Genomic DNA, 144,179 nt, shown 5'->3' on the forward strand with positions numbered 1-144,179 from the left:
TCAAAACTGAATTTCATTGACTTTCTAACGGTGTCAGTCCGTTTGAGTTACAACGGTTGGGTCACATAATCGCATAGTCACATAATAACATGTATTTAGCGATAGCTTTCTGATATTACTAGGTTGCATTACTTTTAACAGTGAAACGATTGACTGTGGGACTTAATTGAATTAACTTTGGATTGTGACCTGATAAAAGTGATAAATGACACAATTGGACCACAAGAAATAACATTCTTCTTAATTTGACGTGATTGCCGGAACTCAGCCATTGCATTGGGCGCTGTGGTAGCGCTTCATTTAAAAATTAAGAAAAGAAAGTCATTTTTTACTGTGGGACCAACCCTAGCCGTTAGCACGCCCTGAAGAAATAGAGACAGTTTTAAATACTACATTTCACTGACTTTCTACCGGTGTCAGTCCGTTTGAGTTACAACGGTTGGGTCACATATTCGTACCAACATGTATTTAGGAATATTTTTCTAATATTACTAGGTTGCATCCCTTATAACAGTGAAACGATTGACTGTGGGACTTAATTGAACTAACTTTTGACTGTGACCTAATAAATGTGATAAATAAAACAATTAAAGTCCAAGAAAAAACATTCTTCTTAATTTGCCATGATTGGCGCAACTCAGCGATTACACTGGGCACTGGGGTAGCACTTCATTTAAAAATTTAGATAAAAAAGTAATTCTTTATTGTGGGACCAGTCCTAGCCGTTATCGCGCGCTGATGAAACAGTGACACGTGTCAAAACTGAATTTCATTGACTTTCTAACGGTGTCAGTCCGTTTGAGTTACAACGGTTGGGTCACATACTCGCACTAACATGTATTTAGCGATAGCTTTCTGATATTACTAGGTTGCATCACTTTTGACAGTGAAACGATTGACTGTGGGACTTAATTGAATTAACTTTGGATTGTGACCTGATAAAAGTGATAAATGACACAATTGGACCACAAGAAATAACATTCTTCTTAATTTGACGTGATTGCCGGAACTCAACCATTGCATTGGGCGCTGTGGTAGCGCTTTATTTAAAAATTAAGAAAAGAAAGTCATTTTTTACTGTGGGACCAACCCTAGCCGTTAGCACGCGCTGAAGAAATAGAGACAGTTTTAAATACTACATTTCACTGACTTTTTATCGGTGTCAGTCCGTTTGAGGTACAACGGTTGGGTCACATATTCGTACCAACATGTATTTAGGAATATTTTTCTAATATTACTAGGTTGCATCCCTTATAACAGTGAAACGATTGACTGTGGGACTTAATTGAACTAACTTTTGACTGTGACCTAATAAATGTGATAAATAAAACAATTAAAGTCCAAGAAAAAACATTCTTCTTAATTTGGCATGATTGGCGCAACTCAGCGATTACACTGGGCACTGGGGTAGCACTTCATTTAAAAATTTAGATAAAAAAGTAATTCTTTATTGTGGGACCAATCCTAGCCGTTATCGCGCGCTGATGAAACAGCGACAGGTGCAAAATATAAATTTCATTGACTTTCTAACGGTGTCAGTCCGTTTGAGTTACAACGGTTGGGTCACATATTCGTATTAACATGTATTTAGCGATACTTTTCTGATTATGCTAGGTTGCATTGCTTTTAACAGTGAAACGATTGACTGTGGGACTTAATTGAACTAACTTTGGACTGTGACCTGATAAATGTGACAAATGACACAATTGGACCTAAAGAAATAACATTCTTCTAAATTTGACATGATTGCCGCAACTCAACGATTACACTGGACACTGTGGGAGCACTTTATTTAAAGATTTAGATAAAAAGTCATTCTTTACTTTGGGACCAATCCTAGCCGTTATCGCGCGCTGATGAAACAGCGACACGTGTCAAAACTGAATTTCATTGACTTTCTAACGGTGTCAGTCCGTTTGAGTTACAACGGTTGGGTCACATAATCGCATAGTCACATAATAACATGTATTTAGCGATAGCTTTCTGATATTACTAGGTTGCATCACTTTTAACAGTGAAACGATTGACTGTGGGACTTAATTGAATTAACTTTGGATTGTGACCTGATAAAAGTGATAAATGACACAATTGGACCACAAGAAATAACATTCTTCTTAATTTGACGTGATTGCCGGAACTCAGCCATTGCATTGGGCGCTGTGGTAGCGCTTCATTTAAAAATTAAGAAAAGAAAGTCATTTTTTACTGTGGGACCAACCCTAGCCGTTAGCACGCCCTGAAGAAATAGAGACAGTTTTAAATACTACATTTCACTGACTTTCTACCGGTGTCAGTCCGTTTGAGTTACAACGGTTGGGTCACATATTCGTACCAACATGTATTTAGGAATATTTTTCTAATATTACTAGGTTGCATCCCTTATAACAGTGAAACGATTGACTGTGGGACTTAATTGAACTAACTTTTGACTGTGACCTAATAAATGTGATAAATAAAACAATTAAAGTCCAAGAAAAAACATTCTTCTTAATTTGCCATGATTGGCGCAACTCAGCGATTACACTGGGCACTGGGGTAGCACTTCATTTAAAAATTTAGATAAAAAAGTAATTCTTTATTGTGGGACCAGTCCTAGCCGTTATCGCGCGCTGATGAAACAGCGACAGGTGCAAAATATAAATTTCATTGAATTTCTAACGGTGTCAGTCCGTTTGAGTTACAACGGTTGGGTCACATAATCGTACTAACATGTATTTAGCGATATTTCTTTGATATTACTAGGTTGCATCGCTTTTAACAGTGAAACAATTGACTGTGGGACTTAATTGAACTAACTTTGGGCTGTGACCTGATAAATGTGATAAATGAGACAATTGGCGTCCAAGAAATAACATTCTTCTAAATTTGACATGATTGCCGCAACTCAACGATTACACTGGACACTGTGGGAGCACTTTATTTAAAGATTTAGATAAAAAGTCATTCTTTACTTTGGGACCAATCCTAGCCGTTATCGCGCGCTGATGAAACAGCGACACGTGTCAAAACTGAATTTCATTGACTTTCTAACGGTGTCAGTCCGTTTGAGTTACAACGGTTGGGTCACATAATCGCATAGTCACATAATAACATGTATTTAGCGATAGCTTTCTGATATTACTAGGTTGCATTACTTTTAACAGTGAAACGATTGACTGTGGGACTTAATTGAATTAACTTTGGATTGTGACCTGATAAAAGTGATAAATGACACAATTGGACCACAAGAAATAACATTCTTCTTAATTTGACGTGATTGCCGGAACTCAGCCATTGCATTGGGCGCTGTGGTAGCGCTTCATTTAAAAATTAAGAAAAGAAAGTCATTTTTTACTGTGGGACCAACCCTAGCCGTTAGCACGCCCTGAAGAAATAGAGACAGTTTTAAATACTACATTTCACTGACTTTCTACCGGTGTCAGTCCGTTTGAGTTACAACGGTTGGGTCACATATTCGTACCAACATGTATTTAGGAATATTTTTCTAATATTACTAGGTTGCATCCCTTATAACAGTGAAACGATTGACTGTGGGACTTAATTGAACTAACTTTTGACTGTGACCTAATAAATGTGATAAATAAAACAATTAAAGTCCAAGAAAAAACATTCTTCTTAATTTGCCATGATTGGCGCAACTCAGCGATTACACTGGGCACTTGGGTAGCACTTCATTTAAAAATTTAGATAAAAAAGTAATTCTTTATTGTGGGACCAGTCCTAGCCGTTATCGCGCGCTGATGAAACAGCGACAGGTGCAAAATATAAATTTCATTGAATTTCTAACGGTGTCAGTCCGTTTGAGTTACAACGGTTGGGTCACATAATCGTACTAACATGTATTTAGCGATATTTCTTTGATATTACTAGGTTGCATCGCTTTTAACAGTGAAACAATTGACTGTGGGACTTAATTGAACTAACTTTGGGCTGTGACCTGATAAATGTGATAAATGAGACAATTGGCGTCCAAGAAATAACATTCTTCTTAATTTGACATGATTGCCGCAACTCAGCGATTACACTGGGCACTGTGGTAGCACTTCATTTAAAAATTTAGATAAAAAAGTCATTCTTTACTGTGGGACCAATCCTAGCCGTGATCGCGCGCTGATCAAACAGCGACAGGTGCAAAAACTAAATTTCATTGACTTTCTAACGGTGTCAGTCTGTTTGATTTACAACGGTTGGGTCACATATTCGTATTAACATGTATTTAGCGATACTTTTCTGATTATGTTAGGTTGCATTGCTTTTAACAGTGAAACGATTGACTGTGGGACTTAATTGAACTAATTTTGGACTGTGACCTGATAAATTTGACAAATGACACACTTGGACCTAAAGAAATAACATTCTTCTAAATTTGACATGATTGCCGCAACTCAACGATTACACTGGACACTGTGGCAGCACTTCATTTAAAGATTTAGATAAAAAGTCATTCTTTACTTTGGGACCAATCCTAGCCGTTATCGCGCGCTGATGAAACAGCGACACGTGTCAAAACTGAATTTCATTGACTTTCTAACGGTGTCAGTCCGTTTTAGTTACAACGGTTGGGTCACATAATCGCACTAACATGTATTTAGCGATAGCTTTCTGATATTACTAGGTTGCATCACTTTTAACAGTGAAACCATTGACTGTGGGACTTAATTGAATTAACTTTGGATTGTGACCTGATAAAAGTGATAAATGACACAATTGGACCACAAGAAATAACATTCTTCTTAATTTGACGTGATTGCCGGAACTCAGCCATTGCATTGGGCGCTGTGGTAGCGCTTTATTTAAAAATTAAGAAAAGAAAGTCATTTTTTACTGTGCGACCAGCCCTAGGCGTTAGCACGCGCTGAAGAAATAGAGACAGTTTTAAATACTACATTTCACTGACTTTCTACCGGTGTCAGTCAGTTTGAGGTACAACGGTTGGGTCACATATTCGTACCAACATGTATTTAGGAATATTTTTCTAATATTACTAGGTTGCATCCCTTATAACAGTGAAACGATTGACTGTGGGACTTAATTGAACTAACTTTCGAGTGTGACCTAATAAATGTGATAAATAAAACAATTAAAGTCCAAGAAAAAACATTCTTCTTAATTTTCCATGATTGGCGCAACTCAGCGACTACACTGGGCACTGGGGTAGCACTTCATTTAAAAATTTAGATAAAAAAGTAATTTTTTTATTGTGGGACCAATCCTAGCCGTTATCGCGCGCTGATGAAACAGCGACAGGTGCAAAATATAAATTTCATTGACTTTCTAACGGTGTCAGTCCGTTTGAGTTACAACGGTTGGGTCACATAATCGTACTAACATGTATTTAGCGATATTTCTTTGATATTACTAGGTTGCATCCCTTTTAACAGTGACACGATATACTGTGGGACCTAATTGAACTAACTTTGGACTGTGACCTGATAAATGTGATAAATGACACAATTGGACCAGAAGAAATATCATTCTTCTTAATTTGACGAGATTGCCGGAACTCAGCGATTGCACTGGGCGCTGTGGTAGCGCTTCATTTAAAAATTTAGATAAATAAGTCATTCTTTAGTCTGGGACGAATCCTAGACGTAATCGCGCGCTGAAGAAGTAGAGAAAGTTTCAATAACTACATTTTAATGAATCTCTAACGGTATCAGTCCGTTTGAGTTGCAACGGTTGCGTCACATATTCGTCCCCACATCTATTTGGGGATGTTTTTCTGATTTTACTAGGTTGTAACGCTTTCAACAGTGAAACGATTGACTGTGGGACTTAATTGAACTAACTTTTGACTGTGACCTAATAAATGTGATAAATAAAACAATTAAAGTCCAAGAAAAAACATTCTTCTTAATTTGCCATGATTGGCGCAACTCAGCGATTACACTGGGCACTGGGGTAGCACTTCATTTAAAAATTTAGCTAAAAAAGTAATTCTTTATTGTGGGACCAATCCTAGCCGTTATCGCGCGCTGATGAAACAGCGACAGGTGCAAAATATAAATTTCATTGACTTTCTAACGGTGTCAGTCCGTTTGAGTTACAACGGTTGGGTCACACAATCGTACTAACATGTATTTAGCGATATTTCTTTGATATTACTAGGTTGCATCCCTTTTAACAGTGACACGATATACTGTGGGACCTAATTGAACTAACTTTGGACTGTCACCTAATAAATGTGATAAATGAGACAACTGGCGTCCAAGAAATAACATTCTTCTTAATTTGACGTGATTGCCGCAACTCAGCGATTACACTGGACACTGTGGTAGCACTTCATTTAAAAATTTAGATAAAAAAGACATTATTTACTGTGGGACCAATCCTAGCCGTTATCGCGCGCTGATGAAACAGCGACAGGTGCAAAATATAAATTTCATTGACTTTCTAACGGTGTCAGTCCGTTTGAGTTACAACGGTTGGGTCACATAATCGTACTAACATGTATTTAGCGATATTTCTTTGATATTACTAGGTTGCATCCCTTTTAACAGTGACACGATATACTGTGGGACCTAATTGAACTAACTTTGGACTGTGACCTAATAAATGTGACAAATGAGACAATTGGCTTCCAAGAAATAACATTCTTCTTAATTTGACGTGATTGCCGGAACTCAGCGATTGCACTGCGCGCTGTGGTATCGCTTCATTTAAAAATTAAGAAAAGAATGTCATTTTTTACTGTGGGACCAATCCTAGCCGTTAGCGCGCGCTGAAGAGATAGAGACAGTTTCAAATACTACATTTCACTGACTCTCTACTGGTGGCAGTCCGTTTGAGTTACAACGGTTGGGTCACATATTTGTACCAACATGTATTTAGGAATATTTTATCTAATATTACTAGGTTGCATCCCTTTTAACAGTGAAACGATGGACTGTGGGACTTAATTGAAATAACTTTGGACTGTGACCTAATAAATGTGATAAATGAGACAATTGGCGTCCAAGAAATAACATTCTTCTTAATTTGACATGATTGCCGCAACTCAGCGATTACACTGGGCACTGTGGTAGCACTTCATTTAAAAATTTAGATAAAAAAGACATTATTTACTGTGGGACCAATCCTAGCCGTTATCGCGCGCTGATCAAACAGCGACAGGTGCAAAAACAAAATTTCATTGACTTTATAACCGTGTCAGTCCGTTTGAGTTACAACGGTTGGGTCACATAATCGTACTAACATGTATTTAGCGATACTTTTCTGATTATGCTAGGTTGCATCGCTTTTAACAGTGAAACGATTGACTGTGGGACTTAATTGAAATAACTTTGGACTGTGACCTAATAAATGTGATAAATGAGACAATTGGCGTCCAAGAAATAACATTCTTCTTAATTTGACATGATTGCCGCAACTCAGCGATTACACTGGGCGCTGTGGTAACGCTTCATTTAAAAATTTAGATAAATAAGTCATTCTTTACTCTGGGACGAATCCTAGCCGTAATCGCGCGCTGAAGAAGTAGAGAAAGTTTCAAGAACTACATTTCAATGAATTTCTAACGGTATCAGTCCGTTTGAGTTACAACAGTTGGGTCACATATTCGTGCCCACATGTATTTAGCGATATTGTTTTGATATTACTAGGTTGCATCCCTTTTAACAGTGACACGATATACTGTGGGACTTAATTGAGCTAACTTTGGACTGTGACCTGATAAATGTGATAAATGAGACAATTGGACCACAAGAAATATCACTTGTCTTAATTTGACGTGATTGCCGGAACTCAGCGATTGCACTGGGCGCTGTGGTTGCGCTTCATTTAAAAATTTAGATAAATAAGTCATTCTTTATTCTGGGACGAATCCTAGCTGTAATCTCGCGCTGAAGAAGTAGAGAAAGTTTCAAGAACTACATTTCAATGAATTTCTAGCTGTATCAATCCGTTTGAGTTACAACAGTTGCGTCACATATTTGTACCAACATGTATTTAGCAATATTTTTCCGCTATTACTAGGTTGCATTGCTTTTAACAGTGAAACGACTGACTGTGGGACTTAACTAAACTGATTTTGGACTATGACCTTATAAATGTGATAAGTGAGGCAATTGGACTCCAAGAAATAACATTCTTCTTAAATTGACATGGTTGCCGAAACTTAGCGATTACACTGGGCGCTATGGTAGCGCGCTTCATTTAAAAAAGAAGAAAAGAAAGTCATTTTTTACTGTAAGACCAATCCTAGCCGTTAGCGCGCGCTGAAGTAATAGCGACAGTTTCAAAAACTACATTTCATTGACATTCTAACGGTATCAATCCGCTTCAGTTACAACGATTGCGTCACATATTCGTCCCCACATGTATTTGGGGATAACTTTCTGATTTGACTAGGTTGTATCGCTTTCAACAGTGAAATGATTGACTGTGGCACTTAATTGAACTAACTTTGGACTGTGACCTGATAAATGTGATAAATGAGACAATTGGAGTCCAAGAAATAACATTCTTCTTAATTTGACATCATTGCCAGAACTCAGCTATTACACTGGGTACTGTGGTAACGCTTCAATTAAAAATTTAGATAAAAAAGTAATTCTTTATTGTGGGACCAATCCTAGCCGTTATCGCGCGCTGATGAAACAGCGACAGGTGCAAAATATAAATTTCATTGACTTGCTAACGATGTCAGTCCGTTTGAGTTACAACGGTTGGGTCACATAATCGTACTAACATGTATTTAGCGATATTTCTTTGATATTACTAGGTTGCATCCCTTTTAACTGTGACACGATATACTGTGGGACCTAATTGAACTAACTTTGGACTGTGACCTGATAAATGTGACAAATGACACAATTGGACCTCAAGAAATAACATTCTTCTTAATTTGACGTGATTGCCGGAACTCAGCGATTGCACTGGGCGCTGTGGTATCGCTTCATTTAAAAATTAAGAAAAGAATGTCATTTTTTACTGTGGGACCAATCCTAGCCGTTAGCGCGCGCTGAAGAGATAGAGACAGTTTCAAATACTACATTTTACTGACTCTCTACTGGTGGTAGTCCGTTTGAGTTACAACGGTTGGGTCACATATTTGTATCAACATGTATTTAGGAATATTTTATCTAATATTACTAGGTTACATCCCTTTTAACAGTGAAACGATTGACTGTGGGACTTAATTGAACTAAATTTAGACTGTCACCTTATAAATGTGATAAGTGAGCCAACTGGACTCCAAGAAATAACATTCGTCTTATTTTGACATGATTGGCGCAACTCAGCGATTACCATGGGCACTGGGGTAGCACTTCATTTAAAAATTTAGATAAAAAAGTATTTCTTTATTGTGGGACCAATCCTAGCCGTTATCGCGCGCTGATGAAACAGCGACAGGTGCAAAATATAAATTTCATTGACTTTCTAACGGTGTCAGTCCGTTTGAGTTACAACGGTTGGGTCACATAATCGTACTAACATGTATTTAGCGATATTTCTTTGATATTACTAGGTTGCATCCCTTTTAACAGTGACACGATATACTGTGGGACCTAATTGAACTAACTTTGGACTGTGACCTGATAAATGTGATAAATGACACAATTGGACCAGAAGAAATATCATTCTTCTTAATTTGACGAGATTGCCGGAACTCAGCGATTGCACTGGGCGCTGTGGTAGCGCTTCATTTAAAAATTTAGATAAATAAGTCATTCTTTAGTCTGGGACGAATCCTAGACGTAATCGCGCGCTGAAGAAGTAGAGAAAGTTTCAATAACTACATTTTAATGAATCTCTAACGGTATCAGTCCGTTTGAGTTGCAACGGTTGCGTCACATATTCGTCCCCACATCTATTTGGGGATGTTTTTCTGATTTTACTAGGTTGTAACGCTTTCAACAGTGAAACGATTGACTGTGGGACTTAATTGAACTAACTTTTGACTGTGACCTAATAAATGTGATAAATAAAACAATTAAAGTCCAAGAAAAAACATTCTTCTTAATTTGCCATGATTGGCGCAACTCAGCGATTACACTGGGCACTGGGGTAGCACTTCATTTAAAAATTTAGCTAAAAAAGTAATTCTTTATTGTGGGACCAATCCTAGCCGTTATCGCGCGCTGATGAAACAGCGACAGGTGCAAAATATAAATTTCATTGACTTTCTAACGGTGTCAGTCCGTTTGAGTTACAACGGTTGGGTCACACAATCGTACTAACATGTATTTAGCGATATTTCTTTGATATTACTAGGTTGCATCCCTTTTAACAGTGACACGATATACTGTGGGACCTAATTGAACTAACTTTGGACTGTGACCTAATAAATGTGATAAATGAGACAACTGGCGTCCAAGAAATAACATTCTTCTTAATTTGACGTGATTGCCGCAACTCAGCGATTACACTGGACACTGTGGTAGCACTTCATTTAAAAATTTAGATAAAAAAGACATTATTTACTGTGGGACCAATCCTAGCCGTTATCGCGCGCTGATGAAACAGCGACAGGTGCAAAATATAAATTTCATTGACTTTCTAACGGTGTCAGTCCGTTTGAGTTACAACGGTTGGGTCACATAATCGTACTAACATGTATTTAGCGATATTTCTTTGATATTACTAGGTTGCATCCCTTTTAACAGTGACACGATATACTGTAGGACCTAATTGAACTAACTTTGGACTGTGACCTAATAAATGTGACAAATGAGACAATTGGCTTCCAAGAAATAACATTCTTCTTAATTTGACGTGATTGCCGGAACTCAGCGATTGCACTGCGCGCTGTGGTATCGCTTCATTTAAAAATTAAGAAAAGAATGTCATTTTTTACTGTGGGACCAATCCTAGCCGTTAGCGCGCGCTGAAGAGATAGAGACAGTTTCAAATACTACATTTCACTGACTCTCTACTGGTGGCAGTCCGTTTGAGTTACAACGGTTGGGTCACATATTTGTACCAACATGTATTTAGGAATATTTTATCTAATATTACTAGGTTGCATCCCTTTTAACAGTGAAACGATGGACTGTGGGACTTAATTGAAATAACTTTGGACTGTGACCTAATAAATGTGATAAATGAGACAATTGGCGTCCAAGAAATAACATTCTTCTTAATTTGACATGATTGCCGCAACTCAGCGATTACACTGGGCACTGTGGTAGCACTTCATTTAAAAATTTAGATAAAAAAGACATTATTTACTGTGGGACCAATCCTAGCCGTTATCGCGCGCTGATCAAACAGCGACAGGTGCAAAAACAAAATTTCATTGACTTTATAACCGTGTCAGTCCGTTTGAGTTACAACGGTTGGGTCACATAATCGTACTAACATGTATTTAGCGATACTTTTCTGATTATGCTAGGTTGCATCGCTTTTAACAGTGAAACGATTGACTGTGGGACTTAATTGAAATAACTTTGGACTGTGACCTAATAAATGTGATAAATGAGACAATTGGCGTCCAAGAAATAACATTCTTCTTAATTTGACATGATTGCCGCAACTCAGCGATTACACTGGGCGCTGTGGTAACGCTTCATTTAAAAATTTAGATAAATAAGTCATTCTTTACTCTGGGACGAATCCTAGCCGTAATCGCGCGCTGAAGAAGTAGAGAAAGTTTCAAGAACTACATTTCAATGAATTTCTACCGGTATCAGTCCGTTTGAGTTACAACAGTTGGGTCACATATTCGTGCCCACATGTATTTAGCGATATTGTTTTGATATTACTAGGTTGCATCCCTTTTAACAGTGACACGATATACTGTGGGACTTAATTGAACTAACTTTGGACTGTGACCTGATAAATGTGATAAATGAGACAATTGGACCACAAGAAATATCACTTGTCTTAATTTGACGTGATTGCCGGAACTCAGCGATTGCACTGGGCGCTGTGGTTGCGCTTCATTTAAAAATTTAGATAAATAAGTCATTCTTTATTCTGGGACGAATCCTAGCTGTAATCTCGCGCTGAAGAAGTAGAGAAAGTTTCAAGAACTACATTTCAATGAATTTCTAGCTGTATCAATCCGTTTGAGTTACAACAGTTGCGTCACATATTCGTACCAACATGTATTTAGCAATATTTTTCCGCTATTACTAGGTTGCATTGCTTTTAACAGTGAAACGACTGACTGTGGGACTTAACTAAACTGATTTTGGACTATGACCTTATAAATGTGATAAGTGAGGCAATTGGACTCCAAGAAATAACATTCTTCTTAAATTGACATGGTTGCCGAAACTTAGCGATTACACTGGGCGCTATGGTAGCGCGCTTCATTTAAAAAAGAAGAAAAGAAAGTCATTTTTTACTGTAAGACCAATCCTAGCCGTTAGCGCGCGCTGAAGTAATAGCGACAGTTTCAAAAACTACATTTCATTGACATTCTAACGGTATCAATCCGCTTCAGTTACAACGATTGCGTCACATATTCGTCCCCACATGTATTTGGGGATGTCTTTCTGATTTGACTAGGTTGTATCGCTTTCAACAGTAAAATGATTGACTGTGGCACTTAATTGAACTAACTTTGGACTGTGACCTGATAAATGTGATAAATGAGACAATTGGAGTCCAAGAAATAACATTCTTCTTAATTTGACATGATTGCCAGAACTTAGCTATTACACTGGGTACTGTGGTAACGCTTCAATTAAAAATTTAGATAAAAAAGTAATTCTTTATTGTGGGACCAATCCTAGCCGTTATCGCGCGCTGATGAAACAGCGACAGGTGCAAAATATAAATTTCATTGACTTGCTAACGATGTCAGTCCGTTTGAGTTACAACGGTTGGGTCACATAATCGTACTAACATGTATTTAGCGATATTTCTTTGATATTACTAGGTTGCATCCCTTTTAACTGTGACATGATATACTGTGGGACCTAATTGAACTAACTTTGGACTGTGACCTGATAAATGTGACAAATGACACAATTGGACCTCAAGAAATAACATTCTTCTTAATTTGACGTGATTGCCGGAACTCAGCGATTGCACTGGGCGCTGTGGTATCGCTTCATTTAAAAATTAAGAAAAGAATGTCATTTTTTACTGTGGGACCAATCCTAGCCGTTAGCGCGCGCTGAAGAGATAGAGACAGTTTCAAATACTACATTTCACTGACTCTCTACTGGTGGTAGTCCGTTTGAGTTACAACGGTTGGGTCACATATTTGTACCAACATGTATTTAGGAATATTTTATCTAATATTACTAGGTTACATCCCTTTTAACAGTGAAACGATTGACTGTGGGACTTAATTGAACTAAATTTAGACTGTCACCTTATAAATGTGATAAGTGAGCCAACTGGACTCCAAGAAATAACATTCGTCTTATTTTGACATGATTACCGGAACTCAGCGATTAGACTGGTTGCTATGGCAGCGCTTCATTTAAAAATTTAAATAAATAAGTCATTCTTTACTGTGGGACCAATCCTAGACGTTATCGCGCGCTGATGAAACAGCGAAAGTTGCAAAATCTAAATTTCATTGAATTTCTAACGGTGTCAGTCCGTTTGAGTTACAACGGTTGGGTCACATAATCGTACTAACATGTATTTAGCGATTTTTTTTTTATATTACTAGGTTGCATCCCTTTTAACAGTGAAACGATTTACTGTGGGACTTAATTGAACTAAATTTGGACTGTGAACTGATAAATGTGATAAATGACACAATTGGACCACAAAAAATATCATTCCTCTTAATTTGACGTGATTGCCGGGACTCAGCGATTGCACTGGGCGCTGTGGTAGCGCTTCATTTAAAAATTTAGATAAATAAGTCATTCTTTACTCTGGGACGAATCCTAGCCGTAATCGCGCGCTGAAGAAGTAAAGCAAGTTTCAAGAACTACATTTCAATGAATTTCTAACGTTATCAGTCCGTTTGAGTTACAACGGTTGCGTCACATATTCGTCCCCACATGTATTTAGCGATATTTTTTTGATATTACTAGGTTGCATCCCTTTTAACAGTGACACGATATACTGTGGGACTTAATTGAACTAACTTTGGACTGTGACCTGATAAATGTGATAAATGAGACAATTGGACCACAAGAAATATCACTTGTCTTAATTTGACGTGATTGCCGGAACTCAGCGATTGCACTGGGCGCTGTGGTTGCGCTTCATTTAAAAATTTAGATAAATAAGTCATTCTTTATTCTGGGACGAATCCTAGCTGTAATCGCGCGCTGAAGAAGTAGAGAAAGTTTCAAGAACTGCATTTCAATGAATTTCTAGCTGTATCAATCCGTTTGAGTTACAACAGTTGCGTCACATATTCGTACCAACATGTATTTAGCAATATTTTTCCGCTATTACTAGGTTGCATTGCTTTTAACAGTGAAACGACTGACTGTGGGACTTAACTAAACTGATTTTGGACTATGACCTTATAAATGTGATAAGTGAGGCAATTGGACTCCAAGAAATAACATTCTTCTTAAATTGACATGGTTGCCGAAACTCAGCGATTACACTGGGCGCTATGGTAGCGCGCTTCATTTAAAAAAGAAGAAAAGAAAGTCATTTTTTACTGTAGGACCAATCCTAGCCGTTAGCGCGCGCTGAAGTAATAGCGACAGTTTCAAAAACTACATTTCATTGATATTCTAACGGTATCAATCCGCTTCAGTTACAACGATTGCGTCACATATTCGTCCCCACATGTATTTGGGGATGTCTTTCTGATTTGACTAGGTTGTATCGCTTTCAACAGTGAAACGATTGACTGTGGCACTTAATTGAACTAACTTTGGACTGTGACCTGATAAATGTGATAAATGAGACAATTGGAGTCCAAGAAATAACATTCTTCTTAATTTGACATGATTGCCAGAACTCAGCTATTACACTGGGTACTGTGGTAACGCTTCAATTAAAAATTTAGATAAAAAAGTAATTCTCTATTGTGGGACCAATCCTAGCCGTTATCGCGCGCTGATGAAACAGCGACAGGTGCAAAATATAAATTTCATTGACTTTCTAACGATGCCAGTCCGTTTGAGTTACAACGGTTGGGTCACATAATCGTACTAACATGTATTTAGCGATATTTCTTTGATATTACTAGGTTGCATCCCTTTTAACTGTGACACGATATACTGTGGGACCTAATTGAACTAACTTTGGACTGTGACCTGATAAATGTGACAAATGACACAATTGGACCTCAAGAAATAACATTCTTCTTAATTTGACGTGATTGCCGGAACTCAGCGATTGCACTGGGCGCTGTGGTATCGCTTCATTTAAAAATTAAGAAAAGAATGTCCTTTTTTACTGTGGGACGAATCCTAGCCGTTAGCGCGCTGAAGAAGTAGAGAAAGTTTCAAGAACTACATTCCAATGAATTTCTAACGGTATCAGTCCGTTTGAGTTACAACAGTTGGGTCACATATTCGTGCCCACATGTATTTAGCGATATTGTTTTGATATTACTAGGTTGCATCCCTTTTAACAGTGACACGATATACTGTGGGACTTAATTGAACTAACTTTGGACTGTGACCTGATAAATGTGATAAATGAGACAATTGGACCACAAGAAATATCACTTGTCTTAATTTGACGTGATTGCCGGAACTCAGCGATTGCACTGGGCGCTGTGGTTGCGCTTCATTTAAAAATTTAGATAAATAAGTCATTCTTTATTCTGGGACGAATCCTAGCTGTAATCTCGCGCTGAAGAAGTAGAGAAAGTTTCAAGAACTACATTTCAATGAATTTCTAGCTGTATCAATCCGTTTGAGTTACAACAGTTGCGTCACATATTCGTACCAACATGTATTTAGCAATATTTTTCCGCTATTACTAGGTTGCATTGCTTTTAACAGTGAAACGACTGACTGTGGGACTTAACTAAACTGATTTTGGACTATGACCTTATAAATGTGATAAGTGAGGCAATTGGACTCCAAGAAATAACATTCTTCTTAAATTGACATGGTTGCCGAAACTTAGCGATTACACTGGGCGCTATGGTAGCGCGCTTCATTTAAAAAAGAAGAAAAGAAAGTCATTTTTTACTGTAGGACCAATCCTAGCCGTTAGCGCGCGCTGAAGTAATAGCGACAGTTTCAAAAACTACATTTCATTGACATTCTAACGGTATCAATCCGCTTCAGTTACAACGATTGCGTCACATATTCGTCCCCACATGTATTTGGGGATGTCTTTCTGATTTGACTAGGTTGTATCGCTTTCAACAGTGAAATGATTGACTGTGGCACTTAATTGAACTAACTTTGGACTGTGACCTGATAAATGTGATAAATGAGACAATTGGAGTCCAAGAAATAACATTCTTCTTAATTTGACATGATTGCCAGAACTCAGCTATTACACTGGGTACTGTGGTAACGCTTCAATTAAAAATTTAGATAAAAAAGTAATTCTTTATTGTGGGACCAATCCTAGCCGTTATCGCGCGCTGATGAAACAGCGACAGGTGCAAAATATAAATTTCATTGACTTGCTAACGATGTCAGTCCGTTTGAGTTACAACGGTTGGGTCACATAATCGTACTAACATGTATTTAGCGATATTTCTTTGATATACTAGGTTGCATCCCTTTTAACTGTGACACGATATACTGTGGGACCTAATTGAACTAACTTTGGACTGTGACCTGATAAATGTGACAAATGACACAATTGGACCTCAAGAAATAACATTCTTCTTAATTTGACGTGATTGCCGGAACTCAGCGATTGCACTGGGCGCTGTGGTATCGCTTCATTTAAAAATTAAGAAAAGAATGTCATTTTTTACTGTGGGACCAATCCTAGCCGTTAGCGCGCGCTGAAGAGATAGAGACAGTTTCAAATACTACATTTCACTGACTCTCTACTGGTGGCAGTCCGTTTGAGTTACAACGGTTGGGTCACATATTTGTACCAACATGTATTTAGGAATATTTTATCTAATGTTACTAGGTTACATCCCTTTTAACAGTGAAACGATTGACTTTGGGACTTAATTGAACTAAATTTAGACTGTCACCTTATAAATGTGATAAGTGAGCCAACTGGACTCCAAGAAATAACATTCGTCTTATTTTGACATGATTACCGGAACTCAGCGATTAGACTGGTTGCTTTGGCAGCGCTTAATTTAAAAATTTAAATAAATAAGTCATTCTTTACTGTGGGACCAATCCTAGACGTTATCGCGTGCTGATGAAACAGCGAAAGGTGCAAAATCTAAATTTCATTGAATTTCTAACGGTGTCAGTCCGTTTGAGTTACAACGGTTGGGTCACATAATCGTACTAACATGTATTTAGCGATTTTTTTTTTATATTACTAGGTTGCATCCCTTTTAACAGTGAAACGATTTACTGTGGGACTTAATTGAACTAAATTTGGACTGTGAACTGATAAATGTGATAAATGACACAATTGGACCACAAGAAATATCATTCCTCTTAATTTGACGTGATTGCCGGGACTCAGCGATTGCACTGGGCGCTGTGGTAGCGCTTCATTTAAAAATTTAGATAAATAAGTCATTCTTTACTCTGGGACGAATCCTAGCCGTAATCGCGCGCTGAAGAAGTAAAGAAAGTTTCAAGAACTACATTTCAATGAATTTCTAACGTTATCAGTCCGTTTGAGTTACAACGGTTGCGTCACATATTCGTCCCCACATGTATTTGGGGATGTCTTTCTGATTTGACTAGGTTGTATCGCTTTTAACAGTGAAACGATTGACTGTGGGACTTAATTGAAATAACTTTGGACTGTGACCTAATAAATGTGATAAATGAGACAATTGGCGTCCAAGAAATAACATTCTTCTTAATTTGACATGATTGCCGCAACTCAGCGATTATACTGGGCATTGTGGTAGCACTTCATTAAAAAATTTAGATAAAAAAGACATTATTTACTGTGTTACCAATCCCAGCCGTTATCGCGCGCTGATCAAACAGCGACAGGTGCAAAAACTAAATTTCATTGACTTTATAACCGTGTCAGTCCGTTTGAGTTACAACGGTTGGGTCACATAATCGTACTAACATGTATTTAGCGATACTTTTCTGATTATGCTAGGTTGCATCGCTTTTAACAGTGAAACGATTGACTGTGGGACTTAATTGAACTAACTTTAGACTGTGACCTGATAAATGTGACAAATGACACAATTGGACCGCAAGAAATAACATTCTTCTTAATTTGACGTGATTGCCGGAACTCAGCGATTGCACTGGGCGCTGTGGTATCGCTTCATTTAAAAATTAAAAAAGAATGTCATTTTTTACTGTGGGACCAATCCTAGCCGTTAGCGCGCGCTGAAGAGATAGAGACAGTTTCAAATACTACATTTCACTGACTCTCTACTGGTGGCAGTCCGTTTGAGTTACAACGGTTGGGTCACATATTTGTACCAACATGTATTTAGGAATATTTTATCTAATATTACTAGGTTGCATCCCTTTTAACAGTGAAACGATTGACTGTGGGACTTAATTGAAATAACTTTGGACTGTGACCTAATAAATGTGATAAATGAGACAATTGGCGTCCAAGAAATAACATTCTTCTTAATTTGACATGATTGCCGCAACTCAGCGATTACACTGGGCACTGTGGTAGCACTTCATTTAAAAATTTAGATAAAAAAGACATTATTTACTGTGGGACCAATCCTAGTTGTTATCGCGCGCTGATCAAACAGCGACAGGTGCAAAAACTAAATTTCATTGACTTTATAACCGTGTCAGTCCGTTTGAGTTACAACGGTTGGGTCACATAATCGTACTAACATGTATTTAGCGATACTTTTCTGATTATGCTAGGTTGCATCGCTTTTAACAGTGAAACGATTGACTGTGGGACTTAATTGAACTAACTTTAGACTGTGACCTGATAAATGTGACAAATGACACAATTGGACCACAAGAAATATCATTCCTCTTAATTTGACGTGATTGCCCGAACTCGGCGATTGCACTGGGCGCTGTGGTAACGCTTCATTTAAAAATTTAGATAAATAAGTCATTCTTTACTCTGGGACGAATCCTAGCCGTAATCGCGCGCTGAAGAAGTAGAGAAAGTTTCAAGAACTACATTTCAATGAATTTCTAACGGTATCAGTCCGTTTGAGTTACAACAGTTGGGTCACATATTCGTCCCCACATGTATTTAGCGATATTTTTTTGATATTACTAGGTTGCATCCCTTTTAACAGTGACACGATATACTGTATGACTTAATTGAACTAACTTTGGACTGTGACCTGATAAATGTGATAAATGAGACAATTGGACCACAAGAAATATCACTTGTCTTAATTTGACGTGATTGCCGGAACTCAGCGATTGCACTGGGCGCTGTGGTTGCGCTTCATTTAAAAATTTAGATAAATAAGTCATTCTTTATTCTGGGACGAATCCTAGCTGTAATCGCGCGCTGAAGAAGTAGAGAAAGTTTCAAGAACTGCATTTCAATGAATTTCTAGCTGTATCAATCCGTTTGAGTTACAACAGTTGCGTCACATATTCGTACCAACATGTATTTAGCAATATTTTTCCGCTATTACTAGGTTGCATTGCTTTTAACAGTGAAACGACTGACTGTGGGACTTAACTAAACTGATTTTGGACTATGACCTTATAAATGTGATAAGTGAGGCAATTGGACTCCAAGAAATAACATTCTTCTTAAATTGACATGGTTGCCGAAACTCAGCGATTACACTGGGCGCTATGGTAGCGCGCTTCATTTAAAAAAGAAGAAAAGAAAGTCATTTTTTACTGTAGGACCAATCCTAGCCGTTAGCGCGCGCTGAAGTAATAGCGACAGTTTCAAAAACTACATTTCATTGACATTCTAACGGTATCAATCCGCTTCAGTTACAACGATTGCGTCACATATTCGTCCCCACATGTATTTGGGGATGTCTTTCTGATTTGACTAGGTTGTATCGCTTTCAACAGTAAAACGATTGACTGTGGCACTTAATTGAACTAACTTTGGACTGTGACCTGATAAATGTGATAAATGAGACAATTGGAGTCCAAGAAATAACATTCTTCTTAATTTGACATGATTGCCAGAACTCAGCTATTACACTGGGTACTGTGGTAACGCTTCAATTAAAAATTTAGATAAAAAAGTAATTCTTTATTGTGGGACCAATCCTAGCCGTTATCGCGCGCTGATGAAACAGCGACAGGTGCAAAATATAAATTTCATTGACTTTCTAACGATGCCAGTCCGTTTGATTTACAACGGTTGGGTCACATAATCGTACTAACATGTATTTAGCGATATTTCTTTGATATTACTAGGTTGCATCCCTTTTAACTGTGACACGATAGACTGTGGGACCTAATTGAACTAACTTTTGACTGTGACCTGATAAATGTGACAAATGACACAATTGGACCTCAAGAAATAACATTCTTCTTAATTTGACGTGATTGCCGGAACTCAGCGATTGCACTGGGCGCTGTGGTATCGCTTCATTTAAAAATTAAGAAAAGAATGTCATTTTTTACTGTGGGACCAATCCTAGCCGTTAGCGCGCGCTGAAGAGATAGAGACAGTTTCAAATACTACATTTCACTGACTCTCTACTGGTGGCAGTCCGTTTGAGTTACAACGGTTGGGTCACATATTTGTACCAACATGTATTTAGGAATATTTTATCTAATATTACTAGGTTACATCCCTTTTAACAGTGAAACGATTGACTGTGGGACTTAATTGAAATAACTTTGGACTGTGACCTAATAAATGTGATAAATGAGACAATTGGCGTCCAAGAAATAACATTCTTCTTAATTTGACATGATTGCCGCAACTCAGCGATTACACTGGGCACTGTGGTAGCACTTCATTTAAAAATTTAGATAAAAAAGACATTATTTACTGTGGGACCAATCCTAGCCGTTATCGCGCGCTGATCAAACAGCGACAGGTGCAAAATATAAATTTCATTGACTTTCTAACGATGTCAGTCCGTTTGAGTTACAACGGTTGGGTCACATAATCGTACTAACATGTATTTAGCGATACTTTTCTGATTATGCTAGGTTGCATCGCTTTTAACAGTGAAACGATTGACTGTGGGACTTAATTGAACTAACTTTAGACTGTGACCTGATAAATGTGACAAATGACACAATTGGACCGCAAGAAATAACATTCTTCTTAATTTGACGTGATTGCCGGAACTCAGCGATTGCACTGGGCGCTGTGGCATCGCTTCATTTAAAAATTAAGAAAAGAATGTCATTTTTTACTGTGGGACCAATCCTAGCCGTTAGCGCGCGCTGAAGAGATAGAGACAGTTTCAAATACTACATTTCACTGACTCTCTACTGGTGGCAGTCCGTTTGAGTTACAACGGTTGGGTCACATATTTGTACCAACATGTATTTAGGAATATTTTATCTAATATTACTAGGTTACATCCCTTTTAACAGTGAAACGATTGACTGTGGGACTTAATTGAAATAACTTTGGACTGTGACCTAATAAATGTGATAAATGAGACAATTGGCGTCCAAGAAATAACATTCTTCTTAATTTGACATGATTGCCGCAACTCAGCGATTACACTGGGCACTGTGGTAGCACTTCATTTAAAAATTTAGATAAAAAAGACATTATTTACTGTGGGACCAATCCTTTCCGTTATCGCGCGCTGATCAAACAGCGACAGGTGCAAAAACTAAATTTCATTGACTTTATAACCGTGTCAGTCCGTTTGAGTTACAACGGTTGGGTCACATATTTGTACCAACATGTATTTAGGAATATTTTATCTAATATTACTAGGTTGCATCCCTGTTAACAGTGAAACGATTGACTGTGGGTCTTAATTGAAATAACTTTGGACTGTGACCTAATAAATGTGATAAATGAGACAATTGGCGTCCAAGAAATAACATTCTTCTTAATTTGACATGATTGCCGCAACTCAGCGATTACACTGGGCACTGTGGTAGCACTTCATTTAAAAATTTAGATAAAAAAGACATTATTTACTGTGGGACCAATCCTAGCCGTTATCGCGCGCTGATCAAACAGCGACAGGTGCAAAAACTAAATTTCATTGACTTTATAACCGTGTCAGTCCGTTTGAGTTACAACGGTTGGGTCACATAATCGTACTAACATGTATTTAGCGATACTTTTCTGATTATGCTAGGTTGCATCGCTTTTAACAGTGAAACGATTGACTGTGGGACTTAATTGAACTAACTTTAGACTGTGACCTGATAAATGTGACAAATGACACAATTGGACCACAAGAAATATCATTCCTCTTAATTTGACGTGATTGACGGAACTCAGCGATTGCACTGGGCGCTGTGGTAGCGCTTCATTTAAAAATTAAGAAAAGAATGTCATTTTTTACTGTGGGACCAATCCTAGCCGTTAGCGCGCGCTGAAGAGATAGAGACAGTTTCAAATACTACATTTCACTGACTCTCTACTGGTGGCAGTCCGTTTGAGTTACAACAGTTGGGTCACATATTCGTCCCCACATGTATTTAGCGATATTTTTTTGATATTACTAGGTTGCATCCCTTTTAACAGTGACACGATATACTGTGGGACTTAATTGAACTAACTTTGGACTGTGACCTGATAAATGTGATAAATGAGACAATTGGACCACAAGAAATATCATTTGTCTTAATTTGACGTGATTGCCGGAACTCAGCGATTGCACTGGGCGCTGTGGTTGCGCTTCATTTAAAAATTTAGATAAATAAGTCATTCTATATTCTGCGACGAATCCTAGCTGTAATCGCGCGCTGAAGAAGTAGAGAAAGTTTCAAGAACTACATTTCAATGGATTTCTAGCTGTATCAATCCGTTTGAGTTACAACAGTTGCGTCACATATTCGTACCAACATGTATTTAGCAATATTTTTCCGCTATTACTAGGTTGCATTGCTTTTAACAGTGAAACGACTGACTGTGGGACTTAACTAAACTGATTTTGGACTATGACCTTATAAATGTGATAAGTGAGGCAATTGGACTCCAAGAAATAACATTTTTCTTAAATTGACATGGTTGCCGAAACTCAGCGATTACACTGGGCGCTATGGTAGCGCGCTTCATTTAAAAAAGAAGAAAAGAAAGTCATTTTTTACTGTAGGACCAATCCTAGCCGGTAGCGCGCGCTGAAGTAATAGCGACAGTTTCAAAAACTACATTTCATTGACATTCTAACGGTATCAATCCGCTTCAGTTACAACGATTGCGTCACATATTTGTACCAACTTGTATTTAGCCATAGTTTTCTGATGTTACTAGGTTGCATCGCTTTTAACAGTGAAACAATTGACTGTGGGACTTAATTGAACTAAATTTAGACTGTCACCTTATAAATGTGATAAGTGAGCCAACTGGACTCCAAGAAATAACATTCGTCTTAATTTGACATGATTACCGGAACTCAGAGATTAGACTGGTTGCTTTGGCAGCGCTTCACTTAAAAATTTAAATAAATAAGTCATTCTTTACTGTGGGACCAATCCTAGACGTTATCGCGCGCTGATGAAACAGCGAAAGGTGCAACATCTAAATTTCATTGAATTTCTAACGGTGTCAGTCCGTTTGAGTTACAACGGTTGGGTCACATTATCGTACTAACATGTATTTAGCGATTTTTTTTTTATATTACTAGGTTGCATCCCTTTTAACAGTGAAACGATTTACTGTGGGACTTAATTGAACTAAATTTGGACTGTGAACTGATAAATGTGATAAATGACACAATTGGACCACAAGAAATATCATTCCTCTTAATTTGACGTGATTGCCGGGACTCAGCGATTGCACTGGGCGCTGTGGTAGCGCTTCATTTAAAAATTTAGATAAATAAGTCATTCTTTACTCTGGGACGAATCCTAGCCGTAATCGCGCGCTGAAGAAGTAAAGAAAGTTTCAAGAACTACATTTCAATGAATTTCTAACGTTATCAGTTCGTTTGAGTTACAACGGTTGCGTCACATATTCGTCCCCACATGTATTTGGGGATGTCTTTCTGATTTGACTATGTTGTATCGCTTTCAGTAGTGAAACGATTGACTGTGGCACTTAATTGAACTAACTTTGGACTGTGACCTGATAAATGTGATAAATGAGACAATTGGGGTCCAAGAAATAACATTCTTCTTAATTTGACATGAGTGCCACACCTCAAGGATTGCACTTGGCGCTGTGGTAGCGCTTCATTTGAAAATTAAGAAAAGAAAGTCATTTTTTACTGTGGGACCAATCCTAGCTGTTATCGCGCGTTGAAGAAATAGAGACAGTTTCAAAAACTACATTTTATTGACATTCTAACGGTATCAATCCGCTTCAGTTACAACGATTGCGTCACAAATTTGTACCAACTTGTATTTAGCCATAGTTTTCTGATGTTACTAAGTTGTATCGCTTTTAGCAGTGAAACAATTGACTGTGGGACTTAATTGAACTAAATTTAGACTGTCACCTTATAAATGTGATAAGTGAGCCAACTGGACTCCAAGAAATAACATTCGTCTTAATTTGACACGATTACCGGAACTCAGCAATTAGACTGGTTGCTTTGGCAGCGCTTCATTTAAAAATTTAAATAAATAAGTCATTCTTTACTGTGGGACCAATCCTAGAGGTTATCGCGCGCTGATGAAACAGCGAAAGGTGCAAAATCTAAATTTCATTGAATTTCTAACGGTGGCAGTCCGTTTGAGTTACAACAGTTGGGTCACATATTCGTCCCCACATGTATTTAGCGATATTTTTTTGATATTACTAGGTTGCATCCCTTTTAACAGTGACACGATATACTGTGGGACTTAATTGAACTAACTTTGGACTGTGACCTGATAAATGTGATAAATGAGACAATTGGACCACAAGAAATATCATTTGTCTTAATTTGACGTGATTGCCGGAACTCAGCGATTGCACTGGGCGCTGTGGTTGCGCTTCATTTAAAAATTTAGATAAATAAGTCATTTTTTATTCTGGGACGAATCCTAGCTGTAATCGCGCGCTGCAGAAGTAGAGAAAGTTTCAAAAACTACATTTCAATGGATTTTTAGCTGTATCAATCCGTTTGAGTTACAACAGTTGCGTCACATATTCGTACCAACATGTATTTAGCAATATTTTTCCGCTATTACTAGGTTGCATTGCTTTTAACAGTGAAACGACTGACTGTGGGACTTAACTAAACTGATTTTGGACTATGACCTTATAAATGTGATAAGTGAGGCAATTGGACTCCAAGAAATAACATTCTTCTTAAATTGACATGGTTGCCGAAACTCAGCGATTACACTGGGCGCTATGGTAGCGCGCTTCATTTAAAAATTTAGATAAATAAGTCATTCTTTACTCTGGGACGAATCCTAGCCGTAATCGCGCGCTGAAGAAGTAAAGAAAGTTTCAAGAACTACATTTCAATGAATTTCTAACGTTATCAGTTCGTTTGAGTTACAACGGTTGCGTCACATATTCGTCCCCACATGTATTTGGGGATGTCTTTCTGATTTGACTAGGTTGTATCGCTTTCAACAGTGAAACGATTGACTGTGGCACTTAATTGAACTAACTTTGGACTGTGACCTGATAAATGTGATAAATGAGACAATTGGGGTCCAAGAAATAACATTCTTCTTAATTTGACATGAGTGCCGCAACTCAAGGATTGCACTTGGCGCTGTGGTAGCGCTTCATTTGAAAATTAAGAAAAGAAAGTCATTTTTTACTATGGGACCAATCCTAGCTGTTATCGCGCGTTGAAGAAATAGAGACAGTTTCAAAAACTACTTTTTATTGACATTCTAACGGTATCAATCCGCTTCAGTTACAACGATTGCGTCACAAATTTGTACCAACTTGTATTTAGCCATAGTTTTCTGATGTTACTAGGTTGTATCGCTTTTAACAGTGAAACAATTGACTGTGGGACTTAATTGAACTAAATTTAGACTGTCACCTTATAAATGTGATAAGTGAGCCAACTGGACTCCAAGAAATAACCTTCGTCTTAATTTGACATGATTACCGGAACTCAGCAATTAGACTGGTTGCTTTGGCAGCGCTTCATTTAAAAATTTAAATAAATAAGTCATTCTTTACTGTGGGACCAATCCTAGACGTTATCGCGCGCTGATGAAACAGCGAAAGGTGCAAAATCTAAATTTCATTGACTTTATAACCGTGTCAGTCCGTTTGAGTTACAACGGTTGGGTCACATAATCGTACTAACATGTATTTAGCGATACTTTTCTAATTATGCTAGGTTGCATCGCTTTTAACAGTGAAACGAATGACTGTGGGACTTAATTGAACTAACTTTAGACTGTGACCTGATAAATGTGACAAATGACACAATTGGACCACAAGAAATATCATTCCTCTTAATTTGACGTGATTGCCCGAACTCAGCGATTGCACTGGGCGCTGTGGTAACGCATCATTTAAAAATTTAGATAAATAAGTCATTCTTTACTCTGGGACGAATCCTAGCCGTAATCGCGCGCTGAAGAAGTAGAGAAAGTTTCAAGAACTACGTTTCAATGAATTTCTAACGGTATCAGTCCGTTTGAGTTACAACGGTTGGGTCACATATTCGTCCCCACATGTATTTAGCGATATTTTTTTGATATTACTAGGTTGCATCCCTTTTAACAGTGACACGATATACTGTGGGACTTAATTGAACTAACTTTGGACTGTGACCTGATAAATGTGATTAATGAGACAATTGGACCACAAGAAATATCATTTGTCTTAATTTGACGTGATTGCCGGAACTCAGCGATTGCACTGGGCGCTGTGGTTGCGCTTCATTTAAAAATTTAGATAAATAAGTCATTCTTTATTCTGGGACTAATCCTAGCTGTAATCGCGCGCTGAAGAAGCAGAGAAAGTTTCAAGAACTACATTTTAATAAATTTCTAGCTGTATCAATCCGTTTGAGTTACAACAGTTGCGTCACATATTCGTACCAACATGTATTTAGCAATATTTTTCCGCTATTACTAGGTTGCATTGCTTTTAACAGTGAAACGACTGACTGTGGGAGTTAACTAAACTGATTTTTGACTATGACCTTTTAAGTGTGATAAGTGAGGCAATTGGACTCCAAGAAATAACATTCTTCTTAAATTGACATGGTTGCCGAAACTCAGCGATTACACTGGGCGCTATGGTAGCGCGCTTCATTTAAAAAAGAAGAAAAGAAAGTCATTTTTTACTGTAGGACCAATCCTAGCCGGTAGCGCGCGCTGAAGTAATAGCGACAGTTTCAAAAACTACATTTCATTGACATTCTAACGGTATCAATCCGCTTCAGTTACAACGATTGCGTCACATATTTGTACCAACTTGTATTTAGCCATAGTTTTCTGATGTTACTAGGTTGCATCGCTTTGAACAGTGAAACGATTGACTGTGGCACTTAATTGAACGAACTTTGGACTGTGACCTGATAAATGTGATAAATGAGACAATTGGAGTCCAAGAAATAACATTCTTCTTAACTTGACATGAGTGCCGCAACTCAACGATTGCACTTGGCGCTGTGGTAGCGCTTCATTTGAAAATTAAGAAAAGAAAGTCATTTTTACTGTGGGACCAATCCTAGCTGTTATCGCGCGTTGAAGAAATAGAGACAGTTTCAAAAACTACATTTCATTGACTTTCTAGCGGTATCAATCCACTGGAGTTACAACGGTTGGCTCACATAATCGTACCAACATGTATTTAGCGATATTTTTCCGCTATTACTAGGTTGCATCGCTTTTAACAGTGAAACGAATGACTGTGGGACTTGATTGAACTGATTTTGGATTGTGACATTGTAAATGTGATAAATGAGCTAATTGGACAGCCACAAATAACATTCCTCTTAATTTGACATGATTGCTGGAATTCAACGATTGCACTGGGCGCTGTGGTAGCGCTTCATTTAAAAATTTAGATAATTAAGTCATATTTACTGTGGGACCAATCCTGGCCGTTAGCACGCGCTGAATAAAGAGGACCCAGTTTCAAAAACTACATTTCATTGACTTTCTAGCTTGATCAATCTGTTTGAGTTACAACGTTTGCGTCACATATTTGTACCAACTTGTATTTAGCCATAGTCTTCTGATGTTACTAGGTTGCATCGCTTTTAACAGTGAAACAATTGACTGTGGGACTTAATTGAACTAAATTTAGACTGTCACCTTATAAATGTGATAAGTGTGCCAACTGGACTCCAAGAAATAACATTCGTCTTAATTTGACATGATTACCGGAACTCAGCGATTAGACTGGTTGCTTTGGCAGCGCTTCATTTAAAAATTTAAATAAAGAAGTCATTCTTTACTGTGGGACCAATCCTAGACGTTATCGCGCGCTGATGAAACAGCGAAAGGTGCAAAATCTAAATTTCATTGAATTTCTAACGGTGTCAGTCCGTTTGAGTTACAACGGTTGGGTCACATAATCGTCCCCACATGTATTTGGGGATGTCTTTCTGATTTGACTAGGTTGTATCGCTTTCAACAGTGAAACGATTGACTGTGGCACTTAATTGAACTAACTTTGGACTGTGACCTGATAATTGTGATAAATGAGACAATTGGAGTCCAAGAAATAACATTCTTCTTAATTTGACATGAGTGCCGCAACTCAACGATTGCACTTGGCGCTGTGGTAGCGCTTCATTTGAAAATTAAGAAAAGAAAGTCATTTTTTACTGTGGGACCAATCCTAGCTGTTATCGCGCGTTGAAGAAATAGAGACAGTTTTAAAAACTACATTTCATTGACTTTCTAGCGGTATCAATCCACTGGAGTTACAACGGTTGGCTCACATAATCGTACCAACATGTATTTAGCGATATTTTTCCGCTATTACTAGGTTGCATCGCTTTTAACAGTGAAACGAATGACTGTGGGACTTGATTGAACTGATTTTGGATTGTGACCGTATAAATGTGATAAATGAGCTAATTGGACTGCCACAAATAACATTCCTCTTAATTTGACATGATTGCTGGAATTCAACGATTACAATGGGCGCTGTGGTAGCGCTTCATTTAAAAATTTAGATAAATAAGTCATATTTACTGTGGAAGCAACCCTGGCCGTTATCGCGCGCTGAAGAAATAGAGACAGTTTCAACAACTACATTTCAATGAATTTCTAACCCTATCAGTTCGTTTGAGTTCCAACGGTTGCGTCACATATTCGTCTCCACATGTATTTAGGGATATTTTTCTGATATTACTAGGTTGTATCGCTTTTAACAGTGAAACGATAGACTGTGGCACTTAAATGAACTGATTTTGGACTGTGACCTTATAAATGCGATAAATGAGCCAAATGGACTCCCCGAAATAATATTCCTCCTAATTTGAAATGATTGCTGGAATTCAACGATTACAATGGGCGCTGTGGTAGCGCTTCATTTAAAAATTTACATAAATAAGTCATTTTTTACCGTGGGACAAATCCTAGCCGTTATCGCGCGCTGAAGAAATAGAGACAGTTTCAAAAACTACATATCAATAAATTTCTAACAGTATCAGTCCGTTTGAGTTACAACGGTTGGGTCACATATTCATCCCCACATGTATTTAGGGATGTTTTTCTGATATTATTAGCTTGTATCGCCTTTAACAGTGAAACGATTGACTTTGGCACTTAAATGAACTGATTTTGGACTATGACCTTGTAATTGTGACAAAAGAGCAAATTGGACTGCCACAAATAACATTCCTCTTAATTTGACATGATTGCTGGAATTCAACGATTGCACTGGGCGCTGTGGTAGCGCTTCATTTAAAAATTTAGATAATTAAGTCATATTTACTGTGGGACCAATCCTGACCGTTAGCACGCGCTGAATAAAGAGGACCCAGTTTCAAAAACTACATTTCATTGACTTTCTAGCTTGATCAATCTGTTTGAGTTACAACGGTTGCGTCACATATTCGTACCAACATGTATTTAGCCATATTTTTCCGCTATTACTAGGTTGTATCGCTTTCAACAGTGAAACGATTGACTGTGGCACTTAATTGAACTAACTTTGGACTGTGACCTGATAAATGTGACAAATGACACAATTGGACCGCAAGAAATAACATTCTTCTTAATTTGACGTGATTGCCGGAACTCAGCGATTGCACTGGGCGCTGTGGTATCGCTTCATTTAAAAATTAAGAAAAGAATGTCATTTTTTGCTGTGGGACCAATCCTAGCCGTTAGCGCGCGCTAAAGAGATAGAGACAGTTTCAAATACTACATTTCACTGACTCTCTACTGGTGGCAGTCCGTTTGAGTTACAACGGTTGGGTCACATATTTGTACCAACATGTATTTAGGAATATTTTATCTAATATTACTAGGTTGCATCCCTTTTAACAGTGAAACGATTGACTGTGGGACTTAATTGAAATAACTTTGGACTGTGACCTAATAAATGTGATAAATGAGACAATTGGCGTCCAAGAAATAACATTCTTCTTAATTTGACATGATTGCCGCAACTCAGCGATTACACTGGGCACTGTGGTAGCACTTCATTTAAAAATTTAGATAAAAAAGACATTATTTACTGTGGGACCAATCCTAGCCGTTATCGCGCGCTGATCAAACAGCGACAGGTGCAAAAACTAAATTTCATTGACTTTATAACCGTGTCAGTCCGTTTGAGTTACAACGGTTGGGTCACATAATCGTACTAACATGTATTTAGCGATACTTTTCTAATTATGCTAGGTTGCATCGCTTTTAACAGTGAAACGAGTGACTGTGGGACTTAATTGAACTAACTTTAGACTGTGACCTGATAAATGTGACAAATGACACAATTGGACCACAAGAAATATCATTCCTCTTAATTTGACGTGATTGCCCGAACTCAGCGATTGCACTGGGCGCTGTGGTAACGCTTCATTTAAAAATTTAGATAAATAAGTCATTCTTTACTCTGGGACGAATCCTAGCCGTAATCGCGCGCTGAAGAAGTAGAGAAAGTTTCAAGAACTACGTTTCAATGAATTTCTAACGGTATCAGTCCGTTTGAGTTACAACGGTTGGGTCACATATTCGTCCCCACATGTATTTAGCGATATTTTTTTGATATTACTAGGTTGCATCCCTTTTAACAGTGACACGATATACTGTGGGACTTAATTGAACTAACTTTGGACTGTGACCTGATAAATGTGATAAATGAGACAATTGGACCACAAGAAATATCATTTGTCTTAATTTGACGTGATTGCCGGAACTCAGCGATTGCACTGGGTGCTGTGGTTGCGCTTCATTTAAAAATTTAGATAAATAAGTCATTCTTTATTCTGGGACTAATCCTAGCTGTAATCGCGCGCTGAAGAAGTAGAGAAAGTTTCAAGAACTACATTTTAATAAATTTCTAGCTGTATCAATCCGTTTGAGTTACAACAGTTGCGTCACATATTCGTACCAACATGTATTTAGCAATATTTTTCCGCTATTACTAGGTTGCATTGCTTTTAACAGTGAAACGACTGACTGTGGGACTTAACTAAACTGATTTTTGACTATGACCTTTTAAGTGTGATAAGTGAGGCAATTGGACTCCAAGAAATAACATTCTTCTTAAATTGACATGGTTGCCGAAACTCAGCGATTACACTGGGCGCTATGGTAGCGCGCTTCATTTAAAAAAGAAGAAAAGAAAGTCATTTTTTACTGTAGGACCAATCCTAGCCGGTAGCGCGCGCTGAAGTAATAGCGACAGTTTCAAAAACTACATTTCATTGACATTCTAACGGTATCAATCCGCTTCAGTTACAACGATTGCGTCACATATTTGTACCAACTTGTATTTAGCCATAGTTTTCTGATGTTACTAGGTTGCATCGCTTTTAACAGTGAAACGATTGACTGTGGCACTTAATTGAACGAACTTTGGACTGTGACCTGATAAATGTGATAAATGAGACAATTGGAGTCCAAGAAATAACATTCTTCTTAACTTGACATGAGTGCCGCAACTCAACGATTGCACTTGGCGCTGTGGTAGCGCTTCATTTGAAAATTAAGAAAAGAAAGTCATTTTTACTGTGGGACCAATCCTAGCTGTTATCGCGCGTTGAAGAAATAGAGACAGTTTCAAAAACTACATTTCATTGACTTTCTAGCGGTATCAATCCACTGGAGTTACAACGGTTGGCTCACATAATCGTACCAACATGTATTTAGCGATATTTTTCCGCTATTACTAGGTTGCATCGCTTTTAACAGTGAAACGAATGACTGTGGGACTTGATTGAACTGATTTTGGATTGTGACCTTGTAAATGTGATAAATGAGCTAATTGGACAGCCACAAATAACATTCCTCTTAATTTGACATGATTGCTGGAATTCAACGATTGCACTGGGCGCTGTGGTAGCGCTTCATTTAAAAATTTAGATAATTAAGTCATATTTACTGTGGGACCAATCCTGGCCGTTAGCACGCGCTGAATAAAGAGGACCCAGTTTCAAAAACTACATTTCATTGACTTTCTAGCTTGATCAATCTGTTTGAGTTACAACGGTTGCGTCACATATTTGTACCAACTTGTATTTAGCCATAGTCTTCTGATGTTACTAGGTTGCATCGCTTTTAACAGTGAAACAATTGACTGTGGGACTTAATTGAACTAAATTTAGACTGTCACCTTATAAATGTGATAAGTGTGCCAACTGGACTCCAAGAAATAACATTCGTCTTAATTTGACATGATTACCGGAACTCAGCGATTAGACTGGTTGCTTTGGCAGCGCTTCATTTAAAAATTTAAATAAATAAGTCATTCTTTACTGTGGGACCAATCCTAGACGTTATCGCGCGCTGATGAAACAGCGAAAGGTGCAAAATCTAAATTTCATTGAATTTCTAACGGTGTCAGTCCGTTTGAGTTACAACGGTTGGGTCACATAATCGTCCCCACATGTATTTGGGGATGTCTTTCTGATTTGACTAGGTTGTATCGCTTTCAACAGTGAAACGATTGACTGTGGCACTTAATTGAACTAACTTTGGACTGTGACCTGATAATTGTGATTAATGAGACAATTGGAGTCCAAGAAATAACATTCTTCTTAATTTGACATGAGTGCCGCAACTCAACGATTGCACTTGGCGCTGTGGTAGCGCTTCATTTGAAAATTAAGAAAAGAAAGTCATTTTTTACTGTGGGACCAATCCTAGCTGTTATCGCGCGTTGAAGAAATAGAGACAGTTTTAAAAACTACATTTCATTGACTTTCTAGCGGTATCAATCCACTGGAGTTACAACGGTTGGCTCACATAATCGTACCAACATGTATTTAGCGATATTTTTCCGCTATTACTAGGTTGCATCGCTTTTAACAGTGAAACGAATGACTGTGGGACTTGATTGAACTGATTTTGGATTGTGACCGTATAAATGTGATAAATGAGCTAATTGGACTGCCACAAATAACATTCCTCTTAATTTGACATGATTGCTGGAATTCAACGATTACAATGGGCGCTGTGGTAGCGCTTCATTTAAAAATTTAGATAAATAAGTCATATTTACTGTGGAAGCAACCCTGGCCGTTATCGCGCGCTGAAGAAATAGAGACAGTTTCAAAAACTACATTTCAATGAATTTCTAACCCTATCAGTTCGTTTGAGTTCCAACGGTTGCGTCACATATTCGTCTCCACATGTATTTAGGGATATTTTTCTGATATTACTAGGTTGTATCGCTTTTAACAGTGAAACGATAGACTGTGGCACTTAAATGAACTGATTTTGGACTGTGACCTTATAAATGCGATAAATGAGCCAAATGGACTCCCCGAAATAATATTCCTCCTAATTTGAAATGATTGCTGGAATTCAACGATTACAATGGGCGCTGTGGTAGCGCTTCATTTAAAAATTTACATAAATAAGTCATTTTTTACCGTGGGACAAATCCTAGCCGTTATCGCGCGCTGAAGAAATAGAGACAGTTTCAAAAACTACATATCAATAAATTTCTAACAGTATCAGTCCGTTTGAGTTACAACGGTTGGGTCACATATTCATCCCCACATGTATTTAGGGATGTTTTTCTGATATTATTAGCTTGTATCGCCTTTAACAGTGAAACGATTGACTTTGGCACTTAAATGAACTGATTTTGGACTATGACCTTGTAATTGTGACAAAAGAGCAAATTGGACTGCCACAAATAACATTCCTCTTAATTTGACATGATTGCTGGAATTCAACGATTGCACTGGGCGCTGTGGTAGCGCTTCATTTAAAAATTTAGATAATTAAGTCATATTTACTGTGGGACCAATCCTGACCGTTAGCACGCGCTGAATAAAGAGGACCCAGTTTCAAAAACTACATTTCATTGACTTTCTAGCTTGATCAATCTGTTTGAGTTACAACGGTTGCGTCACATATTCGTACCAACATGTATTTAGCCATATTTTTCCGCTATTACTAGGTTGCATCGCTTTTAACAGTGAAACGATTGACTGTGGGACTTAATTTAACTGACTTTGAACTGTGACCTTATAAATGTGATAAGTGAGACAATTGGACTCCAAGAAATAACATTCTTCTTAATTTGACATGATTGCCGAAACTCAGCGATTACACTGGGCGCTGTGGTAGCACGCTTCATTTAAAAAAGAAGAAAAGAAAGTCATTTTTTACTGTAGGACCAATCCTAGCCGTTAGCGCGCGCTGAAGTAATAGCGACAGTTTCAAAAACTACATTTCATTGACATTCTAACGGTATCAATCCGCTTCAGTTACAACGATTGCGTCACATATTTGTACCAACTTGCATTTAGCCATAGTTTTCTGATGTTACTTGGTTGCATCGCTTTTAACAGCGAAACAATTGATTGTGGGACTTAATTGAACTAAATTTGGACTGTCACCTTATGAATGTGATAAGTAAGCCAACTGGACTCCAAGAAATATCATTCCTCTTAATTTGACGTGATTGCCCGAACTCAGCGATTGCACTGGGCGCTGTGGTAACGCTTCATTTAAAAATTTAGATAAATAAGTCATTCTTTACTCTGGGACGAATCCTAGCCGTAATCGCGCGCTGAAGAAGTAGAGAAAGTTTCAAGAACTACATTTCAATGAATTTCTAACGGTATCAGTCCGTTTGAGTTACAACGGTTGGGTCACATATTCGTCCCCACATGTATTTAGCGATATTTTTTCGATATTACTAGGTTGCATCCCTTTTAACAGTGACAAGATATACTGTGGGACTTAATTGAACTAACTTTGGACTGTGACCTGATAAAGGTGATAAATGAGACAATCGGACCACAAGAAATATCATTCGTCTTAATTTGACGTGATTGCCGGAACTCACCGATTGCACTGGGCGCTGTGGTAGCGCTTCATTTAAAAATTTAGATAAATAAGTCATTCTTTACTCTGGGACGAATCCTAGCCGTAATCGCGCGCTGAAGAAGTAGAAAAAGTTTCAAGAACTACATTTCAATGAATTTCTAACGGTATCAGTCCGTTTGAGTTACAACGGTTGCGTCACATATTCGTCTCCACATGTATTTAGGGATATTTTTCTGATATTACTAGGTTGTATCCCTTTTATCAGTGACACGATATACTGTGGGACTTAACTGAACTAACTTTGGACTGTGACCTGATAAATGTAATAAATGAGACAATTGGACCACAAGAAATATCATTCATCCTAATTTGACGTGATTGCCGGAACTCAACGATTACAATGGGAGCTGTGGTAGCTCTTCATTTAAAAATTTACATAAATAAGTCATATTTACTGTGGGACCAATCCTGGCCGTTAGCACGCGCTAAATAAATAGGAACGGCTTATAAGACTACATATCATTGACTTTCTAGCTGTATCAATCCGTTTGAGTTACAACAGTTGCGTCACATATTCGTACCAACATGTATTTAGCGAAATTCTTCCGCTATTACTAGGTTGCATCGCTTTTAACAGTGAAACGAATGACTGTGGGACTTGATTGAACTGATTTTGGATTGTGACCTTATAAATGTGATAAATGAGCTAATTGGACTGCCACTAATAACATTCATCTTAATTTGACATGATTGCTGGAATTCAACGATTGCACTGGGCGCTGTGGTAGCGCTTCATTTAAAAATTTAGATAATTAAGTCATATTTACTGTGGGACCAATCCTGACCGTTAGCACGCGCTGAATAAAGAGGACCCAGTTTCAAAAACTACATTTCATTGACTTTCTAGCTTGATCAATCTGTTTGAGTTACAACGGTTGGGTCACATAATCGTACTAACATGTATTTAGCGATATTTCTTTGATATTACTAGGTTTCATCGCTTTTAACCGTGAAACAATTGACTGTGGGACTTAATTGAACTAAATTTGGACTGTCACCTTATGAATGTGATAAGTAAGCCAACTGGACTCCAAGAAATATCATTCCTCTTAATTTGACGTGATTGCCCGAACTCAGCGATTGCACTGGGCGCTGTGGTAACGCTTCATTTAAAAATTTAGATAAATAAGTCATTCTTTACTCTGGGACGAATCCTAGCCGTAATCGCGCGCTGAAGAAGTAGAGAAAGTTTCAAGAACTACATTTCAATGAATTTCTAACGGTATCAGTCGCTGAATAATAAGGAACAGTTTCAAAAACTACATTTCATTGACTTTCTAACGGTGTCAGTCCGTTTGAGTTACAACGGTTGGTAACATATTCGTACCAGCATGTATTTAGCGATATTTCTCTGAGATTACTATGTTGCATCGCTTTTAACAGTGAAACGATTGACTGTGGGACTTGATTGAACAAAGTTTGGACTGTCACCTTATAAATGTGATAAGTGAGCCAACTGGACACCAAGAAATATCATTCTTCTTAATTTGTAATGATTGCCAGAACTTAGCGATTACACTGGGTACCGTAATAGCGCTTCATCTAAAAATTTAAATAATTAAGTCATTTTTTACCGTGGGAGCAATCCTAGCCGTTATCGCGCGCTGAAGAAATAGAGACAGTTTCAAAAACTACATTTCAATGAATTTCTAACTGTATCAGTCCGTTTGAGTTAAAACGGTTGCGTCACATATTCGTCTCCACATGTATTTAGGGATATTTTTCTGATATTACTAGGTTGCATCGCTTTTAACAGTGAAACGATAGACTGTGGCACTTAAATGAACTGATTTTGGACTGTGACATGATGAATGTGATAAATGACACAATTGAACTCCCACAAAGAACATTCCTCCTAATTTGACATGATTGCTGGAATTCAACGATTACATTGGACTCCAAGAAATAACATTCTTCTTAAATTGACATGGTTGCCGAAACTCAGCGATTACATTGGGCGCTATGGTAGCGCGCTTTATTTAAAAAAGAAGAAAAGAAAGTCATTTTTTACTGTAGGACCAATCCTAGCCGTTAGCGCGCGCTGAAGTAATAGCGACAATTTCAAAAACTACATTTCATTGACATTCTAACGGTATCAATCCGCTTCAGTTACAACGATTGCGTCACATATTTGTACCAACTTGTATTTAGCCATAGTTTTCTGATGTTACTAGGTTGCATCGCTTTTAACAGTGAAACAATTGACTGTGGGACTTAATTGAACTAAATTTAGACTGTCACCTTATAAATGTGATAAGTGAGCCAACTGGACTCCAAGAAATAACATTCGTCTTAATTTGACATGATTACCGGAACTCAGCGATTAGACTGGTTTCTTTGGCAGCGCTTCATTTAAAAATTTAAATAAATAAGTCATTCTTTACTGTTGGACCAATCCTAGACGTTATCGCGCGCTGATGAAACAGCGAAAGGTGCAAAATCTAAATTTCACTGACTCTCTACTGGTGGCAGTCCGTTTGAGTTACAACGGTTGGGTCACATATTTGTACCAACATGTATTTAGGAATATTTTATCTAATATTACTAGGTTGCATCCCTTTTAACAGTGAAACGATTGACTGTGGGTCTTAATTGAAATAACTTTGGACTGTGACCTAATAAATGTGATAAATGAGACAATTGGCGTCCAAGAAATAACATTCTTCTTAATTTGACATGATTGCCGCAACTCAGCGATTACATTGGGCGCTATGGTAGCGCGCTTTATTTAAAAAAGAAGAAAAGAAAGTCATTTTTTACTGTAGGACCAATCCTAGCCGTTAGCGCGCGCTGAAGTAATAGCGACAGTTTCAAAAACTACATTTCAATGACTTTATAACCGTGTCAGTCCGTTTGAGTTACAACGGTTGGGTCACATAATCGTACTAACATGTATTTAGCGATACTTTTCTGATTATGCTAGGTTGCATCGCTTTTAACAGTGAAACGATTGACTGTGGGACTTAATTGAACTAACTTTAGATTGTGACCTGATAAATGTGACAAATGACACAATTGGACCACAAGAAATATCATTCCTCTTAATTTGACGTGATTGCCGGAACTCAGCGATTGCACTGGGCGCTGTGGTAGCGCTTCATTTAAAAATTAAGAAAAGAATGTCATTTTTTACTGTGGGACCAATCCTAGCCGTTAGCGCGCGCTGAAGAGATAGAGACAGTTTCAAATACTACATTTCACTGACTCTCTACTGGTGGCAGTCCGTTTGAGTTACAACAGTTGGGTCACATATTCGTCCCCACATGTATTTAGCGATATTTTTTTGATATTACTAGGTTGCATCCCTTTTAACAGTGACACGATATACTGTGGGACTTAATTGAACTAACTTTGGACTGTGACCTGATAAATGTGATAAATGAGACAATTGGACCACAAGAAATATCATTTGTCTTAATTTGACGTGATTGCCGGAACTCAGCGATTGCACTGGGCGCTGTGGTTGCGCTTCATTTAAAAATTTAGATAAATAAGTCATTCTTTATTCTGGGACGAATCCTAGCTGTAATCGCGCGCTGAAGAAGTAGAGAAAGTTTCAAGAACTACATTTCAATGGATTTCTAGCTGTATCAATCCGTTTGAGTTACAACAGTTGCGTCACATATTCGTACCAACATGTATTTAGCAATATTTTTCCGCTATTACTAGGTTGCATTGCTTTTAACAGTGAAACGACTGACTGTGGGACTTAACTAAACTGATTTTGGACTATGACCTTATAAATGTGATAAGTGAGGCAATTGGACTCCAAGAAATAACATTTTTGTTAAATTGACATGGTTGCCGAAACTCAGCGATTACACTGGGCGCTATGGTAGCGCGCTTCATTTAAAAAAGAAGAAAAGAAAGTCATTTTTTACTGTAGGACCAATCCTAGCCGGTAGCGCGCGCTGAAGTAATAGCGACAGTTTCAAAAACTACATTTCATTGACATTCTAACGGTATCAATCCGCTTCAGTTACAACGATTGCGTCACATATTTGTACCAACTTGTATTTAGCCATAGTTTTCTGATGTTACTAGGTTGCATCGCTTTTAACAGTGAAACAATTGACTGTGGGACTTAATTGAACTAAATTTAGACTGTCACCTTATAAATGTGATAAGTGAGCCAACTGGACTCCAAGAAATAACATTCGTCTTAATTTGACATGATTACCGGAACTCAGAGATTAGACTGGTTGCTTTGGCAGCGCTTCACTTAAAAATTTAAATAAATAAGTCATTCTTTACTGTGGGACCAATCCTAGACGTTATCGCGCGCTGATGAAACAGCGAAAGGTGCAACATCTAAATTTCATTGAATTTCTAACGGTGTCAGTCCGTTTGAGTTACAACGGTTGGGTCACATTATCGTACTAACATGTATTTAGCGATTTTTTTTTTATATTACTAGGTTGCATCCCTTTTAATAGTGAAACGATTTACTGTGGGACTTAATTGAACTAAATTTGGACTGTGAACTGATAAATGTGATAAATGACACAATTGGACCACAAGAAATATCATTTCTCTTAATTTGACGTGATTGCCGGGACTCAGCGATTGCACTGGGCGCTGTGGTAGCGCTTCATTTAAAAATTTAGATAAATAAGTCATTCTTTACTCTGGGACGAATCCTAGCCGTAATCGCGCGCTGAAGAAGTAAAGAAAGTTTCAAGAACTACATTTCAATGAATTTCTAACGTTATCAGTTCGTTTGAGTTACAACGGTTGCGTCACATATTCGTCCCCACATGTATTTGGGGATGTTTTTCTGATTTGACTAGGTTGTATCGCTTTCAGCAGTGAAACGATTGACTGTGGCACTTAATTGAACTAACTTTGGACTGTGACCTGATAAATGTGATAAATGAGACAATTGGGGTCCAAGAAATAACATTCTTCTTAATTTGACATGAGTGCCACAACTCAAGGATTGCACTTGGCGCTGTGGTAGCGCTTCATTTGAAAATTAAGAAAAAAAAGTCATTTTTTACTGTGGGACCAATCCTAGCTGTTATCGCGCGTTGAAGAAATAGAGACAGTTTCAAAAACTACATTTTATTGACATTCTAACGGTATCAATCCGCTTCAGTTACAACGATTGCGTCACAAATTTGTACCAACTTGTATTTAGCCATAGTTTTCTGATGTTACTAGGTTGTATCGCTTTTAGCAGTGAAACAATTGACTGTGGGACTTAATTGAACTAAATTTAGACTGTCACCTTATGAATGTGATAAGTGAGCCAACTGGACTCCAAGAAATAACATTCGTCTTAATTTGACATGATTACCGGAACTCAGCAATTAGACTGGTTGCTTTGGCAGCGCTTCATTTAAAAATTTAAATAAATAAGTCATTCTTTACTGTGGGACCAATCCTAGAGGTTATCGCGCGCTGATGAAACAGCGAAAGGTGCAAAATCTAAATTTCATTGAATTTCTAACGGTGGCAGTCCGTTTGAGTTACAACAGTTGGGTCACATATTCGTCCCCACATGTATTTAGCGATATTTTTTTGATATTACTAGGTTGCATCCCTTTTAACAGTGACACGATATACTGTGGGACTTAATTGAACTAACTTTGGACTGTGACCTGATAAATGTGATAAATGAGACAATTGGACCACAAGAAATATCATTTGTCTTAATTTGACGTGATTGCCGGAACTCAGCGATTGCACTGGGCGCTGTGGTTGCGCTTCATTTAAAAATTTAGATAAATAAGTCATTTTTTATTCTGGGACGAATCCTAGCTGTAATCGCGCGCTGCAGAAGTAGAGAAAGTTTCAAAAACTACATTTCAATGGATTTCTAGCTGTATCAATCCGTTTGAGTTACAACAGTTGCGTCACATATTCGTACCAACATGTATTTAGCAATATTTTTCCGCTATTACTAGGTTGCATTGCTTTTAACAGTGAAACGACTGACTGTGGGACTTAACTAAACTGATTTTGGACTATGACCTTATAATTGTGATAAGTGAGGCAATTGGACTCCAAGAAATAACATTCTTCTTAAATTGACATGGTTGCCGAAACTCAGCGATTACACTGGGCGCTATGGTAGCGCGCTTCATTTAAAAAAGAAGAAAAGAAAGTCATTTTTTACTGTAGGACCAATCCTAGCCGGTAGCGCGCGCTGAAGTAATAGCGACAGTTTCAAAAACTACATTTCATTGACATTCTAACGGTATCAATCCGCTTCAGTTACAACGATTGCGTCACATATTTGTACCAACTTGTATTTAGCCATAGTTTTCTGATGTTACTAGGTTGCATCGCTTTTAACAGTGAAACAATTGACTGTGGGACTTAATTGAACTAAATTTAGACTGTCACCTTATAAATGTGATAAGTGAGCCAACTGGACTCCAAGAAATAACATTCGTCTTAATTTGACATGATTACCGGAACTCAGAGATTAGACTGGTTGCTTTGGCAGCGCTTCACTTAAAAATTTAAATAAATAAGTCATTCTTTACTGTGGGACCAATCCTAGACGTTATCGCGCGCTGATGAAACAGCGAAAGGTGCAAAATCTAAATTTCATTGAATTTCTAACGGTGTCAGTCCGTTTGAGTTACAACGGTTGGGTCACATAATCGTACTAACATGTATTTAGCGATTTTTTTCTGATGTTACTAGGTTGCATCGCTTTTAACAGTGAAACAATTGACTGTGGGACTTAATTGAACTAAATTTAGACTGTCACCTTATAAATGTGATAAGTGAGCCAACTGGACTCCAAGAAATAACATTCGTCTTAATTTGACGTGATTGCCGGAACTCAGCGATTGCACTGGGCGCTGTGGTTGCGCTTCATTTAAAAATTTAGATAAATAAGTCATTCTTTACTCTGGGACGAATCCTAGCCGTAATCGCGCGCTGAAGAAGTAAAGAAAGTTTCAAGAACTACATTTCAATGAATTTCTAACGTTATCAGTTCGTTTGAGTTACAACGGTTGCGTCACATATTCGTCCCCACATGTATTTGGGGATGTCTTTCTGATTTGACTAGGTTGTATCGCTTTCAACAGTGAAACGATTGACTGTGGCACTTAATTGAACTAACTTTGGACTGTGACCTGATAAATGTGATAAATGAGACAATTGGGGTCCAAGAAATAACATTCTTCTTAATTTGACATGAGTGCCGCAACTCAAGGATTGCACTTGGCGCTGTGGTAGCGCTTCATTTAAAAATTAAGAAAAGAAAGTCATTTTTTACTATGGGACCAATCCTAGCTGTTATCGCGCGTTGAAGAAATAGAGACAGTTTCAAAAACTACTTTTTATTGACATTCTAACGGTATCAATCCGCTTCAGTTACAACGATTGCGTCACATATTTGTACCAACTTGTATTTAGCCATAGTTTTCTGATGTTACTAGGTTGCATCGCTTTTAACAGTGAAACAATTGACTGTGGGACTTAATTGAACTAAATTTAGACTGTCACCTTATAAATGTGATAAGTGAGCCAACTGGACTCCAAGAAATAACATCCGTCTTAATTTGACATGATTACCGGAACTCAGAGATTAGACTGGTTGCTTTGGCAGCGCTTCACTTAAAAATTTAAATAAATAAGTCATTCTTTACTGTGGGACCAATCCTAGACGTTATCGCGCGCTGATGAAACAGCGAAAGGTGCAAAATCTAAATTTCATTGAATTTCTAACGGTGTCAGTCCGTTTGAGTTACAACGGTTGGGTCACATAATCGTACTAACATGTATTTAGCGATTTTTTTCTGATGTTACTAGGTTGCATCGCTTTTAACAGTGAAACAATTGACTGTGGGACTTAATTGAACTAAATTTAGACTGTCACCTTATAAATGTGATAATTGAGCCAACTGGACTCCAAGAAATAACATTCGTCTTAATTTGACGTGATTGCCGGAACTCAGCGATTGCACTGGGCGCTGTGGTTGCGCTTCATTTAAAAATTTAGATAAATAAGTCATTCTTTACTCTGGGACGAATCCTAGCCGTAATCGCGCGCTGAAGAAGTAAAGAAAGTTTCAAGAACTACATTTCAATGAATTTCTAACGTTATCAGTTCGTTTGAGTTACAACGGTTGCGTCACATATTCGTCCCCACATGTATTTGGGGATGTCTTTCTGATTTGACTAGGTTGTATCGCTTTCAACAGTGAAAGATTGACTGTGGCACTTAATTGAACTAACTTTGGACTGTGACCTGATAAATGTGATAAATGAGACAATTGGGGTCCAAGAAATAACATTCTTCTTAATTTGACATGAGTGCCGCAACTCAAGGATTGCACTTGGCGCTGTGGTAGCGCTTCATTTGAAAATTAAGAAAAGAAAGTCATTTTTTACTATGGGACCAATCCTAGCTGTTATCGCGCGTTGAAGAAATAGAGACAGTTTCAAAAACTACTTTTTATTGACATTCTAACGGTATCAATCCGCTTCAGTTACAACGATTGCGTCACAAATTTGTACCAACTTGTATTTAGCCATAGTTTTCTGATGTTACTAGGTTGTATCGCTTTTAACAGTGAAACAATTGACTGTGGGACTTAATTGAACTAAATTTAGACTGTCACCTTATAAATGTGATAAGTGAGCCAACTGGACTCCAAGAAATAACATTCGTCTTAATTTGACATGATTACCGGAACTCAGCAATTAGACTGGTTGCTTTGGCAGCGCTTCATTTAAAAATTTAAATAAATAAGTCATTCTTTACTGTGGGACCAATCCTAGACGTTATCGCGCGCTGATGAAACAGCGAAAGGTGCAAAATCTAAATTTCATTGAATTTCTAACGGTGTCAGTCCGTTTGAGTTACAACGGTTGGGTCACATAATCGTACTAACATGTATTTAGCGATTTTTTTTTGATATTACTAGGTTGCATCCCTTTTAACAGTGAAACGATTTACTGTGGGACTTAATTGAACTAAATTTAGACTGTCACCTTATAAATGGGATAAGTGAGCCAACTGGACCACAAGAAATATCATTCCTCTTAATTTGACGTGATTGCCGGAACTCAGCGATTGCACTGGGCGCTGTGGTAGCGCTTCATTTAAAAATTTAGATAAATAAGTCATTCTTTACTCTGGGACGAAACCTAGCCGTAATCGCGCGCTGAAGAAGTAAAGAAAGTTTCAAGAACTACATTTCAATGAATTTCTAACGTTATCAGTCCCTTTGAGTTACAACGGTTGCGTCACATATTCGTCCCCACATGTATTTGGGGATGTCTTTCTGATTTGACTAGGTTGTATCGCTTTCAACAGTGAAACGATTGACTGTGGCACTTAATTGAACTAACTTTGGACTGTGACCTGATAAATGTGACAAATGACACAATTGGACCGCAAGAAATAACATTCTTCTTAATTTGACGTGATTGCCGGAACTCAGCGATTGCACTGGGCGCTGTGGTATCGCTTCATTTAAAAATTAAGAAAAGAATGTCATTTTTTGCTGTGGGACCAATCCTAGCCGTTAGCGCGCGCTAAAGAGATAGAGACAGTTTCAAATACTACATTTCACTGACTCTCTACTGGTGGCAGTCCGTTTGAGTTACAACGGTTGGGTCACATATTTGTACCAACATGTATTTAGGAATATTTTATCTAATATTACTAGGTTGCATCCCTTTTAACAGTGAAACGATTGACTGTGGGACTTAATTGAAATAACTTTGGACTGTGACCTAATAAATGTGATAAATGAGACAATTGGCGTCCAAGAAATAACATTCTTCTTAATTTGACATGATTGCCGCAACTCAGCGATTACACTGGGCACTGTGGTAGCACTTCATTTAAAAATTTAGATAAAAAAGACATTATTTACTGTGGGACCAATCCTAGCCGTTATCGCGCGCTGATCAAACAGCGACAGGTGCAAAAACTAAATTTCATTGACTTTATAACCGTGTCAGTCCGTTTGAGTTACAACGGTTGGGTCACATAATCGTACTAACATGTATTTAGCGATACTTTTCTAATTATGCTAGGTTGCATCGCTTTTAACAGTGAAACGAGTGACTGTGGGACTTAATTGAACTAACTTTAGACTGTGACCTGATAAATGTGACAAATGACACAATTGGACCACAAGAAATATCATTCCTCTTAATTTGACGTGATTGCCCGAACTCAGCGATTGCACTGGGCGCTGTGGTAACGCTTCATTTAAAAATTTAGATAAATAAGTCATTCTTTACTCTGGGACGAATCCTAGCCGTAATCGCGCGCTGAAGAAGTAGAGAAAGTTTCAAGAACTACGTTTCAATGAATTTCTAACGGTATCAGTCCGTTTGAGTTACAACGGTTGGGTCACATATTCGTCCCCACATGTATTTAGCGATATTTTTTTGATATTACTAGGTTGCATCCCTTTTAACAGTGACACGATATACTGTGGGACTTAATTGAACTAACTTTGGACTGTGACCTGATAAATGTGATAAATGAGACAATTGGACCACAAGAAATATCATTTGTCTTAATTTGACGTGATTGCCGGAACTCAGCGATTGCACTGGGCGCTGTGGTTGCGCTTCATTTAAAAATTTAGATAAATAAGTCATTCTTTATTCTGGGACGAATCCTAGCTGTAATCGCGCGCTGAAGAAGTAGAGAAAGTTTCAAGAACTACATTTCAATGGATTTCTAGCTGTATCAATCCGTTTGAGTTACAACAGTTGCGTCACATATTCGTACCAACATGTATTTAGCAATATTTTTCCGCTATTACTAGGTTGCATTGCTTTTAACAGTGAAACGACTGACTGTGGGACTTAACTAAACTGATTTTGGACTATGACCTTATAAATGTGATAAGTGAGGCAATTGGACTCCAAGAAATAACATTTTTGTTAAATTGACATGGTTGCCGAAACTCAGCGATTACACTGGGCGCTATGGTAGCGCGCTTCATTTAAAAAAGAAGAAAAGAAAGTCATTTTTTACTGTAGGACCAATCCTAGCCGGTAGCGCGCGCTGAAGTAATAGCGACAGTTTCAAAAACTACATTTCATTGACATTCTAACGGTATCAATCCGCTTCAGTTACAACGATTGCGTCACATATTTGTACCAACTTGTATTTAGCCATAGTTTTCTGATGTTACTAGGTTGCATCGCTTTTAACAGTGAAACAATTGACTGTGGGACTTAATTGAACTAAATTTAGACTGTCACCTTATAAATGTGATAAGTGAGCCAACTGGACTCCAAGAAATAACATTCGTCTTAATTTGACATGATTACCGGAACTCAGAGATTAGACTGGTTGCTTTGGCAGCGCTTCACTTAAAAATTTAAATAAATAAGTCATTCTTTACTGTGGGACCAATCCTAGACGTTATCGCGCGCTGATGAAACAGCGAAAGGTGCAACATCTAAATTTCATTGAATTTCTAACGGTGTCAGTCCGTTTGAGTTACAACGGTTGGGTCACATTATCGTACTAACATGTATTTAGCGATTTTTTTTTTATATTACTAGGTTGCATCCCTTTTAATAGTGAAACGATTTACTGTGGGACTTAATTGAACTAAATTTGGACTGTGAACTGATAAATGTGATAAATGACACAATTGGACCACAAGAAATATCATTTCTCTTAATTTGACGTGATTGCCGGGACTCAGCGATTGCACTGGGCGCTGTGGTAGCGCTTCATTTAAAAATTTAGATAAATAAGTCATTCTTTACTCTGGGACGAATCCTAGCCGTAATCGCGCGCTGAAGAAGTAAAGAAAGTTTCAAGAACTACATTTCAATGAATTTCTAACGTTATCAGTTCGTTTGAGTTACAACGGTTGCGTCACATATTCGTCCCCACATGTATTTGGGGATGTTTTTCTGATTTGACTAGGTTGTATCGCTTTCAGCAGTGAAACGATTGACTGTGGCACTTAATTGAACTAACTTTGGACTGTGACCTGATAAATGTGATAAATGAGACAATTGGGGTCCAAGAAATAACATTCTTCTTAATTTGACATGAGTGCCACAACTCAAGGATTGCACTTGGCGCTGTGGTAGCGCTTCATTTGAAAATTAAGAAAAAAAAGTCATTTTTTACTGTGGGACCAATCCTAGCTGTTATCGCGCGTTGAAGAAATAGAGACAGTTTCAAAAACTACATTTTATTGACATTCTAACGGTATCAATCCGCTTCAGTTACAACGATTGCGTCACAAATTTGTACCAACTTGTATTTAGCCATAGTTTTCTGATGTTACTAGGTTGTATCGCTTTTAGCAGTGAAACAATTGACTGTGGGACTTAATTGAACTAAATTTAGACTGTCACCTTATGAATGTGATAAGTGAGCCAACTGGACTCCAAGAAATAACATTCGTCTTAATTTGACATGATTACCGGAACTCAGCAATTAGACTGGTTGCTTTGGCAGCGCTTCATTTAAAAATTTAAATAAATAAGTCATTCTTTACTGTGGGACCAATCCTAGAGGTTATCGCGCGCTGATGAAACAGCGAAAGGTGCAAAATCTAAATTTCATTGAATTTCTAACGGTGGCAGTCCGTTTGAGTTACAACAGTTGGGTCACATATTCGTCCCCACATGTATTTAGCGATATTTTTTTGATATTACTAGGTTGCATCCCTTTTAACAGTGACACGATATACTGTGGGACTTAATTGAACTAACTTTGGACTGTGACCTGATAAATGTGATAAATGAGACAATTGGACCACAAGAAATATCATTTGTCTTAATTTGACGTGATTGCCGGAACTCAGCGATTGCACTGGGCGCTGTGGTTGCGCTTCATTTAAAAATTTAGATAAATAAGTCATTTTTTATTCTGGGACGAATCCTAGCTGTAATCGCGCGCTGCAGAAGTAGAGAAAGTTTCAAAAACTACATTTCAATGGATTTCTAGCTGTATCAATCCGTTTGAGTTACAACAGTTGCGTCACATATTCGTACCAACATGTATTTAGCAATATTTTTCCGCTATTACTAGGTTGCATTGCTTTTAACAGTGAAACGACTGACTGTGGGACTTAACTAAACTGATTTTGGACTATGACCTTATAATTGTGATAAGTGAGGCAATTGGACTCCAAGAAATAACATTCTTCTTAAATTGACATGGTTGCCGAAACTCAGCGATTACACTGGGCGCTATGGTAGCGCGCTTCATTTAAAAAAGAAGAAAAGAAAGTCATTTTTTACTGTAGGACCAATCCTAGCCGGTAGCGCGCGCTGAAGTAATAGCGACAGTTTCAAAAACTACATTTCATTGACATTCTAACGGTATCAATCCGCTTCAGTTACAACGATTGCGTCACATATTTGTACCAACTTGTATTTAGCCATAGTTTTCTGATGTTACTAGGTTGCATCGCTTTTAACAGTGAAACAATTGACTGTGGGACTTAATTGAACTAAATTTAGACTGTCACCTTATAAATGTGATAAGTGAGCCAACTGGACTCCAAGAAATAACATTCGTCTTAATTTGACATGATTACCGGAACTCAGAGATTAGACTGGTTGCTTTGGCAGCGCTTCACTTAAAAATTTAAATAAATAAGTCATTCTTTACTGTGGGACCAATCCTAGACGTTATCGCGCGCTGATGAAACAGCGAAAGGTGCAAAATCTAAATTTCATTGAATTTCTAACGGTGTCAGTCCGTTTGAGTTACAACGGTTGGGTCACATAATCGTACTAACATGTATTTAGCGATTTTTTTCTGATGTTACTAGGTTGCATCGCTTTTAACAGTGAAACAATTGACTGTGGGACTTAATTGAACTAAATTTAGACTGTCACCTTATAAATGTGATAAGTGAGCCAACTGGACTCCAAGAAATAACATTCGTCTTAATTTGACGTGATTGCCGGAACTCAGCGATTGCACTGGGCGCTGTGGTTGCGCTTCATTTAAAAATTTAGATAAATAAGTCATTCTTTACTCTGGGACGAATCCTAGCCGTAATCGCGCGCTGAAGAAGTAAAGAAAGTTTCAAGAACTACATTTCAATGAATTTCTAACGTTATCAGTTCGTTTGAGTTACAACGGTTGCGTCACATATTCGTCCCCACATGTATTTGGGGATGTCTTTCTGATTTGACTAGGTTGTATCGCTTTCAACAGTGAAACGATTGACTGTGGCACTTAATTGAACTAACTTTGGACTGTGACCTGATAAATGTGATAAATGAGACAATTGGGGTCCAAGAAATAACATTCTTCTTAATTTGACATGAGTGCCGCAACTCAAGGATTGCACTTGGCGCTGTGGTAGCGCTTCATTTAAAAATTAAGAAAAGAAAGTCATTTTTTACTATGGGACCAATCCTAGCTGTTATCGCGCGTTGAAGAAATAGAGACAGTTTCAAAAACTACTTTTTATTGACATTCTAACGGTATCAATCCGCTTCAGTTACAACGATTGCGTCACATATTTGTACCAACTTGTATTTAGCCATAGTTTTCTGATGTTACTAGGTTGCATCGCTTTTAACAGTGAAACAATTGACTGTGGGACTTAATTGAACTAAATTTAGACTGTCACCTTATAAATGTGATAAGTGAGCCAACTGGACTCCAAGAAATAACATCCGTCTTAATTTGACATGATTACCGGAACTCAGAGATTAGACTGGTTGCTTTGGCAGCGCTTCACTTAAAAATTTAAATAAATAAGTCATTCTTTACTGTGGGACCAATCCTAGACGTTATCGCGCGCTGATGAAACAGCGAAAGGTGCAAAATCTAAATTTCATTGAATTTCTAACGGTGTCAGTCCGTTTGAGTTACAACGGTTGGGTCACATAATCGTACTAACATGTATTTAGCGATTTTTTTCTGATGTTACTAGGTTGCATCGCTTTTAACAGTGAAACAATTGACTGTGGGACTTAATTGAACTAAATTTAGACTGTCACCTTATAAATGTGATAAGTGAGCCAACTGGACTCCAAGAAATAACATTCGTCTTAATTTGACGTGATTGCCGGAACTCAGCGATTGCACTGGGCGCTGTGGTTGCGCTTCATTTAAAAATTTAGATAAATAAGTCATTCTTTACTCTGGGACGAATCCTAGCCGTAATCGCGCGCTGAAGAAGTAAAGAAAGTTTCAAGAACTACATTTCAATGAATTTCTAACGTTATCAGTTCGTTTGAGTTACAACGGTTGCGTCACATATTCGTCCCCACATGTATTTGGGGATGTCTTTCTGATTTGACTAGGTTGTATCGCTTTCAACAGTGAAAGATTGACTGTGGCACTTAATTGAACTAACTTTGGACTGTGACCTGATAAATGTGATAAATGAGACAATTGGGGTCCAAGAAATAACATTCTTCTTAATTTGACATGAGTGCCGCAACTCAAGGATTGCACTTGGCGCTGTGGTAGCGCTTCATTTGAAAATTAAGAAAAGAAAGTCATTTTTTACTATGGGACCAATCCTAGCTGTTATCGCGCGTTGAAGAAATAGAGACAGTTTCAAAAACTACTTTTTATTGACATTCTAACGGTATCAATCCGCTTCAGTTACAACGATTGCGTCACAAATTTGTACCAACTTGTATTTAGCCATAGTTTTCTGATGTTACTAGGTTGTATCGCTTTTAACAGTGAAACAATTGACTGTGGGACTTAATTGAACTAAATTTAGACTGTCACCTTATAAATGTGATAAGTGAGCCAACTGGACTCCAAGAAATAACATTCGTCTTAATTTGACATGATTACCGGAACTCAGCAATTAGACTGGTTGCTTTGGCAGCGCTTCATTTAAAAATTTAAATAAATAAGTCATTCTTTACTGTGGGACCAATCCTAGACGTTATCGCGCGCTGATGAAACAGCGAAAGGTGCAAAATCTAAATTTCATTGAATTTCTAACGGTGTCAGTCCGTTTGAGTTACAACGGTTGGGTCACATAATCGTACTAACATGTATTTAGCGATTTTTTTTTGATATTACTAGGTTGCATCCCTTTTAACAGTGAAACGATTTACTGTGGGACTTAATTGAACTAAATTTAGACTGTCACCTTATAAATGGGATAAGTGAGCCAACTGGACCACAAGAAATATCATTCCTCTTAATTTGACGTGATTGCCGGAACTCAGCGATTGCACTGGGCGCTGTGGTAGCGCTTCATTTAAAAATTTAGATAAATAAGTCATTCTTTACTCTGGGACGAAACCTAGCCGTAATCGCGCGCTGAAGAAGTAAAGAAAGTTTCAAGAACTACATTTCAATGAATTTCTAACGTTATCAGTCCCTTTGAGTTACAACGGTTGCGTCACATATTCGTCCCCACATGTATTTGGGGATGTCTTTCTGATTTGACTAGGTTGTATCGCTTTCAACAGTGAAACGATTGACTGTGGCACTTAATTGAACTAACTTTGGACTGTGACCTGATAAATGTGACAAATGACACAATTGGACCGCAAGAAATAACATTCTTCTTAATTTGACGTGATTGCCGGAACTCAGCGATTGCACTGGGCGCTGTGGTATCGCTTCATTTAAAAATTAAGAAAAGAATGTCATTTTTTGCTGTGGGACCAATCCTAGCCGTTAGCGCGCGCTAAAGAGATAGAGACAGTTTCAAATACTACATTTCACTGACTCTCTACTGGTGGCAGTCCGTTTGAGTTACAACGGTTGGGTCACATATTTGTACCAACATGTATTTAGGAATATTTTATCTAATATTACTAGGTTGCATCCCTTTTAACAGTGAAACGATTGACTGTGGGACTTAATTGAAATAACTTTGGACTGTGACCTAATAAATGTGATAAATGAGACAATTGGCGTCCAAGAAATAACATTCTTCTTAATTTGACATGATTGCCGCAACTCAGCGATTACACTGGGCACTGTGGTAGCACTTCATTTAAAAATTTAGATAAAAAAGACATTATTTACTGTGGGACCAATCCTAGCCGTTATCGCGCGCTGATCAAACAGCGACAGGTGCAAAAACTAAATTTCATTGACTTTATAACCGTGTCAGTCCGTTTGAGTTACAACGGTTGGGTCACATAATCGTACTAACATGTATTTAGCGATACTTTTCTAATTATGCTAGGTTGCATCGCTTTTAACAGTGAAACGAGTGACTGTGGGACTTAATTGAACTAACTTTAGACTGTGACCTGATAAATGTGACAAATGACACAATTGGACCACAAGAAATATCATTCCTCTTAATTTGACGTGATTGCCCGAACTCAGCGATTGCACTGGGCGCTGTGGTAACGCTTCATTTAAAAATTTAGATAAATAAGTCATTCTTTACTCTGGGACGAATCCTAGCCGTAATCGCGCGCTGAAGAAGTAGAGAAAGTTTCAAGAACTACGTTTCAATGAATTTCTAACGGTATCAGTCCGTTTGAGTTACAACGGTTGGGTCACATATTCGTCCCCACATGTATTTAGCGATATTTTTTTGATATTACTAGGTTGCATCCCTTTTAACAGTGACACGATATACTGTGGGACTTAATTGAACTAACTTTGGACTGTGACCTGATAAATGTGATAAATGAGACAATTGGACCACAAGAAATATCATTTGTCTTAATTTGACGTGATTGCCGGAACTCAGCGATTGCACTGGGCGCTGTGGTTGCGCTTCATTTAAAAATTTAGATAAATAAGTCATTCATTATTCTGGGACTAATCCTAGCTGTAATCGCGCGCTGAAGAAGTAGAGAAAGTTTCAAGAACTACATTTTAATAAATTTCTAGCTGTATCAATCCGTTTGAGTTACAACAGTTGCGTCACATATTCGTACCAACATGTATTTAGCAATATTTTTCCGCTATTACTAGGTTGCATTGCTTTTAACAGTGAAACGACTGACTGTGGGACTTAACTAAACTGATTTTTGACTATGACCTTTTAAGTGTGATAAGTGAGGCAATTGGACTCCAAGAAATAACATTCTTCTTAAATTGACATGGTTGCCGAAACTCAGCGATTACACTGGGCGCTATGGTAGCGCGCTTCATTTAAAAAAGAAGAAAAGAAAGTCATTTTTTACTGTAGGACCAATCCTAGCCGGTAGCGCGCGCTGAAGTAATAGCGACAGTTTCAAAAACTACATTTCATTGACATTCTAACGGTATCAATCCGCTTCAGTTACAACGATTGCGTCACATATTTGTACCAACTTGTATTTAGCCATAGTTTTCTGATGTTACTAGGTTGCATCGCTTTTAACAGTGAAACGATTGACTGTGGCACTTAATTGAACGAACTTTGGACTGTGACCTGATAAATGTGATAAATGAGACAATTGGAGTCCAAGAAATAACATTCTTCTTAACTTGACATGAGTGCCGCAACTCAACGATTGCACTTGGCGCTGTGGTAGCGCTTCATTTGAAAATTAAGAAAAGAAAGTCATTTTTACTGTGGGACCAATCCTAGCTGTTATCGCGCGTTGAAGAAATAGAGACAGTTTCAAAAACTACATTTCATTGACTTTCTAGCGGTATCAATCCACTGGAGTTACAACGGTTGGCTCACATAATCGTACCAACATGTATTTAGCGATATTTTTCCGCTATTACTAGGTTGCATCGCTTTTAACAGTGAAACGAATGACTGTGGGACTTGATTGAACTGATTTTGGATTGTGACCTTGTAAATGTGATAAATGAGCTAATTGGACAGCCACAAATAACATTCCTCTTAATTTGACATGATTGCTGGAATTCAACGATTGCACTGGGCGCTGTGGTAGCGCTTCATTTAAAAATTTAGATAATTAAGTCATATTTACTGTGGGACCAATCCTGGCCGTTAGCACGCGCTGAATAAAGAGGACCCAGTTTCAAAAACTACATTTCATTGACTTTCTAGCTTGATCAATCTGTTTGAGTTACAACGGTTGCGTCACATATTTGTACCAACTTGTATTTAGCCATAGTCTTCTGATGTTACTAGGTTGCATCGCTTTTAACAGTGAAACAATTGACTGTGGGACTTAATTGAACTAAATTTAGACTGTCACCTTATAAATGTGATAAGTGTGCCAACTGGACTCCAAGAAATAACATTCGTCTTAATTTGACATGATTACCGGAACTCAGCGATTAGACTGGTTGCTTTGGCAGCGCTTCATTTAAAAATATAAATAAATAAGTCATTCTTTACTGTGGGACCAATCCTAGACGTTATCGCGCGCTGATGAAACAGCGAAAGGTGCAAAATCTAAATTTCATTGAATTTCTAACGGTGTCAGTCCGTTTGAGTTACAACGGTTGGGTCACATAATCGTCCCCACATGTATTTGGGGATGTCTTTCTGATTTGACTAGGTTGTATCGCTTTCAACAGTGAAACGATTGACTGTGGCACTTAATTGAACTAACTTTGGACTGTGACCTGATAATTGTGATAAATGAGACAATTGGAGTCCAAGAAATAACATTCTTCTTAATTTGACATGAGTGCCGCAACTCAACGATTGCACTTGGCGCTGTGGTAGCGCTTCATTTGAAAATTAAGAAAAGAAAGTCATTTTTTACTGTGGGACCAATCCTAGCTGTTATCGCGCGTTGAAGAAATAGAGACAGTTTTAAAAACTACATTTCATTGACTTTCTAGCGGTATCAATCCACTGGAGTTACAACGGTTGGCTCACATAATCGTACCAACATGTATTTAGCGATATTTTTCCGCTATTACTAGGTTGCATCGCTTTTTACAGTGAAACGAATGACTGTGGGACTTGATTGAACTGATTTTGGATTGTGACCGTATAAATGTGATAAATGAGCTAATTGGACTGCCACAAATAACATTCCTCTTAATTTGACATGATTGCTGGAATTCAACGATTACAATGGGCGCTGTGGTAGCGCTTCATTTAAAAATTTAGATAAATAAGTCATATTTACTGTGGAAGCAACCCTGGCCGTTATCGCGCGCTGAAGAAATAGAGACAGTTTCAAAAACTACATTTCAATGAATTTCTAACCCTATCAGTTCGTTTGAGTTACAACGGTTGCGTCACATATTCGTCTCCACATGTATTTAGGGATATTTTTCTGATATTACTAGGTTGCATCGCTTTTAACAGTGAAACGAATGACTGTGGGACTTAACTAAACTGATTTTTGACTATGACCTTTTAAGTGTGATAAGTGAGGCAATTGGACTCCAAGAAATAACATTCTTCTTAAATTGACATGGTTGCCGAAACTCAGCGATTACACTGGGCGCTATGGTAGCGCGCTTCATTTAAAAAAGAAGAAAAGAAAGTCATTTTTTACTGTAGGACCAATCCTAGCCGGTAGCGCGCGCTGAAGTAATAGCGACAGTTTCAAAAACTACATTTCATTGACATTCTAACGGTATCAATCCGCTTCAGTTACAACGATTGCGTCACATATTTGTACCAACTTGTATTTAGCCATAGTTTTCTGATGTTACTAGGTTGCATCGCTTTTAACAGTGAAACGATTGACTGTGGCACTTAATTGAACGAACTTTGGACTGTGACCTGATAAATGTGATAAATGAGACAATTGGAGTCCAAGAAATAACATTCTTCTTAACTTGACATGAGTGCCGCAACTCAACGATTGCACTTGGCGCTGTGGTAGCGCTTCATTTGAAAATTAAGAAAAGAAAGTCATTTTTACTGTGGGACCAATCCTAGCTGTTATCGCGCGTTGAAGAAATAGAGACAGTTTCAAAAACTACATTTCATTGACTTTCTAGCGGTATCAATCCACTGGAGTTACAACGGTTGGCTCACATAATCGTACCAACATGTATTTAGCGATATTTTTCCGCTATTACTAGGTTGCATCGCTTTTAACAGTGAAACGAATGACTGTGGGACTTGATTGAACTGATTTTGGATTGTGACCTTGTAAATGTGATAAATGAGCTAATTGGACAGCCACAAATAACATTCCTCTTAATTTGACATGATTGCTGGAATTCAACGATTGCACTGGGCGCTGTGGTAGCGCTTCATTTAAAAATTTAGATAATTAAGTCATATTTACTGTGGGACCAATCCTGGCCGTTAGCACGCGCTGAATAAAGAGGACCCAGTTTCAAAAACTACATTTCATTGACTTTCTAGCTTGATCAATCTGTTTGAGTTACAACGGTTGCGTCACATATTTGTACCAACTTGTATTTAGCCATAGTCTTCTGATGTTACTAGGTTGCATCGCTTTTAACAGTGAAACAATTGACTGTGGGACTTAATTGAACTAAATTTAGACTGTCACCTTATAAATGTGATAAGTGTGCCAACTGGACTCCAAGAAATAACATTCGTCTTAATTTGACATGATTACCGGAACTCAGCGATTAGACTGGTTGCTTTGGCAGCGCTTCATTTAAAAATATAAATAAATAAGTCATTCTTTACTGTGGGACCAATCCTAGACGTTATCGCGCGCTGATGAAACAGCGAAAGGTGCAAAATCTAAATTTCATTGAATTTCTAACGGTGTCAGTCCGTTTGAGTTACAACGGTTGGGTCACATAATCGTCCCCACATGTATTTGGGGATGTCTTTCTGATTTGACTAGGTTGTATCGCTTTCAACAGTGAAACGATTGACTGTGGCACTTAATTGAACTAACTTTGGACTGTGACCTGATAATTGTGATAAATGAGACAATTGGAGTCCAAGAAATAACATTCTTCTTAATTTGACATGAGTGCCGCAACTCAACGATTGCACTTGGCGCTGTGGTAGCGCTTCATTTGAAAATTAAGAAAAGAAAGTCATTTTTTACTGTGGGACCAATCCTAGCTGTTATCGCGCGTTGAAGAAATAGAGACAGTTTTAAAAACTACATTTCATTGACTTTCTAGCGGTATCAATCCACTGGAGTTACAACGGTTGGCTCACATAATCGTACCAACATGTATTTAGCGATATTTTTCCGCTATTACTAGGTTGCATCGCTTTTTACAGTGAAACGAATGACTGTGGGACTTGATTGAACTGATTTTGGATTGTGACCGTATAAATGTGATAAATGAGCTAATTGGACTGCCACAAATAACATTCCTCTTAATTTGACATGATTGCTGGAATTCAACGATTACAATGGGCGCTGTGGTAGCGCTTCATTTAAAAATTTAGATAAATAAGTCATATTTACTGTGGAAGCAACCCTGGCCGTTATCGCGCGCTGAAGAAATAGAGACAGTTTCAAAAACTACATTTCAATGAATTTCTAACCCTATCAGTTCGTTTGAGTTACAACGGTTGCGTCACATATTCGTCTCCACATGTATTTAGGGATATTTTTCTGATATTACTAGGTTGTATCGCTTTTAACAGTGAAACGATAGACTGTGGCACTTAAATGAACTGATTTTGGACTGTGACCTTATAAATGCGATAAATGAGCCAAATGGACTCCCCGAAATAATATTCCTCCTAATTTGAAATGATTGCTGGAATTCAACGATTACAATGGGCGCTGTGGTAGCGCTTCATTTAAAAATTTACATAAATAAGTCATTTTTTACCGTGGGACAAATCCTAGCCGTTATCGCGCGCTGAAGAAATAGAGACAGTTTCAAAAACTACATATCAATAAATTTCTAACAGTATCAGTCCGTTTGAGTTACAACGGTTGGGTCACATATTCATCCCCACATGTATTTAGGGATGTTTTTCTGATATTATTAGCTTGTATCGCCTTTAACAGTGAAACGATTGACTTTGGCACTTAAATGAACTGATTTTGGACTGTGACCTTGTAATTGTGACAAAAGAGCAAATTGGACTGCCACAAATAACATTCCTCTTAATTTGACATGATTGCTGGAATTCAACGATTGCACTGGGCGCTGTGGTAGCGCTTCATTTAAAAATTTAGATAATTAAGTCATATTTACTGTGGGACCAATCCTGACCGTTAGCACGCGCTGAATAAAGAGGACCCAGTTTCAAAAACTACATTTCATTGACATTCTAACGGTATCAATCCGCTTCAGTTACAACGATTGCGTCACATATTTGTACCAACTTGCATTTAGCCATAGTTTTCTGATGTTACTTGGTTGCATCGCTTTTAACAGCGAAACAATTGATTGTGGGACTTAATTGAACTAAATTTGGACTGTCACCTTATGAATGTGATAAGTAAGCCAACTGGACTCCAAGAAATATCATTCCTCTTAATTTGACGTGATTGCCCGAACTCAGCGATTGCACTGGGCGCTGTGGTAACGCTTCATTTAAAAATTTAGATAAATAAGTCATTCTTTACTCTGGGACGAATCCTAGCCGTAATCGCGCGCTGAAGAAGTAGAGAAAGTTTCAAGAACTACATTTCAATGAATTTCTAACGGTATCAGTCCGTTTGAGTTACAACGGTTGGGTCACATATTCGTCCCCACATGTATTTAGCGATATTTTTTCGATATTACTAGGTTGCATCCCTTTTAACAGTGACAAGATATACTGTGGGACTTAATTGAACTAACTTTGGACTGTGACCTGATAAAGGTGATAAATGAGACAATCGGACCACAAGAAATATCATTCGTCTTAATTTGACGTGATTGCCGGAACTCAGCGATTGCACTGGGCGCTGTGGTAGCGCTTCATTTAAAAATTTAGATAAATAAGTCATTCTTTACTCTGGGACGAATCCTAGCCGTAATCGCGCGCTGAAGAAGTAGAAAAAGTTTCAAGAACTACATTTCAATGAATTTCTAACGGTATCAGTCCGTTTGAGTTACAACGGTTGCGTCACATATTCGTCTCCACATGTATTTAGGGATATTTTTCTGATATTACTAGGTTGTATCCCTTTTATCAGTGACACGATATACTGTGGGACTTAACTGAACTAACTTTGGACTGTGACCTGATAAATGTGATAAATGAGACAATTGGACCACAAGAAATATCATTCATCTTAATTTGACGTGATTGCCGGAACTCAACGATTACAATGGGAGCTGTGGTAGCTCTTCATTTAAAAATTTACATAAATAAGTCATATTTACTGTGGGACCAATCCTGGCCGTTAGCACGCGCTAAATAAATAGGAACGGCTTATAAGACTACATATCATTGACTTTCTAGCTGTATCAATCCGTTTGAGTTACAACAGTTGCGTCACATATTCGTACCAACATGTATTTAGCGAAATTTTTCCGCTATTACTAGGTTGCATCGCTTTTAACAGTGAAACGAATGACTGTGGGACTTGATTGAACTGATTTTGGATTGTGACCTTATAAATGTGATAAATGAGCTAATTGGACTGCCACTAATAACATTCATCTTAATTTGACATGATTGCTGGAATTCAACGATTGCACTGGGCGCTGTGGTAGCGCTTCATTTAAAAATTTAGATAATTAAGTCATATTTACTGTGGGACCAATCCTGACCGTTAGCACGCGCTGAATAAAGAGGACCCAGTTTCAAAAACTACATTTCATTGACTTTCTAGCTTGATCAATCTGTTTGAGTTACAACGGTTGCGTCACATATTCGTACCAACATGTATTTAGCCATATTTTTCCGCTGTTACTAGGTTGCATCGCTTTTAACAGTGAAACGATTGACTGTGGGACTTAATTTAACTGACTTTGAACTGTGACCTTATAAATGTGATAAGTGAGACAATTGGACTCCAAGAAATAACATTCTTCTTAATTTGACATGATTGCCGAAACTCAGCGATTACACTGGGCGCTGTGGTAGCGCGCTTCATTTAAAAAAGAAGAAAAGAAAGTCATTTTTTACTGTAGAACCAATCCTAGCCGTTAGCGCGCGCTGAAGTAATAGCGACAGTTTCAAAAACTACATTTCATTGACATTCTAACGGTATCAATCCGCTTCAGTTACAACGATTGCGTCACATATTTGTACCAACTTGCATTTAGCCATAGTTTTCTGATGTTACTTGGTTGCATCGCTTTTAACAGCGAAACAATTGATTGTGGGACTTAATTGAACTAAATTTGGACTGTCACCTTATGAATGTGATAAGTAAGCCAACTGGACTCCAAGAAATATCATTCCTCTTAATTTGACGTGATTGCCCGAACTCAGCGATTGCACTGGGCGCTGTGGTAACGCTTCATTTAAAAATTTAGATAAATAAGTCATTCTTTACTCTGGGACGAATCCTAGCCGTAATCGCGCGCTGAAGAAGTAGAGAAAGTTTCAAGAACTACATTTCAATGAATTTCTAACGGTATCAGTCCGTTTGAGTTACAACGGTTGGGTCACATATTCGTCCCCACATGTATTTAGCGATATTTTTTCGATATTACTAGGTTGCATCCCTTTTAACAGTGACAAGATATACTGTGGGACTTAATTGAACTAACTTTGGACTGTGACCTGATAAAGGTGATAAATGAGACAATCGGACCACAAGAAATATCATTCGTCTTAATTTGACGTGATTGCCGGAACTCAGCGATTGCACTGGGCGCTGTGGTAGCGCTTCATTTAAAAATTTAGATAAATAAGTCATTCTTTACTCTGGGACGAATCCTAGCCGTAATCGCGCGCTGAAGAAGTAGAAAAAGTTTCAAGAACTACATTTCAATGAATTTCTAACGGTATCAGTCCGTTTGAGTTACAACGGTTGCGTCACATATTCGTCTCCACATGTATTTAGGGATATTTTTCTGATATTACTAGGTTGTATCGCTTTTAACAGTGAAACGATAGACTGTGGCACTTAAATGAAATGATTTTGGACTGTGACCTTATAAATGCGATAAATGAGCTAATTGGACTGCCACAAATAACATTCCTCTTAATTTGACATGATTGCTGAAATTCAACGATTACAATGGGCGCTGTGGTAGCGCTTCATTTAAAAATTTAGATAAATAAGTCATATTTACTGTGGAAGCAATCCTGGCCGTTATCGCGCGCTGAAGAAATAGAGACAGTTTCAAAAACTACATTTCAATGAATTTCTAACCCTATCAGTCCGTTTGAGTTACAACGGTTGCGTCACATATTCGTCTCCACATGTATTTAGGGATATTTTTCTGATATTACTAGGTTGTATCGCTTTTAACAGTGAAACGATAGATTGTGGCACTTAAATGAACTGATTTTGGACTGTGACCTTATAAATGCGATAAGTGAGCCAAATGGACTCCCCGAAATAATATTCCTCCTAATTTGAAATGATTGCTGGAATTCAACGATTACAATGGGCGCTGTGGTAGCGCTTCATTTAAAAATTTACATAAATAAGTCATTTTTTACCGTGGGACAAATCCTAGCCGTTATCGCGCGCTGAAGAAATAGAGACAGTTTCAAAAACTACATATCAATAAATTTCTAACAGTATCAGTCCATTTGAGTTACAACGGTTGGGTCACATATTCATCCCCACATGTATTTAGGGATGTTTTTCTGATATTATTAGCTTGTATCGCCTTTAACAGTTAAACGATTGACTTTGGCACTCAAATGAACTGATTTTGGACTGTGACCTTGTAATTGTGACAAAAGAGCCAATTGGACTGCCACAAATAACATTCCTCTTAATTTGACATGATTGCTGGAATTCAACGATTGCACTGGGCGCTGTGGTAGCGCTTCATTTAAAAATTTAGATAAATAAGTCATATTTACTGTGGAAGCAATCCTGGCCGTTAGCACGCGCTGAATAATAAGGAACAGTTTCAAAAACTACATTTCATTGACTTTCTAACGGTGTCAGTCCGTTTGAGTTACAACGGTTGGTAACATATTCGTACCAGCATGTATTTAGCGATATTTCTCTGAGATTACTATGTTGCATCGCTTTTAACAGTGAAACGATTGACTGTGGGACTTGATTGAACAAAGTTTGGACTGTCACCTTATAAATGTGATAAGTGAGCCAACTGGACACCAAGAAATATCATTCTTCTTAATTTGTAATGATTGCCAGAACTTAGCGATTACACTGGGTACCGTAATAGCGCTTCATCTAAAAATTTAAATAATTAAGTCATTTTTTACCGTGGGAGCAATCCTAGCCGTTATCGCGCGCTGAAGAAATAGAGACAGTTTCAAAAACTACATTTCATTGACTTTCTAGCGGTATCAATCCGCTGGAGTTACAACGGTTGTGTCACATAATTGTCCCCACATGTATTTAGAGATGTTTTTCTGATATTATTAGCTTGTATCGCTTTTAACAGTGAAACGATTTCTTACTGTTGGACCAATCCTCGCCGTTATTGCGCGCTAAAGAATTAGCGACAGGTTCAAAAACTACATTTCATTGACTTTCTAACGGTGTCAGTCCGCTTGAGTTACAACTGTTGGGAACATATTCGTACCAACATGTGTTTAGCGATATTTCTCTGAGATTACTAGGTTGCATCGCTTTTAACAGTGAAACGATTGACTGTGGGACTTGATTGAACAAAATTTGGCCTGTCACCTTATAAATGTGATAAGTGAGCCAACTGGACCCCAAGAAAGAACATTCTTCTTAATTTGACATGATTGCCAGAACTCAGCTATTACACTGGGTACTGTGGTAGCGCTTCAATTACAAATTTAAATAATTAAGTCATTTTTTACCGTGGGACCAATCCTAGCCGTTATCGCGCGCTGAAGATATAGAGACAGTTTCAAAAACTACATTTCAATGAATTTCTAACCCTATCAGTCCGTTTGAGTTACAACGGTTGCGTCACATATTCGTCTCCACATGTATTTAGGGATATTTTTCTGATATTACTAGGTTGTATCGCTTTTAACAGTGAAACGATAGACTGTGGCACTTAAATGAACCGATTTTAGACTGTGACCTTATAAATGCGATAAATGATCCAAATGGACTCCCGGAAATAACATTCCTCTTAATTTGAAATGATTGCTGGAATTCAACGATTACAATGGGCGATGTGGCAGCGCTTTATTTAAAAATTTAAATAAATAAGTCATTTTTTACCGTGGGACAAATCCTAGCCGTTATCCCGCGCTGAAGAAATAGAGACAGTTTCAAAAACTACATATCAATAAATTTCTAACAGTATCAGTCCGTTTGAGTTACAACGGTTGTGTCACATATTCATCCCCACATGTATTTAGGGATGTTTTTCTGATATTATTAGCTTGTATCGCTTTTAACAGTGAAACGATTGACTGTGGCTTTTAAATGAACTGATTTTGGACTGTGACCTTATAAATGTGATAAGTGAGACAATTGGACTCCAAGAAATAACATTCTTCTTATATTTGACATGATTGCCGAAACTCAGCGATTACACTGGGCGCTGTGGTAGCGCGCTTCATTTAAAAAAGAAGAAAAGAAAGTCAATTTTTACTGTAGGACCAATCCTAGCCGTTAGCGCGCGCTGAAGTAATAGCGACAGTTTCCAAAACTACATTTCATTGACATTCTAACGGTATCAATCCGCTTCAGTTACAACGATTGCGTCACATATTTGTACCAACTTGTGTTTAGCCATAGTTTTCTGATGTTACTAGGTTGCATCGCTTTTAAGAGTAAAACAATTGACTGTGGGACTTAATTGAACTAAATTTGGACTGTCACCTTATAAATGTTACAAGTGAGCCAACTGGACTCCAAGAAATAACATTCGTCTTAATTTGACATGATTACCGGAACTCAGCGATTACACTGGTTGCTTTGGCAGCCTTCATTTAAAAATTTAAATAAATAAGTCATTCTTTACTGTGGGACCAATCCTAGACGTTATCGCGCGCTGATGAAACAGCGAAAGGTGCAAAATCTAATTTTCATTGACTTTCCAACGGTGTCAGTCCGTTTGAGTTACAACGGTTGGGTCACATAATCGTACTAACATATATTTAGCCATATTTTTTTGATATTACTAGGTTGCATCCCTTTTAACAGTGAAACGATTTACTGTGGGACTTAATTGAACTAACTTTGGACTGTGAACTGATAAATGTGATAAATGACACAATTGGACCACAAGAAATATCATTCCTCTTAATTTGACGTGATTGCCGGAACTCAGCGATTGCACTGGTCGCTGTGGTAGCGCTTCATTTAAAAATTTAGATAAGTAAGTCATTCTTTACTCTGGGAGGAATCCTAGCCGTAATTGCGCGCTGAAGAAGTAGAGAAAGTTTCAAGAACTACATTTCAATGAATTTCTAACGTTATCAGTCCGTTTGAGTTACAACGGTTGCGTCACATATTCGTACCCACATGTATTTGGGGATGTTTTTCTGATTTGACTAGGTTGTATTGCTTTCAACAGTGAAACGATTGACTGTGGCACTTAATTGAACTAACTTTGGACTGTGACCTGATAAATGTGATAAATGAGACAATTGGAGTCCAAGAAATAACATTCTTCTTAATTTGACATGAGTGCCGCAACGCAACGATTGCACTTGGCGCTGTGATAGCGCTTCATTTAAAAATTAAGAAAAGAAAGTCATTTTTTACTGTGGGACCAATCCTAGCCGTTATTGCGCGTTGAAGAAATAGAGACAGTTTCAAAAACTACATTTCATTGACTTTCTAGCGGTATCAATCCACTGGAGTTACAACGGTTGGGTCACATAATCGTACCAACATGTATTTAGCGATATCTTTCCGCTATTACTAGGTTGCATCGCTTTTAACAGTGAAACGAATGACTGTGGGACTTGATTGAACTGATTTTGGATTGTGACCTTATAAATGTGATAAATGAGCTAATTAGACTGCCACAATTAACATTCCTCTTAATTTGACATGATTGCTGGAATTCAACCATTACAATGGGCGCTGTGGTAGCGCTTCATTTAAAAATTTAGATAAATAAGTCATTTTTTACCGTGGGACAAATCCTAGCCAATAGCACGCGCTGAACAATGAGGAACAGTTTCAAAAACTACATTTCAATGAATTTCTAACGGTATCAGTCCGTTTGAGTTACAACGGTTGCGTCACATATTCGTCTCCACATGTATTTAGGGATATTTTTCTGATATTACTAGGTTGTATCGCTTTTAACAGTAAAACGATAGACTGTGGCACTTAAATAAACTGATTTTGGACTGTGACCTGATAAATGTAATAAATGACACAATTGAACTCCCACAAAGAACATTCCTCCTAATTTGACATGATTGCTGTAATTCCACGATTACAATGGGCGATGCGGTAGCGTTTTATTTGAAAATTAAGAAAAGAAAGTCATTTTTTACTGTAGGACCAATCCTAGCTGTTACCGCGCATTGAAGAAATAGAGACAGTTTCAAAAACTACATTTCATTGACTTTCTAGCGGTATCAATCCGCTGGAGTTACAACGGTTGTGTCACATAATTGTCCCCACATGTATTTAGAGATGTTTTTCTGATATTATTAGCTTGTATCGCTTTTAACAGTGAAACGATTTTTTACTGTGGGACCAATCCTAGCCGTTATTGCGCCCTGAAGAATTAGCGACAGGTTCAAAAACTACATTTCATTGACTTTCTAACGGTGTCAGTCCGCTTGAGTTACAAATGTTGGAAACATATTCGTACCAACATGTACTTAGCGATATTTCTCTGAGATTACTAGGTTGCATCGCTTTTAACACTGAAACGATTGACTGTGGGACTTGATTGAACAAAATTTGGCCTGTCACCTTATAAATGTGATAAGTGAACCAACTGGACCCCAAGAAATAACATTCTTCTTAATTTGACATGATTGCCAGAACTCAGCAATTACACTGGGCACTGTGGTAGCGCTTCAATTTAAAATTTAAATAATTAAGTCATTTTTTACCGTGGGACCAATCCTAGCCGTTATCGCGCGCTGAAGAAATAGAGACAGTTTCAAGAACTACATTTCAATGAATTTCTAACGTTATCAGTCCGTTTGAGTTACAACGGTTGCGTCACATATTCGTCCCCACATGTATTTGGGGATGTTTTTCTGATTTGACTAGGTTGTATTGCTTTCAACAGTGAAACTATTGACTGTGGCACTTAATTGAACTAACTTTGGACTGTGACCTGATAAATGTGATAAATGAGACAATTGGAGTTCAAGAAATAACATTCTTTTTAATTTGACATGAGCGCCGCAACGCAACGATTGCACTTGGCGCTGTGATAGCGCTTCATTTAAAAATTAAGAAAAGAAAGTCATTTTTTACTGTGGGACCAATCCTACCCGTTATTGCGCGTTGAAGAAATAGAGACAGTTTCAAAAACTACATTTCATTGACTTTCTAGCGGTATCAATCCACTGGAGTTACAACGGTTGGGTCACATAATCGTACCAACATGTATTTAGCGATATCTTTCCGCTATTACTAGGTTGCATCGCTTTTAACAGTGAAACAAATGACTGTGGGACTTGATTGAACTGATTTTGGATTGTGACCTTATAAATGTGATAAATGAGCTAATTGGACTGCCACAATTAACATTCCTCTTAATTTGACATGATTGCTGGAATTCAACCATTACAATGGGCGCTGTGGTAGCGCTTCATTTAAAAATTTAGATAAATAAGTCATATTTACTGTGGAACCAATCCTGGCCGATAGCACGCGCTGAACAATGAGGAACAGTTTCAAAAACTACATTTCATTGACTTTCTAACGGTGTCAGTCCGTTTGAGTTACAACGGTTGGTAATATATTCGTACCAGCATGTATTTAGCGATATTTCTCTGAGATTACTAGGTTACATCGCTTTTAACAGTGAAACGATTGACTGTGGGACTTGATTGAACAAAGTTTGGACTGTCACCTTATAAATGTGATAAGTGAGCCAACTGGACCCCAAAAAATAACATTCTTCTTAAATTGAAATGATTGCCAGAACTTAGCGATTACACTGGGTACCGTAATAGCGCTTCATTTAAAAATTTAAATAAATAAGTCATTTTTTACCGTGGGACCAATCCTAGCCGTTATTACGCGCTGAAGAAATAGAGACAGTTTCAAAAACTACATTTCAATGAATTTCTAACGGTATCAGTCCATTTGAGTTACAACGGTTGCGTCACATATTCGTCTCCACATGTATTTAGGGATATTTTTCTGATATTACTAGGTTGTATCGCTTTTAACAGTGAAACGATAGACTGTGGCACTTAAATGAACTGATTTTGGACTGTGACCTGATAAAAGTAATAAATGACACAATTGAACTCCCACAAAGAACATTCCTCCTAATTTGACATGATTGCTGTAATTCCACGATTACAATGGGCGATGCGGTAGCGTTTTATTTGAAAATTAAGAAAAGAAAGTCATTTTTTACTGTAGGACCAATCCTAGCTGTTACCGCGCGTTGAAAAAATAGAGACAGTTTCAAAAACTACATTTCATTGACTTTCTAGCGGTATCAATCCGCTGGAGTTACAACGGTTGTGTCACATAATTGTCCCCACATGTATTTAGAGATGTTTTTCTGATATTATTAGCTTGTATCGCTTTTAACAGTGAAACGATTTTTTACTGTGGGACCAATCCTAGCCGTTATTGCGCCCTGAAGAATTAGCGACAGGTTCAAAAACTACATTTCATTGACTTTCTAACGGTGTCAGTCCGCTTGAGTTACAACTGTTGGAAACATATTCGTACCAACATGTACTTAGCGATATTTCTCTGAGATTACTAGGTTGCATCGCTTTTAACAGTGAAACGATTGACTGTGGGACTTGATTGAACAAAATTTGGCCTGTCACCATATAAATGTGATAAGTGAGCCAACTGGACCCCAAGAAATAACATTCTTCTTAATTTGACATGATTGCCAGAACTCAGCAATTACACTGGGCACTGTGGTAGCGCTTCAATTTAAAATTTAAATAATTAAGTCATTTTTTACCGTGGGACCAATCCTAGCCGTTATCGCGCGCTGAACAAATAGAGACAGTTTCAAAAACTACATTTCAATGAATTTCTAACGCTATCAGTCCGTTTGAGTTACAACGGTTGCGTCACATATTCGTCTCCACATGTTTTTAGGGATATTTTTCTGATATTACTAGGTTGTATAGCTTTTAACAGTGAAACGATAGACTGTGGCACTTGATTGAACAAAATTTGGCCTGTCACCTTATAAATGTGATAAGTGAGTCAACTGGACCCCAAGAAATAACATTCTTCTTAATTTGACATGATTGCCAGAACTCAGCTATTGCACTGGGTACTGTGGTAGCGCTTCAATTTCAAATTTGAATAATTAAGTCATTTTTTACCGTGGGACCAATCCTAGCCGTTATCGCGCGCTAAAGAAATAGAGACAGTTTCAAAAACTACATTTCAATGAATTTCTAACCCTATCAGTCCGTTTGAGTTACAACGGTTGCGTCACATATTCGTCTCCACATGTATTTAGGGATATTTTTCTGATATTACTAGCTTGTATCGCTTTTAACAGTGAAACGATAGATTGTGGCACTTAAATGAACTCACTTTAGACTGTGACCTTGTAATTGTGACAAATGAGCCAATTGGACTGCCAGAAATAACATTCCTCTTAATTTGACATGATTGCTGGAATTCAACGATTGCACTGGGCGCTGTGGTAGCGCTTCATTTAAAAATTTAGATAATTAAGTCATATTTACTGTGGGACCAATCCTGGCCGTTAGCACGCGCTGAATAAAGAGGAACAGTTTCAAAAACTACATTTCATTGACTTTCTAGCTTGATCAATCTGTTTGAGTTACAACGGTTGCGTCACATATTCGTACCAACATGTATTTAGCCATATTTTTCCGCCATTACTAGGTAGCATCGCTTTTAACAGTGAAACGATTGACTGTGGGACTTAATTTAACTGATTTTGAACTGTGACCTTATAAATGTGATATGTGAGACAATTGGACTCCAAGAAATAACATTCTTCTTAATTTGACATGATTGCCAAAACTCAGGGATTACACTGGGCGCTGTGGTAGCGCTTTATTTAAAAATTAAGATAAGAAAGTCATTTTTTACTGTGGGACCAATCCTAGCCGTTAGCGCGCGCCGAAGAAATAGCGACAGTTTCAAAAACTCCATTTCACTGAATTTCTAACGGTGTCAGTCCGTTTGCGTTACAACGGTTGGGAACATATTCGTACCAACAAGTATTTAGCGATACTTCTCTGAGATTACTAGGTTGCATCGCTTTTAACAGTGAAACGATTGACTGTGAGACTTGATTGAACAAAATTTGGCCTGTCACCTTAAAAATGTGATAAGTGAGGCAACTGGACCCCAAGAAATAACATTCTTCTTAATTTGACATGATGCCCAGAACTCAGCGATTACACTGGGTACTGTGGTAGCGCTTCAATTAAAAATTTAAATAATTAGTCATTTTTTAACGTGGGACCAATCCTAGCCGTTATCGCGCGCTGAAGAAATAGAGACAGTGTCAAAAACTATATTTCAATGAATTTCTAACGCTATCAGTCCGTTTGAGTTACAACGGTTGCGTCACATATTCGTCTCCACATGTATTTAGGGATATTTTTCTGATATTACTAGGTTGTATCGCTTTTAACAGTGAAACGATAGACTGTGGCACTTAAATGAACTGATTTTGGACTGTGACCTTATAAATGTGATAAATGAGCCAATTGGACTCCCGGAACTAACATTCCTAATAATTTGAAATGATTGCTGGAATTCAACGATTACAATGGGCGCTGTGGTAGCGCTTCATTTGAAAATATAAATAAATAAGTCATTTTTTTCCGTGGGACAAGTCCTAGCCGTTATCGCGCGCTGAAGAAATAGAGACAGTTTCAAAAATTACATATCAATAAATTTCTAACGGTATCAGTCCGTTTGAGTTACAACGGTTGGGTCACATATTCGTCCCCACATGTATTTAGGGATGTTTTTCTGATATTATTAGCTTGTATCGCTTTTAACAGTGAAACGATTGACTGTGGCACTTAAATGAACTGATTTTGGACTGTGACCTTGTAATTGTGATAAATGAGCCAATTAGACTGCCACAAATAACATTCCTCTTAATTTGACTTGATTGCTGGAATTCAACGATTACAATGGGCGCTGTGGTACCTCTTCATTTGAAACTTTAAATAAATAAGTCATTTTTTACGGTGGGACAAATCCTGGCCGTTATCGCGCGCTGAAGAAATAGAAACAGTTTCAAAAACTATATATCAATAAATTTCTAACAGTATCATTCCGTTTGAGTTACAACGGTTGCGTCACATATTCGTACCAACATGTATTTAGCGATATTTTTCCGATATTACTAGGTTGCATCGCTTTTAACAGTGAAACGATTGACTGTGGGACTTAATTTAACTGATTTTGAACTGTGACCTTATAAATGTTATATGTGAGACAATTGGACTCCAAGAAATAACATTCTTCTTAATTTGACATGATTGCCGAAACTCAGGGATTACACTGGGCGCTGTGGTAGCGCTTTATTTAAAAATTAAGATAAGAAAGTCATTTTATACTGTGGGACCAATCCTAGCCGTTGGCGCGCGCCGAAAAAATAGCGACTGTTTCAAAAACTCCATTTCACTGAATTTCTAACCCTATCAGTCCGTTTGAGTTACAACGGTTGCGTCACATATTCGTCTCCACATGCATTTAGGGATATTTTTCTGATATTACTAGGTTGTATTGCTTTTAACAGTGAAACGATTGACTGTGGCACTTAAATGAACTGATTTTGGACTGTGACCTTGTAATTGTGATAAATGAGCCAATTAGACTGCCACAAATAACATTCCTCTTAATTTGACATGATTGCTGGAATTCAACGATTACAATGGGCGATGTGTTAGCTCTTCATTTGAAATTTTAAATAAATAAGTCATTTTTTACCGTGGGACAAATCCTGGCCGTTATCGCGCGCTGAAGAAATAGAAACAGTTTCAAAAACTACATATCAATAAATTTCTAACGGTATCATTCCGTTTGAGTTACAACGGTTGCGTCACATGTTCGTACCAACATGTATTTAGCGATATTTTTCCGATATTACTAGGCTGCATCGCTTTAAACAGTGAAACGGTTGACTGTGGGACTTAATTTAGCTGATTTTGGACTGTGACCTTATAAATGTGATAAATGAGACAATTGGAGTCCAAGAAATAACATTCTTCTTAATTTGACATGAGTGCCGCAACTCAACGATTGCACTTGGCGCTGTGGTAGCGCTTCATTTGAAAATTAAGAAAAGAAAGTCATTTTTTACTGTGGGACCAATCCTTTTTGAAATGATTGCTGGAATTCAACGATTACAATGGGCGCTGTGGTAGCGCTTCATTTGAAAATATAAATAAATAAGTCATTTTTTTCCGTGGGACAAGTCCTAGCCGTTATCGCGCGCTGAAGAAATAGAGACAGTTTCAAAAATTACATATCAATAAATTTCTAACGGTATCAGTCCGTTTGAGTTACAACGGTTGGGTCACATATTCGTCCCCACATGTATTTAGGGATATTTTTCTGATATTACTAGGTTGCATCGCTTTTAACAGTGAAACGATTGACTGTGGGACTTAATTTAACTGATTTTGAACTGTGACCTTATAAATGTTATATGTGAGACAATTGGACTCCAAGAAATAACATTCTTCTTAATTTGACATGATTGCCGAAACTCAGGGATTACACTGGGCGCTGTGGTAGCGCTTTATTTAAAAATTAAGATAAGAAAGTCATTTTATACTGTGGGACCAATCCTAGCCGTTGGCGCGCGCCGAAAAAATAGCGACTGTTTCAAAAACTCCATTTCACTGAATTTCTAACCCTATCAGTCCGTTTGAGTTACAACGCTTGCGTCACATATTCGTCTCCACATGCATTTAGGGATATTTTTCTGATATTACTAGGTTGTATTGCTTTTAACAGTGAAACGATTGACTGTGGCACTTAAATGAACTGATTTTGGACTGTGACCTTGTAATTGTGATAAATGAGCCAATTAGACTGCCACAAATAACATTCCTCTTAATTTGACATGATTGCTGGAATTCAACGATTACAATGGGCGATGTGTTAGCTCTTCATTTGAAATTTTAAATAAATAAGTCATTTTTTACCGTGGGACAAATCCTGGCCGTTATCGCGCGCTGAAGAAATAGAAACAGTTTCAAAAACTACATATCAATAAATTTCTAACGGTATCATTCCGTTTGAGTTACAACGGTTGCGTCACATGTTCGTACCAACATGTATTTAGCGATATTTTTCCGATATTACTAGGCTGCATCGCTTTAAACAGTGAAACGGTTGACTGTGGGACTTAATTTAGCTGATTTTGGACTGTGACCTTATAAATGTGATAAGTGAGACATTTGGACTCCAAGAAATAACATTCTCCTTAATTTGACATGATTGCCGAAACTCAGGGATTACACTGGGCGCTGTGGTAGCGCTTCATTTAAAAATTTAAATAATTAAGTCATTTTTTACCGTGGGACCAATCCTAGCCGTTATCGCGCGCTGAAGAAATAGAGACAGTGTCAAAAACTATATTTCAATGAATTTCTAACACTATCAGTCCGTTTGAGTTACAACGGTTGCGTCACATATTCGTCTCCACATGTATTTAGGGATATTTTTCTGATATTACTAGGTTGTATCGCTTTTAACAGTGAAACGATAGACTGTGGCACTTAAATGAACTGATTTTGGACTGTGACCTTATAAATGTGATAAATGAGACAATTGGAGTCCAAGAAATAACATTCTTCTTAATTTGACATGAGTGCCGCAACTCAACGATTGCACTTGGCGCTGTGGTAGCGCTTCATTTGAAAATTAAGAAAAGAAAGTCATTTTTTACTGTGGGACCAATCCTAGCTGTTATCGCGCGTTGAAGAAATAGAGACAGTTTTAAAAACTACATTTCATTGACTTTCTAGCGGTATCAATCCACTGGAGTTACAACGGTTGGCTCACATAATCGTACCAACATGTATTTAGCGATATTTTTCCGCTATTACTAGGTTGCATCGCTTTTTACAGTGAAACGAATGACTGTGGGACTTGATTGAACTGATTTTGGATTGTGACCGTATAAATGTGATAAATGAGCTAATTGGACTGCCACAAATAACATTCCTCTTAATTTGACATGATTGCTGGAATTCAACGATTACAATGGGCGCTGTGGTAGCGCTTCATTTAAAAATTTAGATAAATAAGTCATATTTACTGTGGAAGCAACCCTGGCCGTTATCGCGCGCTGAAGAAATAGAGACAGTTTCAAAAACTACATTTCAATGAATTTCTAACCCTATCAGTTCGTTTGAGTTACAACGGTTGCGTCACATATTCGTACCAACATGTATTTAGCCATATTTTTCCGCTGTTACTAGGTTGCATCGCTTTTAACAGTGAAACGATTGACTGTGGGACTTAATTTAACTGACTTTGAACTGTGACCTTATAAATGTGATAAGTGAGACAATTGGACTCCAAGAAATAACATTCTTCTTAATTTGACATGATTGCCGAAACTCAGCGATTACACTGGGCGCTGTGGTAGCGCGCTTCATTTAAAAAAGAAGAAAAGAAAGTCATTTTTTACTGTAGAACCAATCCTAGCCGTTAGCGCGCGCTGAAGTAATAGCGACAGTTTCAAAAACTACATTTCATTGACATTCTAACGGTATCAATCCGCTTCAGTTACAACGATTGCGTCACATATTTGTACCAACTTGCATTTAGCCATAGTTTTCTGATGTTACTTGGTTGCATCGCTTTTAACAGCGAAACAATTGATTGTGGGACTTAATTGAACTAAATTTGGACTGTCACCTTATGAATGTGATAAGTAAGCCAACTGGACTCCAAGAAATATCATTCCTCTTAATTTGACGTGATTGCCCGAACTCAGCGATTGCACTGGGCGCTGTGGTAACGCTTCATTTAAAAATTTAGATAAATAAGTCATTCTTTACTCTGGGACGAATCCTAGCCGTAATCGCGCGCTGAAGAAGTAGAGAAAGTTTCAAGAACTACATTTCAATGAATTTCTAACGGTATCAGTCCGTTTGAGTTACAACGGTTGGGTCACATATTCGTCCCCACATGTATTTAGCGATATTTTTTCGATATTACTAGGTTGCATCCCTTTTAACAGTGACAAGATATACTGTGGGACTTAATTGAACTAACTTTGGACTGTGACCTGATAAAGGTGATAAATGAGACAATCGGACCACAAGAAATATCATTCGTCTTAATTTGACGTGATTGCCGGAACTCAGCGATTGCACTGGGCGCTGTGGTAGCGCTTCATTTAAAAATTTAGATAAATAAGTCATTCTTTACTCTGGGACGAATCCTAGCCGTAATCGCGCGCTGAAGAAGTAGAAAAAGTTTCAAGAACTACATTTCAATGAATTTCTAACGCTATCAGTCCGTTTGAGTTACAACGGTTGCGTCACATATTCGTCTCCACATGTATTTAGGGATATTTTTCTGATATTACTAGGTTGTATCGCTTTTAACAGTGAAACGATAGACTGTGGCACTTAAATGAAATGATTTTGGACTGTGACCTTATAAATGCGATAAATGAGCTAATTGGACTGCCACAAATAACATTCCTCTTAATTTGACATGATTGCTGAAATTCAACGATTACAATGGGCGCTGTGGTAGCGCTTCATTTAAAAATTTAGATAAATAAGTCATATTTACTGTGGAAGCAATCCTGGCCGTTATCGCGCGCTGAAGAAATAGAGACAGTTTCAAAAACTACATTTCAATGAATTTCTAACCCTATCAGTCCGTTTGAGTTACAACGGTTGCGTCACATATTCGTCTCCACATGTATTTAGGGATATTTTTCTGATATTACTAGGTTGTATCGCTTTTAACAGTGAAACGATAGACTGTGGCACTTAAATGAACTGATTTTGGACTGTGACCTTATAAATGCGATAAATGAGCCAAATGGACTCCCCGAAATAATATTCCTCCTAATTTGAAATGATTGCTGGAATTCAACGATTACAATGGGCGCTGTGGTAGCGCTTCATTTAAAAATTTACATAAATAAGTCATTTTTTACCGTGGGACAAATCCTAGCCGTTATCGCGCGCTGAAGAAATAGAGACAGTTTCAAAAACTACATATCAATAAATTTCTAACAGTATCAGTCCATTTGAGTTACAACGGTTGGGTCACATATTCATCCCCACATGTATTTAGGGATGTTTTTCTGATATTATTAGCTTGTATCGCCTTTAACAGTTAAACGATTGACTTTGGCACTCAAATGAACTGATTTTGGACTGTGACCTTGTAATTGTGACAAAAGAGCCAATTGGACTGCCACAAATAACATTCCTCTTAATTTGACATGATTGCTGGAATTCAACGATTGCACTGGGCGCTGTGGTAGCGCTTCATTTAAAAATTTAGATAAATAAGTCATATTTACTGTGGAAGCAATCCTGGCCGTTAGCACGCGCTGAATAATAAGGAACAGTTTCAAAAACTACATTTCATTGACTTTCTAACGGTGTCAGTCCGTTTGAGTTACAACGGTTGGTAACATATTCGTACCAGCATGTATTTAGCGATATTTCTCTGAGATTACTATGTTGCATCGCTTTTAACAGTGAAACGATTGACTGTGGGACTTGATTGAACAAAGTTTGGACTGTCACCTTATAAATGTGATAAGTGAGCCAACTGGACACCAAGAAATATCATTCTTCTTAATTTGTAATGATTGCCAGAACTTAGCGATTACACTGGGTACCGTAATAGCGCTTCATCTAAAAATTTAAATAATTAAGTCATTTTTTACCGTGGGAGCAATCCTAGCCGTTATCGCGCGCTGAAGAAATAGAGACAGTTTCAAAAACTACATTTCATTGACTTTCTAGCGGTATCAATCCGCTGGAGTTACAACGGTTGTGTCACATAATTGTCCCCACATGTATTTAGAGATGTTTTTCTGATATTATTAGCTTGTATCGCTTTTAACAGTGAAACGATTTTTTACTGTGGGACCAATCCTAGCCGTTATTGCGCGCTAAAGAATTAGCGACAGGTTCAAAAACTACATTTCATTGACTTTCTAACGGTGTCAGTCCGCTTGAGTTACAACTGTTGGGAACATATTCGTACCAACATGTGTTTAGCGATATTTCTCTGAGATTACTAGGTTGCATCGCTTTTAACAGTGAAACGATTGACTGTGGGACTTGATTGAACAAAATTTGGCCTGTCACCTTATAAATGTGATAAGTGAGCCAACTGGACCCCAAGAAAGAACATTCTTCTTAATTTGACATGATTGCCAGAACTCAGCTATTACACTGGGTACTGTGGTAGCGCTTCAATTACAAATTTAAATAATTAAGTCATTTTTTACCGTGGGACCAATCCTAGCCGTTATCGCGCGCTGAAGATATAGAGACAGTTTCAAAAACTACATTTCAATGAATTTCTAACCCTATCAGTCCGTTTGAGTTACAACGGTTGCGTCACATATTCGTCTCCACATGTATTTAGGGATATTTTTCTGATATTACTAGGTTGTATCGCTTTTAACAGTGAAACGATAGACTGTGGCACTTAAATGAACCGATTTTAGACTGTGACCTTATAAATGCGATAAATGATCCAAATGGACTCCCGGAAATAACATTCCTCTTAATTTGAAATGATTGCTGGAATTCAACGATTACAATGGGCGATGTGGCAGCGCTTTATTTAAAAATTTAAATAAATAAGTCATTTTTTACCGTGGGACAAATCCTAGCCGTTATCCCGCGCTGAAGAAATAGAGACAGTTTCAAAAACTACATATCAATAAATTTCTAACAGTATCAGTCCGTTTGAGTTACAACGGTTGTGTCACATATTCATCCCCACATGTATTTAGGGATGTTTTTCTGATATTATTAGCTTGTATCGCTTTTAACAGTGAAACGATTGACTGTGGCTTTTAAATGAACTGATTTTGGACTGTGACCTTATAAATGTGATAAGTGAGACAATTGGACTCCAAGAAATAACATTCTTCTTATATTTGACATGATTGCCGAAACTCAGCGATTACACTGGGCGCTGTGGTAGCGCGCTTCATTTAAAAAAGAAGAAAAGAAAGTCATTTTTTACTGTAGGACCAATCCTAGCCGTTAGCGCGCGCTGAAGTAATAGCGACAGTTTCCAAAACTACATTTCATTGACATTCTAACGGTATCAATCCGCTTCAGTTACAACGATTGCGTCACATATTTGTACCAACTTGTGTTTAGCCATAGTTTTCTGATGTTACTAGGTTGCATCGCTTTTAAGAGTAAAACAATTGACTGTGGGACTTAATTGAACTAAATTTGGACTGTCACCTTATAAATGTTACAAGTGAGCCAACTGGACTCCAAGAAATAACATTCGTCTTAATTTGACATGATTACCGGAACTCAGCGATTACACTGGTTGCTTTGGCAGCCTTCATTTAAAAATTTAAATAAATAAGTCATTCTTTACTGTGGGACCAATCCTAGACGTTATCGCGCGCTGATGAAACAGCGAAAGGTGCAAAATCTAATTTTCATTGACTTTCCAACGGTGTCAGTCCGTTTGAGTTACAACGGTTGGGTCACATAATCGTACTAACATATATTTAGCCATATTTTTTTGATATTACTAGGTTGCATCCCTTTTAACAGTGAAACGATTTACTGTGGGACTTAATTGAACTAACTTTGGACTGTGAACTGATAAATGTGATAAATGACACAATTGGACCACAAGAAATATCATTCCTCTTAATTTGACGTGATTGCCGGAACTCAGCGATTGCACTGGTCGCTGTGGTAGCGCTTCATTTAAAAATTTAGATAAGTAAGTCATTCTTTACTCTGGGAGGAATCCTAGCCGTAATTGCGCGCTGAAGAAGTAGAGAAAGTTTCAAGAACTACATTTCAATGAATTTCTAACGTTATCAGTCCGTTTGAGTTACAACGGTTGCGTCACATATTCGTACCCACATGTATTTGGGGATGTTTTTCTGATTTGACTAGGTTGTATTGCTTTCAACAGTGAAACGATTGACTGTGGCACTTAATTGAACTAACTTTGGACTGTGACCTGATAAATGTGATAAATGAGACAATTGGAGTCCAAGAAATAACATTCTTCTTAATTTGACATGAGTGCCGCAACGCAACGATTGCACTTGGCGCTGTGATAGCGCTTCATTTAAAAATTAAGAAAAGAAAGTCATTTTTTACTGTGGGACCAATCCTAGCCGTTATTGCGCGTTGAAGAAATAGAGACAGTTTCAAAAACTACATTTCATTGACTTTCTAGCGGTATCAATCCACTGGAGTTACAACGGTTGGGTCACATAATCGTACCAACATGTATTTAGCGATATCTTTCCGCTATTACTAGGTTGCATCGCTTTTAACAGTGAAACGAATGACTGTGGGACTTGATTGAACTGATTTTGGATTGTGACCTTATAAATGTGATAAATGAGCTAATTAGACTGCCACAATTAACATTCCTCTTAATTTGACATGATTGCTGGAATTCAACCATTACAATGGGCGCTGTGGTAGCGCTTCATTTAAAAATTTAGATAAATAAGTCATTTTTTACCGTGGGACAAATCCTAGCCAATAGCACGCGCTGAACAATGAGGAACAGTTTCAAAAACTACATTTCAATGAATTTCTAACGGTATCAGTCCGTTTGAGTTACAACGGTTGCGTCACATATTCGTCTCCACATGTATTTAGGGATATTTTTCTGATATTACTAGGTTGTATCGCTTTTAACAGTGAAACGATAGACTGTGGCACTTAAATAAACTGATTTTGGACTGTGACCTGATAAATGTAATAAATGACACAATTGAACTCCCACAAAGAACATTCCTCCTAATTTGACATGATTGCTGTAATTCCACGATTACAATGGGCGATGCGGTAGCGTTTTATTTGAAAATTAAGAAAAGAAAGTCATTTTTTACTGTAGGACCAATCCTAGCTGTTACCGCGCGTTGAAGAAATAGAGACAGTTTCAAAAACTACATTTCATTGACTTTCTAGCGGTATCAATCCGCTGGAGTTACAACGGTTGTGTCACATAATTGTCCCCACATGTATTTAGAGATGTTTTTCTGATATTATTAGCTTGTATCGCTTTTAACAGTGAAACGATTTTTTACTGTGGGACCAATCCTAGCCGTTATTGCGCCCTGAAGAATTAGCGACAGGTTCAAAAACTACATTTCATTGACTTTCTAACGGTGTCAGTCCGCTTGAGTTACAAATGTTGGAAACATATTCGTACCAACATGTACTTAGCGATATTTCTCTGAGATTACTAGGTTGCATCGCTTTTAACACTGAAACGATTGACTGTGGGACTTGATTGAACAAAATTTGGCCTGTCACCTTATAAATGTGATAAGTGAACCAACTGGACCCCAAGAAATAACATTCTTCTTAATTTGACATGATTGCCAGAACTCAGCAATTACACTGGGCACTGTGGTAGCGCTTCAATTTAAAATTTAAATAATTAAGTCATTTTTTACCGTGGGACCAATCCTAGCCGTTATCGCGCGCTGAAGAAATAGAGACAGTTTCAAGAACTACATTTCAATGAATTTCTAACGTTATCAGTCCGTTTGAGTTACAACGGTTGCGTCACATATTCGTCCCCACATGTATTTGGGGATGTTTTTCTGATTTGACTAGGTTGTATTGCTTTCAACAGTGAAACTATTGACTGTGGCACTTAATTGAACTAACTTTGGACTGTGACCTGATAAATGTGATAAATGAGACAATTGGAGTTCAAGAAATAACATTCTTTTTAATTTGACATGAGCGCCGCAACGCAACGATTGCACTTGGCGCTGTGATAGCGCTTCATTTAAAAATTAAGAAAAGAAAGTCATTTTTTACTGTGGGACCAATCCTAGCCGTTATTGCGCGTTGAAGAAATAGAGACAGTTTCAAAAACTACATTTCATTGACTTTCTAGCGGTATCAATCCACTGGAGTTACAACGGTTGGGTCACATAATCGTACCAACATGTATTTAGCGATATCTTTCCGCTATTACTAGGTTGCATCGCTTTTAACAGTGAAACAAATGACTGTGGGACTTGATTGAACTGATTTTGGATTGTGACCTTATAAATGTGATAAATGAGCTAATTGGACTGCCACAATTAACATTCCTCTTAATTTGACATGATTGCTGGAATTCAACCATTACAATGGGCGCTGTGGTAGCGCTTCATTTAAAAATTTAGATAAATAAGTCATATTTACTGTGGAACCAATCCTGGCCGATAGCACGCGCTGAACAATGAGGAACAGTTTCAAAAACTACATTTCATTGACTTTCTAACGGTGTCAGTCCGTTTGAGTTACAACGGTTGGTAATATATTCGTACCAGCATGTATTTAGCGATATTTCTCTGAGATTACTAGGTTACATCGCTTTTAACAGTGAAACGATTGACTGTGGGACTTGATTGAACAAAGTTTGGACTGTCACCTTATAAATGTGATAAGTGAGCCAACTGGACCCCAAAAAATAACATTCTTCTTAAATTGAAATGATTGCCAGAACTTAGCGATTACACTGGGTACCGTAATAGCGCTTCATTTAAAAATTTAAATAAATAAGTCATTTTTTACCGTGGGACCAATCCTAGCCGTTATTACGCGCTGAAGAAATAGAGACAGTTTCAAAAACTACATTTCAATGAATTTCTAACGGTATCAGTCCATTTGAGTTACAACGGTTGCGTCACATATTCGTCTCCACATGTATTTAGGGATATTTTTCTGATATTACTAGGTTGTATCGCTTTTAACAGTGAAACGATAGACTGTGGCACTTAAATGAACTGATTTTGGACTGTGACCTGATAAAAGTAATAAATGACACAATTGAACTCCCACAAAGAACATTCCTCCTAATTTGACATGATTGCTGTAATTCCACGATTACAATGGGCGATGCGGTAGCGTTTTATTTGAAAATTAAGAAAAGAAAGTCATTTTTTACTGTAGGACCAATCCTAGCTGTTACCGCGCGTTGAAAAAATAGAGACAGTTTCAAAAACTACATTTCATTGACTTTCTAGCGGTATCAATCCGCTGGAGTTACAACGGTTGTGTCACATAATTGTCCCCACATGTATTTAGAGATGTTTTTCTGATATTATTAGCTTGTATCGCTTTTAACAGTGAAACGATTTTTTACTGTGGGACCAATCCTAGCCGTTATTGCGCCCTGAAGAATTAGCGACAGGTTCAAAAACTACATTTCATTGACTTTCTAACGGTGTCAGTCCGCTTGAGTTACAACTGTTGGAAACATATTCGTACCAACATGTACTTAGCGATATTTCTCTGAGATTACTAGGTTGCATCGCTTTTAACAGTGAAACGATTGACTGTGGGACTTGATTGAACAAAATTTGGCCTGTCACCATATAAATGTGATAAGTGAGCCAACTGGACCCCAAGAAATAACATTCTTCTTAATTTGACATGATTGCCAGAACTCAGCAATTACACTGGGCACTGTGGTAGCGCTTCAATTTAAAATTTAAATAATTAAGTCATTTTTTACCGTGGGACCAATCCTAGCCGTTATCGCGCGCTGAAGAAATAGAGACAGTTTCAAAAACTACATTTCAATGAATTTCTAACGCTATCAGTCCGTTTGAGTTACAACGGTTGCGTCACATATTCGTCTCCACATGTTTTTAGGGATATTTTTCTGATATTACTAGGTTGTATAGCTTTTAACAGTGAAACGATAGACTGTGGCACTTGATTGAACAAAATTTGGCCTGTCACCTTATAAATGTGATAAGTGAGTCAACTGGACCCCAAGAAATAACATTCTTCTTAATTTGACATGATTGCCAGAACTCAGCTATTGCACTGGGTACTGTGGTAGCGCTTCAATTTCAAATTTGAATAATTAAGTCATTTTTTACCGTGGGACCAATCCTAGCCGTTATCGCGCGCTAAAGAAATAGAGACAGTTTCAAAAACTACATTTCAATGAATTTCTAACCCTATCAGTCCGTTTGAGTTACAACGGTTGCGTCACATATTCGTCTCCACATGTATTTAGGGATATTTTTCTGATATTACTAGCTTGTATCGCTTTTAACAGTGAAACGATAGATTGTGGCACTTAAATGAACTCACTTTAGACTGTGACCTTGTAATTGTGACAAATGAGCCAATTGGACTGCCAGAAATAACATTCCTCTTAATTTGACATGATTGCTGGAATTCAACGATTGCACTGGGCGCTGTGGTAGCCCTTCATTTAAAAATTTAGATAATTAAGTCATATTTACTGTGGGACCAATCCTGGCCGTTAGCACGCGCTGAATAAAGAGGAACAGTTTCAAAAACTACATTTCATTGACTTTCTAGCTTGATCAATCTGTTTGAGTTACAACGGTTGCGTCACATATTCGTACCAACATGTATTTAGCCATATTTTTCCGCCATTACTAGGTAGCATCGCTTTTAACAGTGAAACGATTGACTGTGGGACTTAATTTAACTGATTTTGAACTGTGACCTTATAAATGTGATATGTGAGACAATTGGACTCCAAGAAATAACATTCTTCTTAATTTGACATGATTGCCAAAACTCAGGGATTACACTGGGCGCTGTGGTAGCGCTTTATTTAAAAATTAAGATAAGAAAGTCATTTTTTACTGTGGGACCAATCCTAGCCGTTAGCGCGCGCCGAAGAAATAGCGACAGTTTCAAAAACTCCATTTCACTGAATTTCTAACGGTGTCAGTCCGTTTGCGTTACAACGGTTGGGAACATATTCGTACCAACATGTATTTAGCGATACTTCTCTGAGATTACTAGGTTGCATCGCTTTTAACAGTGAAACGATTGACTGTGAGACTTGATTGAACAAAATTTGGCCTGTCACCTTAAAATTGTGATAAGTGAGGCAACTGGACCCCAAGAAATAACATTCTTCTTAATTTGACATGATGCCCAGAACTCAGCGATTACACTGGGTACTGTGGTAGCGCTTCAATTAAAAATTTAAATAATTAGTCATTTTTTAACGTGGGACCAATCCTAGCCGTTATCGCGCGCTGAAGAAATAGAGACAGTGTCAAAAACTATATTTCAATGAATTTCTAACGCTATCAGTCCGTTTGAGTTACAACGGTTGCGTCACATATTCGTCTCCACATGTATTTAGGGATATTTTTCTGATATTACTAGGTTGTATCGCTTTTAACAGTGAAACGATAGACTGTGGCACTTAAATGAACTGATTTTGGACTGTGACCTTATAAATGTGATAAATGAGCCAATTGGACTCCCGGAACTAACATTCCTAATAATTTGAAATGATTGCTGGAATTCAACGATTACAATGGGCGCTGTGGTAGCGCTTCATTTGAAAATATAAATAAATAAGTCATTTTTTTCCGTGGGACAAGTCCTAGCCGTTATCGCGCGCTGAAGAAATAGAGACAGTTTCAAAAATTACATATCAATAAATTTCTAACGGTATCAGTCCGTTTGAGTTACAACGGTTGGGTCACATATTCGTCCCCACATGTATTTAGGGATGTTTTTCTGATATTATTAGCTTGTATCGCTTTTAACAGTGAAACGATTGACTGTGGCACTTAAATGAACTGATTTTGGACTGTGACCTTGTAATTGTGATAAATGAGCCAATTAGACTGCCACAAATAACATTCCTCTTAATTTGACTTGATTGCTGGAATTCAACGATTACAATGGGCGCTGTGGTACCTCTTCATTTGAAACTTTAAATAAATAAGTCATTTTTTACGGTGGGACAAATCCTGGCCGTTATCGCGCGCTGAAGAAATAGAAACAGTTTCAAAAACTATATATCAATAAATTTCTAACAGTATCATTCCGTTTGAGTTACAACGGTTGCGTCACATATTCGTACCAACATGTATTTAGCGATATTTTTCCGATATTACTAGGTTGCATCGCTTTTAACAGTGAAACGATTGACTGTGGGACTTAATTTAACTGATTTTGAACTGTGACCTTATAAATGTTATATGTGAGACAATTGGACTCCAAGAAATAACATTCTTCTTAATTTGACATGATTGCCGAAACTCAGGGATTACACTGGGCGCTGTGGTAGCGCTTTATTTAAAAATTAAGATAAGAAAGTCATTTTATACTGTGGGACCAATCCTAGCCGTTGGCGCGCGCCGAAAAAATAGCGACAGTTTCAAAAACTCCATTTCACTGAATTTCTAACCCTATCAGTCCGTTTGAGTTACAACGGTTGCGTCACATATTCGTCTCCACATGCATTTAGGGATATTTTTCTGATATTACTAGGTTGTATTGCTTTTAACAGTGAAACGATTGACTGTGGCACTTAAATGAACTGATTTTGGACTGTGACCTTGTAATTGTGATAAATGAGCCAATTAGACTGCCACAAATAACATTCCTCTTAATTTGACATGATTGCTGGAATTCAACGATTACAATGGGCGATGTGTTAGCTCTTCATTTGAAATTTTAAATAAATAAGTCATTTTTTACCGTGGGACAAATCCTGGCCGTTATCGCGCGCTGAAGAAATAGAAACAGTTTCAAAAACTACATATCAATAAATTTCTAACGGTATCATTCCGTTTGAGTTACAACGGTTGCGTCACATGTTCGTACCAACATGTATTTAGCGATATTTTTCCGATATTACTAGGCTGCATCGCTTTAAACAGTGAAACGGTTGACTGTGGGACTTAATTTAGCTGATTTTGGACTGTGACCTTATAAATGTGATAAGTGAGACATTTGGACTCCAAGAAATAACATTCTCCTTAATTTGACATGATTGCCGAAACTCAGGGATTACACTGGGCGCTGTGGTAGCGCTTCATTTAAAAATTTAAATAATTAAGTCATTTTTTACCGTGGGACCAATCCTAGCCGTTATCGCGCGCTGAAGAAATAGAGACAGTGTCAAAAACTATATTTCAATGAATTTCTAACACTATCAGTCCGTTTGAGTTACAACGGTTGCGTCACATATTCGTCTCCACATGTATTTAGGGATATTTTTCTGATATTACTAGGTTGTATCGCTTTTAACAGTGAAACGATAGACTGTGGCACTTAAATGAACTGATTTTGGACTGTGACCTTATAAATGTGATAAATGAGACAATTGGAGTCCAAGAAATAACATTCTTCTTAATTTGACATGAGTGCCGCAACTCAACGATTGCACTTGGCGCTGTGGTAGCGCTTCATTTGAAAATTAAGAAAAGAAAGTCATTTTTTACTGTGGGACCAATCCTAGCTGTTATCGCGCGTTGAAGAAATAGAGACAGTTTTAAAAACTACATTTCATTGACTTTCTAGCGGTATCAATCCACTGGAGTTACAACGGTTGGCTCACATAATCGTACCAACATGTATTTAGCGATATTTTTCCGCTATTACTAGGTTGCATCGCTTTTTACAGTGAAACGAATGACTGTGGGACTTGATTGAACTGATTTTGGATTGTGACCGTATAAATGTGATAAATGAGCTAATTGGACTGCCACAAATAACATTCCTCTTAATTTGACATGATTGCTGGAATTCAACGATTACAATGGGCGCTGTGGTAGCGCTTCATTTAAAAATTTAGATAAATAAGTCATATTTACTGTGGAAGCAACCCTGGCCGTTATCGCGCGCTGAAGAAATAGAGACAGTTTCAAAAACTACATTTCAATGAATTTCTAACCCTATCAGTTCGTTTGAGTTACAACGGTTGCGTCACATATTCGTCTCCACATGTATTTAGGGATATTTTTCTGATATTACTAGGTTGTATCGCTTTTAACAGTGAAACGATAGACTGTGGCACTTAAATGAACTGATTTTGGAATGTGACCTTATAAATGCGATAAATGAGCCAAATGGACTCCCCGAAATAATATTCCTCCTAATTTGAAATGATTGCTGGAATTCAACGATTACAATGGGCGCTGTGGTAGCGCTTCATTTAAAAATTTACATAAATAAGTCATTTTTTACCGTGGGACAAATCCTAGCCGTTATCGCGCGCTGAAGAAATAGAGACAGTTTCAAAAACTACATATCAATAAATTTCTAACAGTATCAGTCCGTTTGAGTTACAACGGTTGGGTCACATATTCATCCCCACATGTATTTAGGGATGTTTTTCTGATATTATTAGCTTGTATCGCCTTTAACAGTGAAACGATTGACTTTGGCACTTAAATGAACTGATTTTGGACTGTGACCTTGTAATTGTGACAAAAGAGCAAATTGGACTGCCACAAATAACATTCCTCTTAATTTGACATGATTGCTGGAATTCAACGATTGCACTGGGCGCTGTGGTAGCGCTTCATTTAAAAATTTAGATAATTAAGTCATATTTACTGTGGGACCAATCCTGACCGTTAGCACGCGCTGAATAAAGAGGACCCAGTTTCAAAAACTACATTTCATTGACTTTCTAGCTTGATCAATCTGTTTGAGTTACAACGGTTGCGTCACATATTCGTACCAACATGTATTTAGCCATATTTTTCCGCTATTACTAGGTTGCATCGCTTTTAACAGTGAAACGATTGACTGTGGGACTTAATTTAACTGACTTTGAACTGTGACCTTATAAATGTGATAAGTGAGACAATTGGACTCCAAGAAATAACAATCTTCTTAATTTGACATGATTGCCGAAACTCAGCGATTACACTGGGCGCTGTGGTAGCGCGCTTCATTTAAAAAAGAAGAAAAGAAAGTCATTTTTTACTGTAGGACCAATCCTAGCCGTTAGCGCGCGCTGAAGTAATAGCGACAGTTTCAAAAACTACATTTCATTGACATTCTAACGGTATCAATCCGCTTCAGTTACAACGATTGCGTCACATATTTCTACCAACTTGCATTTAGCCATAGTTTTCTGATGTTACTTGGTTGCATCGCTTTTAACAGCGAAACAATTGATTGTGGGACTTAATTGAACTAACTTTGGACTGTGACCTGATAAAGGTGATAAATGAGACAATCGGACCACAAGAAATATCATTCGTCTTAATTTGACGTGATTGCCGGAACTCAGCGATTGCACTGGGCGCTGTGGTAGCGCTTCATTTAAAAATTTAGATAAATAAGTCATTCTTTACTCTGGGACGAATCCTAGCCGTAATCGCGCGCTGAAGAAGTAGAAAAAGTTTCAAGAACTACATTTCAATGAATTTCTAACGCTATCAGTCCGTTTGAGTTACAACGGTTGCGTCACATATTCGTCTCCACATGTATTTAGGGATATTTTTCTGATATTACTAGGTTGTATCGCTTTTAACAGTGAAACGATAGACTGTGGCACTTAAATGAAATGATTTTGGACTGTGACCTTATAAATGCGATAAATGAGCTAATTGGACTGCCACAAATAACATTCCTCTTAATTTGACATGATTGCTGAAATTCAACGATTACAATGGGCGCTGTGGTAGCGCTTCATTTAAAAATTTAGATAAATAAGTCATATTTACTGTGGAAGCAATCCTGGCCGTTATCGCGCGCTGAAGAAATAGAGACAGTTTCAAAAACTACATTTCAATGAATTTCTAACCCTATCAGTCCGTTTGAGTTACAACGGTTGCGTCACATATTCGTCTCCACATGTATTTAGGGATATTTTTCTGATATTACTAGGTTGTATCGCTTTTAACAGTGAAACGATAGACTGTGGCACTTAAATGAACTGATTTTGGACTGTGACCTTATAAATGCGATAAATGAGCCAAATGGACTCCCCGAAATAATATTCCTCCTAATTTGAAATGATTGCTGGAATTCAACGATTACAATGGGCGCTGTGGTAGCGCTTCATTTAAAAATTTACATAAATAAGTCATTTTTTACCGTGGGACAAATCCTAGCCGTTATCGCGCGCTGAAGAAATAGAGACAGTTTCAAAAACTACATATCAATAAATTTCTAACAGTATCAGTCCATTTGAGTTACAACGGTTGGGTCACATATTCATCCCCACATGTATTTAGGGATGTTTTTCTGATATTATTAGCTTGTATCGCCTTTAACAGTTAAACGATTGACTTTGGCACTCAAATGAACTGATTTTGGACTGTGACCTTGTAATTGTGACAAAAGAGCCAATTGGACTGCCACAAATAACATTCCTCTTAATTTGACATGATTGCTGGAATTCAACGATTGCACTGGGCGCTGTGGTAGCGCTTCATTTAAAAATTTAGATAAATAAGTCATATTTACTGTGGAAGCAATCCTGGCCGTTAGCACGCGCTGAATAATAAGGAACAGTTTCAAAAACTACATTTCATTGACTTTCTAACGGTGTCAGTCCGTTTGAGTTACAACGGTTGGTAACATATTCGTACCAGCATGTATTTAGCGATATTTCTCTGAGATTACTATGTTGCATCGCTTTTAACAGTGAAACGATTGACTGTGGGACTTGATTGAACAAAGTTTGGACTGTCACCTTATAAATGTGATAAGTGAGCCAACTGGACACCAAGAAATATCATTCTTCTTAATTTGTAATGATTGCCAGAACTTAGCGATTACACTGGGTACCGTAATAGCGCTTCATCTAAAAATTTAAATAATTAAGTCATTTTTTACCGTGGGAGCAATCCTAGCCGTTATCGCGCGCTGAAGAAATAGAGACAGTTTCAAAAACTACATTTCATTGACTTTCTAGCGGTATCAATCCGCTGGAGTTACAACGGTTGTGTCACATAATTGTCCCCACATGTATTTAGAGATGTTTTTCTGATATTATTAGCTTGTATCGCTTTTAACAGTGAAACGATTTCTTACTGTTGGACCAATCCTCGCCGTTATTGCGCGCTAAAGAATTAGCGACAGGTTCAAAAACTACATTTCATTGACTTTCTAACGGTGTCAGTCCGCTTGAGTTACAACTGTTGGGAACATATTCGTACCAACATGTGTTTAGCGATATTTCTCTGAGATTACTAGGTTGCATCGCTTTTAACAGTGAAACGATTGACTGTGGGACTTGATTGAACAAAATTTGGCCTGTCACCTTATAAATGTGATAAGTGAGCCAACTGGACCCCAAGAAAGAACATTCTTCTTAATTTGACATGATTGCCAGAACTCAGCTATTACACTGGGTACTGTGGTAGCGCTTCAATTACAAATTTAAATAATTAAGTCATTTTTTACCGTGGGACCAATCCTAGCCGTTATCGCGCGCTGAAGATATAGAGACAGTTTCAAAAACTACATTTCAATGAATTTCTAACCCTATCAGTCCGTTTGAGTTACAACGGTTGCGTCACATATTCGTCTCCACATGTATTTAGGGATATTTTTCTGATATTACTAGGTTGTATCGCTTTTAACAGTGAAACGATAGACTGTGGCACTTAAATGAACCGATTTTAGACTGTGACCTTATAAATGCGATAAATGATCCAAATGGACTCCCGGAAATAACATTCCTCTTAATTTGAAATGATTGCTGGAATTCAACGATTACAATGGGCGATGTGGCAGCGCTTTATTTAAAAATTTAAATAAATAAGTCATTTTTTACCGTGGGACAAATCCTAGCCGTTATCCCGCGCTGAAGAAATAGAGACAGTTTCAAAAACTACATATCAATAAATTTCTAACAGTATCAGTCCGTTTGAGTTACAACGGTTGTGTCACATATTCATCCCCACATGTATTTAGGGATGTTTTTCTGATATTATTAGCTTGTATCGCTTTTAACAGTGAAACGATTGACTGTGGCTTTTAAATGAACTGATTTTGGACTGTGACCTTATAAATGTGATAAGTGAGACAATTGGACTCCAAGAAATAACATTCTTCTTATATTTGACATGATTGCCGAAACTCAGCGATTACACTGGGCGCTGTGGTAGCGCGCTTCATTTAAAAAAGAAGAAAAGAAAGTCATTTTTTACTGTAGGACCAATCCTAGCCGTTAGCGCGCGCTGAAGTAATAGCGACAGTTTCCAAAACTACATTTCATTGACATTCTAACGGTATCAATCCGCTTCAGTTACAACGATTGCGTCACATATTTGTACCAACTTGTGTTTAGCCATAGTTTTCTGATGTTACTAGGTTGCATCGCTTTTAAGAGTAAAACAATTGACTGTGGGACTTAATTGAACTAAATTTGGACTGTCACCTTATAAATGTTACAAGTGAGCCAACTGGACTCCAAGAAATAACATTCGTCTTAATTTGACATGATTACCGGAACTCAGCGATTACACTGGTTGCTTTGGCAGCCTTCATTTAAAAATTTAAATAAATAAGTCATTCTTTACTGTGGGACCAATCCTAGACGTTATCGCGCGCTGATGAAACAGCGAAAGGTGCAAAATCTAATTTTCATTGACTTTCCAACGGTGTCAGTCCGTTTGAGTTACAACGGTTGGGTCACATAATCGTACTAACATATATTTAGCCATATTTTTTTGATATTACTAGGTTGCATCCCTTTTAACAGTGAAACGATTTACTGTGGGACTTAATTGAACTAACTTTGGACTGTGAACTGATAAATGTGATAAATGACACAATTGGACCACAAGAAATATCATTCCTCTTAATTTGACGTGATTGCCGGAACTCAGCGATTGCACTGGTCGCTGTGGTAGCGCTTCATTTAAAAATTTAGATAAGTAAGTCATTCTTTACTCTGGGAGGAATCCTAGCCGTAATTGCGCGCTGAAGAAGTAGAGAAAGTTTCAAGAACTACATTTCAATGAATTTCTAACGTTATCAGTCCGTTTGAGTTACAACGGTTGCGTCACATATTCGTACCCACATGTATTTGGGGATGTTTTTCTGATTTGACTAGGTTGTATTGCTTTCAACAGTGAAACGATTGACTGTGGCACTTAATTGAACTAACTTTGGACTGTGACCTGATAAATGTGATAAATGAGACAATTGGAGTCCAAGAAATAACATTCTTCTTAATTTGACATGAGTGCCGCAACGCAACGATTGCACTTGGCGCTGTGATAGCGCTTCATTTAAAAATTAAGAAAAGAAAGTCATTTTTTACTGTGGGACCAATCCTAGCCGTTATTGCGCGTTGAAGAAATAGAGACAGTTTCAAAAACTACATTTCATTGACTTTCTAGCGGTATCAATCCACTGGAGTTACAACGGTTGGGTCACATAATCGTACCAACATGTATTTAGCGATATCTTTCCGCTATTACTAGGTTGCATCGCTTTTAACAGTGAAACGAATGACTGTGGGACTTGATTGAACTGATTTTGGATTGTGACCTTATAAATGTGATAAATGAGCTAATTAGACTGCCACAATTAACATTCCTCTTAATTTGACATGATTGCTGGAATTCAACCATTACAATGGGCGCTGTGGTAGCGCTTCATTTAAAAATTTAGATAAATAAGTCATTTTTTACCGTGGGACAAATCCTAGCCAATAGCACGCGCTGAACAATGAGGAACAGTTTCAAAAACTACATTTCAATGAATTTCTAACGGTATCAGTCCGTTTGAGTTACAACGGTTGCGTCACATATTCGTCTCCACATGTATTTAGGGATATTTTTCTGATATTACTAGGTTGTATCGCTTTTAACAGTGAAACGATAGACTGTGGCACTTAAATAAACTGATTTTGGACTGTGACCTGATAAATGTAATAAATGACACAATTGAACTCCCACAAAGAACATTCCTCCTAATTTGACATGATTGCTGTAATTCCACGATTACAATGGGCGATGCGGTAGCGTTTTATTTGAAAATTAAGAAAAGAAAGTCATTTTTTACTGTAGGACCAATCCTAGCTGTTACCGCGCGTTGAAGAAATAGAGACAGTTTCAAAAACTACATTTCATTGACTTTCTAGCGGTATCAATCCGCTGGAGTTACAACGGTTGTGTCACATAATTGTCCCCACATGTATTTAGAGATGTTTTTCTGATATTATTAGCTTGTATCGCTTTTAACAGTGAAACGATTTTTTACTGTGGGACCAATCCTAGCCGTTATTGCGCCCTGAAGAATTAGCGACAGGTTCAAAAACTACATTTCATTGACTTTCTAACGGTGTCAGTCCGCTTGAGTTACAAATGTTGGAAACATATTCGTACCAACATGTACTTAGCGATATTTCTCTGAGATTACTAGGTTGCATCGCTTTTAACACTGAAACGATTGACTGTGGGACTTGATTGAACAAAATTTGGCCTGTCACCTTATAAATGTGATAAGTGAACCAACTGGACCCCAAGAAATAACATTCTTCTTAATTTGACATGATTGCCAGAACTCAGCAATTACACTGGGCACTGTGGTAGCGCTTCAATTTAAAATTTAAATAATTAAGTCATTTTTTACCGTGGGACCAATCCTAGCCGTTATCGCGCGCTGAAGAAATAGAGACAGTTTCAAGAACTACATTTCAATGAATTTCTAACGTTATCAGTCCGTTTGAGTTACAACGGTTGCGTCACATATTCGTCCCCACATGTATTTGGGGATGTTTTTCTGATTTGACTAGGTTGTATTGCTTTCAACAGTGAAACTATTGACTGTGGCACTTAATTGAACTAACTTTGGACTGTGACCTGATAAATGTGATAAATGAGACAATTGGAGTTCAAGAAATAACATTCTTTTTAATTTGACATGAGCGCCGCAACGCAACGATTGCACTTGGCGCTGTGATAGCGCTTCATTTAAAAATTAAGAAAAGAAAGTCATTTTTTACTGTGGGACCAATCCTAGCCGTTATTGCGCGTTGAAGAAATAGAGACAGTTTCAAAAACTACATTTCATTGACTTTCTAGCGGTATCAATCCACTGGAGTTACAACGGTTGGGTCACATAATCGTACCAACATGTATTTAGCGATATCTTTCCGCTATTACTAGGTTGCATCGCTTTTAACAGTGAAACAAATGACTGTGGGACTTGATTGAACTGATTTTGGATTGTGACCTTATAAATGTGATAAATGAGCTAATTGGACTGCCACAATTAACATTCCTCTTAATTTGACATGATTGCTGGAATTCAACCATTACAATGGGCGCTGTGGTAGCGCTTCATTTAAAAATTTAGATAAATAAGTCATATTTACTGTGGAACCAATCCTGGCCGATAGCACGCGCTGAACAATGAGGAACAGTTTCAAAAACTACATTTCATTGACTTTCTAACGGTGTCAGTCCGTTTGAGTTACAACGGTTGGTAATATATTCGTACCAGCATGTATTTAGCGATATTTCTCTGAGATTACTAGGTTACATCGCTTTTAACAGTGAAACGATTGACTGTGGGACTTGATTGAACAAAGTTTGGACTGTCACCTTATAAATGTGATAAGTGAGCCAACTGGACCCCAAAAAATAACATTCTTCTTAAATTGAAATGATTGCCAGAACTTAGCGATTACACTGGGTACCGTAATAGCGCTTCATTTAAAAATTTAAATAAATAAGTCATTTTTTACCGTGGGACCAATCCTAGCCGTTATTACGCGCTGAAGAAATAGAGACAGTTTCAAAAACTACATTTCAATGAATTTCTAACGGTATCAGTCCATTTGAGTTACAACGGTTGCGTCACATATTCGTCTCCACATGTATTTAGGGATATTTTTCTGATATTACTAGGTTGTATCGCTTTTAACAGTGAAACGATAGACTGTGGCACTTAAATGAACTGATTTTGGACTGTGACCTGATAAAAGTAATAAATGACACAATTGAACTCCCACAAAGAACATTCCTCCTAATTTGACATGATTGCTGTAATTCCACGATTACAATGGGCGATGCGGTAGCGTTTTATTTGAAAATTAAGAAAAGAAAGTCATTTTTTACTGTAGGACCAATCCTAGCTGTTACCGCGCGTTGAAAAAATAGAGACAGTTTCAAAAACTACATTTCATTGACTTTCTAGCGGTATCAATCCGCTGGAGTTACAACGGTTGTGTCACATAATTGTCCCCACATGTATTTAGAGATGTTTTTCTGATATTATTAGCTTGTATCGCTTTTAACAGTGAAACGATTTTTTACTGTGGGACCAATCCTAGCCGTTATTGCGCCCTGAAGAATTAGCGACAGGTTCAAAAACTACATTTCATTGACTTTCTAACGGTGTCAGTCCGCTTGAGTTACAACTGTTGGAAACATATTCGTACCAACATGTACTTAGCGATATTTCTCTGAGATTACTAGGTTGCATCGCTTTTAACAGTGAAACGATTGACTGTGGGACTTGATTGAACAAAATTTGGCCTGTCACCATATAAATGTGATAAGTGAGCCAACTGGACCCCAAGAAATAACATTCTTCTTAATTTGACATGATTGCCAGAACTCAGCAATTACACTGGGCACTGTGGTAGCGCTTCAATTTAAAATTTAAATAATTAAGTCATTTTTTACCGTGGGACCAATCCTAGCCGTTATCGCGCGCTGAAGAAATAGAGACAGTTTCAAAAACTACATTTCAATGAATTTCTAACGCTATCAGTCCGTTTGAGTTACAACGGTTGCGTCACATATTCGTCTCCACATGTTTTTAGGGATATTTTTCTGATATTACTAGGTTGTATAGCTTTTAACAGTGAAACGATAGACTGTGGCACTTGATTGAACAAAATTTGGCCTGTCACCTTATAAATGTGATAAGTGAGTCAACTGGACCCCAAGAAATAACATTCTTCTTAATTTGACATGATTGCCAGAACTCAGCTATTGCACTGGGTACTGTGGTAGCGCTTCAATTTCAAATTTGAATAATTAAGTCATTTTTTACCGTGGGACCAATCCTAGCCGTTATCGCGCGCTAAAGAAATAGAGACAGTTTCAAAAACTACATTTCAATGAATTTCTAACCCTATCAGTCCGTTTGAGTTACAACGGTTGCGTCACATATTCGTCTCCACATGTATTTAGGGATATTTTTCTGATATTACTAGCTTGTATCGCTTTTAACAGTGAAACGATAGATTGTGGCACTTAAATGAACTCACTTTAGACTGTGACCTTGTAATTGTGACAAATGAGCCAATTGGACTGCCAGAAATAACATTCCTCTTAATTTGACATGATTGCTGGAATTCAACGATTGCACTGGGCGCTGTGGTAGCGCTTCATTTAAAAATTTAGATAATTAAGTCATATTTACTGTGGGACCAATCCTGGCCGTTAGCACGCGCTGAATAAAGAGGAACAGTTTCAAAAACTACATTTCATTGACTTTCTAGCTTGATCAATCTGTTTGAGTTACAACGGTTGCGTCACATACTCGTACCAACATGTATTTAGCCATATTTTTCCGCCATTACTAGGTAGCATCGCTTTTAACAGTGAAACGATTGACTGTGGGACTTAATTTAACTGATTTTGAACTGTGACCTTATAAATGTGATATGTGAGACAATTGGACTCCAAGAAATAACATTCTTCTTAATTTGACATGATTGCCAAAACTCAGGGATTACACTGGGCGCTGTGGTAGCGCTTTATTTAAAAATTAAGATAAGAAAGTCATTTTTTACTGTGGGACCAATCCTAGCCGTTAGCGCGCGCCGAAGAAATAGCGACAGTTTCAAAAACTCCATTTCACTGAATTTCTAACGGTGTCAGTCCGTTTGCGTTACAACGGTTGGGAACATATTCGTACCAACATGTATTTAGCGATACTTCTCTGAGATTACTAGGTTGCATCGCTTTTAACAGTGAAACGATTGACTGTGAGACTTGATTGAACAAAATTTGGCCTGTCACCTTAAAATTGTGATAAGTGAGGCAACTGGACCCCAAGAAATAACATTCTTCTTAATTTGACATGATGCCCAGAACTCAGCGATTACACTGGGTACTGTGGTAGCGCTTCAATTAAAAATTTAAATAATTAGTCATTTTTTAACGTGGGACCAATCCTAGCCGTTATCGCGCGCTGAAGAAATAGAGACAGTGTCAAAAACTATATTTCAATGAATTTCTAACGCTATCAGTCCGTTTGAGTTACAACGGTTGCGTCACATATTCGTCTCCACATGTATTTAGGGATATTTTTCTGATATTACTAGGTTGTATCGCTTTTAACAGTGAAACGATAGACTGTGGCACTTAAATGAACTGATTTTGGACTGTGACCTTATAAATGTGATAAATGAGCCAATTGGACTCCCGGAACTAACATTCCTAATAATTTGAAATGATTGCTGGAATTCAACGATTACAATGGGCGCTGTGGTAGCGCTTCATTTGAAAATATAAATAAATAAGTCATTTTTTTCCGTGGGACAAGTCCTAGCCGTTATCGCGCGCTGAAGAAATAGAGACAGTTTCAAAAATTACATATCAATAAATTTCTAACGGTATCAGTCCGTTTGAGTTACAACGGTTGGGTCACATATTCGTCCCCACATGTATTTAGGGATGTTTTTCTGATATTATTAGCTTGTATCGCTTTTAACAGTGAAACGATTGACTGTGGCACTTAAATGAACTGATTTTGGACTGTGACCTTGTAATTGTGATAAATGAGCCAATTAGACTGCCACAAATAACATTCCTCTTAATTTGACTTGATTGCTGGAATTCAACGATTACAATGGGCGCTGTGGTACCTCTTCATTTGAAACTTTAAATAAATAAGTCATTTTTTACGGTGGGACAAATCCTGGCCGTTATCGCGCGCTGAAGAAATAGAAACAGTTTCAAAAACTATATATCAATAAATTTCTAACAGTATCATTCCGTTTGAGTTACAACGGTTGCGTCACATATTCGTACCAACATGTATTTAGCGATATTTTTCCGATATTACTAGGTTGCATCGCTTTTAACAGTGAAACGATTGACTGTGGGACTTAATTTAACTGATTTTGAACTGTGACCTTATAAATGTTATATGTGAGACAATTGGACTCCAAGAAATAACATTCTTCTTAATTTGACATGATTGCCGAAACTCAGGGATTACACTGGGCGCTGTGGTAGCGCTTTATTTAAAAATTAAGATAAGAAAGTCATTTTATACTGTGGGACCAATCCTAGCCGTTGGCGCGCGCCGAAAAAATAGCGACAGTTTCAAAAACTCCATTTCACTGAATTTCTAACCCTATCAGTCCGTTTGAGTTACAACGGTTGCGTCACATATTCGTCTCCACATGCATTTAGGGATATTTTTCTGATATTACTAGGTTGTATTGCTTTTAACAGTGAAACGATTGACTGTGGCACTTAAATGAACTGATTTTGGACTGTGACCTTGTAATTGTGATAAATGAGCCAATTAGACTGCCACAAATAACATTCCTCTTAATTTGACATGATTGCTGGAATTCAACGATTACAATGGGCGATGTGTTAGCTCTTCATTTGAAATTTTAAATAAATAAGTCATTTTTTACCGTGGGACAAATCCTGGCCGTTATCGCGCGCTGAAGAAATAGAAACAGTTTCAAAAACTACATATCAATAAATTTCTAACGGTATCATTCCGTTTGAGTTACAACGGTTGCGTCACATGTTCGTACCAACATGTATTTAGCGATATTTTTCCGATATTACTAGGCTGCATCGCTTTAAACAGTGAAACGGTTGACTGTGGGACTTAATTTAGCTGATTTTGGACTGTGACCTTATAAATGTGATAAGTGAGACATTTGGACTCCAAGAAATAACATTCTCCTTAATTTGACATGATTGCCGAAACTCAGGGATTACACTGGGCGCTGTGGTAGCGCTTCATTTAAAAATTTAAATAATTAAGTCATTTTTTACCGTGGGACCAATCCTAGCCGTTATCGCGCGCTGAAGAAATAGAGACAGTGTCAAAAACTATATTTCAATGAATTTCTAACACTATCAGTCCGTTTGAGTTACAACGGTTGCGTCACATATTCGTCTCCACATGTATTTAGGGATATTTTTCTGATATTACTAGGTTGTATCGCTTTTAACAGTGAAACGATAGACTGTGGCACTTAAATGAACTGATTTTGGACTGTGACCTTATAAATGTGATAAATGAGACAATTGGAGTCCAAGAAATAACATTCTTCTTAATTTGACATGAGTGCCGCAACTCAACGATTGCACTTGGCGCTGTGGTAGCGCTTCATTTGAAAATTAAGAAAAGAAAGTCATTTTTTACTGTGGGACCAATCCTAGCTGTTATCGCGCGTTGAAGAAATAGAGACAGTTTTAAAAACTACATTTCATTGACTTTCTAGCGGTATCAATCCACTGGAGTTACAACGGTTGGCTCACATAATCGTACCAACATGTATTTAGCGATATTTTTCCGCTATTACTAGGTTGCATCGCTTTTTACAGTGAAACGAATGACTGTGGGACTTGATTGAACTGATTTTGGATTGTGACCGTATAAATGTGATAAATGAGCTAATTGGACTGCCACAAATAACATTCCTCTTAATTTGACATGATTGCTGGAATTCAACGATTACAATGGGCGCTGTGGTAGCGCTTCATTTAAAAATTTAGATAAATAAGTCATATTTACTGTGGAAGCAACCCTGGCCGTTATCGCGCGCTGAAGAAATAGAGACAGTTTCAAAAACTACATTTCAATGAATTTCTAACCCTATCAGTTCGTTTGAGTTACAACGGTTGCGTCACATATTCGTCTCCACATGTATTTAGGGATATTTTTCTGATATTACTAGGTTGTATCGCTTTTAACAGTGAAACGATAGACTGTGGCACTTAAATGAACTGATTTTGGAATGTGACCTTATAAATGCGATAAATGAGCCAAATGGACTCCCCGAAATAATATTCCTCCTAATTTGAAATGATTGCTGGAATTCAACGATTACAATGGGCGCTGTGGTAGCGCTTCATTTAAAAATTTACATAAATAAGTCATTTTTTACCGTGGGACAAATCCTAGCCGTTATCGCGCGCTGAAGAAATAGAGACAGTTTCAAAAACTACATATCAATAAATTTCTAACAGTATCAGTCCGTTTGAGTTACAACGGTTGGGTCACATATTCATCCCCACATGTATTTAGGGATGTTTTTCTGATATTATTAGCTTGTATCGCCTTTAACAGTGAAACGATTGACTTTGGCACTTAAATGAACTGATTTTGGACTGTGACCTTGTAATTGTGACAAAAGAGCAAATTGGACTGCCACAAATAACATTCCTCTTAATTTGACATGATTGCTGGAATTCAACGATTGCACTGGGCGCTGTGGTAGCGCTTCATTTAAAAATTTAGATAATTAAGTCATATTTACTGTGGGACCAATCCTGACCGTTAGCACGCGCTGAATAAAGAGGACCCAGTTTCAAAAACTACATTTCATTGACTTTCTAGCTTGATCAATCTGTTTGAGTTACAACGGTTGCGTCACATATTCGTACCAACATGTATTTAGCCATATTTTTCCGCTATTACTAGGTTGCATCGCTTTTAACAGTGAAACGATTGACTGTGGGACTTAATTTAACTGACTTTGAACTGTGACCTTATAAATGTGATAAGTGAGACAATTGGACTCCAAGAAATAACAATCTTCTTAATTTGACATGATTGCCGAAACTCAGCGATTACACTGGGCGCTGTGGTAGCGCGCTTCATTTAAAAAAGAAGAAAAGAAAGTCATTTTTTACTGTAGGACCAATCCTAGCCGTTAGCGCGCGCTGAAGTAATAGCGACAGTTTCAAAAACTACATTTCATTGACATTCTAACGGTATCAATCCGCTTCAGTTACAACGATTGCGTCACATATTTGTACCAACTTGCATTTAGCCATAGTTTTCTGATGTTACTTGGTTGCATCGCTTTTAACAGCGAAACAATTGATTGTGGGACTTAATTGAACTAAATTTGGACTGTCACCTTATGAATGTGATAAGTAAGCCAACTGGACTCCAAGAAATATCATTCCTCTTAATTTGACGTGATTGCCCGAACTCAGCGATTGCACTGGGCGCTGTGGTAACGCTTCATTTAAAAATTTAGATAAATAAGTCATTCTTTACTCTGGGACGAATCCTAGCCGTAATCGCGCGCTGAAGAAGTAGAGAAAGTTTCAAGAACTACATTTCAATGAATTTCTAACGGTATCAGTCCGTTTGAGTTACAACGGTTGGGTCACATATTCGTCCCCACATGTATTTAGCGATATTTTTTCGATATTACTAGGTTGCATCCCTTTTAACAGTGACAAGATATACTGTGGGACTTAATTGAACTAACTTTGGACTGTGACCTGATAAAGGTGATAAATGAGACAATCGGACCACAAGAAATATCATTCGTCTTAATTTGACGTGATTGCCGGAACTCAGCGATTGCACTGGGCGCTGTGGTAGCGCTTCATTTAAAAATTTAGATAAATAAGTCATTCTTTACTCTGGGACGAATCCTAGCCGTAATCGCGCGCTGAAGAAGTAGAAAAAGTTTCAAGAACTACATTTCAATGAATTTCTAACGGTATCAGTCCGTTTGAGTTACAACGGTTGCGTCACATATTCGTCTCCACATGTATTTAGGGATATTTTTCTGATATTACTAGGTTGTATCCCTTTTATCAGTGACACGATATACTGTGGGACTTAACTGAACTAACTTTGGACTGTGACCTGATAAATGTGATAAATGAGACAATTGGACCACAAGAAATATCATTCATCTTAATTTGACGTGATTGCCGGAACTCAACGATTACAATGGGAGCTGTTGTAGCTCTTCATTTAAAAATTTACATAAATAAGTCATATTTACTGTGGGACCAATCCTGGCCGTTAGCACGCGCTAAATAAATAGGAACGGCTTATAAGACTACATATCATTGACTTTCTAGCTGTATCAATCCGTTTGAGTTACAACAGTTGCGTCACATATTCGTACCAACATGTATTTAGCGAAATTTTTCCGCTGTTACTAGGTTGCATCGCTTTTAACAGTGAAACGAATGACTGTGGGACTTGATTGAACTGATTTTGGATTGTGACCTTATAAATGTGATAAATGAGCTAATTGGACTGCCACTAATAACATTCATCTTAATTTGACATGATTGCTGGAATTCAACGTTTGCACTGGGCGCTGTGGTAGCGCTTCATTTAAAAATTTAGATAATTAAGTCATATTTACTGTGGGACCAATCCTGACCGTTAGCACGCGCTGAATAAAGAGGACCCAGTTTCAAAAACTACATTTCATTGACTTTCTAGCTTGATCAATCTGTTTGAGTTACAACGGTTGCGTAACATATTCGTACCAACATGTATTTAGCCATATTTTTCCGCTGTTACTAGGTTGCATCGCTTTTAACAGTGAAACGATTGACTGTGGGACTTAATTTAACTGACTTTGAACTGTGACCTTATAAATGTGATAAGTGAGACAATTGGACTCCAAGAAATAACATTCTTCTTAATTTGACATGATTGCCGAAACTCAGCGATTACACTGGGCGCTGTGGTAGCGCGCTTCATTTAAAAAAGAAGAAAAGAAAGTCATTTTTTACTGTAGAACCAATCCTAGCCGTTAGCGCGCGCTGAAGTAATAGCGACAGTTTCAAAAACTACATTTCATTGACATTCTAACGGTATCAATCCGCTTCAGTTACAACGATTGCGTCACATATTTGTACCAACTTGCATTTAGCCATAGTTTTCTGATGTTACTTGGTTGCATCGCTTTTAACAGCGAAACAATTGATTGTGGGACTTAATTGAACTAAATTTGGACTGTCACCTTATGAATGTGATAAGTAAGCCAACTGGAATCCAAGAAATATCATTCCTCTTAATTTGACGTGATTGCCCGAACTCAGCGATTGCACTGGGCGCTGTGGTAACGCTTCATTTAAAAATTTAGATAAATAAGTCATTCTTTACTCTGGGACGAATCCTAGCCGTAATCGCGCGCTGAAGAAGTAGAGAAAGTTTCAAGAACTACATTTCAATGAATTTCTAACGGTATCAGTCCGTTTGAGTTACAACGGTTGGGTCACATATTCGTCCCCACATGTATTTAGCGATATTTTTTCGATATTACTAGGTTGCATCCCTTTTAACAGTGACAAGATATACTGTGGGACTTAATTGAACTAACTTTGGACTGTGACCTGATAAAGGTGATAAATGAGACAATCGGACCACAAGAAATATCATTCGTCTTAATTTGACGTGATTGCCGGAACTCAGCGATTGCACTGGGCGCTGTGGTAGCGCTTCATTTAAAAATTTAGATAAATAAGTCATTCTTTACTCTGGGACGAATCCTAGCCGTAATCGCGCGCTGAAGAAGTAGAAAAAGTTTCAAGAACTACATTTCAATGAATTTCTAACGGTATCAGTCCGTTTGAGTTACAACGGTTGCGTCACATATTCGTCTCCACATGTATTTAGGGATATTTTTCTGATATTACTAGGTTGTATCGCTTTTAACAGTGAAACGATAGACTGTGGCACTTAAATGAAATGATTTTGGACTGTGACCTTATAAATGCGATAAATGAGCTAATTGGACTGCCACAAATAACATTCCTCTTAATTTGACATGATTGCTGAAATTCAACGATTACAATGGGCGCTGTGGTAGCGCTTCATTTAAAAATTTAGATAAATAAGTCATATTTACTGTGGAAGCAATCCTGGCCGTTATCGCGCGCTGAAGAAATAGAGACAGTTTCAAAAACTACATTTCAATGAATTTCTAACCCTATCAGTCCGTTTGAGTTACAACGGTTGCGTCACATATTCGTCTCCACATGTATTTAGGGATATTTTTCTGATATTACTAGGTTGTATCGCTTTTAACAGTGAAACGATAGACTGTGGCACTTAAATGAACTGATTTTGGACTGTGACCTTATAAATGCGATAAATGAGCCAAATGGACTCCCCGAAATAATATTCCTCCTAATTTGAAATGATTGCTGGAATTCAACGATTACAATGGGCGCTGTGGTAGCGCTTCATTTAAAAATTTACATAAATAAGTCATTTTTTACCGTGGGACAAATCCTAGCCGTTATCGCGCGCTGAAGAAATAGAGACAGTTTCAAAAACTACATATCAATAAATTTCTAACAGTATCAGTCCATTTGAGTTACAACGGTTGGGTCACATATTCATCCCCACATGTATTTAGGGATGTTTTTCTGATATTATTAGCTTGTATCGCCTTTAACAGTTAAACGATTGACTTTGGCACTCAAATGAACTGATTTTGGACTGTGACCTTGTAATTGTGACAAAAGAGCCAATTGGACTGCCACAAATAACATTCCTCTTAATTTGACATGATTGCTGGAATTCAACGATTGCACTGGGCGCTGTGGTAGCGCTTCATTTAAAAATTTAGATAAATAAGTCATATTTACTGTGGAAGCAATCCTGGCCGTTAGCACGCGCTGAATAATAAGGAACAGTTTCAAAAACTACATTTCATTGACTTTCTAACGGTGTCAGTCCGTTTGAGTTACAACGGTTGGTAACATATTCGTACCAGCATGTATTTAGCGATATTTCTCTGAGATTACTATGTTGCATCGCTTTTAACAGTGAAACGATTGACTGTGGGACTTGATTGAACAAAGTTTGGACTGTCACCTTATAAATGTGATAAGTGAGCCAACTGGACACCAAGAAATATCATTCTTCTTAATTTGTAATGATTGCCAGAACTTAGCGATTACACTGGGTACCGTAATAGCGCTTCATCTAAAAATTTAAATAATTAAGTCATTTTTTACCGTGGGAGCAATCCTAGCCGTTATCGCGCGCTGAAGAAATAGAGACAGTTTCAAAAACTACATTTCAATGAATTTCTAACGGTATCAGTCCGTTTGAGTTAAAACGGTTGCGTCACATATTCGTCTCCACATGTATTTAGGGATATTTTTCTGATATTACTAGGTTGCATCGCTTTTAACAGTGAAACGATAGACTGTGGCACTTAAATGAACTGATTTTGGACTGTGACATGATGAATGTGATAAATGACACAATTGAACTCCCACAAAGAACATTCCTCCTAATTTGACATGATTGCTGGAATTCAACGATTACAATGGGCGCTGTGGTAGCGCTTTATTTGAAAATTAAGAAAAGAGAGTCATTTTTTACTGTGAGACCAATCCTAGCTGTTACCGCGCGTTGAAGAAATAGAGACAGTTTCAAAAACTACATTTCATTGACTTTCTAGCGGTATCAATCCGCTGGAGTTACAACGGTTGTGTCACATAATTGTCCCCACATGTATTTAGAGATGTTTTTCTGATATTATTAGCTTGTATCGCTTTTAACAGTGAAACGATTTTTTACTGTTGGACCAATCCTCGCCGTTATTGCGCGCTAAAGAATTAGCGACAGGTTCAAAAACTACATTTCATTGACTTTCTAACGGTGTCAGTCCGCTTGAGTTACAACTGTTGGGAACATATTCGTACCAACATGTGTTTAGCGATATTTCTCTGAGATTACTAGGTTGCATCGCTTTTAACAGTGAAACGATTGACTGTGGGACTTGATTGAACAAAATTTGGCCTGTCACCTTATAAATGTGATAAGTGAGCCAACTGGACCCCAAGAAAGAACATTCTTCTTAATTTGACATGATTGCCAGAACTCAGCTATTACACTGGGTACTGTGGTAGCGCTTCAAATACAAATTTAAATAATTAAGTCATTTTTTACCGTGGGACCAATCCTAGCCGTTATCGCGCGCTGAAGATATAGAGACAGTTTCAAAAACTACATTTCAATGAATTTCTAACCCTATCAGTCCGTTTGAGTTACAACGGTTGCGTCACATATTCGTCTCCACATGTATTTAGGGATATTTTTCTGATATTACTAGGTTGTATCGCTTTTAACAGTGAAACGATAGACTGTGGCACTTAAATGAACCGATTTTAGACTGTGACCTTATAAATGCGATAAATGAGCCAAATGGACTCCCGGAAATAACATTCCTCTTAATTTGAAATGATTGCTGGAATTCAACGATTACAATGGGCGATGTGGCAGCGCTTTATTTAAAAATTTCAATAAATAAGTCATTTTTTACCGTGGGACAAATCCTAGCCGTTATCCCGCGCTGAAGAAATAGAGACAGTTTCAAAAACTACATATCAATAAATTTCTAACAGTATCAGTCCGTTTGAGTTACAACGGTTGTGTCACATATTCATCCCCACATGTATTTAGGGATGTTTTTCTGATATTATTAGCTTGTATCGCTTTTAACAGTGAAACGATTGACTGTGGCTTTTAAATGAACTGATTTTGGACTGTGACCTTATAAATGTGATAAGTGAGACAATTGGACTCCAAGAAATAACATTCTTCTTATATTTGACATGATTGCCGAAACTCAGCGATTACACTGGGCGCTGTGGTAGCGCGCTTCATTTAAAAAAGAAGAAAAGAAAGTCATTTTTTACTGTAGGACCAATCCTAGCCGTTAGCGCGCGCTGAAGTAATAGCGACAGTTTCCAAAACTACATTTCATTGACATTCTAACGGTATCAATCCGCTTCAGTTACAACGATTGCGTCACATATTTGTACCAACTTGTGTTTAGCCATAGTTTTCTGATGTTACTAGGTTGCATCGCTTTTAAGAGTGAAACAATTGACTGTGGGACTTAATTGAACTAAATTTGGACTGTCACCTTATAAATGTTACAAGTGAGCCAACTGGACTCCAAGAAATAACATTCGTCTTAATTTGACATGATTACCGGAACTCAGCGATTACACTGGTTGCTTTGGCAGCCTTCATTTAAAAATTTAAATAAATAAGTCATTCTTTACTGTGGGACCAATCCTAGACGTTATCGCGCGCTGATGAAACAGCGAAAGGTGCAAAATCTAATTTTCATTGACTTTCCAACGGTGTCAGTCCGTTTGAGTTACAACGGTTGGGTCACATAATCGTACTAACATATATTTAGCCATATTTTTTTGATATTACTAGGTTGCATCCCTTTTAACAGTGAAACGATTTACTGTGGGACTTAATTGAACTAACTTTGGACTGTGAACTGATAAATGTGATAAATGACACAATTGGACCACAAGAAATATCATTCCTCTTAATTTGACGTGATTGCCGGAACTCAGCGATTGCACTGGTCGCTGTGGTAGCGCTTCATTTAAAAATTTAGATAAGTAAGTCATTCTTTACTCTGGGAGGAATCCTAGCCGTAATTGCGCGCTGAAGAAGTAGAGAAAGTTTCAAGAACTACATTTCAATGAATTTCTAACGTTATCAGTCCGTTTGAGTTACAAGGTTGCGTCACATATTCGTACCCACATGTATTTGGGGATGTTTTTCTGATTTGACTAGGTTGTATTGCTTTCAACAGTGAAACGATTGACTGTGGCACTTAATTGAACTAACTTTGGACTGTGACCTGATAAATGTGATAAATGAGACAATTGGAGTCCAAGAAATAACATTCTTCTTAATTTGACATGAGTGCCGCAACGCAACGATTGCACTTGGCGCTGTGATAGCGCTTCATTTAAAAATTAAGAAAAGAAAGTCATTTTTTACTGTGGGACCAATCCTAGCCGTTATTGCGCGTTGAAGAAATAGAGACAGTTTCAAAAACTACATTTCATTGACTTTCTAGCGGTATCAATCCACTGGAGTTACAACGGTTGGGTCACATAATCGTACCAACATGTATTTAGCGATATCTTTCCGCTATTACTAGGTTGCATCGCTTTTAACAGTGAAACGAATGACTGTGGGACTTGATTGAACTGATTTTGGATTGTGACCTTATAAATGTGATAAATGAGCTAATTAGACTGCCACAATTAACATTCCTCTTAATTTGACATGATTGCTGGAATTCAACCATTACAATGGGCGCTGTGGTAGCGCTTCATTTAAAAATTTAGATAAATAAGTCATATTTACTGTGGAACCAATCCTGGCCAATAGCACGCGCTGAACAAGGAGGAACAGTTTCAAAAACTACATTTCAATGAATTTCTAACGGTATCAGTCCGTTTGAGTTACAACGGTTGCGTCACATATTCGTCTCCACATGTATTTAGGGATATTTTTCTGATATTACTAGGTTGTATCGCTTTTAACAGTGAAACGATAGACTGTGGCACTTAAATGAACTGATTTTGGACTGTGACCTGATAAATGTAATAAATGACACAATTGAACTCCCACAAAGAACATTCCTCCTAATTTGACATGATTGCTGTAATTCCACGATTACAATGGGCGATGCGGTAGCGTTTTATTTGAAAATTAAGAAAAGAAAGTCATTTTTTACTGTAGGACCAATCCTAGCTGTTACCGAGCGTTGAAGAAATAGAGACAGTTTCAAAAACTACATTTCATTGACTTTCTAGCGGTATCAATCCGCTGGAGTTACAACGGTTGTGTCACATAATTGTCCCCACATGTATTTAGAGATGTTTTTCTGATATTATTAGCTTGTATCGCTTTTAACAGTGAAACGATTTTTTACTGTGGGACCAATCCTAGCCGTTATTGCGCCCTGAAGAATTAGCGACAGGTTCAAAAACTACATTTCATTGACTTTCTAACGGTGTCAGTCCGCTTGAGTTACAAATGTTGGAAACATATTCGTACCAACATGTACTTAGCGATATTTCTCTGAGATTACTAGGTTGCATCGCTTTTAACACTGAAACGATTGACTGTGGGACTTGATTGAACAAAATTTGGCCTGTCACCTTATAAATGTGATAAGTGAACCAACTGGACCCCAAGAAATAACATTCTTCTTAATTTGACATGATTGCCAGAACTCAGCAATTACACTGGGCACTGTGGTAGCGCTTCAATTTAAAATTTAAATAATTAAGTCATTTTTTACCGTGGGACCAATCCTAGCCGTTATCGCGCGCTGAAGAAATAGAGACAGTTTCAAGAACTACATTTCAATGAATTTCTAACGTTATCAGTCCGTTTGAGTTACAACGGTTGCGTCACATATTCGTCCCCACATGTATTTGGGGATGTTTTTCTGATTTGACTAGGTTGTATTGCTTTCAACAGTGAAACTATTGACTGTGGCACTTAATTGAACTAACTTTGGACTGTGACCTGATAAATGTGATAAATGAGACAATTGGAGTTCAAGAAATAACATTCTTTTTAATTTGACATGAGCGCCGCAACGCAACGATTGCACTTGGCGCTGTGATAGCGCTTCATTTAAAAATTAAGAAAAGAAAGTCATTTTTTACTGTGGGACCAATCCTAGCCGTTATTGCGCGTTGAAGAAATAGAGACAGTTTCAAAAACTACATTTCATTGACTTTCTAGCGGTATCAATCCACTGGAGTTACAACGGTTGGGTCACATAATCGTACCAACATGTATTTAGCGATATCTTTCCGCTATTACTAGGTTGCATCGCTTTTAACAGTGAAACGAATGACTGTGGGACTTGATTGAACTGATTTTGGATTGTGACCTTATAAATGTGATAAATGAGCTAATTGGACTGCCACAATTAACATTCCTCTTAATTTGACATGATTGCTGGAATTCAACCATTACAATGGGCGCTGTGGTAGCGCTTCATTTAAAAATTTAGATAAATAAGTCATATTTACTGTGGAACCAATCCTGGCCGATAGCACGCGCTGAACAATGAGGAACAGTTTCAAAAACTACATTTCATTGACTTTCTAACGGTGTCAGTCCGTTTGAGTTACAACGGTTGGTAATATATTCGTACCAGCATGTATTTAGCGATATTTCTCTGAGATTACTAGGTTACATCGCTTTTAACAGTGAAACGATTGACTGTGGGACTTGATTGAACAAAGTTTGGACTGTCACCTTATAAATGTGATAAGTGAGCCAACTGGACCCCAAAAAATAACATTCTTCTTAAATTGAAATGATTGCCAGAACTTAGCGATTACACTGGGTACCGTAATAGCGCTTCATTTAAAAATTTAAATAAATAAGTCATTTTTTACCGTGGGACCAATCCTAGCCGTTATTACGCGCTGAAGAAATAGAGACAGTTTCAAAAACTACATTTCAATGAATTTCTAACGGTATCAGTCCATTTGAGTTACAACGGTTGCGTCACATATTCGTCTCCACATGTATTTAGGGATATTTTTCTGATATTACTAGGTTGTATCGCTTTTAACAGTGAAACGATAGACTGTGGCACTTAAATGAACTGATTTTGGACTGTGACCTGATAAAAGTAATAAATGACACAATTGAACTCCCACAAAGAACATTCCTCCTAATTTGACATGATTGCTGTAATTCCACGATTACAATGGGCGATGCGGTAGCGTTTTATTTGAAAATTAAGAAAAGAAATTCATTTTTTACTGTAGGACCAATCCTAGCTGTTACCGCGCGTTGAAGAAATAGAGACAGTTTCAAAAACTACATTTCATTGACTTTCTAGCAGTATCAATCCGCTGGAGTTACAACGGTTGTGTCACATAATTGTCCCCACATGTATTTAGAGATGTTTTTCTGATATTATTAGCTTGTATCGCTTTTAACAGTGAAACGATTTTTTACTGTGGGACCAATCCTAGCCGTTATTGCGCCCTGAAGAATTAGCGACAGGTTCAAAAACTACATTTCATTGACTTTCTAACGGTGTCAGTCCGCTTGAGTTACAACTGTTGGAAACATATTCGTACCAACATGTACTTAGCGATATTTCTCTGAGATTACTAGGTTGCATCGCTTTTAACAGTGAAACGATTGACTGTGGGACTTGATTGAACAAAATTTGGCCTGTCACCATATAAATGTGATAAGTGAGCCAACTGGACCCCAAGAAATAACATTCTTCTTAATTTGACATGATTGCCAGAACTCAGCAATTACACTGGGCACTGTGGTAGCGCTTCAATTTAAAATTTAAATAATTAAGTCATTTTTTACCGTGGGACCAATCCTAGCCGTTATCGCGCGCTGAAGAAATAGAGACAGTTTCAAAAACTACATTTCAATGAATTTCTAACGCTATCAGTCCGTTTGAGTTACAACGGTTGCGTCACATATTCGTCTCCACATGTTTTTAGGGATATTTTTCTGATATTACTAGGTTGTATAGCTTTTAACAGTGAAACGATAGACTGTGGCACTTGATTGAACAAAATTTGGCCTGTCACCTTATAAATGTGATAAGTGAGTCAACTGGACCCCAAGAAATAACATTCTTCTTAATTTGACATGATTGCCAGAACTCAGCTATTGCACTGGGTACTGTGGTAGCGCTTCAATTTCAAATTTGAATAATTAAGTCATTTTTTACCGTGGGACCAATCCTAGCCGTTATCGCGCGCTAAAGAAATAGAGACAGTTTCAAAAACTACATTTCAATGAATTTCTAACCCTATCAGTCCGTTTGAGTTACAACGGTTGCGTCACATATTCGTCTCCACATGTATTTAGGGATATTTTTCTGATATTACTAGCTTGTATCGCTTTTAACAGTGAAACGATAGATTGTGGCACTTAAATGAACTGATTTTGGACTGTGACTTTATAAATGCGATAAATGAGCCAAATGGACTCCCGGAAATAACATTCCTCTTAATTTGAAATGATTGCTGTAATTCAACGATTACAATGGGCGCTGTGGTAGCACTTTATTTAAAAATTTAAAGAAATAAGTCATTTTTTACCGTGGGACAAATCATAGCCGTTATCGCGCGCTGAAGAAATAAAGACAGTTTCAAAAACTACATATCAATAATTTTCTAGCAGTATCAGTTCGTTTGAGTTACAACGGTTGGGTCACATATTCATCCCCACATGTATTTAGGGATGTTTTTCTGATATTATTAGCTTGTATCGCTTTTAACAGTGAAACGATTGACTGTGGCACTTAAATGAACTCACTTTAGACTGTGACCTTGTAATTGTGACAAATGAGCCAATTGGACTGCCAGAAATAACATTCCTCTTAATTTGACATGATTGATGGAATTCAACGATTGCACTGGGCGCTGTGGTAGCGCTTCATTTAAAAATTTAGATAATTAAGTCATATTTACTGTGGGACCAATCCTGGCCGTTAGCACGCGCTGAATAAAGAGGAACAGTTTCAAAAACTACATTTCATTGACTTTCTAGCTTGATCAATCTGTTTGAGTTACAACGGTTGCGTCACATATTCGTACCAACATGTATTTAGCCATATTTTTCCGCCATTACTAGGTAGCATCGCTTTTAACAGTGAAACGATTGACTGTGGGACTTAATTTAAGTGATTTTGAACTGTGACCTTATAAATGTGATATGTGAGACAATTGGACTCCAAGAAATAACATTCTTCTTAATTTGACATGATTGCCAAAACTCAGGGATTACACTGGGCGCTGTGGTAGCGCTTCAATTAAAAATTTAAATAATTAGTCATTTTTTAACGTGGGACCAATCCTAGCCGTTATCGCGCGCTGAAGAAATAGAGACAGTGTCAAAAACTATAATTCAATGAATTTCTAACGCTATCAGTCCGTTTGAGTTACAACGGTTGCGTCACATATTCGTCTCCACATGTATTTAGGGATATTTTTCTGATATTACTAGGTTGTATCGCTTTTAACAGTGAAACGATAGACTGTGGCACTTAAATGAACTGATTTTGGACTGTGACCTTATAAATGTGATAAATGAGCCAATTGGACTCCCGGAACTAACATTCCTATTAATTTGAAATGATTGCTGGAATTCAACGATTACAATGGGCGCTGTGGTAGCGCTTCATTTGAAAATTTAAATAAATAAGTCATTTTTTTCCGTGGGACAAGTCCTAGCCGTTATCGCGCGCTGAAGAAATAGAGACAGTTTCAAAAATTACATATCAATAAATTTCTAACGGTATCAGTCCGTTTGAGTTACAACGGTTGGGTCACATATTCGTCCCCACATGTATTTAGGGATGTTTTTCTTATATTATTAGCTTGTATCGCTTTTAACAGTGAAACGATTGACTGTGGCACTTAAATGAACTGATTTTGGACTGTGACCTTGTAATTGTGATAAATGAGCCAATTAGACTGCCACAAATAACATTCCTCTTAATTTGACTTGATTGCTGGAATTCAACGATTACAATGGGCGCTGTGGTACCTCTTCATTTGAAACTTTAAATAAATAAGTCATTTTTTACGGTGGGACAAATCCTGGCCGTTATCGCGCGCTGAAGAAATAGAAACAGTTTCAAAAACTATATATCAATAAATTTCTAACAGTATCATTCCGTTTGAGTTACAACGGTTGCGTCACATATTCGTACCAACATGTATTTAGCGATATTTTTCCGATATTACTAGGTTGCATCGCTTTTAACAGTGAAACGATTGACTGTGGGACTTAATTTAACTGATTTTGAACTGTGACCTTATAAATGTTATATGTGAGACAATTGGACTCCAAGAAATAACATTCTTCTTAATTTGACATGATTGCCGAAACTCAGGGATTACACTGGGCGCTGTGGTAGCGCTTTATTTAAAAATTAAGATAAGAAAGTCATTTTATACTGTGGGACCAATCCTAGCCGTTCGCGCGCGCCGAAAAAATAGCGACAGTTTCAAAAACTCCATTTCACTGAATTTCTAACCCTATCAGTCCGTTTGAGTTACAACGGTTGCGTCACATATTCGTCTCCACATGCATTTAGGGATATTTTTCTGATATTACTAGGTTGTATTGCTTTTAACAGTGAAACGATTGACTGTGGCACTTAAATGAACTGATTTTGGACTGTGACCTTGTAATTGTGATAAATGAGCCAATTAGACTGCCACAAATAACATTCCTCTTAATTTGACATGATTGCTGGAATTCAACGATTACAATGGGCGCTGTGGGAGCTCTTCATTTGAAATTTTAAATAAATAAGTCATTTTTTACCGTGGGACAAATCCTGGCCGTTATCGCGCGCTGAAGAAATAGAAACAGTTTCAAAAACTACATATCAATAAATTTCTAACGGTATCATTCCGTTTGAGTTACAACGGTTGCGTCACATATTCGTACCAACATGTATTTAGCGATATTTTTCCGATATTACTAGGCTGCATCGCTTTAAACAGTGAAACGGTTGACTGTGGGACTTAATTTAGCTGATTTTGGACTGTGACCTTATAAATGTGATAAGTGAGACATTTGGACTCCAAGAAATAACATTCTCCTTAATTTGACATGATTGCCGAAACTCAGGGATTACACTGGGCGCTGTGGTAGCGCTTCATTTAAAAATTAAGAAAAGAAAGTCATTTTTACTGTGGGACCAATCCTAGCCGTTAGCGCGCGCCGAAGAAATAGCGACAGTTTCAAAAACTCCATTTCACTGAATTTCTAACGGTGTCAGTCCGTTTGAGTTACAACGGTTGGGAACATATTCGTACCAACATGTATTTAGCGATACTTCTCTGAGATTACTAGGTTGCATCGCTTTTAACAGTGAAACGATTGACTGTGAGACTTGATTGAACAAAATTTGGCCTGTCACCTTATAAATGTGATAAGTGAGGCAACGGGACCCCAAGAAATAACATTCTTCTTAATTTGACATGATGCCCAGAACTCAGCGATTACACTGGGTACTGTGGTAACTCTTCAATTAAAAATTTAAATAATTAAGTCATTTTTTACCGTGGGACCAATCCTAGCCGTTATCGCGCGCTGAAGAAATAGAGACAGTGTCAAAAACTATATTTCAATGAATTTCTAACACTATCAGTCCGTTTGAGTTACAACGGTTGCGTCACATATTCGTCTCCACATGTATTTAGGGATATTTTTCTGATATTACTAGGTTGTATCGCTTTTAACAGTGAAACGATAGACTGTGGCACTTAAATGAACTGATTTTGGACTGTGACCTTATAAATGTGATAAATGAGCCAATTGGACTCCCGGAACTAACATTCCTAATAATTTGAAATGATTGCTGGAATTCAACGATTACAATGGGCGCTGTGGTAGCGCTTCATTTGAAAATTTAAATAAATAAGTCATTTTTTTCCGTGGGACAAGTCCTAGCCGTTATCGCGCGCTGAAGAAATAGAGACAGTTTCAAAAATTACATATCAATAAATTTCTAACGGTATCAGTCCGTTTGAGTTACAACGGTTGGGTCACATATTCGTCCCCACATGTATTTAGGGATGTTTTTCTGATATTATTAGCTTGTATCGCTTTTAACAGTAAAACGATTGACTGTGGCACTTAAATGAACTGATTTTGGACTGTGACCTTGTAATTGTGATAAATGAGCCAATTAGACTGCCACAAATAACATTCCTCTTAATTTGACTTGATTGCTGGAATTCAACGATTACAATGGGCGCTGTGGTAGCTCTTCATTTGAAAATTTAAATAAATAAGTCATTTTTTACGGTGGGACAAATCCTGGCCGTTATCGCGCGCTGAAGAAATAGAAACAGTTTCAAAAACTATATATCAATAAATTTCTAACGGTATCATTCCGTTTGAGTTACAACGGTTGCGTCACATATTCGTACCAACATGTATTTAGCGATATTTTTCCGATATTACTAGGTTGCATCGCTTTTAACAGTGAAACGATTGACTGTGGGACTTAATTTAACTGATTTTGAACTGTGACCTTATAAATGTTATATGTGAGACAATTGGACTCCAAGAAATAACATTCTTCTTAATTTGACATGATTGCCGAAACTCAGGGATTACACTGTGCGCTGTGGTAGCGCTTTATTTAAAAATTAAGATAAGAAAGTCATTTTTTACTGTGGGACCAATCCTAGCCGTTGGCGCGCGCCGAAAAGATAGCGACAGTTTCAAAAACTCCATTTCACTGAATTTCTAACGGTGTCAGTCCGTTTGAGTTACAACGGTTGGGAACATATTCGTACCAACATGTATTTAGCGATACTTCTCTGAGATTACTAGGTTGCATTGCTTTTAACAGTGAAACGATTGACTGTGAGACTTGATTGAACAAAATTTGGCCTGTCACCTTATAAATGTGATAAGTGAGGCAACTGGACCCCAAGAAATAACATTCTTCTTAATTTGACATGATTGCCAGAACTCAGCGATTACACTGGGTACTGTGGTAGCGCTTCAATTAAAAATTTAAATAATTAAGTCATTTTTTACCGTGGGACAAATCCTAGCCGTTATCGCGCGCTGAACAGATAGAGACAGTTTCAAAAACTACATTTCAATGAATTTCTAACCCTATCAGTCCGTTTGAGTTACAACGGTTGCGTCACATATTCGTCTCCACATGCATTTAGGGATATTTTTCTGATATTACTAGGTTGTATCGCTTTTAACAGTGAAACGATTGACTGTGGCACTTAAATGAACTGATTTTGGACTGTGACCTTGTAATTGTGATAAATGAGCCAATTAGACTGCCACAAATAACATTCCTCTTAATTTGACATGATTGCTGGAATTCAACGATTACAATGGGCGCTGTGGTAGCTCTTCATTTGAAATTTTAAATAAATAAGTCATTTTTTACCGTGGGACAAATCCTGGCCGTTATCGCGCGCTGAAGAAATAGAAACAGTTTCAAAAACTACATATCAATAAATTTCTAACGGTATCATTCCGTTTGAGTTACAACGGTTGCGTCACATATTCGTACCAACATGTATTTAGCGATATTTTTCCGATATTACTAGGCTGCATCGCTTTAAACAGTGAAACGGTTGACTGTGGGACTTAATTTAGCTGATTTTGGACTGTGACCTCATATATGTGGTAAGTGAGACATTTGGACTCCAAGAAATAACATTCTCCTTAATTTGACAAGATTGCCGAAACTCAGGGATTACACTGGGCGCTGTGGTAGCGCTTCATTTAAAAATTAAGAAAAGAAAGTCATTTTTACTGTGGAAGCAATCCTAGCTGTTAGCACGCGCTGAAGAAGTAGCGACAGTTTCAAAAACTACATTTCATTGACTTTCTAACGGTATCAGTCCGCTTCAGTTACAACGGTTGCGTTACATATTTGTATCAACTTGTATTTAGCGGTATTTTTCTCATATTACTAGATTGCATCGCTTTTAACAGTGAAACGATTGGCTGTGGGACTTAATTGAACTGATTTTGGACTGTGATCTTATAAATGTGATAAGTGAGACAATTGGACTCCAAGAAATAGATTGGTCCCACAGTAAAAAATGACTTATTTATCTTAATTTTTAAATAAAGCGTTACCACAGCGCCCAGTGTAATCGCTGAGTTCCAGCAATCATGTCAAATTAAGAGGAATGTTAATTGTGGCAGTCCAATTAGCTCATTTATCACATTTATAAGGTCACAATCCAAAATCAGTTCAATCAAGTCCCACAGTCATTCGTTTCACTGTTAAAAGCGATGCAACTTAGTAATATCGGAAAAAGATTACTAAATACATGTTGGTGCGAATGTGTGACACAACCGTGGTAACTCAAACGGATTAACACTGCTAGAAAGTCAATGAAATGGAGACTTTGAAACTGTCTCTATATCTTCAGCGCGCGCTAACGGCTGGGATTGGTCCCACAGTAGAAATTACTTATTTATCTAAATTTTTAAATGAACCGCTACCACAGGGTACAGTGTAATCGCTGAGTTCCGGCCATCATGTCAAATTAACGAGAATGTCATTTCTTGTACTCAAACTGGCTCATTTATCACATTTATAAGGTCAAAGTCCAAAATCAGTTCAATTAAGTCCCACAGTCAAACGTTTCACTCTTGAAAGCGATGCAACCTAGTAATATCGGAATACTATCGCTAAATACATGTTGGTACGAATATGTGACGCAACCGTTGTAACTCAAACGGATTTATACCGCTAGAAAGTCAATGAAATGTAGTCTTTGAAACTGTCTCTATTTCTTCAGCGCGCGATAACGGCTAGGATAAGTCCCACAGTAAAAAATGACATATTTATCTTTGTTTTTAAATAAAGCGCTACCACAGCGCCCAGTGTAATCGCTGAGTTCCAGCAATCATGTCAAATTAAGAAGAATGTTATTTCTTGTAGTCAAACTGGCTCATTTATCACATTTGTAAGGTCAAAGTCCAAAATCAGTTCAATTAAGTCCCACAGTCAAACGTTTCACTGTTGAAAGCGATGCAACCTAGTAATATCCGAATACTATCGCTAAATACATGTTGGTACGAATATGTGACGCAACCGTTGTAACTCAAACGGATTTATACCGCTAGAAAGTCAATGAAATGTAGTCTTTGAAACTGTCTCTATTTCTTCAGCGCGCGATAACGGCTAGGATTGGTCCCACAGTAAAAAATGACTTATTTATCTTGTTTTGATGTATATTCGTGAGGATATAAGTTACCAACGACGGTATGATCTAGAAACTGAAGGAATTGAAGGTATCTGGATAGAAATTCTTATTCCTAACACAAAATCAATTTTATTATGTTCAGCATATAAACCCCCTGATAACTCAAAGTACATCGACATAAACTTCGTAGCAAAACTTAATGACATGATAACAACCGTTACGGATGAAGGTAAAGAATGCTTAATTACCGGTGATCTAAATTGTAACTATTTGAAAGCAAACGACCATGTCGATATAAAAGATATTTTTGCTACTAATGGTTTTAAACAAATGATAAAAGAAGCAACGAGAAGTATTAGTAAAACGTTAATCGATATCTTTTTGACAACAGATTCAACAAAAATATCAAAATCTTTTGTTGATGCCAACTCCATCAGTGACCACGACCTTGTGGGAATTGTTCGTAAAATGCATGTAAAGAAATACGCTTCTCGTAAATTGTTTACTCGTGATTATTCAAAATTTAACAAGGATCTTTTTAAGAATGAACTTAGAAATGTGCCGTGGAAAAATTGCTTTGTTGAAGATAATATGAATTCATCATGGAACTTGTTCAAACATTATTTGACAATTGTTATCAACAAACATGCACCATTAGTTGAAAGGAAAATTCGAGGTATGCAGAATCCTTGGATGTCGAGAGATATTAAAACGAAAATAAACACTCGTGATTATTATCTCCGTTGTGCAAAACGTACAAATAGTGAAAATGACTGGTCAAGTTACAGAAGAGTGCGAAATCTCGTGTCGTATCTCATTCGACAAGCAAAAGCAAAACATGTCCGCTCACTTTTTTGGGAGAACGGTACCAGCCCGAAAGACTTCTGGAAGCAAATCAAAAAGTCGTATCCTGTAAAAAACAATGAAAGTGCATCTAGATCATTTAAAATTGGAAATGAAACTATCACAGATAAGAAGCTAATAGCTGATGGATTCTGCCACTTTTTTGCAACAGTAGGATCTACACTTGTAAATTCCATCCAATCTATCACGAATTTAACATGGTTGCCATTTAATGGAGCCTTTTATCTAACTAACGTCAATCCACAACATTTATCATTCAAATTCCAACATGTTGAAATTTCAGAGACGAGCAAAGTGTTGAAAGAAATTAATTCATCAAAAGCTTCCGGTATTGACGATCTCAAAAAAAAACTGCCAAAGTAACACCTATATACAAGTCAGAAGCAAAACATTTGTTCTCAAATTATCGTCCAATATCCGTCCTCAACGTGATATCGAAAGTAGTTGAAAAAATTGCCTCTGATCAACTATGACAGTACTTTGAATCGAACGGCCTCTTCAGTCCTTATCAATATGGCTTCCGTAAGAAAAGATCCACATAGCACGCTGTTACCAACCTAGTCAACCATATACGTAATAACATGGACAAAGGAAACAAGACTGGAGTACTTTATATGGACTTTTCTAAAGCATTTGACACCGTACACCATTCATGTTTACTTCACAAATTACCATACTACAGTATAACAGAGAATGAGCTATCATGGATAAGTGACTATTTATTCAATAGATCCCAATTAGTAAATTTTGCAGGTACCAGTTCTAGAACGGAGAGTATCACTCATGGTGTTCCACAGGGATCCATTCTTGGCCCTCTTTTGTTCATCATTCTTCTGAATGATTTGCATTTTCGATTAAAGAACTGCTCTATTTTGAAATACGCTGATGACACAGTGTTGTACTACTCTCATAAAAACGAACGTCACATTGTATCCGTTATTAACAAAGAAGCTGATGTTGTACAATCCTGGATTAGAGATAATTGTCTTATTCTCAACATGAAAAAAGGAAAAACCGAATTTGTTATGTATAGAAATAGATTGTCAAATGTGGATGATTGTAATGTTGAAATTTTATCTACTACCATCAGCCAGTCTGATACTTACGAATATCTTGGTATAACGTTAGATTCTCATCTGAACCTGAACGAACACTACAGCAAGGTGTATAAGAAGATTTGCTCTCGTATATACTTATTGAAGAAATTACGACATCAGATTTCTCCTGTGGTAGCTAATTCCATATATAACGCGTTGATCAAACCAATATTTCACTACTGTTATCCTGTATATTGTAACCAAAGTAATTCTTGGAAAATGAAATTTGAAGGACTTCATAATCATGCTAACACTATCATTCATAATACTGGAGAACATTCGATTTCTATTGAAAACGAACGTAAAAGAAAAGCTGTCACAGATGTTTTCAAGATTCTCCATAAAATTGATAACGTTAGCAATATTCAATACGAGCTGGTGAATCATAATATCAACACGAGAGGCAACAAGTCGCAGATAAGATTACCAAAAGTTAGAACAGAAGCTGGCCGAAAGACTACGAGCTACTATGGTGCACAATTGTTCAATACACTGAACTTGGATGTACGAAATGAAAAATCTTTTGTCAATTTTAAACGGTATATTTCTAAGCACGAATGGTAATATATATTCATATGTGACATATGTATTGTGCCTAGCCAATCATGATTTTCCTGGTAGTCTTTCTTTCATAACTTCAATCGGTGTTTCTATCACTTCTCACGCCTCTTTTGAAACAGTATCATTGTGTATGATGATGTCTGAACTTGTGCTTTCTTAGTAGTCTGTCATAGCATTTCACCTCAGTTGGTGTTTTAACAATTCTGATGCCTCTTTTTGACTCAGTGTCTGAAAATTTTATTTTAATAACTTATTTATTTACTTGATTATTTGACACATTTTAATATATATAGTCACACATTCACACTTACGATCAACTATGCCATTCTCCTTCACAGTGACTTATCCTGATACGTGCCTACTTGCTTACTCATCACTCGTCTTTATCCAAGAGTGCTGCACTTACTAACTATGCCTCTTCGAAACAAAATTTTTATAGAATTTTTAGCTTTTACTTTCATTTATTTTTGTACAGGTCCTGCATTGATACCAGATATGTATATATTCTGACGTAGTCAACCTGTGTAAATATGAATAATAATTAATTTTTGAATAAAGCGTTACCACAGCGCCCAGTGTAATCGCTGAGTTCCAGCAATCACGTCAAATTAAGAAGAAAGTTATTCCTTGGAGACCAATTGGCTCATTTATCACATTTATAAGGTCACAGTCCAAAATCAGTTCAATTAATTCCCACAGTCAATCGTTTCACTGTTAAAAGCAATACAACTTAGTAATATTGGAAAAAATCATTAAACCCATGTTGGTACGAATACGTGACGCAACCGTTGTAACTCAAACGGATTGACACCGTTAGAAAGTCAATGAAATGTAGTTTTTGACACTGTCTCTATTTCTTCAGCGCGAACTAACGGCTAGGATTGGTCCCACAGTAAAGAATGACTTATTTATCTTAATTTTTAAATAAAGCGCTACCGCAGCGCCCAGTGTAATCACTGAGTTCCAGCAATCATGTCAAATTAAGAAGAATGTTACTTCTTGTAGTCAAAATGGCTCATTTATCACATTTATAAGGTCAAAGTCCAAAATAGTTCAATTAAGTCCCACAGTCAATCGTTTCACTGTTCAAAGCGATGCAACTTAGTAATATCGGAAAAAAATTACTAAATACATGTTGGTGCAAATGTGTGACACAACCGTGGTAACTCAAACGGATTGACACCGTGAGAAAGTCAATGAAATGTAGTTTTTGACACTGTCTCTATTTCTTCAGCGCGCGATAACGGCTAGGATTGGTCCCACAGCAAAAAATGACTTATTTATCTTAATTTTTAAATAAAGCGTTACCACAGCGCCCAGTGTAATCGCTGAGTTCTAGCAATCATGTCAAATTAAGGAGAATGTCATTTTTTGTAGTCAAAATGACTCATTTATTATATTTATAAGGTCAAAGTCCAAAATCAGTTCAATTAAGTCCCACAGTCAATCGTTTCACTGTTGAAAGCGATGCAACTTAGTAATATCGGAAAAAAATTACTAAATACATGTTGGTGCGAATGTGTGACACAACCGTTGGAACTCAAACGGATTGACACCGCTAGAAAGTCAATGAAATGGAGATTTTGAAACTGTCTCTATATCTTCAGCGCGCGCTAACGGCTGGGATTGGTCCCACAGTAGAAATGACTTATTTCTCTAAATTTTTAAATGAACCGCTACCACAGGGTCCAGTGTAATCGCTGAGTTCTGACAATCATGTCAAATTAAAAAGAATGTTCTTTCTTGGAGTCCAATTGTCTCATTTATCACACTTATGAGGTCACAGTCCGAAATAGTTCAATTAAGTCCCACAGTCAATTCTTTCACTGTTGAAAGCGATACAACTTAGTAAGATCGGAAGAAAATCACTAAATACATGTTGGTACGAATATGCGACGCAACCGTTGTAACTCAAACGGATTGACACCGTTAGAAAATCAATGAAATGTAGTTTTTGAAGCTGTCTCTATTTCTTCAGCGCGCGATAACGGCTAGGATTGGTCCCACAGCAACAAATGACTTATTTATCTTAATTTTTAAATAAAGCGTTACCACAGCGCCCAGTGTAATCGCTGAGTTCTAGCAATCATGTCAAATAAAGGAGAGTGTCATTTCTTGTAGTCAAAATGACTCATTTATCACATTTATAAGGTTAAAGTCCAAAATCAGTTCAATTAAGTCCCACAGTCAATCGTTTCACTGTTGAAAGCGATAGAACTTAGTAATATCGATAGAAAATCACTAAATACATGTTGGTACGATTATGCGACGCAACCGTTGTAACTCAAATGGATTGACACCGTTAGAACATCAATGAAATGTAGTTTTTAAAACTGTCTCTATTTCTTCAGCGCGCGATAACGGCTAGGATAAGTCCCACAGTAAAAAATGACTTATTTATCTTAATTTTTAAATAAAGCGTTACCACAGCGCCCAGTGTAATCGCTGAGTTCCAGCAATCACGTCAAATTAAGAAGAAAGTTATTCCTTGGAAACCAATTGGCTCATTTATCACATTTATAAGGTCACAGTCCAAAATCAGTTCAATTAATTCCCACAGTCAATCGTTTCACTGTTAAAAGCAATACAACTTAGTAATTTTGGAAAAAATCATTAAACCCATGTTGGTACGAATATGTGACGCAACCGTTGTAACTCAAACGGATTGACACCGTGAGAAAGTCAATGAAATGTAGTTTTTGACACTGTCTCTATTTCTTCAGCGCGCGATAACGGCTAGGATTGGTCCCACAGCAAAAAATGACTTATTTATCTTAATTTTTAAATAAAGCGTTACCACAGCGCCCAGTGTAATCGCTGAGTTCTAGCAATCATGTCAAATTAAGGAGAATGTCATTTTTTGTAGTCAAAATGACTCATTTATTATATTTATAAGGTCAAAGTCCAAAATCAGTTCAATTAAGTCCCACAGTCAATCGTTTCACTGTTGAAAGCGATGCAACTTAGTAATATCGGAAAAAAATTACTAAATACATGTTGGTGCGAATGTGTGACACAACCGTTGGAACTCAAACGGATTGACACCGCTAGAAAGTCAATGAAATGGAGATTTTGAAACTGTCTCTATATCTTCAGCGCGCGCTAACGGCTGGGATTGGTCCCACAGTAGAAATGACTTATTTATCTAAATTTTTAAATGGACCGCTACCACAGGGTCCAGTGTAATCGCTGAGTTTTGGCAATCATGTCAAATTAAAAAGAATGTTCTTTCTTGGAGTCCAATTGTCTCATTTATCACACTTATGAGGTCACAGTCCAAAGTAGTTCAATTAAGTCCCACAGTCAATCGTTTCACTGTTAAAAGCAATACAACTTAGCAATATCGGAAGAAAATCACTAAATACATGTTGGTACGAATATGTGACGCAACCGTTGTAACTTAAACGGATTGACCCCGTTAGAAAGTCAATGAAATGTAGTTTTTGAAACTGTCTCTATTTCTACAATGCGCGATAACGGCTAGGATTGGTCCCACAGTAAAAAATGACTTATTTTCTTAATTTTTAAATAAAGCGCTACCACAGCGCCCAGTGTAATCGCTGAGTTCCAGCAATCACATTTATAAGGTCACAGTCCAGAATCAGTTCAATTAATTCCCACAGTCAATCGTTTCACTGTTAAAAGCAATACAACTTAGTAATATTGGAAAAAATCATTAAACCCATGTTGGTACGAATATGTGACGCAACCGTTGTAACTCAAACGGATTGACACCGTGAGAAAGTCAATGAAATGTAGTTTTTGACACTGTCTCTATTTCTTCAGCGCGCGATAACGGCTAGGATTGGTCCCACAGCAAAAAATGACTTATTTATCTTAATTCTTAAATAAAGCGTTACCACAGCGCCCAGTGTAATCGCTGAGTTCTAGCAATCATGTCAAATTAAGGAGAATGTCATTTTTTGTAGTCAAAATGACTCATTTATTATATTTATAAGGTCAAAGTCCAAAATCAGTTCAATTAAGTCCCACAGTCAATCGTTTCACTGTTGAAAGCGATGCAACTTAGTAATATCGGAAAAAAATTACTAAATACATGTTGGTGCGAATGTGTGACACAACCGTTGGAACTCAAACGGATTGACACCGCTAGAAAGTCAATGAAATGGAGATTTTGAAACTGTCTCTATATCTTCAGCGCGCGCTAACGGCTGGGATTGGTCCCACAGTAGAAATGACTTATTTATCTAAATTTTTAAATGGACCGCTACCACAGGGTCCAGTGTAATCGCTGAGTTTTGGCAATCATGTCAAATTAAAAAGAATGTTCTTTCTTGGAGTCCAATTGTCTCATTTATCACACTTATGAGGTCACAGTCCAAAGTAGTTCAATTAAGTCCCACAGTCAATCGTTTCACTGTTAAAAGCAATACAACTTAGCAATATCGGAAGAAAATCACTAAATACATGTTGGTACGAATATGTGACGCAACCGTTGTAACTTAAACGGATTGACACCGTTAGAAAGTCAATGAAATGTAGTTTTTGAAACTGTCTCTATTTCTACAATGCGCGATAACGGCTAGGATTGGTCCCACAGTAAAAAATGACTTATTTTCTTAATTTTTAAATAAAGCGCTACCACAGCGCCCAGTGTAATCGCTGAGTTCCAGCAATCACATTTATAAGGTCACAGTCCAGAATCAGTTCAAATAATTCCCACATTCAATCGTTTCACTGTTGAAAGCCATACTACTTAGTAATATGGGAAGAAAATCACTAAATACATGTTGGTACGAATATGCGACGCAGCCGTTGTAACTCAAACGGATTGACACCCTTAGAAAATCAATGAAATGTAGTTTTTGAAACTGTCTCTATTTCTTCAGCGCGCGATAACGGCTAGGATTGGTCCCACATTAAAAAATGACTTATTTATCTTAATTTTTAAATAAAGCGTTACCACAGCGCCCAATGTAATCGCTGAGTTCCACCAATCACGTCAAATTAAGAAGAAAGTTATTCCTTGGAGACCAATTGGCTCATTTATCACATTTATAAGGTCACAGTCCAAAATCAGTTCAATTAATTCCCACGGTCAATCGTTTCACTGTTAAAAGCAATACAACTTAGTAATATTGGAAGAAAATCACTAAATACATGTTGGTGCGAATATGTGACGCAACCGTTGTAACTTAAACGGATTGACACCGTTAGAAAGTCAATGAAATGTAGTTTTTGAAACTGTCTCTATTTCTACAATGCGCGATAACGGCTAGGATTGGTCCCACAGTAAAAAATGACTTATTTTCTTAATTTTTAAATAAAGCGCTACCACAGCGCCCAGTGTAATCGCTGAGTTCCAGCAATCACATTTATAAGGTCACAGTCCAGAATCAGTTCAAATAATTCCCACATTCAATCGTTTCACTGTTGAAAGCGATACAACTTAGTAATATCGGAAGAAAATCACTAAATACATGTTGGTACGAATATGCAACGCAACCGTTGTAACTCAAACGGATTGACACCGTTAGAAAATCAATGAAATGTAGTTTTTGAAACTGTCTCTATTTCTTTACCGCGCGATAACGGCTAGGATTGGTCCCACAGTAAAAAATGACTTATTTATCTTAATTTTTAAATAAAGCGTTACCACAGCGCCCAGTGTAATCGCTGAGTTCCAGCAATCACGTCAAATTAAGAAGAAAGTTATTCCTTGGAGACCAATTGGCTCATTTATCACATTTATAAGGTCACAGTCCAAAATCAGTTCAATTAATTCCCACAGTCAATCGTTTCACTGTTAAAAGCAATGCAACTTAGTAATATTGGAAAAAATCATTAAACCCATGTTGGTATGAATATGTGACGCAACCGTTGTAACTCAAACGGATTGACACCGTGAGAAAGTCAATGAAATGTAGTTTTTGACACTGTCTCTATTTCTTCAGCGCGCGATAACGGCTAGGATTGGTCCCACAGCAAAAAATGACTTATTTATCTTAATTCTTAAATAAAGCGTTACCACAGCGCCCAGTGTAATCGCTGAGTTCTAGCAATCATGTCAAATTAAGGAGAATGTCATTTTTTGTAGTCAAAATGACTCATTTATTATATTTATAAGGTCAAAGTCCAAAATCAGTTCAATTAAGTCCCACAGTCAATCGTTTCACTGTTGAAAGCGATGCAACTTAGTAATATCGGAAAAAAATTACTAAATACATGTTGGTGCGAATGTGTGACACAACCGTTGGAACTCAAACGGATTGACACCGCTAGAAAGTCAATGAAATGGAGATTTTGAAACTGTCTCTATATCTTCAGCGCGCGCTAACGGCTGGGATTGGTCCCACAGTAGAAATGACTTATTTATCTAAATTTTTAAATGGACCGCTACCACAGGGTCCAGTGTAATCGCTGAGTTTTGGCAATCATGTCAAATTAAAAAGAATGTTCTTTCTTGGAGTCCAATTGTCTCATTTATCACACTTATGAGGTCACAGTCCAAAGTAGTTCAATTAAGTCCCACAGTCAATCGTTTCACTGTTAAAAGCAATACAACTTAGCAATATCGGAAGAAAATCACTAAATACATGTTGGTACGAATATGTGACGCAACCGTTGTAACTTAAACGGATTGACACCGTTAGAAAGTCAATGAAATGTAGTTTTTGAAACTGTCTCTATTTCTACAATGCGCGATAACGGCTAGGATTGGTCCCACAGTAAAAAATGACTTATTTTCTTAATTTTTAAATAAAGCGCTACCACAGCGCCCAGTGTAATCGCTGAGTTCCAGCAATCACATTTATAAGGTCACAGTCCAGAATCAGTTCAAATAATTCCCACATTCAATCGTTTCACTGTTGAAAGCGATACAACTTAGTAATATCGGAAGAAAATCACTAAATACATGTTGGTACGAATATGCAACGCAACCGTTGTAACTCAAACGGATTGACACCGTTAGAAAATCAATGAAATGTAGTTTTTGAAACTGTCTCTATTTCTTTACCGCGCGATAACGGCTAGGATTGGTCCCACAGTAAAAAATGACTTATTTATCTTAATTTTTAAATAAAGCGTTACCACAGCGCCCAGTGTAATCGCTGAGTTCCAGCAATCACGTCAAATTAAGAAGAAAGTTATTCCTTGGAGACCAATTGGCTCATTTATCACATTTATAAGGTCACAGTCCAAAATCAGTTCAATTAATTCCCACAGTCAATCGTTTCACTGTTAAAAGCAATGCAACTTAGTAATATTGGAAAAAATCATTAAACCCATGTTGGTATGAATATGTGACGCAACCGTTGTAACTCAAACGGATTGACACCGTGAGAAAGTCAATGAAATGTAGTTTTTGACACTGTCTCTATTTCTTCAGCGCGCGATAACGGCTAGGATTGGTCCCACAGCAAAAAATGACTTATTTATCTTAATTCTTAAATAAAGCGTTACCACAGCGCCCAGTGTAATCGCTGAGTTCTAGCAATCATGTCAAATTAAGGAGAATGTCATTTTTTGTAGTCAAAATGACTCATTTATTATATTTATAAGGTCAAAGTCCAAAATCAGTTCAATTAAGTCCCACAGTCAATCGTTTCACTGTTGAAAGCGATGCAACTTAGTAATATCGGAAAAAAATTACTAAATACATGTTGGTGCGAATGTGTGACACAACCGTTGGAACTCAAACGGATTGACACCGCTAGAAAGTCAATGAAATGGAGATTTTGAAACTGTCTCTATATCTTCAGCGCGCGCTAACGGCTGGGATTGGTCCCACAGTAGAAATGACTTATTTATCTAAATTTTTAAATGGACCGCTACCACAGGGTCCAGTGTAATCGCTGAGTTTTGGCAATCATGTCAAATTAAAAAGAATGTTCTTTCTTGGAGTCCAATTGTCTCATTTATCACACTTATGAGGTCACAGTCCAAAGTAGTTCAATTAAGTCCCACAGTCAATCGTTTCACTGTTAAAAGCAATACAACTTAGCAATATCGGAAGAAAATCACTAAATACATGTTGGTACGAATATGTGACGCAACCGTTGTAACTTAAACGGATTGACACCGTTAGAAAGTCAATGAAATGTAGTTTTTGAAACTGTCTCTATTTCTACAATGCGCGATAACGGCTAGGATTGGTCCCACAGTAAAAAATGACTTATTTTCTTAATTTTTAAATAAAGCGCTACCACAGCGCCCAGTGTAATCGCTGAGTTCCAGCAATCACATTTATAAGGTCACAGTCCAGAATCAGTTCAAATAATTCCCACATTCAATCGTTTCACTGTTGAAAGCCATACTACTTAGTAATATGGGAAGAAAATCACTAAATACATGTTGGTACGAATATGCGACGCAGCCGTTGTAACTCAAACGGATTGACACCCTTAGAAAATCAATGAAATGTAGTTTTTGAAACTGTCTCTATTTCTTCAGCGCGCGATAACGGCTAGGATTGGTCCCACATTAAAAAATGACTTATTTATCTTAATTTTTAAATAAAGCGTTACCACAGCGCCCAATGTAATCGCTGAGTTCCACCAATCACGTCAAATTAAGAAGAAAGTTATTCCTTGGAGACCAATTGGCTCATTTATCACATTTATAAGGTCACAGTCCAAAATCAGTTCAATTAATTCCCACGGTCTATCGTTTCACTGTTAAAAGCAATACAACTTAGTAATATTGGAAGAAAATCACTAAATACATGTTGGTGCGAATATGTGACGCAACCGTTGTAACTTAAACGGATTGACACCGTTAGAAAGTCAATGAAATGTAGTTTTTGAAACTGTCTCTATTTCTACAATGCGCGATAACGGCTAGGATTGGTCCCACAGTAAAAAATGACTTATTTTCTTAATTTTTAAATAAAGCGCTACCACAGCGCCCAGTGTAATCGCTGAGTTCCAGCAATCACATTTATAAGGTCACAGTCCAGAATCAGTTCAAATAATTCCCACATTCAATCGTTTTACTGTTGAAAGCGATACAACTTAGTAATATCGGAAGAAAATCACTAAATACATGTTGGTACGAATATGCAACGCAACCGTTGTAACTCAAACGGATTGACACCGTTAGAAAATCAATGAAATGTAGTTTTTGAAACTGTCTCTATTTCTTTACCGCGCGATAACGGCTAGGATTGGTCCCACAGTAAAAAATGACTTATTTATCTTAATTTTTAAATAAAGCGTTACCACAGCGCCCAGTGTAATCGCTGAGTTCCAGCAATCACGTCAAATTAAGAAGAAAGTTATTCCTTGGAGACCAATTGGCTCATTTATCACATTTATAAGGTCACAGTCCAAAATCAGTTCAATTAATTCCCACAGTCAATCGTTTCACTGTTAAAAGCAATGCAACTTAGTAATATTGGAAAAAATCATTAAACCCATGTTGGTATGAATATGTGACGCAACCGTTGTAACTCAAACGGATTGACACCGTGAGAAAGTCAATGAAATGTAGTTTTTGACACTGTCTCTATTTCTTCAGCGCGCGATAACGGCTAGGATTGGTCCCACAGCAAAAAATGACTTATTTATCTTAATTTTTAAATAAAGCGTTACCACAGCGCCCAGTGTAATCGCTGAGTTCTAGCAATCATGTCAAATTAAGGAGAATGTCATTTTTTGTAGTCAAAATGACTCATTTATTATATTTATAAGGTCAAAGTCCAAAATCAGTTCAATTAAGTCCCACAGTCAATCGTTTCACTGTTGAAAGCGATGCAACTTAGTAATATCGGAAAAAAATTACTAAATACATGTTGGTGCAAATGTGTGACACAACCGTTGGAACTCAAACGGATTGACACCGCTAGAAAGTCAATGAAATGGAGATTTTGAAATTGTCTCTATATCTTTAGCGCGCGCTAACGGCTGGGATTGGTCCCACAGTAGAAATGACTTATTTATCTAAATTTTTAAACGAACCGCTACCACAGGGTCCAGTGTAATCGCTGAGTTCCGGCAATCATGTCAAATTAAAAAGAATGTTCTTTGTTGGAGTCCAATTGTCTCATTTATCACACTTATGAGGTCACAGTCCAAAGTAGTTCAATTAAGTCCCACAGTCAATCGTTTCACTGTTAGAAGCGATGCAACCTAGTAATATTAGAAAAATATCGCTAAATACATGTTGGTACGAATATGTGAACCAACCGTTGTAACTCAAACGGATTGACACCGTTAGAAAGTCAAAGAAATGCACTTTTTGAAGCTGTCTCTATTTCTTCAGCGCGAACTAACGGCTAGGATTGGTCCCACAGTAAAAACTGACTTATTCATCTTATTTTTTAAATAAAGCGCTACCAAAGCGCCCAGTGTAATCGCTGAGTTCCAGCAATCATGTCAAATTAAGAAGAATGTTATTTTTTGTAGTCAAACTGGCTCATTTATCACATTTATAAGGTCAAAGTCCTAAATCAGTTCAATTAAGTCCCACAGTCCCACGTTTCACTGTTAGAAGCGATGCAACCTAGTAATATCCGAATACTTTCTCTAAAAACATGTTGGTTCGAATGTGTGACGCAACCGTTGCAACTGAAACAGATTTATACCGCTAGAAAGTCAATGAAATGTAGTCTTTGGATATGTTCCTATTTTTTCAGCGTGTCGTAACGACCAGGATTGGTCCCACAGTAAGAAAAGACATATTTATCTAAATATTTAAAAAAAGCGCTACCACAGAGCCTAATGTAATCGCTGAATTCCAGCAATCATGTCAAATTAAGAAGAATGTTATTCCTTTGAGACCAATTGCCTCATTTATCACATTTATAAGGTCACAGTTCAAAATCTGTTCAAATAATTCCAACAGTCAATCGTTTCACTGTTAGAACGATGCAACCTAGTAATATCTGAAAAATATCGCTAAATACATGTTGGTACGAATATGTGACCCAACCGTTTTAACTCAAACGGATTGACACAGTTAGAAAGTCAATGAAATGTACTTTTTGAAGCTGTCTCTATTTCTTCAGCGCAAACTGCCGGCTAGGATTGGTCCCACAGTAATGTTATTCCTTGGAGACCAATTGGCTCCTTTATCACATTTATAAGGTCAAAGTCCAAAATAGTTCAATTAAGTCCCGCAGTCAATCGTTTCACTGTTGAAAGCGATGCAACTTAGTAATATCGGAAAAAAATTACTAAATACATGTTGGTGCGAATGTGTGACACAACCGTGGTAACTCAAACGGATTGACACCGCTAGAAAGTCAATGAAATGGAGATTTTGAAATTGTCTCTTTATCTTTAGCGCGCGCTAACGGCTGGGATTGGTCCCACAGTAGAAATGACTTATTTACCTAAATTTTTAAATGAACCGCCACCACAGGGTCCAGTGTAATCGCTGAGTTCCGGCAATCATGTCAAATTAAAAAGAATGTTCTTTGTTGGAGTCCAATTGTCTCATTTATCACACTTATGAGGTCACAGTCCAAAGTAGTTCAATTAAGTCCCACAGTCAAACGTTTCACTGTTAAAAGCGATGCAACCTAGTAATATTAGAAAAATATCGCTAAATACATGTTGGTACGAATATGTGACGCAACCGTTGCAAATCAAACGGATTTATACCACTAGAAAGTCAATGAAATGTAGTCTTTGGAGCTGTTCCTATTTGTTCAGCGTGTGGTAACGGCAAGGATTGGTCCCACACTAAGGAAAGACTTATTTGTGTAAATTTTCAAACAAAGCGCTACCACAGAGCTTAATGTAATCGCTGAATTCCAGCAATAATGTCAAATTACGAAGAATGTTATTCCTTGGAGACCAATTGGCTCCTTTATCACATTTATAAGGTCAAAGTCCAAAATAGTTCAATTAAGTCCCGCAGTCAATCGTTTCACTGTTGAAAGCGATGCAACTTAGTAATATCGGAAAAAAATTACTAAATACATGTTGGTGCGAATGTGTGACACAACCGTGGTAACTCAAACGGATTGACACCGCTAGAAAGTCAATGAAATGGAGATTTTGAAATTGTCTCTATATCTTTAGCGCGCGCTAACGGCTGGGATTGGTCCCACAGTAGAAATGACTTATTTACCTAAATTTTTAAATGAACCGCCACCACAGGGTCCAGTGTAATCGCTGAGTTCCGGCAATCATGTCAAATTAAAAAGAATGTTCTTTGTTGGAGTCCAATTGTCTCATTTATCACACTTATGAGGTCACAGTCCAAAGTAGTTCAATTAAGTCCCACAGTCAATCGTTTCACTGTTAGAAGCGATGCAACCTAGTAATATCTGAAAAATATCGCTAAATACATGTTGGTACGAATATGTGACCCAACCGTTTTAACTCAAACGGATTGACACAGTTAGAAAGTCAATGAAATGTACTTTTTGAAGCTGTCTCTATTTCTTCAGCGCAAACTGCCGGCTAGGATTGGTCCCACAGTAAAAAATGACTTATTCATCTTAATTTTTAAATAAAGCGCTACCAAATCGCCCAGTGTAATCGCTGAGTTCCAGCAATCTTGTCAAATTAAGAAGAATGTTATTTCTTGTAGTTAAACTGACTCATTTATCACATTTAAAAGGTCAAAGTCCAAAATCAGTTCAATTAAGTCCCACAGTCAAACGTTTCACTGTTAAAAGCGATGCAACCTAGTAATATCCGAATACTATCGCTAAATACATGTTGGTACGAATATGCGACGCAACCCTTGTAACTCAAATGGATTGACACCGTTAGAAAATCAATGAAATGTAGTTTTTGAAACTTTCTCTATTTCTTCAGCGCGCGATAACGGCTAGGATTGGTCCCACAGTAAAAAATGACTTATTTATTTAATTTTTAAATAAAGCGTTACCACAGCGCCCAGTGTAATCGCTGAGTTCTAGCAATCATGTCAAATTAAGGAGAATGTCACTTCTTGTAGTCAAAATGACTCAATTATCACATTTATAAGGTCAAAGACCAAAATCAGTTCAATTTAGTCGGACAGTCAAAAAGCGATACAACTTAGTAATATCGGAAAAAAATCACTAAATACATGTTGGTACGAATGTGTGGCGCAACCGTTGTAACTCATACAGATTGACACCGTTAGAAAGTCAATGAAATGGAGTTTTTGAAACTGTCTCTATATTTTCAGCGCGCGCTAACAGCTGGGATTAGTCCCACAGTAAAAATGACTTATTTATTTAAATTTTTCAATGAATGGCTACCACAGGGTCCAGTGTAATCGCTGAGTTCCTGCAATCATGTCAAATTAAGAAGAATGTTATTTCTTGTAGTCAAACTGGCTCATTTATCACATTTATAAAGTCAAAGTCGAAAATCAGTTCAATTAAGTCCCACAGTCAAACGTTTCACTGTTAAAAGCGAGGCAACCTAGTAATATCCGAATACTATCGCTAAATACATGTTGGTACGAATATGTGACGCAACCGTTGCAACTCAAACGGATTTATACAACTAGAAAGTCAATGAAATGTAGTCTTTGGAGCTGTTCCTATTTATTCAGCGTGTGGTAACGGCAAGGATTGGTCCCACACTAAGGAAAGACTTATTTGTGTAAATTTTCAAACAAAGCGCTACCACAGAGCTTAATGTAATCGCTGAATTCCAGCAATAATGTCAAATTACGAAGAATGTTATTCCTTGGAGACCAATTCGCTCCTTTATCACATATATAAGGTCACAGTCAAAATCAGTTAAAATAATTCCCACAGTCAATCGTTTCACTGTTAGAACGATGCAACCTAGTAATATCTGAAAAATATCGCTAAATACATGTTGGTACGAATATGTGACCCAACCGTTTTAACTCAAACGGATTGACACAGTTAGAAAGTCAATGAAATGTACTTTTTGAAGCTGTCTCTATTTCTTCAGCGCAAACTGACGGCTAGGATTGGTCCCACAGTAAAAAATGGCTTATTCATCTTAATTTTTAAATAAAGCGCTACCAAATCGCCCAGTGTAATCGCTGAGTTCCAGCAATCATGTCAAATTAAGAAGAATGTTATTTCTTGTAGTTAAACTGACTAATTTATCACATTTAAAAGATCAAAGGCCAAAATCAGTTCAATTAAGTCCCACAGTCAAACGTTTCACTGTTAAAAGCGATGCAACCTAGTAATATCAGAATACTATCGCTAAATACATGTTGGTACGAATATGTGACGCAACCGTTGTAACTCAAACGGATTGACACCGTTAGAAAGTCAATGAAATGTACTTTTTGAAGCTGTCTCTATTTTTTCAGCGCAAACTAACGGCTAGGATTGGTCCCACAGTAAAAAATGACTTATTCATCTTAATTTTTAAATAAAGCGCTACCACAGCGCCAAGAGTAATCGCTGAGTTCCAGCAATCATGTCAAATTAAGAAGAATGTTATTCCTTGGAGACCAATTGGCGCATTTATCACATTTATAAGGTCACAGTCCAGAATCAGTTAAATTAATTACCACAGACAATCGTTTCACTGTTAAAAGCGATACAACTTAGTAATATCGGAAGAAAATCACTAAATACATGTTGGTACGAATATGTGACGCAACCGTTGCAAGTGAAACCGATTGACACCGTTAGAAAGTCAATGAAATGTAGTTTTTGAAACTGTCTCTATTTCTTCAGCGCGCGATAACGGCCAGGATTGGTCTCACAGTAAAGAAAAACTTATTTATCTAATTTTTTAAATAAAGTGCTACCATAGAGCCTAATGTTATCGCTGAATTCCAGCAATCATGTCATATTAAGACGAATGTTATTCCTTGGAGACCAATTGCCTCATTTATCACATTTATAAGGTCACAGTCCAGAATCAGTTCAATTAATTCCCACAGTCAATCGTTTCACTGTTAAAAGCGATCCAACTTAGTAATATCGGTAGAAAATCACAAAATACATTTTGGTACGAGTAGGTGACGCAACTGTTGTAACACAAACGGATAGACACCGTTAGAAAATCAATGAAATGTGGTTTTTGAAACTGTCTCTATTTCTTCAGCGCGCAATAACGGCTAGGATTGGTCCCACAGCAAAAAATGACTTATTTATCTTAATTTTTAAATAAAGCGCTACCAAATCGCCCAGTGTAATCGCTGAGTTCCAGCAAACTTGTCAAATTAAGAAGAATGTTATTTCTTGTAGTTAAACTGACTCATTTATCACATTTAAAAGGTCAAAGTCCAAAATCAGTTCAATTAAGTCACACAGTCAAACGTTTCACTGTTAAAAGCGATGCAACCTAGTAATATCCGAATACTATCGCTAAATACATGTTGGTACGAATATGCGACGCAACCCTTGTAACTCAAATGGATTGACACCGTTAGAAAATCAATGAAATGTAGTTTTTGAAACTGTCTCTATTTCTTCAGCGTGCGATAACGGCTAGGATTGGTCCCACAGTAAAAAATGACTTATTTATTTAATTTTTAAATAAAGCGTTACCACAGCGCCCAGTGTAATCGCTGAGTTCTAGCAATCATGTCAAATTAAGGAGAATGTCACTTCTTGTAGTCAAAATGACTCATTTATCACATTTATAAGGTCAAAGACCAAAATCAGTTCAATTTAGTCGGACAGTCAAAAAGCGATACAACTTAGTAATATCGGAAAAAAATCACTAAATACATGTTGGTACGAATGTGTGGCGCAACCGTTGTAACTCATACAGATTGACACCGTTAGAAAGTCAATGAAATGGAGTTTTTGAAACTGTCTATATATTTTCAGCGCGCGCTAACAGCTGGGATTGGTCCCACAGTAAAAATGACGTATTTATTTAAATTTTTCAATGAATCGCTACCACAGGGTCCAGTGTAATCGCTGAGTTCCAGCAATCATGTCAAATTAAGAAGAATGTTATTTCTTGTAGTCAAACTGGCTCATTTATCACATTTATAAAGTCAAAGTCGAAAATCAGTTCAATTAAGTCCCACAGTCAAACGTTTCACTGTTAAAAGCGAGGCAACCTAGTAATATCCGAATACTATCGCTAAATACATGTTGGTACGAATATGTGACGCAACCGTTGCAACTCAAACGGATTTATACCACTAGAAAGTCAATGAAATGTAGTCTTTGGAGCTGTTCCTATTTATTCAGCGTGTGGTAACGGCCAGGATTGGTCCCACAGTAAGGAAAGACTTATTTGTGTAAAGTTTCAAACGAAGCGCCACCACAGAGCTTAATGTAATCGCTGAATTCCAGCAATAATGTCAAATTACGAAGAATGTTATTCCTTGGAGACCAATTGGCTCCTTTATCACATATATAAGGTCACAGTCAAAATCAGTTCAAATAATTCCCACAGTCAATCGTTTCACTGTTAGAACGATGCAACCTAGTAATATCTGAAAAATATCGCTAAATACATGTTGGTACGAATATGTGACCCAACCGTTTTAACTTAAACGGATTGACACAGTTAGAAAGTCAATGAAATGTACTTTTTGAAGCTGTCTCTATTTCTTCAGCGCAAACTGACGGCTAGGATTGGTCCCACAGTAAAAAATGACTTATTCATCTTAATTTTTAAATAAAGCGCTACCAAATCGCCCAGTGTAATCGCTGAGTTCCAGCAATCATGTCAAATTAAGAAGAATGTTATTTCTTGTAGTTAAACTGACTCATTTATCACATTTAAAAGGTCAAAGGCCAAAATCAGTTCAATTAAGTCCCACAGTCAAACGTTTCACTGTTAAAAGCGATGCAACCTAGTAATATCCGAATACTATCGGTAAATACATGTTGGTACGAATATGTGACGCAACCGTTGTAACTCAAACGGATTGACACCGTTAGAAAGTCAATGAAATGGAGATTTTGAAACTGTCTCTATATCTCCAGCGCACGCTAACTGCTTGGATTGGTCCCACAGTAAAAATGACTGATTTATTTAAAATTTTAAATGAATCGCTACCACATTGTCCAGTGTAATCGCTGAGTTTCGGCAATCATGTCAAATTAAGAAGAATGTTCTTTCTTGGAGTCCAATTGTCTCATTTATCACACTTATGAGGTCACAGTCCAAAGTTAGTTCAATTAAGTCCCACAGTCAATCGTTTCACTGTTAGAACGATGCAACCTAGTAATATCCGAAAAATATCGCTAAATACATGTTGGTACGAATATGTGACCGAACCGTTGTAACTCAAACGGATTGACACCGTTAGAAAGTCAATGAAATGTACTTTTTGAAGCTGTCTCTATTTTTCCAGCGTAAACTAACGGCTAGGATTGGTCCCACAGTAAAAAATGACTTATTCATCTTAATTTTTACATAAAGCGCTACCACAGCGCCAAGAGTAATCGCTGAGTTCCAGCAATCATGTCAAATTAAGAAGAATGTTATTCCTTGGAGACCAATTGGCGCATTTATCACATTTATAAGGTCACACTCCAGAATCAGTTAAATTAATTCCCACAGACAATCGTTTCACTGTTAAAAGCGATACAACTTAGTAATATCGGAAGAAAATCACTAAATGCATGTTGGTACGAATATGTGACGCAACCGTTGCAACTGAAACCGATTGACACCGTTAGAAAGTCAATGAAATGTAGTTTTTAAAACTGCCTCTATTTCTTCAGCGCGCGATAACGGCCAGGATTGGTCTCACAGGAAAGAAAAACTTATTTATCTAATTTTTTAAATAAAGTGCTACCACAGAGCCTAATGTTATCGCTGAATTCCAGCAATCATGTCATAATAAGACGAATGTTATTCCTTGGAGACCAATTGCCTCATTTATCACATTTATAAGGTCACAGTCCAGAATCAGTTCAATTAATTCCCACAGTCAATCGTTTCACTGTTAAAAGCGATCCAACTTAGTAATATCGGTAGAAAATCACAAAATACATTTTGGTACGAGTAGGTGACGCAACTGTTGTAACACAAACGGATAGACACCGTTAGAAAATCAATGAAATGTGGTTTTTGAAACTGTCTCTATTTCTTCAGCGCGCAATAACGGCTAGGATTGGTCCCACAGAAAAAAATGACTTATTTATCTTAATTTTTAAATAAAGCGCTACCACAGCGCCCAGTGTAATCGCTGAGTTCCAGTAATGATGTCAAATTAAGAAGAATGTTATTTCTTGGAGTCCAATTGTCTCACTTATAACATTTGTAAGGTCAAAGTCCAAAATCAGTTCAATTAAGTCCCACAGTCAAACGTTTCACAGTTAAAAGCGATGCAACCTAATAATATCCGATTACTATCGCTAAATACATGTTGGTACGAATATGTGACGCAACCGTTGTAACTCAAACGGATTGACATCGTTAGAAAGTCAATGAAATGGAGTTTTTGAAACTGTCTCTATATCTTCAGCGCACGCTAACGGCTAGGATTGGTCCCACAGTAAGAAAAGACTTATTTATCTAAATTTTTAAAAAAAGCGCTACCACAGAGCCTAATGTAATCGCTGAATTCCAGCAATCATGTCAAATTAAGAAGAATGTTATTCCTTTGAGACCAATTGCCTCATTTATCACATTTATAAGGTCACAGTTCAAAATCTGTTCAAATAATTCTAACAGTCAATCATTTCACTGTTAGAACGATGCAACCTAGTAATATCTGAAAAATATCGCTAAATCATGTTGGTACGAATATGTGACCCAACCGTTTTAACTCAAACGGATTGACACAGTTAGAAAGTCAATGAAATGTACTTTTTGAAGCTGTCTCTATTTCTTCAGCGCAAACTGACGGCTAGGATTGGTCCCACAGTAAAAAATGACTTATTCATCTTAATTTTTAAATAAAGCGCTACCAAATCGCCCAGTGTAATCGCTGAGTTCCAGGAATCATGTCAAATTAAGAAGAATGTTATTTCTTGTAGTTAAACTGACTCATTTATCACATTTAAAAGGTCAAAGTCTAAAATCAGTTCAATTAAGTCCCACAGTCAAACGTTTCACTGTTAAAAGCGATGCAACCTAGTAATATCCGAATACTATCGCTAAATACATGTTGGTAAGAATATGCGACGCAACCCTTGTAACTCAAATGGATTGACACCATTAGAAAATCAATGAAATGTAGTTTTTGAAACTGTCTCTATTTCTTCAGCGCGCGATAACGGCTAGGATTGGTCCCACAGTAAAAAATGACTTATTTATCTTAATTTTTAAATGAATCGCTACCACATTGTCCAGTGTAATCGCTGAGTTTCGGCAATCATGTCAAATTAAGAAGAATGTTCTTTCTTGGAGTCCAATTGTCTCATTTATCACACTTATGAGGTCACAGTCCAAAGTTAGTTCAATTAAGTCCCACAGTCAATCGTTTCACTGTTAGAACGATGCAACCTAGTAATATCCGAAAAATATCGCTAAATACATGTTGGTACGAATATGTGACCCAACCGTTGTAACTCAAACGGATTGACACCGTTAGAAAGTCAATGAAATGTACGTTTTGAAGCTGTCTCTATTTTTTCAGCGCAAACTAACGGCTAGGATTGGTCCCACAGTAAAAAATGACTTATTCATCTTAATTTTTAAATAAAGCGCTACCACAGCGCCAAGAGTAATCGCTGAGTTCCAGCAATCATGTCAAATTAAGAAGAATGTTATTCCTTGGAGAACAATTGGCGCATTTATCACATTTATAAGGTCACAGTCCAGAATCAGTTAAATTAATTCCCACAGACAATCGTTTCACTGTTAAAAGCGATACAACTTAGTAATATCGGAAGAAAATCACTAAATACATGTTGGTACGAATATGTGACGCAACCGTTGCAACTGAAACCGATTGACACCGTTAGAAAGTCAATGAAATGTAGTTTTTGAAACTGTCTCTATTTCTTCAGCGCGCGATAACGGCCAGGATTGGTCTCACAGGAAAGAAAAACTTATTTATCTAATTTTTTAAATAAAGTGCTACCACAGAGCCTAATGTTATCGCTGAATTCCAGCAATCATGTCATAATAAGACGAATGTTATTCCTTGGAGACCAATTGCCTCATTTATCACATTTATAAGGTCACAGTCCAGAATCAGTTCAATTAATTCCCACAGTCAATCGTTTCACTGTTAAAAGCGATCCAACTTAGTAATATCGGTAGAAAATCACAAAATACATTTTGGTACGAGTAGGTGACGCAACTGTTGTAACACAAACGGATAGACACCGTTAGAAAATCAATGAAATGTGGTTTTTGAAACTGTCTCTATTTCTTCAGCGCGCAATAACGGCTAGGATTGGTCCCACAGAAAAAAATGACTTATTTATCTTAATTTTTAAATAAAGCGCTACCACTGCGCCCAGTGTAATCGCTGAGATCCAGTAATGATGTCAAATTAAGAAGAATGTTATTTCTTGGAGTCCAATTGTCTCACTTATAACATTTGTAAGGTCAAAGTCCAAAATCAGTTCAATTAAGTCCCACAGTCAAACGTTTCACAGTTAAAAGCGATGCAACCTAATAATATCCGATTACTATCGCTAAATACATGTTGGTACGAATATGTGACGCAACCGTTGTAACTCAAACGGATTGACATCGTTAGAAAGTCAATGAAATGGAGTTTTTGAAACTGTCTCTATATCTTCAGCGCACGCTAACGGCTAGGATTGGTCCCACAGTAAGAAAAGACTTATTTATCTAAATTTTTAAAAAAAGCGCTACCACAGAGCCTAATGTAATCGCTGAATTCCAGCAATCATGTCAAATTAAGAAGAATGTTATTCCTTTGAGACCAATTGCCTCATTTATCACATTTATAAGGTCACAGTTCAAAATCTGTTCAAATAATTCCAACAGTCAATCGTTTCACTGTTAGAACGATGCAACCTAGTAATATCTGAAAAATATCGCTAAATCATGTTGGTACGAATATGTGACCCAACCGTTTTAACTCAAACGGATTGACACAGTTAGAAAGTCAATGAAATGTACTTTTTGAAGCTGTCTCTATTTCTTCAGCGCAAACTGACGGCTAGGATTGGTCCCACAGTAAAAAATGACTTATTCATCTTAATTTTTAAATAAAGCGCTACCAAATCGCCCAGTGTAATCGCTGAGTTCCAGGAATCATGTCAAATTAAGAAGAATGTTATTTCTTGTAGTTAAACTGACTCATTTATCACATTTAAAAGGTCAAAGTCCAAAATCAGTTCAATTAAGTCCCGCAGTCAAAAGTTTCACTGTTAAAAGCGATGCAACCTAGTAATATCCGAATACTATCGCTAAATACATGTTGGTAAGAATATGCGACGCAACCCTTGTAACTCAAATGGATTGACACCGTTAGAAAATCAATGAAATGTAGTTTTTGAAACTGTCTCTATTTCTTCAGCGCGCGATAACGGCTAGGATTGGTCCCACAGTAAAAAATGACTTATTTATCTTAATTTTTAAATAAAGCGTTACCACAGCGCCCAGTGTAATCGCTGAGTTCTAGCAATCATGTCAAATTAAGGAGAATGTCACTTCTTGTAGTCAAAATGACTCATTTATCACATTTATAAGGTCAAAGACCAAAATCAGTTCAATTTAGTCGGACAGTCAAAAAGCGATACAACTTAGTAATATCGGAAAAAAATCACTAAATACATGTTGGTACGAATGTGTGGCGCAACCGTTGTAACTCATACAGATTGACACCGTTAGAAAGTCAATGAAATGGAGTTTTTGAAACTGTCTCTATATTTTCAGCGCGCGCTAACAGCTGGGATTGGTCCTACAGTAAAAATGACGTATTTATTTAAATTTTTCAATGAATCGCTACCACAGGGTCCAGTGTAATCGCTGAGTTCCAGCAATCATGTCAAATTAAGAAGAATGTTATTTCTTGTAGTCAAACTGGCTCATTTATCACATTTATAAAGTCAAAGTCGAAAATCAGTTCAATTAAGTCCCACAGTCAATCGTTTCACTGTTAAAAGCGATCCAACTTAGTAATATCGGTAGAAAATCACAAAATACATTTTGGTACGAGTAGGTGACGCAACTGTTGTAACACAAACGGATAGACACCGTTAGAAAATCAATGAAATGTGGTTTTTGAAACTGTCTCTATTTCTTCAGCGCGCAATAACGGCTAGGATTGGTCCTACAGAAAAAAATGACTTATTTATCTTAATTTTTAAATAAAGCGCTACCACAACGCCCAGTGTAATCGCTGAGTTCCAGTAATGATGTCAAATTAAGAAGAATGTTATTTCTTGGAGTCCAATTGTCTCACTTATAACATTTGTAAGGTCAAAGTCCAAAATCAGTTCAATTAAGTCCCACAGTCAAACGTTTCACAGTTAAAAGCGATGCAACCTAATAATATCCGATTACTATCGCTAAATACATGTTGGTACGAATATGTGACGCAACCGTTGTAACTCAAACGGATTGACATCGTTAGAAAGTCAATGAAATGGAGTTTTTGAAACTGTCTCTATATCTTCAGCGCACGCTAACGGCTAGGATTGGTCCCACAGTAAGAAAAGACTTATTTATCTAAATTTTTAAAAAAAGCGCTACCACAGAGCCTAATGTAATCGCTGAATTCCAGCAATCATGTCAAATTAAGAAGAATGTTATTCCTTTGAGACCAATTGCCTCATTTATCACATTTATAAGGTCACAGTTCAAAATCTGTTCAAATAATTCTAACAGTCAATCGTTTCACTGTTAGAACGATGCAACCTAGTAATATCTGAAAAATATCGCTAAATCATGTAGGTACGAATATGTGACCCAACCGTTTTAACTCAAACGGATTGACACAGTTAGAAAGTCAATGAAATGTACTTTTTGAAGCTGTCTCTATTTCTTCAGCGCAAACTGACGGCTAGGATTGGTCCCACAGTAAAAAATGACTTATTCATCTTAATTTTTAAATAAAGCGCTACCAAATCACCCAGTGTAATCGCTGAGTTCCAGGAATCATGTCAAATTAAGAAGAATGTTATTTCTTGTAGTTAAACTGACTCATTTATCACATTTAAAAGGTCAAAGTCCAAAATCAGTTCAATTAAGTCCCACAGTCAAACGTTTCACTGTTAAAAGCGATGCAACCTAGTAATATCCGAATACTATCGCTAAATACATGTTGGTAAGAATATGCGACGCAACCCTTGTAACTCAAATGGATTGACACCGTTAGAAAATCAATGAAATGTAGTTTTTGAAACTGTCTCTATTTCTTCAGCGCGCGATAACGGCTAGGATTGGTCCCACAGTAAAAAATGACTTAGTTATCTTAATTTTTAAATGAATCGCTACCACATTGTCCAGTGTAATCGCTGAGTTTCGGCAATCATGTCAAATTAAGAAGAATGTTCTTTCTTGGAGTCCAATTGTCTCATTTATCACACTTATGAGGTCACAGTCCAAAGTTAGTTCAATTAAGTCCCACAGTCAATCGTTTCACTGTTAGAACGATGCAACCTAGTAATATCCGAAAAATATCGCTAAATACATGTTGGTACGAATATGTGACCCAACCGTTGTAACTCAAACGGATTGACACCGTTAGAAAGTCAATGAAATGTACTTTTTGAAGCTGTCTCTATTTTTTCAGCGCAAACTAACGGCTAGGATTGGTCCCACAGTAAAAAATGACTTATTCATCTTAATTTTTAAATAAAGCGCTACCACATAGATTGCTTTATTTATAGTCGATAATGTACAAAAGATTTAAAATGTACTAATAAAATATACTAATAAAAAAAACTAATAATATATAATAATAAAATACCATTTCTCTAGTAGAATCAATCCGGAAGCTTTTTGGCTGAAAAACATGAAAGACTCTACTGGAGAAGATGGTTAGTCTATTAAGACTAATTAAAATCGACTGTTTAAACAAAACGAATCTAGGACTTTACCAAGGTTTTCAAGAAAATAATCGCGGCGTTGATTGGGTGGTTTGTAAATGCCCAGTACAGCCCATTTTTGTGCACGAAGGATAACTTCGATCCCAACTATTTCGATATCT

This window comes from Hydractinia symbiolongicarpus, chromosome 3 (assembly GCF_029227915.1).
Source record: "Hydractinia symbiolongicarpus strain clone_291-10 chromosome 3, HSymV2.1, whole genome shotgun sequence".
Lineage (NCBI taxonomy): Eukaryota > Metazoa > Cnidaria > Hydrozoa > Anthoathecata > Hydractiniidae > Hydractinia > Hydractinia symbiolongicarpus.